General features: G+C 48.4%; 2 protein-coding genes and 1 pseudogene across 10 annotated transcripts; 2 read left to right on the top strand and 1 right to left on the bottom strand.

The window, feature by feature from the left end:
• Nucleotides 1–3875: 3875 nt before the first annotated feature.
• On the bottom strand, nt 3876–7440 carry PPP1R3D (protein phosphatase 1 regulatory subunit 3D). The gene has a single exon (XM_047770738.1). It carries the CDS (start codon nt 6992–6994, stop codon nt 6095–6097), a length of 900 nt encoding a protein of 299 aa, XP_047626694.1. The 5' UTR covers nt 6995–7440; the 3' UTR covers nt 3876–6094.
• Nucleotides 7441–7455: 15 nt separating this feature from the next.
• FAM217B (family with sequence similarity 217 member B) lies at nt 7456–15000 on the top strand. Of its 9 annotated transcripts, none has more exons than XR_007133785.1 (5): nt 7471–8261; nt 9118–9229; nt 9342–9427; nt 13131–13234; nt 13867–15000. XR_007133785.1 is itself a non-coding variant. In XM_047770733.1 (4 exons), the coding sequence occupies exon 4, from the start codon at nt 10807–10809 to the stop codon at nt 11947–11949; it is 1143 nt and encodes a 380-aa protein (XP_047626689.1). In that variant the 5' UTR covers nt 7456–7574; nt 9118–9229; nt 9342–9427; nt 9597–10806; the 3' UTR covers nt 11950–13116. The 9 variants fall into 9 exon arrangements, 6 of the variants coding, with proteins under 6 accessions (XP_047626689.1, XP_047626692.1, XP_047626691.1 ...); XR_007133784.1 differs by having other exon boundaries at nt 13556–15000; XM_047770733.1 differs by lacking the exons at nt 13131–13234; nt 13867–15000 and adding an exon at nt 9597–13116 and having other exon boundaries at nt 7456–7574.
• A 4711-nt stretch (nt 15001–19711) lies between these two features.
• On the top strand, nt 19712–46501 carry LOC125122355 (cadherin-like protein 26; annotated as a pseudogene).
• Nucleotides 46502–121963: the final 75462 nt, after the last annotated feature.

The following is a 121963-nucleotide window of genomic DNA, read 5'->3' as shown; positions in this document are numbered from 1 at the left end:
CTAAAATATTTTTAGGGGCCTCTGCTGAACCTTCCTAGGGTCAGCAACTGTTGGGGCAGGCCTGCCTATGACATCATGCTGTCCTGTGTCACAGCAAAAACAATTTAAATTTTAAATGTAATTTACAAAGTACTCTGAGACTTGGAATACAGCACAGAAGAATTACTTGCGGCCAAGAGGCACATAAAGCTAACGAGATAGTTTAGTTCCTGGTCTACTTTTGTACAAGAAGTCAGTCAAAGAAAGGTAAAACTAATTAGTATCTACACAGGCAGATTTTTTTTGGTAAGTAAGCAAACTAAACTGAACAATCCAGTGACTCATCCCTCCCTTCTTGGTTTTAACAGGGCCAAAATTTCAGTACTATCCATTAAACAACTGAGACGGAAGGCTGTCTAGACAGAAACCTTAGCATACACTTATCTTTGCATCATCATGAGTAGACAATGTAAAATAACTTTATGTATCTTAAGGTTTTGCAAAATAAGACTTTTCAGTTTTTTATTTCCAAGTAAAAATAGTCTTGTCCCTTAAAAGATTTTTGCTGTCTAATGACGTCCCCATTTTTTCCTTTCCATATCAAACTTGTTAAACTCAGGCACACGTTTGTAGTCACTGATTCAAACTACACTGAGTCCAGACGCAAGCCTTCATTAAGACTGCAATGACTTAACTTTCCCTCTGGGCTGTGGTCAGCCGGCTCTAGTTTTGCTAATCAACAATAGAGAGTAGCCGCCGGCTTCACCATCCTTCCACCCACATTCCTGCCTTTTAAGGACTTTTACTGGCCAAAACCAAAGGAAAAAGGCGGGGGGAAGGAAAAAAAAAAAGAAACAGAAACAAAACAACACCTAGAGTGTGACAGAAAAATTTCTTACAGACCATGAGAAGCACCCTACTTCTGGAACGGAGGCAATTCTCGGAGAAAAGGGCTAGGGGCAGATTTTAATGCTAATTAAACTAAGGAGGAGAAAAAAAAATCAACAGAAATCTTTATTAAGTTGTACGTCCCAGAACAAGAAGCAACAGAACGACCCGAAGAAACACAGCATGGAAAAATACCTTTTGGGGGGGGGGCCTCTGCGTGCGTGTGTGCGTGTTGGGGGCACTGCGCCCCAATCTACTTACAGGCAAAACGGACTTCGTGAAAAGATGAATGTGCATATGCAAGCGGATAAAAGGAGCAAGGTTTAAAAAACGCCCCACACCCCGGCAGAGAGGGAAGGCGTCCGCCTCGAACGCGCACAGGCAGCGCTCGCCAGCCCCGAGCCCGCTCCTCCGCGGTAACAGGCATCTACCCGCTCAGGTGAACCTGGAGACCGGCCGCCGCGAGGTGAGGACCAAACACCGCCTTCTCCCATCACCCCCAAAGCGCGAACACGAGCTGTCTCACGACACCCCCGCGCCGGCCTCGCCCGCGAACCCCGGCACACAGACCCGCTTCTTTCTTCTCCCCCCGGGGCCGTGACTCAGGACACTCGGGAAAGACCCCAGATCACACGGGGCGGGGGGGCGGGTGCTCCGCGCTCCCCCCGAGGGCCCGGGGGTCGCCATCGCCCCGCCCCCACCGCGGCGCGGCCCCGAGTTTACCGAGCGAGGCCCCGGGGGCGGGGGAGGGGCCGGAGACCCCAGCCCGCGCCTCCGCCCGCCTGGCCACCAAGATTCTGGTTCCGGTCAGTCCTCGCGTCCTCGGTCATCCCTGACCGAGGACACCGGCCGCCCGAGCGTCCAGTGGGACACCCCCCCCCCCCCAGCCGCCCCCGGCCCCTGCCCCGCCCGCCGCACGCCCAGCCGTTGTCCGACCCCCTCAGCCCCGGCGGCGCCGCCCGGCCGTTTCTCCAACGGCTCTGCCTCAACGGTCGGGAGGTCGCTCGCTCTGCCGCCCTCCGAGGCCCGGCTGACACCGCTGTTCCCCGCCACCCCCCGCCCCGCCCGGACGCCTGGCACAACCTGCCGGCCGAAGAAAGGCTCCGCGGGGAGCCCCGGCACCCGCCGCCGCCGCCGCTGCCACCCGGCGTCAGGTCTCCGCGGCTCCGCGATCTCTGAGGCACCTCAAGCGGCCGCGGGAAGGCGGGAAGCACGCGTCCAATCGGCGTCGCGTGCGGCCGGCACTGCGTCTAATCAGCGCCGCCGGCCCGGCAGCGCCCCGCCCCTCGCACCCGCGCCGGCGTCGGGGTCGCCCGAGGCGGAGCCAGGGGTGCTGAGATGGGCGCGGCTCGGGGCCTCAGGTACGTGGGCGGCCGCGCCCAGGACTGACGCTGACCCCTGACCCCTGACCCCACTCGGCAGGCGCCCTGCCGCGAAGCCCTCCCCGCTCCGACGCGCCAAGAAAGGAGGTGCCAGGGCCCCTCCCCTGCCGCGCCTCCCTTCACGCGGTGCGGACGTGACTGAGGAGCCGTCTTGCCCTGAAGACGTAAACCGGAAGGGCCGGAAGGCGCCGGCGGGCCCGAGGAGACCCCCAGGCAGGACCGCTCGGGAGGGCAGGACGGGGCCGCGTGGATACGGGGAACCCGCCGAACCTGCGAGCACGGGAATGGTCAGACTCCCCTGAGCGAGGCCCCCGCTGCGGGCCAGCAGAGGGCAGCAGAGCCACGCCGGGCCGGTCCCCGCTGACCGCAGGCCCGACCGAGGCTCCGGCCCGGCCCGGCCCGGCCCCAAGGTGGCCCCGCCCCTCTGCCGGCCCCGCCCCTCAGGTCCCGCCTGGCCACGCCCGCCCGCCCCCAACACACCTATCCAGCCTTGCTCTGCTAGGCCCTTGCCAGGGTCTCCCAGAAGCAGGTGCTGCGAGGGCTGCTGCTCTCATTCGCTTGGACCCCAGCGCCCTGGTGGACAGAGGGCTGAGGTCGTCTAGGCGTGACAGTGAGCAGAATCATCAAGTGTATTCCCAGGCTTTTTAGACTGTTTTGATTTAAAGTATCAGTTTAAAGGATAAAAGCAATGGATGTTTCTTGTGTAAAATATGCAAGCAATTCAGAAATTACAGCAGACAAATACATCGAAAATTAAAAGTAGTGTTTTCTTATCTTGCCACTTTTTAGCAGAGAGAAGACAAACGTTAGAGCCCTTTTTAGTGTTTTACGTGCTCAGAAAGCCCAAGGATTTTTTAGTAAACATTATCACTAAACTACCACAGGGGAGGAAACATCATTTTAATTTTATTTGAATTGTTTTGAAATAGGTTTTTAGGTTGTGATGTTAGATGGAAAACCTTATCAATTATCCAAATGGGCTTTCAGTTAAATTTGACAAGCTCTGACTGGGAGCATCCCATCACATAATAGAGAGAGGCTGGGCTTGGTGTAGCTCACTCCGCTACTTAGCAGCTGTGGAACTTTAGGCGAATTACTTAAACCTCTCTGTGCTTCATACTTTTCAGCTAAGAAAATGGGAATTTTATCTACCAGGCAGTGCAATTTGCAGAATTAAATGAAATCGCATACACACAGCACCTAGCCTTGTAGGCAAGCAGAAAAGAGAGGACACAGTGAGTGGTAATTTCCTTTCCCTGGGTTCAAGGCTTTGCAATTGAGTGAGGGTCACAGTCCTGGGAGAGGCAGATGCACACAAATTATTCCATACATGGGATTCAATAAGCACCAAGTACCATAACTATCCCATCCCCTAAGTGCCCCTAAAGCGTTCCTCATATGTAATACTGATCTGGCATAAAAGAGTGTATTTCAGTTTCTCAAACGCAACTGTGCTTCTGAAGCTGAGGTGCCATCATACAATGTATGTATTTTGGCAAGATGCTAAATGTGACAGCATTTCAGGAAGGATATGCGACCTATGTGTGAAATGATTTAAACAATCGACGTTTCTAAAGCCTTGTTTCAGTAATTAGACCACAAGAAAAACACACTTCAACTAACAACTTGTGCGTATATATACTTTAATATTTAGGCTTAGGTGAAGTCATCTTAAAAGCCAGACATTAAAATATGTTTGGGGAGACAACCCAACAATTGCACAAAATTTGAACAACCAGGCCACATAAGTGTGTTTTCAGGTCTGAAAATCTCCTTAAGCTGTTCCACTGCTCCTTGATCAACTAGGCAGATATGTTTAAGCTTTAACATTTTTAAATGTTGATCCTTTTTTTCAAAGGCACGTTGAGGTTCTCTTAATATTGAAGATATAACATTTATTTCATACTCTGTGACCAGAACCTTTTTGACAAGTGATCTTCAGGTGGATTATAAGGTTCTCTACATGACTTTACAACACATGCGCCAGCACTAGCTCATACCTGAATGCTCTGGACAAGCGCCTTGCACGCTGGGCCAGGATCCAGGGCACAGCAGCCAAGGCCCTCACAGACTTGCTGACCTAACTGGACAGTTAGTTAAATAGCAGGAAATGGAACCAGGCTTCTCTCCCTCTGGTATGCCAATGTAGTACACAGTGCTAAGAGGCAATGACTGTTCAATTTAGTCACAATATTTCAAATAAAAATTCAGTATTTTTAGACCAGAAGTTACCAAAGAAAGTCATCCCTGTTGTTGGAATCAAAACACAAGTTTCAATCATATATATATATATATATATAAAATCAGTTAAAAGGCAAAACTCATCCTTTACACCTATTTGCCAAATGGCAACAAGCATTCAAAAATTTAGAGTTAATTCACTGGTGACACCTAACACAACATGGATCACATGGTTTCAACTGTACCAGAAGCCAACTTCCAAGTTGGAAACCGTGTCCATCTTAGCTGGGTTTTCACACCTCAGTGCTAGCACCTGCTGTCAGGACTATCACTCAGGACCCAAAAAATCATGAGCCCCTCCCAGAGAGTTTTAAGTCATTGCGGCACCCTGCAGGGGACAAACGTCTTGACTTCTTGGTTTAAATTTTTTTTTCTTTCTTTTCTTTTCTTTTTTTTTTTTTTACAAAAAGCATTTAATGTTTTAAAACTGGGAAACAAGTTCAGATAATGTAATAAAATTTTCTATCTGAAGGCACAAAGAATACAGTTGGCAGGTAGCTGGTAAAACCAGGCACATACAAATCTAATTTAAAATAATTAAAAAGCATAAATATTTGTGTATTGTTTTTCCTCCAGTGCTCTGTCTGTTGCTGAAAATACCTGCTAGTTCCACTTGGTAACATGTCTTCTGAAAGATGACTGCTGGAACCTTTGACACTTAAGAAGATATAAACAGAGTCACCTTTTATCATCAAAAAGGTAATTTGAAAGGGCATCCTTGCCTGAAATTCTACAGAGTTGCCTAAAATTGAAATAACTTAAGGCAGAATTTCTTTAAATGTGTAGGTAGTTCAAACCTACACAGAATGGCCTGATAAAGTGCAGATCATAATTATCAAACACATAACAAGAAAAATACATTAAGTGAGAGGAGAGACTGCAGAAGGGCTATCTTGCTAGTTATAAGTTTTAAGCATGTTCCTTCTTCTCGGCTGCTGGTGTAGGAGACACACAGCCTAAACAGGGCAGCCTGAACTCCCAGGAATGGTTGTATGATGACTGATGAAGCATAAATTTCTTGCCTATTAATAGTTTCCCGGCTGTGAGAAGCCTACAGATATTGGCAAGCAAATGTGATCTCGGGTTTTCCGTGTCCCGGGTCGGGAATGCCTTGAGGGACCACGATGGGGTCACACTGTACATTCTGTTTACAGTGAGCACAAACACACAACCAGACGTTTTCTTAGCTTACTAAATCCAGAATATTCCCGGGAAGGCATCCACTCAGGTAAAAGGTCCCAACATCACAATGATAACAGTAACTGCATTCACGGAGATCCAATCAGGACACATGCAAAAGCCACAGGCTTTCCCAGCGGGGAGATGCAGGCCTTTCCAAGAACACCCTGGGATGGGCCGACACACCCATGCGTCTACTCACCCAGCACCCCACCCCAGCACAGGCTCGGCCTTCTGGCACCTGAGGCTACTTTTTAGACCATAAACGTTGCAGGTGGGACAGGACAGGCCACTGCCAGCACACCTTGCAGCAGGAAGTGAGCTTCCAGGAGCTCGGGGTGGGGAAGGGGTGTGAGGGAGGAGCACCACCCGGATGCCAGCGTGCTGCTAGGAAGTGTCCGCCGGGGCGGCCTGCGCGCGGAGGCTCAGATGAAGTGGATCCAGCTCTCCTCGCACTCCCCGCGTGGCATGTGCAGGGCGTGGTTTCGGCACGTGAGGCTGTAGTCTCGGCCGTCGTTGTTGTCCCAGTACTCGGCGCCCGCCACGCGGTAGCGCAGCGCGAAGTGCACGCGGGAGCCGAGCGCTAGCAGGAAGGGCGGGACCGGGAAGCCGAAGGCGAAGACGTCCTCGGAGCCCTCAGCGCCCGCCGGCCCGCGCCACCTCGCCCCCGCCTCGTGCGCACTCTGCCAGTCCGAGAAGGTGTAGCGCACGGCCACCTGCTTCTCGAAGGCCACGTTGCGCACGCGCACGGTACCGCTGATGCCCAGGTCCGAGCAGGTGACGCGTTCCAGGCACACGAGCTGCCGCCCCAGGCGCTCTCCGAAATCCGGGGCCTCGACGGGCGGGGGGAAGTCGGGCACCAGGCACTGCAGGGTGAACTCCAGGTCCTGACTGCTGCAGCACAGGTCCGAGTTGATGGCGAGCCGGGACAGCACGTGCAGGGGCACCGACGGGTCGTCGCCCGCGTTGAACACCTTGACCTGTGCCAGCTCCAAGCCCAGCGCGTCGGCGAAGCGCACGCGGTGCTGCCGGCTGCAGCCCGGCCGGCACGCAGCGCCCGGCGCGCCCGCGCCCTTCTGGCGGCGCTCGGGCGAACTGGGCAGCGAGCGCGCCCGCCGCAGGATGATGGGCCGCAGGCGGGGGTCGCAGCCAGACGGCGGCGGTGGTGGCGGCGGCGCGCGGCCCGGGCTACCAGGGGGCCTGCAGGGCCTCGGCTCCGGGGCCGCACCTCCGTACAGGTCCGAGAGGCAGCTGAGGCTCCGCGGGGCGGGCTTCCGGAACGCCGGGGCGGCGGGGGGGGCCGCCGAGCCCGGGTCTCCGGACATGGCCCGGCCGGCCGTCGGGCGATGGGGAGGCGGAACCGAGGGGCAGCCTCCCGACCCCGCGTCCGCTTCCTCGGTGTCCCGGGCCGTGCTCAGCCCCCGGGAGTGTCCGCCGGAACTGCACCCTGCAGGACACCCAGTGGGCCCGCCGCGCCGTCCCCTCGTCGGCCACCTCGCCCCTCGGGTCCTCGCCCAGGTCTTCCGCTTTCGGCAGCGAATAAAGAGCCGGTTTCAGGAGATGAGAGCTTCCTCCGGTGGAAGCCTTTCGGGGCCTCCGCGGAGCGCAGGGTGGCGCCTGCCTTCTGCTTCCTCTGAGGTGCCCGGGCCAAGGCGGTGTCCGCCCAGCGGCCGCGGCGTTACTTACATGGCTGCAACTTGTCGGGAGCAACTTCCCGGCGAGCCTCCGCCCCGCCCCTCGTGACGCCGCCCGCGCGCGGACTCCCGCTGCCGGAGCGCCGCCGCCGCCGCCGCCGCCGCCGCCGCCCGCGCCCCTGCCGCAGCGCGCCGCAGTCCGGCCTCCCGCCCGGGCGCAGGGAAGGAAGGCCGGCGGCCTCGTCACGTGTCCCGGGCGATCGCGAAACAGGTCTGGTCAATTTCTGTCTGCGTCTGCCTGGCCCGCGCGCCAATCGATCGTAGATCCGCGCCTGCACAAACAGAGGACGAGGAAAACGCATGCTGCGGGTCCTCGGATTTCTGGGTTAATGGGGGCGGGGGAGGGGATGCAAAACCTGGCCTTTCCAGGAGCTGGTGCTCAGGGGAATTTTAAGCCTGGCTGGCCAGTTCTTTGGATATTTGCACTACAACCGGGACCCTCGGCCAGAAGGAGCCTGGCTGCGCACAGAAGGTCCTGTCCCCACGTCACCCACAATGCTTTGCCGCCCGGGACCCGCCAGCCCAATCCCTGGGGTGGGAGGGGGCGGTGCTGCTGCAGTGTCTTGGCCCCCTGCCAGAGAGGAAGATGTGGGAACTAGAGTTCATACCCTGCGGTGAATTATGCAGTTGCCCTTAAGCAGCCTCTAGCCAGAATTTATTTTTGTTGCCAGAATCTCCGACTTAACAGCTTTGCGAGCCTGAGCATCCTTAGGGACCCTACAGGCGGTCGTCTCTTCTTTCACTCAGTAACTGCACAGAACAGGCCACAGCAGAGGGTATAAAGCTTGCCAGGTGAAATGATGTGAAGATGGAAGTGCACTTTCTAGAGAGCGTTCTAGCGGCTTCCTGTCCTGTCCAGAGGGACAAAGCAGAAAGAAAACCAAACTAATGAAGGAGGGTTGGTAACGAACATTTTCTACATCTAAAACCCATCAAGCCGTCTCTGACCGTATAATTCATTCATTGGGAGAACCCACCCGTGATTTTCATTACCATCATATGTGCATGGAGTAAAATGACACTCCTGCTTATTTTGGAAAATAATACACCAAAGTTTTAGGAAGTAATTACAAATCTTCTATAACCCCGCCTCTTTTTTCCATTTTTCAGAGGCAGGGATATTATGGAACAAACACACACGGCTTCACGTTCAAATGGGGTGCTTTTAGTGCACCACTCAAAATAAGAGCCCAAGAGCAGCCTTGAGTGGTATGAGTCCATACGATATCATAGTATGTGACATGTAATAAGATACTGGTAACCTTTTCATGGATTGATGTGATAGTGAAGGCTAGAGAACTGAGACGGAGCCTCCCCGGTAGCACTTAAGCTCCATGAGAGCGGGACCTGTGGGTAACCCTGCTGATTCCTAGGCACTCCTGTAATTATTTGTTGAACCAATGATCGAATGAATGAAGGCATGAATACATGGATGTGGGAACTTTGGAGTAACACATGGCCCTAATTAGCTCCACGAATTTCCTTAGCAGGTTATTTCCAAGGAGACTGTGTACCTCTGTGTGGGGGGTGGGGGGAGATGGACTCCATTTATAGTCGGTGTGATCTTGTATCTGCAACCACTGTGAAAAACAAACAAGCAAAAAAAAGATGGAACTATAAATAGAAGACAATATCCCTCCACCAGTTTTCCAGTACAATTTGAATCTTTGGAAACAAACAAGTAAAACCCAACACAGTACTGAGGATAAGACCCTTTGCAATCAGTACTTACCGACACTGTCTGTTGCTTCTAGTTCCGGTGGTAAGGCGTCCTTTCCAAATATAAGAGGAATAAAGAAGTCACTTCCTCAGCTGTCATCATCTTCCAACAGATTGAGCAAGAATATTTCGAGCACTGCAGAAAAGGTGATGCAGAACTTTGAAGTAAAATCTTCCTCAGATGTGTTGTTTCTGTTTGTTTGCTCTGTGTGTGTGTGTGCGCGCTCGGGGTATTTATGACCACATGTCTGTTTTTTAGACAGTCCGTCAAACCCTAGATGATGATCAGCCGTGTTATTTTTTCAAGAGAGGGAGTAGGGTGAATGAATCTTATCAGAAAAGCAGGTAAATAGTTTTTTCATATAATTGCTTTATCTTGCAAAAGGCACACTATCTCACTTCTCCCAGACGGAGTATGGGTGGGGGGGGGGGTTGGAATCTGTGGATAAGGAATAGACACTTGTCCTTCTTGTCCAGCAGAAATGAGTGGGCAAAGTGATTTTAAACATTTCAGGTTGGTAAGAATTCCAGAGGTCCTAATTCTTGCACCGTTAGCAGCATCTACAATTTGGGGTAAGCCTCTTGATCATCGTTCTATGTTAGCTTCTTTTTATATAAAAAGGATGGTGATAATAACTTTTACGGATGCACGCAGATAGCCGGAGGTAAACCAAAGTTTTAACAACGTTGGTTATGAGTTCTAAATAATGGTGATTCTTTCTCCATTTCTTCATCCATTTTTTCAGCATTTATTGGGCACTTGTTATGCTGTTGGCACTGACTTCATCTCCATGGTTATTAAGAAATGACACTTTTTAAGCAATGGCTTAGTGTGGAACAAACAATCAGACAAAGGAACTGCTGAGGTTTCCACACAGCATGTTTACTACCCACTTTTTGAAACCCTACCTGACTGCTGTCGCTGAGACGTATTATTCATTTGGATAGAATGCTATGTTCCTAGTAAATAAATCGAAAATATTTTCTACTCTGATGTGAGGTCCTGCCTCAGAATAAATCAGAGGAAGAATCACTTGCTAGCCTGGCAATGCACCATACCCCTTCGTAATGTCTATTTCCCCACCATTCACAACACGGCATCAAACCTGTTCTTTTTACTCATATTGTGTTCAGAGGCACAGTATGGTTTTTATTCCCATCCTTTAAACCACAGCTTACCGGAGTATTTTCTACCTGAAAACACTCTGATAACTATGATCTGCGATGTTTTTACTTAACTTTTTTGTAGGCACAGAATCACCACCAGTCAGCGATTATGTTCTGTAAAACCTGTATTTTTATCTCGTGTTAGCGTTTAAAATAGGTACGCAAGAGGAGGCTGTGGACCTGACTTGCTCACGTTATTAAACACTGCAGCACGGAACAGATTGTGGGTCCTCTGAGAGGTTTTTTCCAAAGTGCACACAGTAGGTTTAAAGTGGTGATTTCAGCCCTTTAGGGAATGGTAGTGTTTTTCTTAAATACTGCTATTTGCTGTAAGCAGCATCCATGCGTTTCCTTCTGGCCGTGTTCTAGCCTGTCTCCCGAGTGGAGTATTAGGTGGAACATTGCTCCGTGGGGGGGTTCAGAGGCCGCGCATTTTCTGAGCCCGGTGAGAGCTGAGCAGCACACCTGGAGGGTTCTTTTGGTCCCTTTGTTTAATCACAAGCAGGCCGGGTTTTGTCACATGGACCAAGAACTGCAGTTTTATCTCTCGCAGCAACATGAACGCAGGCCCATCTTGGACTAAAGCCCAACATGCAAAGAACCCTGCAAGGCGAAGGCAGAGTAAACCCCAGGGCCCCCCCGGCTCCTCCCAACTGAAAAGCAGCCCCGGCGGAGGGGGTCCCCAGCGGACCGAGGGTAAGCGGAAGGAAGGCACTTCCTCGGGAGGAAACCCCGACAGGGCTCTGGGGGCCTCGGGGAACAGGTCGTTCCGGGACTTTCCGTCAGTGGAAATCATCAAAGGAGATGCTGACGACAGTGACAGTGCCAGCGACCTCTCTGATTCGGAAAGAGTCCCCGTCCTCCCTTCGCCCCTCACGCCTCCCGACCTCCGCCTTCGAGCGGAAGAGATCGACCCGGCTCACGAGCATCTCCGCCCAGGGCAGGACCCTGCAAAGCCCGACCTCCGCTACCCCGACTTCCTGCCGGCCCCCTTCAACTCCTGGGACCTGCGGGACATGGCGGTGCTGCTGCACTCGGAGCGCAGGGCGGAGGCCGGGCCGAGAGCAGGGGGGCTCCTCGGGAGGTACATCGACAGGCTGGTCCAGCTCGAGTGGCTGCAGATCCAGACCATCCAGTGCGAGAAGGGAAAGGGGCCCAAGGCGAGGCCTCCCACCGCCCCTGGGGCCTCGGGGGCCCCGAAAAGCCCGGGGAGAAGCAAGCTGATGGCCAGCGCTCTGTCCAGGCCTCCGCAGGAAGGGCCTCGGAAGTCAGGCCCTTCAAGAAAGAAAGACCTGCCCCTGGAAGTGGTCCAGCCATCCTGTCGCGCCTTTGAGGCTCCCCCCGCCCCCCTCGATGCACTCAGCAGCGGCAGGTTATGTTCCCAGAAGCAAAGCCTGAACATGCGGCCGGAGGAGAAGAGAAAGAAACCCAGTAAGAGCTCACAGTTGCAGCCCTGGGACTTGTCCTGCGCAGACAGGGACAGCAGCGGCCCAAAGCTGGAGAGCAAGGGGAACCTCCGCGTCCCCCGGCCGTCGGCAGGGATCCTGGACTCCGCGGACTCCTACAAGGCCTGCAGAGCCCAGGCACACGCGCTCCTTAAGAAGAAGGGGAATGCAAATCACTGTGCCCGTGCCCCTGTGTCCAGCGAGAAGAAGCTCAAAACAAATGGAGTCAAACGTATAAACTCAAATAAGAACTGAGATGCTGGACTGCAAGGCCCTGCCGATGCCTCAGTGCTGCAGCTCTTCCTGCAGTCACAGCGCTGGAATTTGAAGACTCGCTATGGTCACCGACATCGAAGGGGGACTTGGGTCCACCCCCACCCCCACCCCAGCCCCACAAGGGTTCTTTGCCAGGAAAGGTGTCTTTCAGTAAACGTCTCTTTGTGTGGACGGTCTTAGGCCAATGAGAGCCCTTTAGATAAAACTTAGCCACGGTCTGTGCCGTATAAACGCATCAAGTGAGAGCTCTTCGGGCGAAGTGGGGACGAGACTTCCAAAACCTCAGCCAGGCCGCGGCTGGCAGAGGCCACGAGGGTTAGCTCCCCTCTTCAGCGCATGCACGTACATGAAGAGTGCATTTTGTCTGAATCCTAACTGAAACAGGGCTCTGTGTCCTCGCCCTAAACGATACAGGCAGAAGTTCTGTGCGTGTCACCCCTCGGAGAAGCTTCGACTCTTCCTCAAGTTACGAAGCATCTATTTTGAGCAAAGTCATTTATCACTCAGCTGCCTGCTCTTTTAAGACAAGAGAATCTAGTGCTTTCATACATTTTCCCTGACATGGGCTTTTAAAAAAAGCCTGTTAAATTTAGAGGTGGTGGGGGAAGGCCTGTGTGTATTCTCCAGGCTGAGCTTAAAATAGTGCAGGCTTTGTCCCTCCCTCTGAGCAGGACTGTTGGTGTCTGGAGGGAGGGAAGAAGGGAATGGTTGGCACCCAGAACGCTTGGTATGTGGCTTCTCTGAAGAGGTGTCACAGGAAGACCCCCTTTTAGAGTTTGCCGTTGAAGGGCTTATAGTCAGCTCTACACACACAGGCCCACTCCGAGTGTCACAGCTGCTACGTCACTGGCTCGGGACCCGGGTCCTGCTGTCCATAGTCAAAATAATGACCTGTCCTCATTTGCAAGAGGAGAATTTTATAATCTTGCTGAGAGCAGAGGAGGGAATAGAAAACGAATAAAGTTTTCCTGGATGTGTTAACATCCTTACCTGGCCCTGTGGCTTCCTGGGGCTTCTCCCTGCTTCTCCTGCTAAGTCACATGTACCTGTTCTGATGCATATGCTGGGAGGTTTCATTTGATATTGTTGTGAATATCTTTAAAGCCTTCAGTTGACCACTTTTTTTTCTTTTTTTTTTTGGCTGTGCCCGTGACATGTAGAAATTCCGGGATCAGGGATCGAACCTGTACCATAGCAGTGACAATGCCGGACCTTAACCCACTGAGCCACCAGGGAACTCCGTGTGACTACTTCTTGATATACGGTATGTATTAATGACTGCAGCTGATTTTAACCCTTTAAACAATTTTTTACATATATGTTTCTATTTTTTCACTTTTGGGGCAAATGGAAAACTTGGCACTTTTCTTTTGAAGGTATTTATTAGCTCCCAGGCTTTTCACCCAGCTGCTCAGTGTGTCATCCAAGGCACTTTTTAAGTTAACATAAGGACAAAATGCACTTATAAATAATTAATGGGGAAGAGTTCAATATTGAGATCCCATTTTTAAAATCTGATTTTAATCATATTAAACAACATACTAAATTTTTGACGGTCATCTTTTTCTTCGGACTTTATTTCCAGATTTCTGCAGATTCTCTTTTATATTCCTTTTCATACCCCCCAGTGGAGAAAGCCAGTGCTCACAATAAGATCTTATGCCTTTTTATAAAGGAGCAAAAGATGTTCCATGGTCTGCAGTTGTATTATAACTTTTGTACTCAGTATTTTGAAAACAGTGCTGCTCTTACTTTTCCGACTGCGGTTCCTGGGGAGGCACCCATGTGTCCCTTGCTGGCCCTGTCCCAGGAGTGCCGGTGGCTTAGTCCTTCATACGTGGCTGGCACCTCAGGCATGACTTTCTCTGCTCGGTTTTGATGCAGCTCTTTATAAAGTTTCAGGCCAGAGGAGTCTCTGTCCGCACGTTGCGCACATATCCGTATCCTCCCGAGGCTAGGCCTGCAGGGGGTGGGCCGAGCTGCTGCCTCTCCCATCATGCACCTGTGCAGGCCGGGGTTTTCCTGTCCCATCTCGTGCCTGTCGGAGCCGTGAAGAAACAGCCAGGTGACATCGCGGATCTTCCTCGCTTGACTTGAAGTTGGCCGCTTCATTCCAGGGAATGGTCAGCGTGTCACGTGTTACGACCGTTTTAAAAGCCTGAAGAAATGATGTTTCTTGTTCACTTTGGGGCCTCGGGTTGGTTTATTGTGGTTGGATCAGAGAACCTAATGAATACAGGTTCGCTGCAGAACATAAGCACAATTTTATGTTTTCTGATGCCCACGTCTCGGTGCGCTAAATGCTGCACAGGAATCTTGCCATTCAAGCTGGACGGCATGGGAGGGTTGAGTCATAAACTCATGCAGTTCATCAAATCTAAGCCATTGAGTCTTGTGACGTGAGTCATTGTGTTTCTAAGAAGTGCCTTTTCATTTCTGTGGTTGTTTACATACAGTGTTGTATTTAAACCAATTAAAATAATCCAATTAAATAAACGGTAGCAAAAAAAACAAAACAACCCTCAAGTTTAGAGAATTGTAAAAAGAATTGCGTCAGGTGGAAAATTTGTAAAAGCATAAACAATGAACTATAAAAATATCAGTATTAGCTATAGTTGTTTAGGTTTAGACTATTTCTCAAATCTTTAATGACTAAATAGGCTGAAGGTTTGTAACTCACTTGACTAGGGTGGCATTGGTGGCCTTGGTGGACGGGGAGACGGTTTGCAGATTTCTAGCGGTTGTTAGGCCTACTTGGTTAGTTTCCAGAAAAAAAGAATTTCTACCTTCCAAGCTTAAATATTGCCTATTTCCTCTTTCCGTTATGCTCATTTATGTGAATAGTTAAATAAAAATGTAAAACTCTTGGTAGTACTGCATTTCAGAGTAACAGAGACGCAGTTTTGATCATTTATTGATATACGTGTACAGAGCACTATTCAAAATGGCCTGAAAATATTCAGCAGGTTTGTTATTTGCTGTGTGATTATCATAGGCTCGGTTTTGTTTATAATAAAATGATATACATAAGTTTTGTGAATCTAGATGTTTTTTCCTTCCTTGAGATTAAACACTAGAAAAATATTGTCTGGATTTTTCTGGCATGGTTTTGATTTACTTGCTTTTTTCTTTCTTTTTTTTTTTCCTTTTCTTTTGATGGCTGCCCCTGAGGCATATGGGATCCCAGGCCAAGGACTGAATCTGAGCCACAGCTGCAACAACCCCAGATCCTTTAACCCCCTGCACCAGGCTGGGGATTGAACCTGCGCTTCTGAAGCGACCTGAGCCACTCTCCAGCCGGAGACTTAACCCGCTGCGCCATGGTAGGAACTCCTGATTTGCTTGCTTTTCATGCAGTTCTGTTTCAGAGTTTGCCATTTCCCTCTAGTTAGTTCAGAACTCTGCTGAGGGCGAAATTCTGTTGCAACGCCTCTTAATACTAAGCAGCATACATGGCAACAGCCGTGCCTGGGAGCTGCCCTGACTGTGCATTTGAGTCTCTCTTTCTCTTATTACCTCCAAAAGGTGCTTAGGGAAGCAGATGGAAATTCAGTGACATTAAAGCAACGTGATGAAAGTAAAGCGCACCTCAGCTCACTTCCAGAGTGAGCACCGGTCTTTGGGTCTGTCCCCCGTTAGGAGAGGGCCGGGGAAAGCAGCTGCTGCTGTGGGCATTCTGAAAGGCTTTTGGCCCCTCTCTCCGAATTCACTTCTGACAATGAGCTGCCTGCTCTCAAGGCTACCAAATAGAAGCAATTTAAAAAAATTATCTGGGGCGGGGATTAAAAGACTCATTCACTGAGCAAATTTAGCCTTCCTGGCTCTATTCAGTGGTTCATGAATCCACAGCCTCTGGTCCAGCAGACAGCAACTCTGAGGAGCTGCACAGAATGGACCTTGAGAGCAGGAGGGGCTGGACAAGAAAGCGACGCCAGCCAGGAGCAGGCCGGCTGTGGCCAGGCCGCCTTCCTTAGAGGCCGGAAGGCAGGGATCCATCAGACAGGCAGCTCAAGTGCTGCCCCGGCGCTTCCCGATCCGTATACTGGCTTGAAATTTCCCTTCTGGGAGAGCCGAAACTTATATTAGCTTGGCGAAGTGGAGCTGCGCATAAGCAACTCTTTGGGGGCCTGTTGTCTTGTTTGTAACAGAATTTTGTGATAGTATGAAAGCTGTGCTGGAGGTCTTACGTCATTGGTTTGTACAGAAAATAGATGATTTGGGATGGTGCTATTTTCTTGTCCACAAGAGGGCGCCGAAACCTCTTCTGGCAGCATCCCGTGTTCCTGACCCGGCTCGCAGCATCCTGCAGTCCCACCACACCCGGTGGAGGGAATCGCTGACCCCCCTACAGAATCAAAGTCTGCACGTTGACAAAATCCTCGGAGGTTAAAGTTCGAGAACCCTGCCTTTAAGGTCCACAAGGTTGAAATGGCCGCGTTAACGGCGTTTCCCTTGCAGGGCCAGTCCCTCCTGGTGCCTTGGCCACTGGCACGGCCTCTGGCTTACCTCTGTCTACTTTCTCTGGGGCTTTGAGGCACTTAGCCGACTCTTTGCCTCAAGAACAGGTTACTACTGAGCCATAAAAAAGCATGAAATGTTGCCCTTTGCAGCCAGGGGGGCGGACCTGAAGGGCGTTGTGCTCAGTGAAATAAGTCAGAGAGAGACGAATCCTGTATGGTTTCCACTGATACGTGGAATCTAAGAAATAGTACAAACTAGTGCGTATTAAGAGGAAAAGAAGCAACCTCGCAGACACAGAGAACAAAGCAGCAGAGGTTCCCCGAGGCGACAGGGAAGGGGGAGGGGTGGCCTAGAGGTGGGGGGAGGGGCGGTACCAACTGTCACGTGGGACACAAGCTGCGATCCGCGCTTCTACCAGCTCCATCCCTGCCACCTCCTTGCTCCATCCCTCTTCTCTAGCCAATTCAAAAACAAAATCGTACCTTGTACAATAAAAAAAATACAGTAACCTACAAGGACAGAGGGACAACACAGGGAAGACAGCCTGCATTTTATAACAACACTCAAGGGGACATAACCTTTAACATCGTGACTCACAATACCATTAATACTGTGCCTCAACTACACTTCAGTTTAGAAAAGGAAAAGGCGACTCACCTGAGTGCGTTTTGGCTCCGATGGCCTGTGCTACAGCTGAGCGCTGAGGGGAGGCTGCCTCGAGTACGTTTTTCTTACACCCTTCAATTTTTCACATCCACGTGCGGAGAACTCTCCCTGCCTTCAGTGACTTTTTCACACACTTCATCCAACACTTTGGCAAGTTTGGAAGGGTCACTGCTTCCTGTCACCAAGCTTTTCCTCTAAACTCATCGCCCTGGAGATGTCGCCTTCATAAAGAAAGAAAAGGAAGGCTTGGCTCTTTTCCTGGGTTGTTCCATTTTCTAAATTCTGGAATGCAATGCTTTTTGCTAATGGGTCTATGCAATAATGAAGTAAAGAATCTACCAAGTTTAACTGAAAATGTTCTAATTAGGAGTTCTTATTGTGGCTCAGGGGGTTAGGCACCTGACATAGCGTCCACGAGGACGCAGGTTTGATCCCTGGCCTTGCTCAGGGGGTTAAGTATCTGGCGTTGCTGTGGCTGTGCTGTAGGCCAGCAGCTGCAGCTCTGATTCAACCCCTAGCCTGGGAACTTCCATATGCTGCAGGTGTGGCCCTAAAAAAAAAAAAAAATAAAATGTTCTGATTTTTAAAAGATATTTATTTTCCCCTCCACAGGAGGGTTTTGATGTGGGAAGACAAAGTGCCTCAACTCACTCTCCTTATCTCCTTCCTCCTTCTCTCTAAAAAAAAGCATAAAATTTACACACATAAACAACTAAAGAAAGAGCTGGGTAATTCTACTGTCTATATTATTAGCATTAGAATAACGTGGAGCAAAAAAACACTCCGATCTGTTACATTTGGCAGCATTTCCCTCCCCAATTGCTCATCTACAAGGATTAGTTGAACAAATTGGAACAAGAGATTAAAATCTCTCAAAGGGGGAGTTCCCGTCATGGCTCAGCGGTAAAGAGCCCGACTAGCATCCATGAGGACACAGGTTCCAACCCTGGCCTCACTCTGTGGGCTAAGGATCCGGTGTTGCCGTGAGCTGTGGTGTAGGGGGCTGGCAGCTGCAGCTCCAATTCAACCCCTAACCTGGGAACTTCCATATGCCATGGGTGTGACCCTAAAAAGAAAAAAAAAACTCTCAAAGGACATTTTCTGGCTAGTTCTTGGGTGGCTAACTTTATATACTAAAACATAAGGAACCACGCTTTCTGATCAACCCTATGTGACTGCTAAAGCCTCCAGAGAAGAGACAACATTTCTGAGTCACTGAAAATAAATCAGGAGACACAAATGATGAATTATTTTATCTTCAGCTGAAGTCCAACACACTCAGATGTGTTCTCTCTCACACGTTAGAAACCACTAGATACACAGTATCAGACACGCCAGAAAAATTACACTTAATGATAAATTGAATTTTTTCCTGCTGAAGTCAGATTCACTTAAATGGTTATTTTTTTCCCAACATATTGCAAAAAAATTTTGAACATACAGAAAAGTTGAAAGAACCATGCAGGGAACACCACCACGCTCACGACCCAGACCTCATGTTAACGCCTGGTTCTCTGGGCTGCTGCGAGCCCCGTGCCTGTTTCTGGAAGCACAGGCCATCCCTGGGTTGCTTTTGCTTTTGTTTCTCAGACTTTTCCTGTGACTCTGAAGACATGGCCTCTCTCCTCTCCTCTCCCGCTCCCACCCAGTGCAGCGAGGGGGCGAGGCTGTGGCTGGGGCAAGCCTGGGGAAGGCATCCAAACACCCATCTTGGGACCTCTCTCCACGCCTGGGAGGTGCCCTCTGCCTCCCACCAGCAGCATCCCTCTGGAGAGGCAGGCAGGAGTACCCGGCCCCTTCCCCGCTTCCAGGGAGACGGGACTCACGTGAGAAATTCCGTCGAGTCTTGCTGTCTGCCACCTCGCCCTCCCTCCCAGCTGGGCACAGGGCCCAGCCAGCCGGCCACCGTCCAGGCAGGGGTCCCAGCCAGGATGGGGCGCCATGGCATCTCATCTTGCAGGGATGCTCTTGTGTTACCTGTGGTTCTCAGGAAGCTCCCACTCCACTCACTGGAAAAATCCAACCCAATGACTTCCTGACATGGAAAGACAGCATCCCCTCCGTCTGCAACCAGGAAGGTGGGATCAGCTCTAACCGCCAGTGAGACCCAAGAAAGGCAGCCGACCCCACCCCTGACTCCTCACCACGGGTGGGGAGGGACGGGGGACACTGGGCCTCGGGGCAACAGGGCCAGTTCTGCCACTTTGAGGAATCCTGAGGTGTCCGCTCCCAACTGCTGGTGTCTTTCCAGAATGTTGTGAATTTACTTTTTTTTTTTTTTTTTTTTGCTCCCAGTTAAAGGCACTATTCACCACTTCCTGGGCGAGTAGAAACCGTCCAGACAACATGCTTCCCCCAGCAACGATGGAAAATGAACACTTTTAGGTTACCTTTGACTAGCAGCCCTGAAAATGAAACTTGCGGAGTGTCTGGCATTTGCAGGACTGACACGGATAATTCAAAGCAAAATGAATCCTTGCTTAGAAGCACTCAGGATGTGTTTATCATTACAAAAAAAAACACCGAGAACTTGAGGTGGGTTGGGCACCCCCCAACACCCAAGGTGAAACCATAATTAATTGTAACCCTTGTCTTCCTTTCAATCAAGTAACCGATGTCCCCAGCGCTGTCCTTTATCGGCTCACATGACGCTTGGAGCTGCCACCTTGTGGCCATAAGGTATTACTGCACATCAAAGGACGTGACAGCACCCTGTCCTCCCTGGAATCTTGGACCCTGCAGGACAGAAAGGGAACCTTGGCGTTTTCTAGCTCTGACTCACCTAAGCCCTGCGGCAGGCGAAGCCCAGCCCACCAGCTGACTGACTCACAGCCTCACTGAGAAGAACTGCCTTGTGGGAAACTGGCTTCTTGCTCAGTTTTAAATGCTTGAGGATGTTGACAATTGGGTTGTTTTTAATTCATTAGAAAGCCAATTTCTTTAAACATAGAAGTGGAATCCATCACTAACATTCCCCGGCCCCTCTCAAGATCTCTGGAAGTCAACACACTATCTTTCTTGGTCGACACTGTCACTGTCACTGTCGGGGCACGACCTGCATCTTTTCTCTGTCACAAACATTCCACATGGTTTCGCTTTAGCTGACCTACAAATTCTGAGTTAGTGACTCTAACTTAAGCAACTTTTACGATGGGACTGCCATGGAATAAAAAATCCACTCGGAAAATAAACGCAAAGTTGTAAAATTGATAATTATTATTCTTCCCTTTATGCGTAAGAAATAGAGACCTTAAAATTGCGTATTATTCTTTTCAATAACAAGCTATTAATCTGGATTCAGGTTATAAACTTTTCAAATTAAAATGTGCATCAAAGAGTTCCCGTCATGGCTCAGTGGTTAACAAATCCAACTAGGAACCATGAGGTCTCAGGTTTGATCCTTGGCCTCACGAAGTGGGTTAAGGATCCGGCGTGGCCGTGAGCTGTGGTGTAGGTTGCAGACACGGCTTGGATCTGGCGTTGCTGTGGCTGTGGTGTAGGCCGGCAGCTACAGCTCCGATTATACCCCTAGCCTGGGAACCTCCATATGCCATGGGTGTGGCCCTAGAAAAAACAAGCAAAAAAAAAAGTGCATCACCCTCTCAGAGTTGTGAATCTACAGTGAGACAAGAAAGTCCATCTTTTATTTTATCTGCTAAAGAACTGTTCACTATTTTACCTTTTGTTTTTAATTTTTTTATTTATTTATTTTTGGGGGGCTGCACCCACAGCATTCTGAATTTCCAGGGCCAGGGATCCAAGCCGAGTCACTGCAGTGACAACCTTTAACCCACTGCACCGCAAGGGAACTCCTGTTTACTATTTTAAACAAGGTGATGTGATAAAAGGCAATGTCTTAAGGTAATGAGGGCTAACAGATGCCATCAGATTTGGTTTTAAACTTGGTCATTGCAAGCATAGGTATTGCTCTGATAGAATCTCAGCTTGTCTTTTTTTGCAGAATGCTAATGCAAAGACCCCCAGGTTGGTTCAGAAACCAGATGACTTTTTTTCTCTTCTTTCTTTCTTTCTTTCTTTCTTTCTTTCTTTCTTTCTTTCTTTCTTTCTTTCTTTCTTTCTTTTTTTTTTTCCTTTAATAAATTGATTCTTCCCTGGGGTCTTCCTCCAGTTCTTTGGTTTCAAAGGACAGGGACTATAGGAAACAGGCATTAAAATACCTGCTAGAGGGAAGGATCACCAGCCATTCCACTGATTTTGGAAACCCAGCCCCTACTTCCTCACAGAGGCTGGTTTCACCTTCCTCTGACTGAGCCCTAATCTCCTGGGGTCAGAGCCCCCACCTCCTGCCTGCTGCTCCTGTGGCTGCTGCCGTTTTATTTTCCTCCGCTCCCTTCCTAAGAATTCCGCCCCGGCTTACGAGCTTAAGGCTCCACCGCCCCATCTGACCAACACAAAAAAGGCCAGAGAGCAGGAGGGGAGAGTTGAGCGTGTCTGGGGCACAGTGACCCAGAGTGGCTGGAGGAGAAGGCCGGCTGGGAAGGGTGGATCCCACCGGGGGAGGACCTGCCACCACCCACAGGCTCTGGGTCATCCCAGGCGTCTCCACTGGGGCAGGAGCTCCAGGACCCCCTCTCCTACTGTCCCTTCTTCTCCTGAGGCTGCTGATGCTGACGCTGCAGGTGAGCCTGGACGGGTACCCAGAAGCTGGCAGGGGATCTACCGGCACAGGTGTGCAGAACTGAGCTCTGCCCCTGGGAGGATAAAGGAGGGACGGACTGAGTGAGAAGGGCTGCAGCTGGGAGCTGCGGCGGGGGGGCTTTGGTACAGACGAAGGAGGGGTTGAGGGTCACGGTCTGTTTCAGGGAGTAGCAGGACTGACTAAAGGGACTTACAACTCGTTGACCGAGCACACACACGCTTGGATTTGTATCGGCACGTTTCCTAACGATTCTCCTCTTCATCTTACATAAGACTGAGAAAATCTCAATTGCGAATGTCAAAGACAGTGTGGGCAAACCCGAGCGGGAGGGAAGGGCTAAGTCCGCCGCCCCCACCCCCGTCCCCTGCACCCGTTGGGAATACAGACAGGAATCGAGTTGAGAAAAGTATGGGCTTGTTCCCTCTGCACTCACAGTGGATGGAGCCAAGGCTTGTGGGTTCCGCCCGCTTGGTCCGCTTTCCTCAGGTGCCAGATGGGTGGGCGGTGGGGTGGGGGGGTGGGGGGCTCAGGCCAAAGCCGGGGTTCAGCAGGTGGGCGTCAAGATGGTCGCCCAGCATCCCCACCCGGCTGGGACCTGGGCTCTGCGCTTGGCCTCGTCCTCACCTTGGTTCAGGTTGGACCCTTCTTGAGGGCGGCAGAAAGCCCCACGCACGGACGGACGCCACCCCTGGGACTCAGATTCAGCTGCTCTGGCATTGGGGCTTTAAGGGCTCTGATCTCACCTCATTAAGCTCGTTTTCTTCACCTGAAAATGGAGCTGATCCCTGTTCTTCCCTGACCCAGTGCTTGTGAGGGTGAATGAGGAAGTGCGGGGGTGGCCTGGCACCGAGACGGCGCAGCCACTGTGCCCATCTGCCAGTGTCTCTGCTTTCCCAGCCGCGATGAATGGTGCCCTGTGCACACAGCGCCCGGGCCAGTGCTGGTGACCTGATATTCACCCCAGGCCGTGTGCTTGCACAAGCTCTGGGGTGTGAGAGTAAACGGAAGCCCCCAGTCCTCTCGCAGGCTCTGCTTCTGAAAGTCAGAGCCTTGCTTGGCACCCATTCCTTGGTGTTTGGAGGATTTTCTTGGTTTTGTTTTGTTTGCCACGTAGTGTTGTGAAGCTTCCTAATTAGAGGCAAACTCACTTTATCCCAGTACCTTGTGGAATCCTGTTTGATGAGCCCAGGTTAGCCTGGATTTGACTGTCGCAAACCAAACCCTGTCCCCATCTTTCCCTTTCTCCTGCCCTTACCCCCAAGTGGCCTCAGTAGAAAGCAGAGGCGTGGCATGTGTGGCCTCCTAGTGCAGAGTTGGAGCAGGTGAATTCACGTGGGAGGGTGTGCTGGGTGGGGATGGGGGGTGCCGCCGGACTGGACTGTCTGGGTGGGCTAGTGTTCACTCACCCTGTCCCCGGATTTTAGGTATAAATCCTAGAATGGCAGTTGGACTGCTTGCTCTCAGAATGGCTTTCCACTTGTAAACTTCACCTAGAACCCAAAGAGCTTTTGCTTATGTGATTCTATTGACTGATGCTCACTTACCACGTTAGAAATTAAGACTGGGAAATTTTATTTTATTTTATTTTTTAGGGCCACACCCGTGGCACATGGAGATTCCCAGGCTAGGGTTTGAATCAGAGCTGCAGCTGCCGGCCTACACCAGAGCCACAGCCACGCCAGATCTGAGCCCTGTCTGTGACACCACAACTTATGGCAATGCCGGATCCTTAACCCACTGAGTGAGACCAGGGATCAAACCTGAGTCCTCAAGGATACTAGTCAGATTCATTACCCCTGAGCCACGATGGGAACTCCGAGACTGAAAACTTTTAACCATATTTCTCGATTCATTAAAAACGATAAACCCATTACACCTTAATATAAATCATGTCTATGAAAAAGAAACATATTTTTAAAAATTCCATTCTGTTTGAAGATGGCACTGTTTTAGGTTTTTGCACATCTCTTAAACAGTCGGCTTAAACGCAGACTGCCAGAGTCTCCTCTCTGATTCCGAATTCGGTCGGTTGTAACTGTCGTTTGGTTAAAGCATATGAAGCAATTCTGGCCACACACAGGCCTGTATGTGGAAAGGGGGACGAGTTCAGAGCCTGGAACAGATACTTGTGAATATTCTTCTTTCACATGACACCAAAACCCGACAAGGGGTCTTTTCTTAACAGTTACGCGCCACTCGGAATCTGGAGGCCAAATGAACGCACTTTCCTTACTCTGTTACATTAACTGTTGGCGTCTCTTACGTCCAAATCAACTGACTCTCGCCTGTGCTAGATCTGAGGCCATGATGCGTTACCCAGGAGGAAACTCAGCTTGTTGAACTGGGCAGATCTTCCAGATGTTGACGTGGTTCCTTCTACAGAGTCAAAAAAATCACGTGCGGTCATATCTCCACTGATAGCATCAAAAAAACCTTTACATATTGGGAAGCTGTCAAGCTCATACTATTTACCCAAGTTTTCCAAACTTCTAATTTTTGCTGGAAAGCTTCAATTTCATTGCCAGTAACGTGACACCGTCCATCGTTTTTCTGGAAGCGGTGGCCTCCCTCTGTTCATTGGCAAAGAACGGTCCATAAAATGCCCAACCCCAGAAAACCAAGGTTGGTCAGTCATCCCCACGAATAAATGCTGTCAACCCTGTTACTCACACGGTGCTTTTCTTTGAGACAAACACTCTAGCTGATGGGCAGCAGTGGGTTCACGCAGGCTTCCCACCTCGAGACACAGAGCATGTAAACGACACACATGCATGCGGCAAAGCGACAAATTAGTAGTATTTCCTGCCTCATCCATCCTCAAGTGATTTCGTTACTAAGTGAATTCACAAATTACTTCATTGAGACCAGATTTTTTTTGAGGGGGGGTTCTTTTTAGGGCCGCACCCCTGGCATAAGGAGGCTCCTAGGCTAGGGGTTGAATTGGAGCTGAGCTGTGGCTGCTAGCCTACACCACAACCATGGCAACGCGGGGAGCTGAGCTGTGGCTGCTAGCCTACACCACAACCATGGCAACGCGGGATCCAAGCCACGTCTGCCACCTACACCACAGCTCACGGCAAGGCCGGATCCTTAACTTGCTGAGCAAGGCTGGGGATTGAACCTGCGCCCTCATGGGTGCTAGTCAGATTCATTTCCAATGAGCCAAGATGGGAACTCCGAGATCAGATTTTTTTTCTTCCTCCCTCCCTCTCTCCTTGCTTCTTTTTCTTTCCTCCCTCCCTTCCTTCCCTGCACCTGCCTGGCAACACAGCACTGGAGGGGTTGGTCCCACGGCCTCCATTGGTGCTGAGGCACCACCAGTTTTGACACCAATGTTTGGCATCATGTTAATATCACATGGCACCATAGGCAAATAGTGTCTTGAATTATTATGAATATGTTTGGTCTTGTGGCGTCTCTGATAGGGCCAGAGATGCCCACGAACCAAGCTGAAACCTGTTCCAGGGATTTTTTTTTCTTTCTTAAGATTTATTTATTTATTCATTCATTCATTCTTTTTATGGCTGCATCCACGGCATATAGAATTTCCCGGGCTAGGGGCTGAATTGGAGCTGCAGCTGCAGGCCTACACCACAGCCATGGAAACAGTGGATTCAAGCTGCAGCTTGTGGCAAAGCCAGATCCTTAACTCACTGAGCACGGCTGGGGATCAAATCCACATCCTCATGGACACTAGGTCAGGTTCTTAACCCGCTGAGCCACACCAGGAACTCCTGCAGGGAAAATTTCAAGGTGCAGGTGGATGTTCAGAACCACAGCATCTTTTTTTTTTTCTCTAGATAATAACAAATTACTGGAAATAATCTAAATGGCCATCACTAGGCGAATGATAAACTGCCCTTTACTCATAGAGTGACATGCTCTACGGCAGTAAAAATGAATGGAGTATGAGTGTCAACACAGGCACACGATTAAGCTGTGCACACGCGCGCGCGCGCACACACACACACACACACACACACACACACACACACACACACACAGTATTTTGTGTTGGTTTGACACCCGCCGGAGGGCTTTCCTCTTTCTACTGCAACAGTACATGTTTCGTTGTTGTTACCGTTTTTGAGAGGGGAAAATTATTGAGATAAAAATTATAAATAAATAATTCTCAGCATAAAGCATTACGTAAATATGAAGTACCAAGTTCTATTATTTTATTGATTACTGGATGATAAAGTCTAAAAATTAGGGGAAAATAAAAAAAAGCAAAGAGAGCCCACGCAAATCCTACCACCAGTTAACATTTGGCGCTATGTTGCGGTGGACATATAAATACAGTTGTGCTTTTCCTGATGGGACAGTTTGAGTTCCCACTTACTGTGTTCTGCTAACATAACTGTCCCATTTTAGAGTTTTAAGGGTCCCTTCCATTGGTAACACCGCATCAGAGTTCTCTGGTTAGTTCTCTGGTCACAGAATGGAAGTGGTGATTATGAATTGAGACATCAAGAACAAGAAATTACGGTTATCAAAATCGAATGCAGTTCCCTTTATCCTCTTTCTAATTTTAGAAGATTGGTGTGCCTTCAGGCAGTTTCTACCTGATTCTGCTAAGGACATTCCCTACTAATTAACCTCACCTGTATTCTTAAGGTCAATGTTGTCAGGGGCTTCCGACAAGAAAACGATGCTCTTACTAACCACACAAAGGTGGGGACTGGAATTCAGTTTCTCAGGCGACCAGGTGAGACTATACTTTACTCAGAGGCTGGATGGCAATTTTGAATTTTTTTGAGCCCTGTCAATATTTGGTTGGTACAAAATACATTAGTAGGGAGACGTGGCCTTTTAGAGTCTTGAAAGACTGCGGAGAATTGCAGACGATGTTTTATGTGTACTCAGAACACGAATCTGTGGACATCGCCAATCGAGCGTGTGGAGCTGGCCCACAGATTTGCACACGATTTTCTTCTTCAGGGAATTCCAAACAGCGGACTTGTCATTTCGGGTGTGTGAGCACAGGGCAGCCGAGGGGAGGCAGTCACACATCCACCGCCATCGCAAGGTTTGGCAGCCCCCAGTGAGCCTTTCTTTCCTGTAATTCTTGTGATCAATTCACTTTCTAATTGATTTTTTTTTTCTTTTTAGGGCCCCACATGTGGCATATGGAAATTCCCAGGCTAGGGGTTGAATGGGAGCTGCAGCTCCCAGCCTATACCACAGCCACAGCCACACCAGATCTGAGCCATATCTGTGACCTACACTACAGCCACAGCAATGCTGGATCCTTAACTCACTGAGCAAGGCCAGGGATTGAACCCGCATCCTCATGGATACGAGTTGGGTTCGTTACTGCTGAGCCACAGTGGGAACTCCATACTGAATGTTTTTGAAACACATTTCCTGAATAGAAACGAACATGGCCAGAAACCAGCCATACTTATAATAAATAGGTGCTAACTGTAAAACACACACAAACGAAACCACACTGTTAAGCTCTATCCATATTCCCTTGTCTGAGGAATCTCTGCTCCTGAGATTTGCGTCTCTGTCTCTGTTACGAGGGAGATGAGCAGACAAAGAGGCATCAAAGACCCAGCTGCGCCAGATGGAGCCTTTCTCACCAGCGATTTCAGCATGATGGAGACAAAGAGAGGTGCTAACGTCCTCAGGGATTTGACAACTATGGGCATGTCTGCAGAGCAGGTGCTGGCACACAGATAGGCAACGATCTTTAGTGCTGTGTCTTCATAGGCTCCGAAATTATCTCATGAGCCACATGAAAGTGTAAAATCCTTGGGTATCCCCTGCCCCACGGTTCAGAACCGACTCTGCAGTTATTACGAGATTGGGCACTAAGCACTGGAGGCTGTTGTGAGGATGAGGAAGAGAAGGCACGTCACGTGCTGTCCCCGTCCCCCAGCGTCGCCAGCACCCTCCTCCTCGGGGCGGTCACTGTGAGTTCCAGGGAGAGCGCCAGGCTCTCCAGCGATGCAGGAGGTGATGGGTCGTTACCACCTTGGAGCTGGAGGAGGAAGACCCAGGACCCCTCCCCGAACTTGTGGTGAGGCAGGGCAGCTGCTCCAAGGAAAGGCCCCCATCACCCTCTCTGATTATGCACGTCCCTTCTGCCAGGAGGCTCCTGAGGCCAGGGCGGAAGTGGTACCAGGAACACTGGTCTGGGAGTCAGGACAGCTGGGTTCTGGAACGCACCCCACCTCTACCTGAGTCTGACTTCAGGCAAATCACTTTGCTGTGTGAGTGTGAGCTGAGAAAGTCAGAATCCCCTCTGGCAACAGGCTGGTTAATTCCAGCCCCCAGGCCTGCTGTGGCCCACATAGAGGCTTAAAAAAATTATTATTTAGGAGTTCCCAACGTGGCTCAGTGGTTAACGAATCCGACTAGGAACCATGAGCTTGCGGGTTCCATCCCTGGCCTTGCTCAGTGGGTTGAGGATCCGGCGTTGCCGTGAGCTGTGGTGTAGGTTGCAGACGCGGCTCGGATCCCGAGTTGCTGTGGCTCTGGCGTAGGCCGGTGGCTACAGCTCCGATTAGACCCCTAGCCTGGGAACCTCCATATGCCGCGGGAGTGGCCCAAGAAATGGAAAAAAAAAAAGACAAAAAATTATTATTTAAAAATAATAATAAGAGCAAAGAAATAGCAAAAAGACAAAAAAAAAAAAAAAAAGGAGTTCCCGTCGTGGCGCAGTGGTTAACGAATCTGACTAGGAACCATGAGGTTGCGGGTTCGGTCCCTGCCCTTGCTCAGTGGGTTAAGGATCCGGCGTTGCCGTGAGCTGTGGTGTAGGTTGCAGACGCGGCTCGGATCCTGCGTTGCTGTGGCTCTGGCGTAGGCCGGTGGCTATGGCTCCGATTCGACCTCTAGCCTGGGAACCTCCATATGCTGCGGGAGCAGCCCAAAGAAATAGCAAAAAGACAAAAAAAAAAATAATAATAAGAGGATGGTTACCAGAGGCTGAGGTAGGGGAAAAATGGAGAGAAAATAAGATAAGATAAAGTGAAACAGTGGTTTCCAGGGGCTGGAGGGGATGGGGGGTCATGGGGAGTTACTGTTTAATGGGTATGAGTTTCAGTTCTGCAAGATGGCAGTTTTGCAGACGGGTGGTGATGACAGTTGCAGAACAATATGAATGCACTTCACATCACTGAATTGTGCACTTAAAAATGGTTAAGATAGTAAATTTTATGTTACATGTATGGTACCATGACTTTTAAAATTGGGGAAAAATAGGGTGATTATATTTTTAAACATTGGAAAATCTGACTACATGGAATGTACATTCCCACATGGTAATAAGTAGTTGGGGCTTGAGACACCTGGATGTCACAGTCCCCACCAGGCCCTATTGTCTCCAGGTCACAGTCCCCGCCACGCCCTTTGGTCTCCATGTCACAGTCCCTGCCACGCCCTGTGGTCTCCATGTCACAGTCCCCACCAGGCCCTATTGTCTCCAGGTCACCATCCCCGCCAAGCCCTGAGGTCTCCATGTCACAGTGCCAACCACGCCCTATGGTCTCCATGTCACAGTCCCCACCAGGCCCTATTGTCTCCCTCACTCTGAGGTTGAGTATCAGCTGATGTGCCAAAGACGTCCCACAGTGATGTTGCCAGGATTTTAACACTTGGCCCATGTATTTCATTTCCACCACCTTCTTGAACTTCATGGGTCTTTGAGTTACGTACTAAGTCCCCTGCAGCACTGCCACCCTCTGATTCATAGAAAAAAAGTTTAAATAATTCATATTTTTGCAGTGTTTATAATAACAGTACATACCTACTGGAAAAACTCATCTACAGACAGTTTTCAAGGCTCAGCAGTTAATGATAAACATTCTCAAGCGTCAGGGGCCTCGGTGGGTTTGCACTCCAGGCATCCCACATCCTCACAGAGGCGCTATCCTTTTTTGTCCCTCATCTGTACAGTGGGGTCAACGATAGAGCCTACATTACAGGGTTGCTTTAAAGATGAAGCAGGTGAGGGCAAACAAGGCGTACATAAGCTCCTTGTAAATGTCAGCTGTATGACCTCACTCTTCTTTCCCTGGAGGAATCATCACTGTTGACAGATTGGTATGTGTCCTTTCAGAGCCTTCTCTACGGATTTACTAATACGAATCTGTACTAGCAAAGTGGGGTCAGATGTGGGTATTACTCAGGTTGCCTTTTCTGTTTTACAACATGTCACGGCTCTCATTGTGGGTCAGGGCAGGTACATCCTGAAAATTGCAGAGCCCTATGCCCTGTGAGGGCTGCACCATTACGTGACTCTTCCATAGGGGTGGATACTTATGTTGTTTCCAATGTTTCACTATTACAAACCCAACTGCTGCCCTGTTCCTTGTTCCTGTATCTTTACATACCTGCTTATTTCTTCGGGACAGATTCTCAGATCTGTAATTGCTGGGTATGGTTCTTTAAAAACGCGTTTGACTCTTAGCCTTGCTACTTGCTATGCACAGTGGTTTATTTTCACCCTCTTTCCCCCCTCATTTTTCTCCTTCTGGCTGTTCAACAATATGTCTGATACACGACATTAATGTATTTAATCAGTGGACCTGGTGTGGATGGATACCCAGAGATTTTTTTTCTTTTTTTTAAAAGATTTTTATTTTTTCTATTTTAATTGATTTATACTGTTCTGTCAATTTCTACTGTACAGAAAATTGACCCATTCGTGTATATGTATATGTATTTTTTCTTTTTCTCACATCATCCTCCATCATGTTCCACCACAAGTGACTGGAGATAGTTCCCTGTGCTACACAGCAGGATCGCATTGCTTATCCACTCCAAATGCAATAGTTTGCGTCTACTAACCCCAGACTCCCAGTCTATCCCACTCCCTTCCCATTCTCCTTGGCAACCACAAGTCTGTTCTCCAAGTCCATGAGTTTCTTTTTTTGTGGAAAGGTTCATTTGTGCCATATATTAGATTCCAGATATAGGTCAAATCATATGGTGTTTTTCTTTCTCTTTCTGACTTACTTCACTTAGTATGGGAATCTCTAGTTCCATCCACGTTGCTGCAAATTTTGTTCTTTTTTATGGCTGAGTAGTATTCCATTGCATATACATACCACATTCTAATCCAATCATCCATTGATGGACATTTAGGTTGTTCCCATGTCTTGGCTATTGTGAATAGTGCTGCAATGAACATGCAGGTGCATGCGTCTTTTTCAAGGAAAGTTTTGTCCAGATATACACCCAAGAGTGGGATTGCTGGGTCATATGGTAGTTCTATATATAGTTTTCTAAGTTACCTCCATACTGTTTTCCATAGTGGTGGTACCAAATTACATTCCCACCAACAGTGCCAGAGGGTTCCCTTTTCTCCATACCCCCTCCAGCATTTGTTTGTTGATTTGTTATTGATGGCCATTCTGACAGGTGTGAGGTGGTACCTCATTGTAGTTTTGATTTGCATTTCTCTAGTAATTAGTGATGTTGAGCATTTTCTCATGTGCCTGTTGGCCATCTGTATATTTTCTTTGGAGAAATGTCTATTCAGGTCTTCTACCCATTTTTCAGTTGGGTTGTTGGTTTTTTTGCTGTTGAGTTGTATAAAGTTTTTTGTATAGAGATTAACCCCTTGTCAGTTGCATCCTTTGAAACTATTTTCTCCCATTCCATAGCGTTTTTCTTTTTTTTTTTAATAGTTTCCTTTGCTGTGCAAAACTTGTAAGTTTGTTAGGTCCCATTGGTTTATTTGTTTTTATTTGGTTTGTTTTCTATGGAAGATCATGAGAGTAGAAAAATACACGTTCACCACCCTGTTGATTGAGAGAAAACACCATCTTTTATGGTGCCTAAAATTTGCTACATTCTAAGCTGGGGTCTACTGTAAAGATCTTGCAGGAATATTATATTCCATAAGCATTATTAAAGTGGACCGTGTACCAGCTTCTGGGAGATGGACATCCTATACACCATGGCTTTAGAAGTGTGCCTGGAACACAGAGCATAATTTTTTATCATCTTTTTTGGAGACTTTGGCTTGGTAATCATTTTTGCAATCTATGAGCTGCTATAGATCTTTCTTCTAATGACCAGTGTGCTGGAATGATCAGGGTATCTTGAAAGCATTTAGCTAGAGACATACAGAATGTTTATAAAACGGGCTGGTTTTGTTTTTGATGAGTCATCGTTGAAATCTATGGAGAGAAGCTACCAACAGCCTCTGTGGGTTGTGTCATAAGTGGTGGAGGAGGAATTGCAGCCCTGGTGATGGTTTCTTCTTGTGAGTCTAGGTGTTCCTTAGGATTTTATCACCCCAGGACCATGGTCTGCCAGGAAGCTGAAATTCAAATTCTAAACTGCAAAGGAAATTAGAAAGAAAAATGCCCCAGACCACATGGCAGTATCTCATGCTACCAACTGAAGCTTACAGGGGTTCTTAGGAAGTTGCTGGCCTTTGTCCTGGCTCACCTCCTGCTGGAAACCGGGTGCGGTTCTCAGGCCTCCTTGTCTAGAAGTTGCCTCCTTCAGGAGAAGATGTTCTTCTTTTTAAGGTTTTTTTAATTATAGTTGATTTACAATGTCTGTCAATTTCTGCTGTACAGCAAAGTGACCCAGTCATTCATAAATATATCCACATTCTTTTTCTCACCCTATCCTCCATTAAGCTCCATCACAAGTGACTAGACCCAGTTCCCCGTGCTATGCAATAAGGTCTCATCACTCAACCACTCCCAATGCAACAGTCTGGATCCACCAACCCCAAACTCCCAGTCCATCCCACTCTCTCTCCCTCCCCCTTGGCCACCACAAGTCTTCTTAACATTAACATCGGAAAGAAGTACTTCCTGTAGCTTTTTTCCAGGGACTCAAAATATTTATACACACAGTGAACTGCAGACCCTTAACCCACTGATGGGTTTGGTCTCTCTAATTTTTAATAGGCAGAAATTCTCCCAAACTCCAAAAGACCTGCAAAGATGACTGTCCAGGCTCTCTCTCCATATAAACCCTCACCCCCTGTCCCCAAAATGTGCAGGGTTTTGTTACAAAGAAGAGACACAGAGTGTTCACAAGGGGGACCTGGGGCAACGGTCTCAATCATTAGTGTGCAAACCATCACCTGGAATCTAGTTAAAATGTAGGTTCCGTCAGCAGGAGGGGCAGGGCCTGCATCCCTGCATCTCTCACTCATCACCATCCCGCTGGCTTGCAGGAGGTGGTGAGCTGGTCCACAGGCCTCTGCAGGTGGACCACGGACAACCCAGAACACAGGGGTTAACAGGCTAAAAGGCAAGACCTGTGCGAGGATGAAACAGAACATGCAGTGCCTGGGGCTTTTTTTTTTTTTTGGTGGTGGTGGTTTGTTTGCTTTTAACATCTTTAATAATGTATTAAAGCTGGCATCCACAATGTTTAATCTGAGGCTTTGTGCCTGGGAGCTGATAACGCTGAAGCCACATCCCTAAGAATGTTTTCTGAAACTTGAGGTCAAGATGGTACAGCTCAGCTGGTCACAGATAGGTCCAGGGACCATTTAGGGTCCTGGAAAAACATGTGGGGGAAATAAATGCATCCTGTTGTGTCAGGATCCAAGGCCCAGAACACCTGGGCTGGATCGAATCCATGTTCCTACCCCCAAAGCATTCTCACAGTTATCCCGTTACCCGGATTTCTGCAATTACTTATCACTTGGTCCCCTCTGACTGTAAACTTCCATGAAGGAAGGTTCCAGGTGGGGATTCCGGGGCCTGCCCTCAGCGACACCCGCCCCGGGCTCTCTGTCCTATCACCTGCTTTACTTTCTCCTTTCATTACCTGAATTGCATACCTTTATGTCGGATGCTCTACTGGTGGCCAATCTCCCAATTAGAATGGAAGTTCTAAGAGGGGAGAGACCCTGCCTTTTCACTGTCCTCACCACAGAGTCATGAATAGGCCCCTGCACATAGTAGGCTCTCAATTAATTATGTTGGATGAATGAATGAGAACAGCAGAATGCAGGGTCCGGCTGGCAGGGTTACACCGTGTCTTCCAAAAAGACCTGCTCAGCTCCTAACCCCCAGCACCTGAGACTGTGACCTTATTCGGGTACAGAGTCTTCGCAGGTATGACCAGTTAAGATGAGGTTACACAGGATGCGAGGGTGGGGCTTAGTCCAGTGACAGCATCCATGTAAGGGGAGGGAAGTTTGGACACAGAGAAAGACACAGAAGAGGGCTTGTGAAGCTGGACACAGAGATCGAGTGATGGGTCCACAAGCCAAGAAACCTCAGGGACGGCTGACACCCCCAGAAGGAGGGAGAGGGGCCTGGACCAGACCCTCCCCCAGAAGGACTCAGCCCTGCAGACACCTTGACTTTGGTCCCGGCCTCCAGAGCTGCAAGAGAATACATTCCTTTGTTTGTTTGTTTGGCCACACCATGGCATGTGGAAGTTCCCAGGCCAGGGATCAAACCCAAGCCGCAGCCGTGACAATACCGAATCCTTAACCACTAGGCTACCAGGGAACTCTAAGAGAATGCATTTCTGTTGTAGGCATCCAGTTTGTTGCAGCAGTCACAGGCAACTAACTCACAGGGATTAACACACTCGTCAGAAGATGTGAAACAGGCCGATGGGCCTTACCAGCCATGAACAGTGCGAGAAGCTAAGTGTCAGCAGGCCCGCTGCACACACCCAGCGTTCTAGTGCAGCCGTCTAGTTCTCTAAGGATGCTCATTATTGCCATTTGGCTGTCCATAAGGACAGGATGTTATTCAAAAGTAATATATTGGCAAAAAGGCATGTCCACTAGCACACTTCACTCTTGAAGAGTCACTACAACTGGCTACATTTAAAAACGTGCATTCAGTAGGTGGCAGGGGTCAGAGGAGCTAAGTTTCTTGTTGATCCTATCGACCTACAAGAAAGCAGTCACACAGGTTGAGAATTGCTATAAGATTTAAGACAGATTTGGAGAGGGAAAATGTCTTTTTTCCGTGTAGGAATCCTATCTATGTCAAAATATGCTTGATTTCATAGGATACAAATACGCTCAAAGAAAACCATCTTTTTATATTCCTTGTAATAGCTATTTAGTGATCTTCATCCCAACACAGTCATCTTTGCTTACTTAGAACCTAAGATGGAAGTGCTTTCGCATCGCATTGGGTGTGGTTGGCATTTAAGATGTTTCCATATGCTCATTTGTGTCTAAGCGTACAGCTCTTGTGCATGTAATTGCAAATAGCCATATGCCAATCCATCACGTTAATTCACTGCGGTGTGTCTATCTAAGGATATAAATCTCAAGGCTGTAACAAAAGGCTGAAAACCCTCCACACATGCAGAAAATATCCGTGACATTTCCTCTCTCTATGGTGACTCTCAGGCCCCCGGAAGTTCTTAGCATCTTTCCAAAGAATAAATAGCACTCATGCCTCTCAGGCATCTTACACAACTAAAGGTCTCAGATGTAGCTTTTAGGATAATAAATGGGATATACAATAATAAACATAAAGCAAACATGTGGTTCTTGTTTTTAAGTGGAAGGACTACAGTCGGCACTGTTTTAGAGCCAGAAGTCGGGGTGATTAAGGAGCAGAGCGTTGCCAACACAGTCATAAATTATGGAGAAGCATGGAGAAACAGTGCTGGAGAAAACCAATTTGCTTGCACAAAAATTTAAAAATGCATGTTGGAGTCCCTGAGGCAGATGAGTTGAGTGCTGGTAGCCTTGCAGCGTCTTTGTCTTGCAGGGAGGGAGGGGAGGGCGGAAATGGGTCCACCTGGGGCCCAGGCCAGCATCTTGTGATGCAGGTGCGACCTCCATGGCGGATGCTGATGAGCGAGCAGTGAATCTGCTGTGAAAGAGAGCCAAGGGGGAAGCAGCGGAGACCATGTGGGCTTGGAGGAAAAGGGGGACAGGGATGGCTGCCTGGAGCTGTTAAGACCCTAAGACCAGCTGTCTGGTGAAGCAGCCTGCTCTGGACTCGGTGGCCACAGAGGGGAGAGATGAGGAGCTGGCTGGGGGCAAGGTCAAGGCTGTAGCCCCCTGGACTTGAATCTGGGTTCCTCTGCCTCCAGGAGGAGAGCCTGACAGCCAGGGGGCCTCTCAAATGCTACAGAGCAGACAGGGGGCTTCCTCTAGGACTTGCGAAAGAAGAAAGGAGGTGACGAGTGCAAGGGCTCCGCCGCTACCACTGAGTCCTCCCTGGGCCTCGCTGAAGCTTCTCCGTGAATAAACCTGTGCTTACTCAGCATCCCTGAGCAGCTCTGTGCCTGGCAACCGGAGCCCCCTTGAGACCAAATTCCCACCGTAGGGCCCCTGAGAGCTTCTCTCCGTAATATTTCATTCTTTCCCTCTCCTTTTTCCTGCAGCTCTGAATTCTGCCTCTCGGCTGACTGCCCACAACCTTTTCAGCATTCAGTAAATAAAGTCACTGTTTCTCCTAAAGCAATGAGAGATTCAGTAGCAAGTCTAGGAGACTCAAATATATACAGTTGGTCCCACTTTATTTTACCTTTTTTGGCCATGTCCATGGCATGCAGAAGTTACTAGGTCGGCAACCGAACCTGTGCCACAGCAGCAACCCTGAGCCACTGCAGTAACGATGCCAGATCCTTAACCTGCTGCACCACAAGGGAACTCCTATTTCACCCTTTAAAAAAAAAATTAGTAGATTTTATTCCTTAGAGCCATTTTACAGCTGCAGAAAATAGGCTGGTAAGTTCAGAGTCCCTTCACACACCCTCTCACTTTCCCACTCATCCGTTTCCTCTGTTATTAACTTCCGGCCTTACTATAGTGCTAAAATTGATGAGCCGATTGCATACATTTTTATGATCTAAAGCCTATAGTTTACATGAGGACTCACTCTCTGTGTTGCATGGGTCTTGACACTCTGTAGTGAGATGTAACCTCCCTCCTCGTGTCAGAGTTTCACTGCCCCGAAGTTGGCCTGTGCGCCATCTCTTCATCCTCGCCTGCCCTCTGAGCCCTTGGCAACCACTGATGCTTCTGCTGTCTGCAGAGTTTTGCCTTTTACAGAATGTCACACGGCTGGAACCTCAGACTGTAGGCTGTTCAAGATTGTCCTCTCACTTAGTGGTGTACATTGAGGGTCACTCTGTGTCTTTTCATTGGTAAGTGCTTTTCCACTGTGGAATAGCATGGATGTGCCATCGTAGGGTCACCCATTCATCTACTGAAGGGCATCTTGGCTGCTTCCAAGGTCTTTTTTTTTGTTTTTTGTTTTTTTTACTTTTTAGGGCCGCACCCGTGGCATATGGAGGTTCCCAGGCTAGGGGTTGAATCGGAGCTACAGCTGCCAGCCTGCACCGCAGCCACAGCAACACAGGATCCAAGCTGCATCTGCAACCTACACCACAGCTCATGGCAACACCAGATCCTTAACCCAATGAGCAAGGCAAGGGATCGAACCTGCGTCCTCATGGATGCCAGTCAGATTTGGTAACTGCTGAGCCACGGCGGGAACTGCATCAAGTTCTGATGATGGTGACTAAGGCTGCTTTAAGCGTCTGTGCGCAAGGTTTTGTGTGGACGTAAATTTTCAACTTCTTTGCATAAATGCCATGGCGCACGACTGTTGTTGGATCATCTGGTAAAGAGTATGTTCAGTTTTGTGAGAAACCGCCAAACTGTCTTCCAAAGTGGCCACACCACTTTGCTTTCCCACTAGTGATGAACGAGAATTCCTGTTGCCTATCTAACGTTTTAGATGTAAAATTAATAAAAGCTTCTTTCAGAATTTTAAACAAAACAAGCTCTATGAAATAGTCATTAAAAACCTCTTCTTTGGACTTCCCGCTGTGGTGCAGGGGGATCAACAGCATCTCTGCAGCCCCAGGACACAGGTTCGATCCCAGGCCTGGCACCGTGGGTTAAAGGATCCAGTGTTGCCGCAGCTGTGGTGCAGGCCTCGGCTGCAGCTTGGACCTGATCCCTGGCCTGCGAGCTCCATGTGCCCCGGGGACAGCCAAAAAAGAAAAAACAAACTAACAAAAACCCTCTTCCTCACCCCTCAACTTCCCCTCTGGTCTGATTTCACAGGGGTGACCACCTGACGCATACGTCCCTCCGAGCATTTTTGCTATATATTTCCAAAATTCATAGGCTCAACGTTTATTATAATTTTATGAACATTAAGTATTCAAGGTAAACATTCTGACTCGTGCAGGAATGACATTTCTCTGCACAGACAGACTGTCAATTTCCCTCTGTGCTGCCATGCCCGGTGCCTTTGCGATGCTGGTGAACCGCTCGGTCCTGGAGGGGCAGGGCCATTTTCAGTTCCCCAATGTGGTCACTGAGTGATTTCGCTGTTTCTTCTTCTCTAAAAGTAAGTGACTAAGACAATGGTGCTTCTTCCCTTAAAACTCTGGTCTTGAGGAGCCAATCGCTGGCGCTGACGCAATCTCATGGGAACGTCCCGCGACTGGGAGAAGATGCTCTCTGAATACATTCAGAAGCAGACTTATGACGGTTGCCTTTGTTTTACATCTTTACATCTCATATTTTGTGTGTCCTTACAGCTTCAGGTATCATTTGCAAAAAGATATGGTAATAACGACGTAGAGTTGGCTTTCAAGGAGACAAAATGACCCGAAATTTCCCACTAGCATCCCAGCTTTCATTGTACACACGCTGGTTTTAGCATCTGCTCAGTGCAGAATGATCTATGCAGCAGGGATCACGTGAGAAACACTTGTTCTCTCAAGATGCTTCATTTGGTGTGGCTGCATCTTCAGCAGTTCCAGAGAACACCCTCTTTCCTGCCAGCAGTCGTTAGTCAGTGCTAGGTGGTATTGTTATTCGCGAGAAACAGAATCAAAGTTTTTGTGGTGGTCCAGGCATACTTTTTGTTTGTTTTCACATGTAATAGCTGTTTTGTATAAGCAGTTGATAATGCAGTTCCTGAGTCTCTTAGAGGCATGTTCTGGCTGAAGCGCAATGATGAATAAGGCAGAGGATCTTTCTGCTTTGGGCAGTCACTCTGAGATGGTGCTCTAGAGAGGGACGTCAAGCCTCATGGGATCATTTTCCTCAGTCAGTGGAGCCATCCCCATGTTGGTTCCTTTGTCATTGGCAAAATGTGTGGCTTATTTCCTTCTTGCTTTTTCACTCCACAAATACTTCTTCAATCTGATCCAGTATGAGGTAAGTTTTGCAAGACTCCAAATCTCCCAGAAGGCAGAAACTTTTACACCATCACACTGCTAGACTTGCAAAGACTTCGGGTTATTGCCTCACACCCAAGCCTCAGATGCATAAAAAAGCATCACACGTTTATTTATATTACCAAGCATTTTGTGTAAGAATAATATAATTCAGGAGTTCCTGTCGTGGCACAGTGGTTAACAAATCCGACTAGGAACCATAAGGTCTCAGGTTCGATCCCTTGCCTTGCTTAGTGGGTTAAGGATCCAGCATTGCCGTGAGCTATGGTGGAGGTTACAGACGCGGCTCGGATCCCTCATTGCCGTGGCTCTGACGTAGGCCGGTGGCTACAGTTCCGATTAGATCCCTAGCCTGGGAATCTCCATATGTCATGGGAGTGGCACTAGAAAAGGCAAAAAAAAAAAAGACAAAAAAAGAATAATATAATTCAGGCAAAAAAGTTTTGGTAACATGTTTTCAACAAGGAACTTGAGACCTAAAAGTCATAGCTTGGGCAAATCTCAAAAATCCCTTATTACCAAATACAAAAATGGTTGGGTATCTGTAAATAATTATTTCACAAGCTTTAATTGACCTGTTAGCCTCTATAGAATGAAAACATGCATATATGATATAGAATTCATCATATATGATACACTGATGTTTGAATGATGAGAGGAGAATGCATTTTGTTTTATTGTGTTTTCCATTCCATTCACTTAAAAATATCTTCTGATTTCCCTTATGATTTCTTCTTTGACCCATGAGTTATCTAGAAATGTTTTAACTTCCAACATTCGGAGTTGTGATTTATCTTTTTTTTTCTTTGTTTAAATTGAAGCTTGGTTAATTTACAATGTTGCATTAGTTTTAGATGTACAGCAAAGTGATTCAGTTATATATACATATGTATCTATTTTTTTCAGATCCTTTTCCCTTATGGGTTACTGCAGAATATTAAGTATAGTTCTCCGTGCTATATAGTAGGTCCTTGTTAATTTTATATATATATACATACACATATACATATATATATATATTTTTTTTTCCCCTTTTTGCCATATGGAAGTTCCTAGGTGAGGGGTCAAATTGGAGCCACAGCTGCCAGCCTATACCACAGCCACAGCAACTTGGGATCCGAGCTGTGTCTGTGAACTACACCACAGCTCACAGCAATGCCAGATCCTGGACCCTCTAAGCAAGGCCAGGGATCGAACCCAAAGCCTCAAGGATACTAGTCGGATTTGTTTCTGCTGTGTCACAATATATAGTACTGTGTATGTGTTAATCCCAAACTCCTACTTTACCCTGCCCACATTAATTATCTTTATTAATGGTTTCTAGCTTAACATATTCCATATGATTGTAATTTTTTGAAATTTGTCAAGACTTGCTTTATATCCTAGCATATGATCAATTTTAGTAAAAGGTCAATGTACACACCACAGTGTTGGGTACACTGTTCTATTTATAGAAATAATCACTTCAAATCAGTTAGTTATGTTGTTTAAATATTTGATATTCTTACTGATTACCTGTTTTTTTTTAAAAAAATCTGCTTGTTCTATCAGTTTCTGAGAGAAATGTGTTAAAATCCCTGCTTCCCATTTTAGTTTTGCTAGTCTCAGATTTGCATATCTTGAGGCTGTGTTATCAGGTAAATATGCAAATTTAGAGTTTCTATGTCATATTTCCCTCATAGATGGAGCCTTTCTGATTTTTAAATGTCGCATTTATGACTAATAAGACCCCTTGCCTTAAAGTTTGGTATTTGTAGCCAAATAACTAGATGAACTTTTTTGGTTGGTTAGTCTTTGGAAATCTATCTCTCTATCTTCAAAGACTAACTGAAAAATATAGAGAAGATCATATACAGAGGGGAGACATACATGATATACATATATATATATCCTTTTACTTTCAACCTTTTCATATTCTTGTATTTAAGGTGAACCTTCCTATAAACAGCACATAGCTATGTTTTGTCTAATTTTTTTTAATTAGAACATTTAGTATTTTCCATTTACTATATTAAGCTACAGAATAGTTCCATCACCCCAAATATTTCCTTATGCTTTTCCTTTATAGTCAAATCCTCCCCTAGCCTTTAACCCTGGAAGCCACTGGTCTGTTCTCTGTCTCTGCATTTTTACCATGTTTAGAATGTCATATAAATGGAAACACATGGAATGCCACTTTTTAAGTCTAGATTTCTCACTTAGCATAATGCATCTGATATCCAGGCATGTTGTTGCATATGCAGCAATAGTCTTTGTTGTTGTTGTTGTTGAGTAGTGTTCCATTTTACAGATGTATCACAACTTACTGACTTATTATGTGATGGACACTTCCTTCCACTTTTGGCAACCACGAAGCTGCTGAAGTCATACTCATTTTTATGTAAACATAAACTTTTATTTATTTTGAGTAAATGTCTGGGAGTGGGCACATTGGGTCATAGGAAAAGCATGTGTGAACTTTATCAGAAACTCCTATTTTTCATAGTGACTGAATTTTGCATTCTCACTAGCCCTATATAAGAATTACATTTACTCTCCATCTTTGTCAGGTTTTTTTAAATTTTAACAATTCTAATAGGCATGTAGAAGTATCTCATTAGGGTCTTAAATCTAAATAACGCATTATTTGCCATTTGGAAAAGGGTCTCTTCAAATCTTTTGCTTATTTTTAACATTGGAAAATCAATTTTAGCAAGGCCACAAAAAATAAAGTTACTATATAAAATTAATTGTAGTTCTATATACTAGCCATGAATAATTGGAAATCAATCAATATTTTAAAAACAAGTATCACTCACAATGTCATCAAGCAAATGAAGTGTTTAGGTATAAATTTAAAATATTTAGATAAAAATCTAAAATATACACAGAATGTGTTTACTAAAAACTTTTATGAAATATCAATAAAAGACATCAAAGGCAACTTAACTGAATGGAAGGATGTACTACCGTCTTTGTGGATTGAAACGTTGAATATTAAGATGACAATTCTTCCCAAATTTATCTATAAATCCAGTGCAAGCCTATTCAAAAGATTAGCAGAATTTTTAGATATGAATAAGCTGATTCCAAAATTTATATGGGAAGGCAATCCACCTTTTGCTTTCATTGGTCTTACTATTTTTACTGTTTTCAGTTTTATCGATATATACTCTTATCTTTGTTACTTCCTGTTTTCTGTTTGCAATTAATTTGCTCCTTTTTAAAAGGTTCCTTAAGAAACTAGTAATAAAATCTTAAATTATTGAGGTGAGATCTTTTGAAAGACTTTTCACCTGCATGTGTGAGATGAACTGACCTTCCTTACTCAAATACACAAGTTAGAGAAGTGACCGTCTAAGAACTGCCAACTCAACAGCTGTCCTCATTTTAAATGTTCACGCTCCCACAACCTTTTGAGCATCTGGTCTACGTCCTGTTCCTCAGTATTCACGCGTTGTGTCCGTTTCTCATCACAGCGGAAAGGGTGAAGGAACTGAGGCTCACAACAGCTTTGCCTGTGTTGATGCGGGTGGAGAGACAGAGCTGAACCCAATAAGAAAGCATGAAGTATTTTTTCAAGCCAGCGCACTGATGTGTTCTACAGATGCTTGTTGCGCACCCAGTCTGTGCCAGCACTGGGCTCAACCCCTGGGGTCCCAGGGTGAGCGAGAGCACAGGCCCGCAGGAAATTTCAGTCTGTGGAGGAGACGGGGACAGAACACACAGTCACACGGACAGTTGTTGGATTAATGTCACCAAATAAAGGGTTCTGTGACATTAATACAGTTCTCTGCTTCTGAGGTTTACTTTTTTTTTTAAATTATTATTATTTTTTAAATGACTTTTACTTTTTCCATTGTAGTTGGTTTACAGTGGTTCCCTAGGTTTACTTGCAGGTTGTGAATTGCTTAAAAGGAAAAATCATGGATAAATCCTTGATTTCTCGATACCAGGATCCGAGATGTGAACGATCTCGCACCCCCGTTCCCCGAGAAGGCATTTAGCACCAGCGCGGAGGAAAACCATGCTGCAGGTGTGCACGGCGGGGCCACGGGCTTCCTGTCCTCTCTGTTCCCTGAAGGTTTTCCTGCTTCCCTATTGACGGGGCCCTTGGTCCTAGCTGTCTTTGCCTCCTTTTTCATCCTGGCAATGATATGATGTGCCATTTTCAGTTGGAAGAGCTGATACGTAAATATCAATCTAAGAGAAAGTCCAATGAACGAGGGAAGTAACAGAAGCAGGTGGTGGGATCCTGAATATCTCTGTGGATTTCTCATCTGTAAAATGCCAGCAAGACGACATCTAAAGTTTCTGACCTAGGATTCCGTGAGTTTTTCAATCCAAACCACCCTTACTAAAATGTGCATCTATTTTATTTTATTATTTTTTATGACCACACCTGTGGCATGTGGAAGTTCCCAGGCTAGGGACTGAATCTGAGCTGTAGCTGCAAAACCTGCACCGGCAGCTGTGGCAATGCTGGACCCACAGCACCAGGCTGGGGATTGAACCTGTGCCTCCACAGCCACCTGAGCCATTACAGTCAGACTCTTAACCCAATGCCTACAGCGGGAACTCCAGGAGCTCTGTGCATCTATTTTAACAACAAAAAAGCCTTATTTATTTTGCAAGACAGTTTGTAGGAAATTTGGAAAATTCCAAGAAACAAAAAGACTGAAATAGAAAGCATCTTTAATAGTACCAATTAGAGATAAATCTCACTAATGCTTTAGCTGATACTCTTGATATTTTTCTTTGCATTTTATATGCATGTGTGTATGTATATACACATTATGTTATATTTACATATGTATGGTTCACAGATTTATATACATATTTGTATATCTACATTTTTACCATTATCATCGTATAAAACATATATATGCATATATTATTTATAAATATATGGGTATGCTTTTTCATATGTGCATATTTATGAATTTTCTCTTTAAAAATGTAATTTTACTGTTTATAACCTAATGGTGTTTTCCCGCTGCATCCTGTTGTGTCATATTTTATTTTATGGATGAGCTTTAAGATTTTTAACCAATCTCCTTGGGCTGGACATTGATGTTTCATTGCCACTTCTTGTTATTCTTCTGCAACATGCTTCAGTGAACATATCTGAGTTAAATGTGTGTCCCATTCAAGCATGATTTACTTAGCACAAATGCAGACAGGTAGAATTGTTCCCTCAAACTGCACACACAATTTAAGTGTTGCAATTCATTCGTCTCCCAGCAACACAAAAGAAGGTGTGGTGTACTGTTCATCTCTGATTATTAAATGCTTGAACCTGCAATAGCTTTCTTGGCCACTTCTATTTCTTTTATCCTTGTTTGTTCTTTTATCCTTTGTTTGTTCTTTTCTTTGTCCATTTCTGTTAGCGTGATTGTCATTTTTCTCTCTGATTTTAACCTCCTCTCTCAAGAATGTCTCACTTTGCTGTCCACCTCAAACACTGTAAATCAACTAGACTTCAATTTTTTAAGAATTGCAGAGTCCAAAAAATAAAATAAAGTGAGTCTGTTGTAGAAAAAAAAAAGTCCATGTCTCTGTCTGCCAATATGTATTTCAAATATGTGTTCCTGGTTTATCATTTTCTTTTAAATTTTGTTTTTTTTTTTTTTGCTACACATTTAAAAAATCTGTCTAATCTTTTTTTTCCAACATTTGCAATCATGATTAGAAAGTTACTCTATTGAAATATCCCTCTTTATTTTGTCTAGTATGCCTATAGCTTGACTTCACATTGAAACACTTAATCTGTTCTGGCGTATGCCCCAATGCCATTTAGCCAAGAATCACCCTCCTACTGGTTTGATAGGCTGCCTTTGGCCAATAATAACAAATTGAAAAATTCTTTCTAGGTCAACCTGTTTTTCAGATGTTAACAGTGGATTTGGACCAAGAAAATACTCCGAATTTTCAAGTCCTTTACTTCTTTGTTTCTCAAACACTGTGGCTGAGAGAAAGTGGCTTCCAGACTCACCGTTTAGTGGGGAAATACGCCTGTCAGGATGCTTGGATTATGAGGTTATGTGCCCTTTATTATTTCAACAAAATGAAATGGGTTCTCTCTCTCTCTGAGCTCCAAACTAAGCGTTCATGTTTGCGGCGAGACAGCCTCTGTGGCCAGATTGGCCACGGAAAGTGCTCAAGTGGGACAATTCTGTATTAATCTTTCCCTTTCGTGTGCTCGAAGGGCCTGACTTTCCTTTTCTTGTCCGCAGAGACAGCTCCTCGGTTCCCACTGCTCGTGGGGAGCGGGACTCTGGAGAGCCACGGTCCTGCATGGCCACGGTTCACGTGCACGTGCGGGGCGGCACCAACCACCTGCCCGCCTTCACCAGGACAGGGGAAGACACCTGCGTGGCCTCAGACTCCACATCCCCAGGCTCGGTTCTGCGGAGGGAATTCCCTGTGTCACCCAGGACACGTGCGAGCCTCCAAAGTAACGTCAACCCTATGGGCAGGGAATGAGTTAGTAACAGTCACGAGAGCCGACCATCTCTGCTTCTTGGTGCCAGAAACTGCTCAGAGCGACTACACGTGTCCTTTGGTTTTGAATAGCCGAGCTGCCGCGAGGACACAGGCCCCGGGGCGGTAGAGGAGCCCTGCTCCGTCCATGTCCGGGTTTCTCTGTTTCCACACTGCTGGCACTTGGGGAGGGAGGAAGCGTGTGGGGTGGGGTGGGGGAGGCTGCCCAGGGAGCTGTAGGATGATGACAGCACCCCTGACCTCTACCCACCAGATGCCAGGGTGCCCCCAGCTGTGACAGCAAACAGGTCTGCAGACCGTGCAGACTCAGCCCCAGGGGAGAAGCCTAAGCTTCATAGGGTGTTCAGGGCTCTGGAACAGGAAAGAGGAGCAGGCCGGCTCTGGCCAGGCCTCTCCCGGCTCACCTTTCGGGGTGGATTTATGTTTCGGGGTTCTACCCAGGGTTTCACAGGCTGCTGGGTCTCCAGGCTTAAAGAAGATGCTGGCATATCCACTGTTCCAATCAGTTTGGAAACATGAAACCACTTAAAACGTGAAAGATTTGCTAAGCGAGATCCACCCAGGATCTGCTTTCGATTTCTTCACTCACTTTCATTCTTCCAGGTACACTTTTAAAAGGAAAATACCCACTGTATTTCTTTCTCTCAAGGAGGCTTTTCCCGTTGACCTGGTTAAATCCCCAAAGGGATCCCCCAACACAGACACACTCAGTCCTTGGCCCCCTGGGGATGGGATTGTTGCTGTCTTGTTCCCAGCACCTCAACCAGAAACATAGTCGCCTTTGTTGAATAAGTAAATGCTTCAAACAGTTATTTTTTTAAAGTGTCATTTAAAAAGATTAATTGTATAGATCAAAGTTGACGTGTTTTCAATGAAAGCACCTCTCTGAACAGTATATAATAACTGAAGTGTATTTATTATGTTTGAGCCTTGTTTCAAAATCCCTCTCTGGCTTTTGGTAAAAAGCTGTGCTCTCAAAAGTAGGGCTGTAAAAAAAATACACGCTCTTATTTTGATGTGCTCGTCTAGAGAAATTATCTTGTCATCAGAAGTATTGGATAAGAAGCTATTTTAAAAATCTATACTTGTTAGAAAAGTGATTGCCTTAATTGAAATAACCATAAGAGCTCTATTTTAGGAGAGGAATTAGATTTTGTTAGGCAGCATAAACTAAGACGTGTATTATTATTTTAAAAATTCTTTAAAAAACAGTGCCTCGCATTGGATTGAAGAATACTTTTAAAGCTATTCAGCGTTTCAATTATTCAAGCACCAAGTAGCAGGGGGACAGGAGAAGATGTTTGTTATTGAGGCTTGTTCTGCTGTAACAGGCAGTTTCAGATCCTTAGCAGTCAAGTTCAATCACAGAAGACATGTCCAGGTTGTTACGCCAAAGACCTACATTTGCTCTCTCCCTTTTCTTTTCTTTTGCAGTTGCGCTTTTCTCTGTGACAAGGAAATAACGACTGCCTCTCTCAGTATAACATTCAGATTTCAGAAGGCTGAGCCACCCAGAGCGGGTCACATTTCCGGGTCCGAGACGGTGATTCGCCACTTTCGACGTCGTGGGGAGTGAAATTCGACACGTCCAGTGGGAATGACTGATCCTGAGACCAAGGAAGGATCTGAAAGGTCACAAGGTAAAGCCATAGTGGGATCCACACCAGCCAGGTGCTGTGGGCATTGGGGCCCTTTCTGGAGGATTCCTGACGGTGAAATAGGAGCCGGGGGCGGCGATGGTTGGTGTGTTCTGAGCAGGTCACATGCTGTGTCACGAACCCCCATGGCCCATGAGGAAAGCAGGGCTGACTTGTGACTTCTGCTGCGGACCCTCGGCCCTGCCCCTGTGCTCCCCCCACCAAGATCATACATGTCAGTATTAAAGAGTCTTTTTGATGTGACTTTCAATATGTCAACATTAAAATTTTTTTCTTAGACAAAATGTAATAGATTCACACAGTCCTTAACATGTTTTTCTCTGATGTGATAAAAATATTTAAAGTTTTCTCTCACCCTATGAGTTCATTGTTTTCCTTCCTGGTTTGAAAGAAATTAGAATATTTTCATGGAGCCGTAAAAATATTGTGGGGCCCTGGCACTCTGCCTGCTATGCCTTGTGGAGAGGGGGCCCAGCAGTGAAGTATTGTTATCTCATTTACTGACGAGGAAACCAAAGCCAAGGGAGGCTGGGTCATTTTCATAGTCACACAGCTGGAGTGGGGGGTCTGACTAGGGCGGTCTGACGGCCGTGTCTTTAGTTTTCCTTGTTCTCTGTAGACCCTGGAATGATGCGTCAGCCTGGCCATCCAGTTTAAAGGCGGACTTGGCTTGGGAGGCTTGGGGTGGGGCCCGAGCTTCTGCCTATCAGTGTACCGAGCTCCCAGATGACGCCGTTGGACCACAGCCACACTGAAGAGCGAGGCGAGGCCCGGGGACCCTCTAAACCAGATGCCTGGGGCCGAGTTTCCCAACTATTCTTAGGCTTTCAACCCTTTTAAATCACTGACCACTTTGTACCTTGACTGACTATGACCATTAATGTCTATATTTCCCTAAGATCCCTGATCTTTTTTGCAGTCGCGTTGTCACATGAATGTTTCATTAGGTTATGGTTTTTGTTGCATTTTTCATTACCCTCTGATGGATGGTGGCTCTTTTCAACCAGGAGAGGGGGAAGGAAAAAAAAGAACTCCATAATGATTTGAAAATGGGCCGACGACTGTCTTTTGATCGCTATCAAAGACGAGGTAAATAATAAATGAAGCCGGAGGCCCCGGCTCTGGGTGTGCCATGTGACAGTGCTGAATGGGCTTCCTCCGGCCAGGAGCCTCGGGTGCGCCTCACCTTCTCCTGAGGCCGCTGCCTTTGGACGGGGAGACTCCGACAGTGTGGAGCCCGGTCAGGGCCCTGAAGAATGAGGGACCGCTCTTTACCTGCGAGGGGGGTGGCTGCAGGGCCGGCGCCACTGTGAGCGTGCGGGCGTCCCACACCAAGGGCCCGCCGGCCTTCCACCCACCCTGGGACCTTTATCGTCAGTGAAGGTGATGGTGCCAGGCCTGAAATTTGGCTGGGAATTCTTTTTTTTTTATTACTCAATGAATTTATAGTTGTACAATGATCATCACAATCCAATTTTATAGGATTTCCAACCCACAACCCCAGCGCATCCCCCCACCCCCCAAACTCTCTCCTTTTGTTGGCTGGGAATTCTTAATGCTACGGATCCAGACAGGACTGCCGGCCAGATAAGGTGGGGAGACAGGAGCGGGCAGGGTGGTGGTTTATTTGGAATGAGCCACACGCCTGAGACGCTCCTTGGTGGAAGGAACTCCTTGCATGTGCTCATGAGGGCGCCGCTGTCCCAGTTATGAAAATACCAGAAGCTGCCCCAAGAACCCCTTGCCCAGGTCCAGCACCTTCTCTGTCATGTTCTCTGACCCCGCGGATGGATCTCACTTGTTCATTTCCTTTGCACTTAGCACATCATTCTTTTAGAGCCTTGCATTACAGTAATTTGTTATGAATTTCTACTTCTTCTTTACCAAAGGTTGTAAACAGGCAGCCCTCTGGCTTCTGGACAACGAAAGTGTTTTCTCTTTTAATCGTAGGAAAACATACTGCTCTGACCATTTCCAAGTGCATCGTTCAGGGCATCAATGCATCCACGTTGTACTTCACCACCGAAATTAAAACGAATTGCAAAACTAGTTTCATCTTCCCAAACTGAAATTCTGCACCTAGTAACCAGTAACCTCCGTCCTCCCCGATCCCAGGGCCTGGCACCACCATGCTACTTTCCGTCTCTTTGAATGGGACTGTTCTCGGTACTTCACATAAATGGGGTCCTACAGGATTTGCCCTTTTTATGACTGGTGTATTTCACTTAGCATAATGTCCTCAAGTTTCATCCATGCTGTATCATGTGCAAGAGTTTCCCCCCCTTTTTTTTAAACGGCTGTACCCGCATATGGAAGTTCTGGGGCCAGGGACTGCTGAATCTAGCCGGCACCTGCCGCAATACCAGATCCTTTAACCCACCGAGCCAGGCTGGGAATTGAACCTACACCTTCACAGTGACCCAAGCTACTGCGGTCAGTTTCTTAACCCACTGCGCCAGAGCAGGAACTCCCAGAATATCCTTCCTTTTAAAGGTGAATAATATTCCATTGACGTATATACCACATTTTGGTTATTTATTCATCTGTTGGTGAACTCTTGGGTTCCTTAATGTTTTGTGTTTAAAGACAAAGTTGCCCAGAAGATGACAGAGTGAGAAGCATCAGGAATCTGTCTCCCTGTCCGGGCAGCAACTGCACTGGCAGAATCCAGAGTACCTATTTTGGAACTCAGGAATCTGTAGACAGCACCTCCAAAAAATTAAAAAAATAATTGCTATATAATCCAGAAATTCCACTTCTGGGTATATACTCAAAAGAACTGAAAACAGAGTCTCTAAGAGATATTTGTACACTCCTGTTCATGGCAGCTTTATTCACGACAGCTAAAATGTGGAAGCAATCCAAGTGTCCATTGATGGGGGAATGGATAAGCAAAATGTGGTCTATACATGCAATGGAATATTATTCAGCCTTAAAAAGGAAGGGGATTCTTCCATGTGCAAAAAAAATAAATAAATAAGTAAATAAACTTTGAAGACAGCATGCTAAGTGAAATACACCACCGGTCACAGAAAGACAAATTCTGTATGATTCCACTTATAGGAGTACTTAGAGTAGTCAAAAATCATAAAGACAGAAAATAAAATGGTGATTATTAGGGAGGGGAACAGGAGTTATTTATTAGGTACAGACCTCAGTTTTACAAGATGAAAGAGCTCTGGGGATGGATGGTGGTGATGGGTGCTCAGCAACGTAGAGTATTTAATACCACTGCATTGCACGCTTAAAAATGGTGAAGGGGCATACTTGACTGCAACAAACAAGAAAATATAATGAAGCTGCCAACATTTAAAAGTCAAGAGATTATGCTAACAACCAGAATTATCTGGATGTTTTTGAAAAACAGGAAGATTCACTGGGTCTCTGTCCCATGGGGCCACGACCAGCTGGGGCAGCGGGAGGGTCTTATATCTGTGTCCCTTTGGCCTCTTGCTCAGCGGTTGGCCCAGCCCCATCCAGCTGGCTTCGCTCATTTCCCACATCTGCTTGGAAATCCTTCCCCCATCCCCTGCCCCTGCAGGCACATGAGTTTGAGATCCTTCCTTAAGAAATGCCTCGCAACAATTGACGAGGACTAACCAGATTTTGCTTCTTTTAATTTCCAGCTCACCGTGGAGTAGTAATTTTATAAGACACTAAAAAAAAAAAAAATTACAGAAGGCAATTATGTGTTGGGGGGGGTGTGTGTCAGAGTAATGGCATTGATGATAAAATTTTCCCAAGACTTGCTCTCAGTTTGTGCTATTATCTCACTGGGGGAAGCTAACCAAGCCTTCCAGACCCGGCAGGTCCACGCAGGTGCACATGGAGTTTAAAAGGCTCCTAGGCAGTGGCTGTCAGACAATAGCCTGGATTGGGATTGCCTGCAGGGCATGGTAAAATGCCCTTTGCTGGGCTTCACGCTAGAGGTTTTTGACTTTGAGGGCTGGGGTGGGGACTGAGATTTGCATCACTAAGCATTTCCAAGGTGATGCTGATGGTCGCTGGACCTGGCTTTGAGGATACCCATGTAGAGCCCGTCTCTGACTCATTGCTGTCTTCCTATCCCCAGAGTGTGGCTGGGTCCCTTTAAAAACCATGACCTGTCAAATACCAGTCACTGGCCTTTCCCAAAGCCTTTACACACAAGGATGGGAAGGCATGGGAACTCCCTTCCTCCGGCCTTTGGGGGCTGTGCCTTTCCTGTTCTCTGCAGTGGGTACCGGCGCTCCTTCCACAGGTGCCTCAGCAGGTGGCTGTGCCTGGCGCCCCAGCTTGGCGCTGCTGGCTCTTGGGGAATCCGGAAGACTTGGCGTGCCCACCTATTAAAATGGCATCAGGTGTGCACAGGTGAGGACATGGAGACCATGCTGACTGGCTGGATTACCCACGTTTGAGTCCTCTGGGCTCCCAGGGCAATCGAGACCTCAGCTTCTGTTGCAGAAACTGGCTGGCTTGTCACATTAAGCCTGGACCAGCACCTGTAGACCACGGAAGACTGGCTCTTTTTCAGGATGACACATTCTCCCTAGGGTGGACAGAGTCACCTGCGGCCTGACAAGGGCAGGGCACTTGGGGTTCAGTGACGATTGATCTGACACTCTCGCCATGTCTTCAGATCCCCGGGCCTTCATCAAATCAGGAACACTCCTAACTAACCGGTCTTACAATTCCTCACATTACTTGCACGGGGATTGTGTCTGCTGGGCTATAGGTGGATTTGTCTTTTGATGTAACCTTTTAATTTAAAAAATTGCATGTGTTTTTCTGCAAGACACAACGTCGAGGACCCGGCAGACGGGGTCAGCGTAGAGGAGTGCTCAGGGCGGTTATCAGCAGGAAGGAAGTTGACCGCGAGTCCCCTCATGTAAATGACAATTTTTACATGGTCATCACTCACGCTGTTGATGATGCTAAGCGGTCACCCCAAATTGGGGGCGAAATGAGTTTTCTTGCTTCCGGAGGGAAAATAACACTGGTGAGAGTCTTTCAGCATCACTGGGAAAAATCTAAAATGAACCTTTTTATCACCGTGCAGCCATACTGGCAATTATTTTTGATAAGTCTTGAAATGGCAGACGAGGTGTTGTGCCACGGAGGGAGGGCAGTGTTCACTCAGAAGAGGCGCTCGACTGATCAGGGAGCGGCGTCCACCCACGTCTTTTCATAACACAGCCCTTCAGCTCTTTGTCAGAGCCGACTGCGCGTGATAAACGTTTAGCACAGTTTTCCTGTACTTGGAATGGCTTATAAGCTCAGGTAAATGTGACCATGTGGGACAAATGTGTCATAAACCAGGATCTGTGGGGGTTTTTTTTGGTTGTCGTTTTTTTTAGGGCCGCATCATATGGAGGTTCCCAGGCTAGGGGTCTAATCAGAGCTACAGCTACCAGACTACACCACAGCCACAGTAACGCCAGATGGGAGCCGCATCTGCGACCCACACCACAGCTCACGGCAATGCCAGATCCTTAACCCCCTGAGCGATGCCAGGGATCAAACCCGCAAGCTCATGGTTCCCAGTCGGATTCGTTTCCGCTGCGCCCTGGTGAGAGCTCCCAGGATCTGTGTTTTATGAGCACTCCTTACCACTTTCCTCTATGATCGCCCAGGCTGAATTTTTAAACCTACCCAAACATAAAGTTAAATAAATAACAATTTTCCTTTTCTAACTATCATGGCGACACCCATGGCATATGGAAGCTCCGAGGCCAGGAACTGAATCTGAGCCATAGCTGCGACCTAGGCAGCAGCTTCTGCAACACGGGATCCTTTCATCCAGGGCACGGAACTGGGGACTGAATCCACAGCTCCAAAATGATCTAAGCCGCTGCAGTCAGATTCTGTTGTTTCTTTTCAGGGCCACACCCATGACATATGGAGGTTCCCAGGCTAGGGGTCAAATCAGAGCTGGAGCCACCGGCCTACACCACAGCCACAGCAATGAGGGATCCAAGACACATCTGTGACCTACGCCACAGCTCACAGCAACACCGGATCCCTAACCCACTGAACGGTCAGGGATCGAACCTGTGTCCTCATGGATACTCGTCAGGTTCGTTAACCACTGAGCCACCACAGGAACTCCCATTGCAGACAGAAGGAACTCCTGAATAAGTAAAACATTTCAAATAACTTTAGTGACTGTATTTAAGAAACAGTCTCTGTCCCTAATCAGTCTTAAGTGAAGAGGGTTCCATGATTCTGTTACAGATGCTTTCATGGTTGACACTTCCTGGAAAATGAAACTTTTGGAGTGGCCATCATGGCTTAAGGATTTGGCATTGCTGTGCTGTGGTGTCGTTCGTTAGCTGCAGCTCCACTTCAACCCCTAGAGCCTGGGAATTGCCACATGCCGTGGGTAGAGCCCTAAAAAGACAAAAAAAAAAAAATTAAACTTTTGAGATTGCTGTAGATTCACATGCATTGTAAGAAATAGTGTAACAGGCTCCCAAGTGCCCACTGCCCAGGGCCCCCCTACCAGTGATGCTCTAGTGCAGGGTCAGGACCAGGATCACAGCGTGGACCAGGCCAGATGCAGAGGTTTCCAACACCAAGTCCGCCCGTCTCCTCCCCTGCCCAGCCTCCTGCCTTGACCCTGGCAAGGCTGATGTCTTCCCTTACATGATGATTCCACATTCTACCTCAGTCCACAAATGATTTGAGGGGGCAAGTGTGTTGCTAAATTATCCTACCCAGATATTCTGAATTGTCACAAAAGTAGGAAAATAGATAGAGCACCTGGAGTAAAGCTTATGACTTTGAGAGGAAAACAGCCTCAGAATGTTAGAGGCTGAGAGCACTCACTTCCTGGGGGGCTGGGTGTCAAGCAGCCTCTTTAATTAATAACTATCCCCACAAGGGGTCTGCCCCCCCCTCCCTGCAGACTGGGATGGCGACTGTGCTGCTTTTGCTGTCAGATATCAAGGACCATGTGCCCAATGTCCACCCCTGGTCTCCACACCTGAGGTCTGTGAGCCTGCAGGGGACAAGCCCCTCCTCACTGAGGTTGAAGACAGTGACCCGTTCACCTTCAAAACGGGCAACACCTGGGAAACATAGGGGACACATGGAAATTGCGGGGAAACTGGGTAGGTGCATTGGCCAGGGATAAAGGATGGAAAATGACAGAAACTCAACTCAAACAGACTTAGGAAAAAGAGCAGTGTGTTGGCTTCTGTAACTGAAAAAGAGGCCATCTAAGTCTGTGTCCCAGCAGAGCTGGGTGCTCAGAGGACTTCCTGGAGGAGGTGGCTCCAGACCTTGGCTCTGCCTTTTTCTGGGTCTCTTCATCTTCAGAAAGGCTCTCCTCTGAGGGTGACAGGGTGGCAGCATGGAGTCCTTGGAACTCATCTTAGCACCTGGCGAGAAGGTCTACACAGTCAAAGGCTTGAGTCACCTGCCCTGCTCAACATTGTGGGTGGGGGTTGGGAGGGCAGATGTGCTGATGGGCTGGATCTGAACCCACACCTAGACTTGGTTGGGATCTGGGCTTAGCCTTTCCTGATCCACATGGGCTGAGAGTTCAGGCAAAGGAAAATTGGGATGCTGTTACCAGGAGGAGGAGCCAGTGGCATCCATTGTGTCTTCTCCTTTGTGCTTCTATTAATGGGTCTGTAGGATGTGACATGTCTATTAGGTGAAGTTGCCCAAGAGTGAGAAGCAAGGTATCAATGTTAACCCCCAAAGAGGTCTGCCTTTGCTGTGGCTTCTGGGAGGCCATCTACAAGCCTGTGGACTGCCCTGACTGATAAAAGTGCCCTTGTTTACCTAGGAGAGGGGGTCTTGTGCCCACTCATGGGAACAATGTGATTTAGGGTGTGGTCTTTCAGTCATGGGAGCATGTGGGTATCTGTTAATCAACCATGTGGAAGGCCAACCAGATTTACAAGACCAAGTTCTGATAAGACCCTGGGCACAGGGCTCGGTGAGCCTCCCTGTTTGGCAATATTCCATGTTCTTTGTCATTCACTGATGCTGGGAAATTGCGGATTCCATGGGCAGAGTGGGAAATTCTGCCTTTGGTACTTTTCTAAACTCTGCCCCATGTGCTTCTTCCCTTGGCTGCTTTTAATCCATATCCTTTCAGTGTAATAAACCACAACCACGAGCATAGAGTTTCCAGTGAGTTCTGAGTCCTTCTAGAGAATCATCACATCTTGCAAGAGGGTGGTCTTGCAAAGCCCTGCATTTTCAGCTGGTATCTGAATTGAGGGTGGCCTTGGTTAATGTTCCCTCCACCTTCATACCTAGCCTTGGCACATGAGAGGCATTTAGTGTTGAGCAGCTGGGCAAGTGAACAAGTTAATGCAAGTCAGCTTCCTCTCCCTCCACTGGTCGGTCAGTAGAACTTTTAACACTGAGAAGCCTCCAACATGGTAACAACTCAGTGCTGCTTCTCATTGGAGACAGACAGGGACTTTCCCAGAAGCAGATTTTCATGTGAAGGTCTGTTCCTGTCCTGGTGGATTGATGTGTGTGGAGCCCTCCATGACAGAAGCTGGGCTCCTCCAGGGGGCCCTGGCCCCTCTCTGTGCAGCATTCGTGGCTCTGGCTGAATGAGCTATCCTGGGAACATGGCTCCTCTCTCTAGGCTCTAAGCCAGGAGGATGGAGTCCTCGGGGGTGGGGGAGCAGATGATGGCTGCAATCAATGGGGTGTCACTGGAAATGACCCCTAGGCTCATCAGAGTCCCAGACTCAAATCAGAATTTGCCACCCTGGTCATATGTACTGCCTGTCTGGCAAAGGCAGCTTCTATGCAGTAAGCCACAATTTATAGCAATGGAACCCAGAGATGGACACTATCTAAGGATGACCCAATGATTATTAATAGCCTAGGGCAGTAATGCACACATGTCTAAGCTCCCGGGCTTGGCAAAAGCCAACAAGGAAGCCAGATTTTCAAGGAAACAATAGACTATTACTCATCACATGGTATCAATCAGTTCAACAAACAGTTATCTTGCACCTACTGGTGCCCAAGCTGTGCCAAATGCTGTAGCTGCAAAGATGACTAGGGCACAACTTGCCATTGTGAGTTCATGGCTGACTTACAAGTCAGCAGCACAGGATCCTGCTGAAAACCTGATATAATGAACTTGCCCACTTGTTCCCCTGTCTACTCACAGCCACTCTGCTTTTCCTGCTGCTGCGCTACTTTGTGTCTGAGCCAAGAAGCAGGCCCGATCACGTGTAACCAAGAGCGTGGAGCTGCTCCTGCCCAGGTAGTGGAGCCGTGCCTTGTGTTTCATGAAGGAGATGCATATAGGCATGGCCGTACCGTCTCCACTCACTGCTGCTCCCATGTCACCATCTCATTCCATTTGAGTAGAAAATGGGAAAGAAATTCCTATGAAAAGTGTCCAGGTTGACGATATTGATTTACGGTTTCAGAGCAGTGGCTCTCAACTGGGGGAGGTTCTGCCCTGACCTCTCAGCCACCTCCACCCCAGGGGACATCGGCAGTGTCTGGAGGCACTTTTGGTGGTCACACCTTAGCGGGAGTTGGGAAGTGATGCTGGCATCTGGTGGGTAGAGGCTGGAGAGGCTGCCACACATCCTGCGGTGCATAGGACCAGCCCCACACAGAGAACTGGCCCGAAGCATCTACAGCGCTGAGGCTGGGAAAGCTGGTTTAGAGGAGAAGTGGTTTTAGCCAGGTGGAGTTTCTCTGAATGAAAAACATGTTTCACTCCCTAATTAAATGCGCCCAAGCTGGCTTCTTAGCTGTGGTGTGGGGTGAAGTGAGGCAGAACTTACTGCTCCAGCATCACCAGCAGAGGTGGAGCAGAGAGCTCACTGACCCTGCGGGGACAGCCTGGTTCTTCATGACAGTAGGAAGGTCATTTATGCCACATCTTCAATGTGATGAGAAAACCAGCCTCACACATGGGTGGGGGGGTCAAGGAAGACGACTCCTGTGAAGGCACCTCACACACCCCCAGCACACGCAGAGTCAGGCCACGTGGCAACTGGGGGGTTTTCACACCTGCTGCCTCTGACCCCACCCCTGCCATGGCTCAGTCGCTCTGCAGCCACCTGGGCTGAGCTGGGCCATGAGATACAAGCACTGTGAGCAGTTCTGACTTCACATGGAACTCAGGCTGGTGGATCTAGAAAGGCCACAAGGGAACTCCACCTTCCACACTCAGAGGATTCACGTTACCCCATCTACTCTTGACTGAGACCCTACCTGTGGTTTTTCTCCTGGAAGGAAGCGACTTTGTGCCAAGTGAGATGTTTTGGGGAAAAGACGGTCCAGTTAACTTTGGCTCCTCGCCTGAATGAATAGGGAGATGTTCTAAAGCCTGACAGTGGTTGGAGAAGCTGGTGGTTGACCGAGACTCTAGGATTCCTCCCACGTTTTCTCTCCCCAGCTGGCACAAAGGATGGAGAAGAGCAAGACTTGGGCCACGTTGCAGATGTACAGGCCTGTTAGTCCATGTCCGGCCCTTCCTGGTGTGGGGGCGAGAAGGCCCAGGTGTGGTAGAAATCTCTAGATAATGGGATCCCAGAAGGAACCCCCTGCCCCCAGCAATGAGAATCGCAGTTAACTGTTTTATTTGTGTAGTTTAAAGACAGAAACCATCCTGGGAAGCAGTGCTTTGTGGAACAGATAGAGTCCCCTGCCTATGGCAGTTCCACTCTGGGGCTCAACCATCCAGGAAAATGGCTCTGAGCCAGAGGCTAGAGGGTGGAGCTGGGGCTGCCCAACTGGGGGGAGACCAGTGGGGAGGCGTCTCCCCAGCACTGGCTGGGGGCACAGCCAAGGTGGATAGGTGCTGGTGATGCCTCGGGGGCAGTTCTTGTCGCCCGGCTTCCTGGTTGTCTCCTAGGAAGGAGGCAGCAGCTGCAGAAGCACAGCCCTTGCAGGGCTGAGGCCTGGTGCCTGGGCGGGGATCTGGCAGCAAGACACCTCTGGGCCAGGACCAAGTGTCAGAGGGACAAAAGCGCCCCAGCCAGGACAAGGGGCCTCTGGCCTCCTCTTGTCCCAAGATGATGTCCTTCCTCTGTCTCCTACTCACAGCTCAGGACACACACCCCTTCCCGCCACAAGGCCTTCAGGGCTCTGAGAACTGGGATCCAGCAAACCTGGGTTTGGATTCCGAAACCGTGTCTTATCAGACACATAATCTAACTGATCCGTGGCTTTCACTTGTAAAGCAAGCTTAATACTGTTCTCTTCCTCTCTCTCAGGTTTATTACAAAATTTAATCAAATAACACACATATGGTCTTCAGCACAGGCTAGGGCATTGGTGGGCACACCATGAACAGTGTCTGCCCTACTGGGACTGAGAGTAATTACTTTTTTTTTATTTTCCCACTGTACAGCAAGGGGATCAAGTTATCCTTACGTATACATTACAATTACATTTTTTTCCCCACCCTTTGTTCTGTTGCAACAGGAGTATCTAGACAAAGTTCTCAATGCTACTCAGCAGGATCTCCTTGTAAATCTATTCTAAGTTGTGTCTGATAAGCCCAAGTTCCCGATCCCTCCTACTCCCTCCCCCTCCCATCAGGCAGCCACAAGTCTCTTCTCCAAGTCCATGATTTTCTTTTCTGTGGAGATGTTCATTTGTGCTGGATATTAGATTCCAGTTATAAGTGATATCATATGGTATTTGTCTTTGTCTTTCTGGCTCATTTCACTCAGTATGAGATTCTCTAGTTCCATCCATGTTGCTGCAAATGGCATTATGTCATTCTCTTTTATGGCTGAGTAGTATTCCATTGTGTATATATACCACATCTTCCAAATCCAATCATCTGTCGATGGACATTTGAGTTGTTTCCATGTCCTGGCTATTGTGAATAGTGCTGCAATGAACATGCGGGTGCATGTGTCTCTTTTAAGTAGAGTTTTGTCTGGATATATGCCCAAGAGTGGGATCGTGGGGTCATATGGAAGTTCTATGTATAGATTTCTAAGGTATCTCCAAACTGTTCTCCATAGTGGCTGTACTAGTTTACATTCCCACCAACAGTGCAGGAGGGTTCCCTTGTCTCCACAACCCCTCCAGCACTTGTTATTTGTGGATTTATTAATGATGGCCATTCTGACTGGTGTGAGGTGGTATCTCGATAGTTTTGATTTGCATTTCTCTTATAATCAACGATGTTGAGCATTTTTTCATGTGTTTGCTGGCCATCTGTATATCTTCTTTGGAGAAATGTCTATTCAGGTCTTCTGCCCATTTTTCCATTTTTTCCATTTCCATTTTTCTGCTTTTTTGCTGTTGGGTTGTATAAGTTGTTATATTCTAGAGATTAAGCCCTTGTCAGTTGCATCATTTGAAACTATTTTCTCCCATTCTGTAAGTTGTCTTTTTGTTTTCTTTTGGGTTTCCTTTGCTGTGCAAAAGCTTTTCAGTTTGATGAGGTCCCATGGGTTTACTTTTGCTCTAATTTCTATTGCTTTGGGAGACTGACCTGAGAAAATATTCATGATGTTGATGTCAGAGAGTGTTTTGCCTATGTTCTCTTCTAGGAGTTTGATGGTGTCCTGTCGTATATTTAAGTCTTTCAGCCATTTTGAGTTTGTTTTTGTGCATGGTGTGAGGGTGTGTTCTAGTTTCATTGCTTTGCATGCAGCTGTCCAGGTTTCCCAACTATGCTTGCTGAATAGACTTTCTTTCTCCCATTTTATGTTGTTGCCTCCCTTGTCAAAGATTAATTGACCATAGGTGTCAGGGTTTATTTCCGGGTTCTCTATTCTGTTCCATTGGTCTGTCTGTCTGTTTTGACACCAGTCCCACACTGTTTTGATGACTGTGGCTTTGTAGCATTTCTTGAAGTCTGGGAGAGTGATGCCTCCTGCTTGGTTTTTGTTTCTCAGGATTGCTTTGGCGATTCTGGGTCTTTTGTGGCTCCATATAAATGTTTGGATTGTTTGTTCTAGTTCTGTGAAAAATGTCATGGGTAATTTGATAGGGATTGCATTGACTCTGTAGATTGCTTTGGGTAGTATGGCCATTTTTACAATATTGATTTTTCCAATCCAGGAACATTCAATATCTTTCCATTTCTTTACATCTTCTTTGATTTCTTTGATTAAAGTTTTATAGTTCTCGGCATATAGGTCCTTCACCTCCTTGGTCAGGTGTATTCCGAGGTATTTGATTTTGTGAGGTGCAATTTTAAAAGGTATCGTATTTTTGTATTCCTTTTCTAATAGTTCATTGCTGGTATACAGAAATGCAACTGACTTCTGAATGTTAATCTTATATCCTGCTACTTTGCTGAATTTATTAATCAGTTCAAGTAGTGTTTGGGTTGAGTCCTTAGGGTTTTCTATGCATAGTATCATGTCATCTGCATACAGTGACAGTTTTAGCTCTTCTCTTCCTATATGGATGCCTTTTATTTCTTTTGTTTGTCTAATTGCTGTGGCTAGGACTTCCAAAACTATGTTGAAGAGCAGTGGTGAGAGGGGGCATCCCTGTCTTATTCCAGATTTGAGTGAGAAGGCTTTCAGTTTTTCCCCATTGAGGATTATATTTGCTGTGGGTTTATCATAAATGGCTTTGATTATGTTCAGGAATGTTCCCTCTACACCCACTTTGGCGAGGGTCTTGATCATGAATGGATGTTGGACTTTTCTGCATCTGTTGAGATGATCATATGATTTTTGACTTTTTTTTTGTTAATGTGGTGTATGATGTTGATTGATTTGCGTATGTTGAACCATCCTTGTGAACCTGGGATGAACCCTACCTGGTCATGGTGTATAATTTTTTTGATATGTTGGTGGATTTGGTTGGCTAAGATTTTGTTGAGAATTTTTGCATCTATATTCATCAAAGATATTGGCTGATGGTTTTCTTTTTTGGTGTTATCTTTGTCTGGTTTTGGAATGAGGGTGATGGTGGTATCATAGAATGTCTTTGGGAGTATTCCTTCTTCTTCAACCTTTTGAAAGAGTTTAAGGGGGATGGGCACCAATTCCTCTTTATATGTTTGAGAGAATTCGCCTGTGAAGCCATCTGGTCCTGGACTTTTATTTGTAGGGAGTGTTTTTATGACATCTTCAATTTCATTTCTAGTGATCGGTCTGTTCAGTTGGTCTGTTTCTACTTGATTCAGTTTTGGCAGTCTGTAAGATTCTAGAAAATTGTCCATTTCTTCCAGATTGTCAAACTTGTTGCCATATAGTTGTTCATAGTATTCTCTTATGGTTTTTTGTATTTCTGCTGTATCTGTTGTGATTTCTCCATTTTCATTCATAATTTTGTTTATTTGGGTTCTTTCTCTCCTCTTTTTAGTGAGTCTGGCCAGGGGTTTGTCAATTTTGTTTACCTTTTCAAAGAACCAGCTCTTGGTTTTATTAATTTTCTCTATTGTTTTTTGAATCTCTGTTTTATTGATTTCTTCTTTGATCTTTATAATTTCCTTCCTTCTGCTGACTTTAGGTCTTTTTTGTTCTTTTTCTAATTCATTTAGGTGGAGGGTTAAGTTGTCAACTTGGGATCTTTCTTTTTTTTTGAGAAAGGCCTGTATTGCTATAAATTTCCCTCTGAGCACTGCTTTTGCAGCATCCCGTAGATTTTGAGAGGTTGTGTCTTCATTATCATTTGTTTCAAGGTAGTTTTTAATTTCCTTCTTGATTTCCTCATTGATCCATTGGTTTTTTAGTAGCATGTTGTTTAGTCTCCATGTAGTAGGTTTTTTCTCTTTCCTTTTCCCATGGTTGATTTCTAATTTCATGGCATTGTGGTCAGAGAAGATACTTGAGATAATTTCTATGCTCCTAAATTTATTGAGGTTAGCTTTGTGTCCCAATATATGGTTGCTTCTTGAGAATGTTCCATGAGCATTTGAGAAGAATGTGTATTCTGCTTTTTTTGGATGTAGTGTCCCGAAGATATCAATTAAGTCTAACTTTTCTATTGTTTCCTTTAGGATTTCTGTTGCTTTATTAGTTTTCTGTCTAGAGGATCTGTCCACTGATGTGAAGGGGGTGTTAAGGTCTCCTACCATGATTGTATTCCCATCAATATCTCCCTTTATGTCTGTTAATATTTGTTGTATGGGAGTAATTACTAATTACGTCTTTGCAACCCCTGGCAATGAAGGCCATCTGTAAGTGCACACGCTTCTCAGTTATCCGTCTTATGTGAATACACCGGGCTACACTCACACATTGGGGGCACTACATATTTCGGGAGACGCCCTTCATCCCAGAAGCCAGCACTGAGTCCACGCAGCTTGTCTTATTCTGATCAAGAGGATCTGCGGCAGGGCGCAGAGGCCTCCCTGTCTGCACAGGAGCTGCTGAGCTCTTAGAAGAGGAATCCAGCCCCGTCAGCATTTGAGTCCCTCCACTGATATTTTTTGAATGAGGAATAGAAAAGACTGCAGACAGCACCACCCTGCCAAGGGACCCCGAGAGCCATAGCTCTTAGCCTTTGAAGAGGAGAGGGGGGGCACTTAGTTACAGAGGCCATTTTTTTTCTTTTCTTTTTAGGGCCACATGTGCTACACATGGAGGTTCCCAGGCTATGGGTCGAATCGGAGCTGTAGCTGCTGGCCTACACCACAGCTACAGCAAGGCCAGACCCCAGCCGCATCTGCAACCTACACTGCAGCTCATGGCCATGCCGGATCCCCGACCCACTGAGTGAGGCAAGGGATCAAACCCATGTCCTCATGGATGCTAGTCAGGCTCATTACTGCTGAGCTACAATGGGAACTCCCTGAGGCCCCACTGAAACAAGTTTTTTGTTTTTACCACCACCTTACATGAAACATTAAACAAGAAAGGACACCTCCTGACCAGCAATTACAAAAGCATAGCCCCCCCACACACCAAATAAGTCCCCTTGCTTTATAGCTAGGGGTGTTTTCTGGAGTCTGGAAGCTTCCGTGATGGCAGAGAACAACGTGTTTGGGGCAGATGCTATTCCTTGCCCTTTGCTTTTATTTCTGCCATCTGTCACTTCAGCCTCAGCTGTATTTCTTTTCCCACGTCCCACAGGGAAGGTCAGATGTCAGGGCTCAGATGCCAGCCCTGGCCATCCACACAGCCGAGGCGGGCGCCAAGCTGGGAGCTAAGGGAAGTGTCCTATTTGCTGTTGAGGTGGAAGCAGAGTGCTGGCTTTGCTGATGGCCACCCTGTGGGGGACACCCTGGCCGCTCTGCCCCCTCCCCCATATCCTATGATGACCCCCTGTGGGCCTGCTCAACACCTGCCTCCGCCCCAGCCTCACCGGCACAAGCCCTGTGACTCCGCTCAACCTCACATGCCTTTGCCTCTCAGCTCAGGTGCCAGTTGACTCTGTGCCCCAGTTCCAGTCTGTCCAGTGCCTCCATGAATGTGTCACAAGCACATGAAAAGTTTTTTCTTTAAATGGACTTGCATCCAAATAAAGTAAACATCTTTAAATAGGAACTTTTAACTTGACTGGAAATGAAAAACCAGTTTTACTTGTAGAAAGAGCAGGAGTGGGAAACAGACGCAATAAAAACAGAACCCAGTCCTTGCAGGTGGAAAAAGCTGCCTCCCAAAGGCTCAGGTGTCTCTGTGGGGAAAGAGCGAGAGTGCCAGGCCAGCCTGGCACCTGCACCAGGCTGACAGAGACTTTCTCCTTGATGTCATCAGCCGCATGGACTCAGAAAGGGGCGAATTTTCTCACCCTACAATCCTAGGTCAATTAAAACCCTGTTCCCAAACCAGCAAAAACTCCCCTCCTCTAAGTGGTTGATGATTCCAGCTAAGGAAGCAGTGAGTTGACCCAGGGCTGCCATCAGTTATTGAGCAGGTGCCTGGCTGGGGTGAGCAGCGCCAGGTCCAGCAGGTATCTGTCCACCAATCCATGCTCCCGAGGGAAGAGAGCATGGAGAGAGACTCTGGGGGATTGGCGGCGGGTGGGGGCTTCCCTCCCTCCTTAATTGGTCTGTAAGCTTCCCTAGGCCAGATCATTGCTCCTGAACAGCACGGGAAGAGCTCTAATCCACTGACCATGCCCTGGGGTTTAAACGCCGCAAGCACAGTCCCAGTGAACTGTCCCCAAACCATGCAGGAAGGTGTCTTGCTGCCCCATTTACAGGGAGGACACCAGGCCTGCAGCTCCTACTTCTTGGCGTGTCTCTGGATTCTCTTCATGGTGTCCTGCAAATAGTAAGCGCACCTGTGGTGACCGTTTAAGTGAACGGCCATTCACATACCTTCCCTAAGTTGTAACTTAGGGCTTATTGGGTAACCTGGTATTTTGTTATCTATGGCAAGGCATCAGCTGTCTCAAAACCTTTGCTAAAGTCCATTGCCTGCCTTATGCCTTTTGAATTTTTATTTCATTATTGAAAGGCTTATATCAAAATAATAGAAACCCAGAGCAAAAACTGGCCACAGCCCCTTCCCTAAATCCAAACAGTTTCACTTGTCTATGTCGCCTTCTAGATCTTGTCCCTATACGAGGCCAAAGTCCAGGTACCTATGGTGTCCTCGACAGAAGGTTAGAATCCACAGCCTCCTGTCACACTGGGTCACAAGGCTCCAGGGCGCCCTTCTCTCCACCTTTCCTTTCCTAACCCCCTTCCCCGCATCATAATGCTAATTTTTAATTTGCATATGAGTGAGTGTGTGTGTGGGGGGGGATGTGTTATGTGTTCCAGCTTTGTTTTCTACTGGAGGGAAACTGCCCCGGAAGAAATCAGCATTTCTCCCTAAAAGATAAATGACACGCTACCTTCTCCGCAGACTGCTTCGGACCAAGCACACTTTGTCCTGGGAGCTCGGTGAGGTACTGAGAAGTTCACCCCCTGCTGGGACTGCACTGATGATTAACAGCTGCTTCCCTTGAGAGGCAGCCCTTCTAGAAGGTTCTGTGATCCTGGCAGAACAAACACGTAATCAGTGCAAATCTTCTCATCTAACTGATTGTTAATGAGTTGACAGCCCTCATCGAAGATGACGCTTTTTAGAACCTTCACAAAGAAACCTCCTTGTGTCCATCTCAGGCACCAGAAGTGATTTGTAAGATCAAGAGCACATGGCTTTGACCCTGACCCTGACCAAATTCCAGCCCTGCTGCCAAATTGCGCCCTGACACCCCTGCACCATGTCCTTAAATATTCCATTATAAATCCTGGAACTACTGCTTTGTTTTTGTTTGTTTGTTTGTTTGTTTGTTTGTTTTGTCTTTTTAGGGCCACACCCTTGGCATATGGAGGTTCTCAGGCTAGGGATTGAATTGGAACTCTAGCCACTGGCCTACACCACAGCCACTTCAATGCCAGATCTGAGCTGCATCTGCAACCTACACCACAGCTCACAGCGATGCTGGATCCTTGACCCACAGAGTGAGGCTAGGGATCGAACCTATGTCGTTCTGGATCCCAGTCAGATTCGTTTCTGCTGCCCATTGTTGTGCTTTTTTTTTTTTCTTTTGTCCTTTTGCCATTTCTTGGGCCGCTCCTGCGACATATGGAGGTTCCCAGGCTAGGGGTCGAATCAGAACTGTAGCCACCGGCCTACACCAGAGCCACAGCAACTCGGGATCCGAACTGCGTCTGCAACCTACACCACAGCTCACAGCAACGCCGGATCCTTAACCCACTAAGCAAGGCCAGGGATGGAACCCGCAACCTCATGGTTCCTAGTTGGATTCGTTAACCACTGAGCCATGACGGGAACTCCTTAACATGACTTTTCTGAAACCATTTCAGACTCACAGGAAATTGTAAAACCCAGAGAGTTTCTGTGCACCCTTCACAGTTTCCCCAAGGATAGCACTTTACATAACTGCAGTATGTTATCGAAACCAGAAAACTGACTTCAGCCCAACACCGTTAACACGGGTCTCAAATACCTTATGTGGATTTCACTAGTGTAACTTGCTCCGATTTTAACCCAAACATTACTTTTCTGACAAGAACAAAAAGAGGTATTCAAGATCCAAAGACAATTTGTACGATGGAAGGCTTCTAAAACAGAATTCAGGGTCTCTCTCATTCATTCTCTTTCCTCAGCCTGCACTGAAGTTAAGAGAAAGGCTTGGGTGTAGATAGGTGTGTCCCTGGGGTTGTGAGGGCCAGCTCCATGGGCAGGGAACTTGGTCAGTCCCCAGGGCCCACACTCAGAAAGGCCCTGTGCTTGGTTGATGCTCGGTCAATGTGTCTCCATCCTGGAATTTGGACAAGGGGCTCACACTTTCATTTTGCACTGGGTCCTGCATATTATGGGGCCAGTCCTGGGTCCTAGGGGTGGCTGTGCCTTATTCACCAACATTGAGCCCTGCTCATGGCACAAAGTGAGTCTTCCTGGGGTTTTGTGGGCCGAAAATGGGGCTTGAAAATCTTATATTCTCATGCTCCATTTCCACAAAGCTAACCTAAAACTCACTCATGGATTTCCGCTATGCATATAGCTGTACCGGCATCACTAGAATTATCATACGTTTCATGCAAAAACCCAAAAGCAATATGATTGCAAGAACTTCTAGTCATGCGTTTGCATCCTTGGGTAATTTATGTAAAACCAATAAATGCTTCATGCTTTTTACTTTAATTAATTAGCTTTTCTTTCTTTCTTTTTTAATTTAAGGGTTGCAGCGTGCTTTCTGAGCCAAGAGGTGTGAGAAACAAATACTCCGCTCCTGAAAGTACAAATGCAAATGTTACCATAAAAACAACAGCTGTGGACAGCCCTGAAAATGGGAAACTGGGAAGGGAAGAGGTGGTAAAAATATACCCAACCAACATCCAAATAAACTCAAAGAAGTGAATGTGGAAAACAGATGGGAAGAAAATAAAATACCTCCATCTAGACTTGAGAGAATCAGACTTTTCCAGTCCCTGGCAAACTTCTTTTGCTGCTGAGAAGCTAAGAATGTGGTCAAGGCCTAAATATTCTTTTGCTTTTGTCCCTTTAGATTTATAGATGCTTTGAGCGAAGGGGGCCAGGGAGGCCATCTAAGTCCATTTTTTTTCCCCTAAGCCTTTTTAGCAGCAGAATCCTTCATTTCAAATGAGATCTTACGAAAAAATGCCGTTATAAATAAAACAGCTGAGTTGGTTTTTATTAGCATCTACCCATTTTAAGTGCGTGGATGTTTACAACACACACCTATCACCAAAACAAGTACAAATAGTGATTCTGACAAAAACAACAATAAAAAAGCAGTTGGTTGTTGCAGAGGAAGTCTGCAAGATTCTGTTATCTTAGCACCTAATTTCTTGATGTTGGCTGTTAACATATCAAGAAAATTCCAATTCATGTCAATAAACAGTTTCAAATATTAAGCTTTTCGGGAGCTCCATTTATCATATCAGGTCCTTTGTGATTCAGCAAAGGAGACGCAAGTCTTCATTCACGTTTCATAAAAGCAAATTATAAACTTCTTGCTTTTATCAACATGTTGGAGACTCAAAAAGATATAAACCCTTCTCCTTTGTAGTATAAAAATCACATTAAGCATTATTATTAAAATAATTTTACCTAAATGAAATGAAATCCAAATTCCCTTGCAGAAGTACTTTTGAGGAGTCACAGGAACACACAGGGCCCAGCCGGGCCCGCGTCTCAGCGCAGAGGCTGGGCGAGGGGAGGTGGTTGCTCTCAGCCACGGTGGAGGCATGGGCGGCAAAATGCTGCAAAATGCTGCAAAATGCGGCAAAATGAAGCCTGCAAAAGTTGGCTCGAGGCAAAATCAGCCTGAGTTTCCCTGGAGACTGGCCGGCATCTTCCACCGGCCCCGGCAGGATGTTGGAAAGACCTGTGTCTCCAAGGGTCGCCCTCTGAGAAGCCACGGGAGCCAGAGGACGGCTGACTCCAGACACAGCCTCTCCAGACAGCGGGTCTTTCCAGGGCTGTTTGCAGGGGTCACACCTTGCTCTCTGTGTGGCTAAGTGTGTTTTGTTCAGTTCACAGTGGTGTCATGGGATTGTTTCTCTGTACAGATATGTGTACAGATAAGAGTGTGTGTGTGTGTGTCCTCATGGGCATGCAAATTACCCCAACTTGACAATTTTCTACATACATCTGGAGCAGTAAGCACCCCTAAACCCAGGGGTGATCAGAGTCACTTCAGCGGTAAAAGCCGCCAGTGTTAGAAACACAGGCCCGTCTCGTCACCCGCGCCCCACTTAACCCTTCCCGAGGCTCACCGCTGCACTTGCGACGGTCTGCCGCCCTGTGGCCTGAGGCCATCTGGCCTCTGCTCCCCTCCGGCCTCCCGCTGTGCTGTCCGCTGTGTCTCCTCTGAGGGCCCCCTGCTGCCGTCTCCTGTTCCTCCTCTTCCCGAGAGGCTCCAGGCGCAGGCCTGGTGGGGTCTTTTTACCTTCCACGCTCCTCACCTGTGCTTCTCTCACCTGGGATGCTGGCCCCGCACCTGTGTGAGCCCGAGAGTGAGGCTGCCTTGCATTGAGCCCTGGTGCCTCGCTCGCCTCACCCCGTGCGGCCTGACCTACATGATGCTGCTGGGGAATCCATGGGCTCCTGGGCAGCCCCCTCATGCTGAGCTCATTTCCACACTGCTCCCCCCAACTCCTCAGCCAGTATCTGGAGACGCAGGTCCATGAGCACTTGCCAGTGAATGAGTGAAGGGCAGCACGCCTGCCACCACACACCAGGTGTGGCTATTAGCACCCGGGAAGAGCCATGTGGTCTGGGGAGTGTGTGAGTGTGTGTGTGTGTGTGTGTGTGTGTGAGAGAGATGAGGCTGCCGGAGGGAATCAACCATTTGCTAAACCACGTTTGTGGAATAGTCCCAAATCCTGCTGGCCAGGCCCGTTCAGCTTCCTTCTTCCCTAGAAGCCAAGATGTTGCAGAGTCTATCCCTGCCCTCTCTCCCACCGCATATGTAGGTGACATCTGATCAAACTGCCCTTGGCCCTCTGTCCTTCCAGGAGAGCTGTGACAGCCCTCTATCTGCCAGTGGCCCTGTCTGGTGCAGCAGAGGCCGTGGCCTTGGGGTAGCCTCTTGCAGCCCCTGGTGTGTTAGGGCCCTGCTCCTTTGCTTGTTAGGTCTGCCTGGGTACCATGGCACCCAGAGGACCTCTGGAGATGAGGGCAGCAGCGATGCCAAAAGTGCTGAATGGGGGGGGGTTCCCCTTGGCAGTGGGTGGGTCTGCCTCCCCTTTCCCAGGCCAAGCCTGGGGACACTTTCTCCTAATCACTGCATCTGTCAGCTTGGCTGCATAAAAAAAGACCTCAAACTGGGCAGCTCACACAGCAGACTATTTTTCTTGTAGTCTTGGAGGCTGGAGGTCTAAGATCAGGGTGCCATCATGGCGGGTTCTGATGGAAGCCTTTCTCCGGGTTCACATGTGGCTGCCTTCTTGCTACGTCCTTATGTGGCAGAGAGAGACCACGTTCTCCAGTGTCTCTTCCTATAGGGGCCCTGATATCATCACAAGGCCCCACCCTCACGACCTCATGGAGCCCCAATTACCTCCCAAAGGTTGCACCTCCAAATACCATCACGGTGGGGGCTAAGGCTTCCACACAGGAGTTTGGGGGGGCGCAGTTTAGCCAATAGCAGGGGCTTCCATGCGAATCCTCCTTCAGGGGGTATTTCTGCAGAACACGGCCTCAGACAGGAGCGAGGGGTCTTTTTCTGCGGAATCATGAAAGAGGTGGGTTGACGAGCTGGAGGGATTTATCGGATGGTAACATTACGATTACATCTCCTGGGAGTCTCCTCAATGTAGCCACCCTCTATTCTTGGACGAGTTAGACAGCTGATGTGGGAATTGGGGCAAACGCGGGGGTCATGAAATGGAAGGACCCGGACCAGGTGCCGTGGAGGGACAGGCTCGCAGGGAGGGACACACAAAGAGGCCCCAGAGGCTGTTTCTGACTCTAAGGGGCCCCGTATGATGCAGGAAAATTGGGGCTCAGACCTGTGAAATAGTATATGCAAAGGAAAGACCAATGCTTGGGGGGCACCATTCGCCAAGAGTTACTTTACATGGCGACACATGTATAAGCATCTCTGCATACCAGACCCAGTCCTAAGGACTGAAAAGCAGTAATTCAGTTCTCGAATCAACCTACCTGGGCAGGTTCTGATATCTTCCTCATTATAAAATGAGGAAACTCAGGGACAGAGAAAGTAAGTCATTCATTCAAGGCCACAGCCGTGGCAAGTGCTCAAGCTGGGGTTCAAACACAGGCAGTCAGGCTCCATGTTCCGGGCACTTGGAGACCCCAGCTTCACACGGGAACTTGTTCAAAACATTGATTCCCTGGCCCCAGCTCTGCAGATCCTGCATTCATAGGTCTGGGTGCTCAGTGGTGCCTCCCGGGGCCCTGTTTGTGAAACCTGTCACCATACCTGGGGACCCCTTCCTTGGCTATTAGCGTGGACAAAGACAGGGCCATGGGAAGTGAGAACCAGGCAGGCGGGGTCCAGAGTCCCTGCCTGGCGTCTCCCCTGTGTCAGCCTTGTGCTTCCCATCGCTGTCCCCAGAGTGTCGCTGTCCCCGAGATGGGAGCCCCCGTCTCTGTGAGGCCCTGAGGCCATGGACCCTCCTGCATGATGGACGATGCCAGGTGGCTCCCTCTGCTGCTGCAATAAAACCTCCAGATGTTTTTCCTGAGGCTAAAGCCAAACAACCCAGGCTCCTACAGGAAGGGGCCATGCACCCCGCTCTCCTGCGGGAAGCTTCGTCAGGCTCAACAGCCTGTGAGGAAACATGGAATGAGCCAGGCTGTGTCTGCCTGTCTGTCCCTGAGCAGACAGACAGTGGCTTCCTTGAGGACTGGGCTGAGCCATGCCTGACACTTGGTGGCAGGAGAGTGAGTGGACAAACCATTCTTCATTCCAGCCAGACAAGCTAGACAGAGCAGCGCAGAAGCGGAGCCCTGGGGAAGCTGCTGTGAGGATGCAGAGCGGGGGCTGGACACAACCGGTCACTGGCAGACCTGCCTGCCTGGTGTCTGAGCGGTGTCCCGGGAGTCCCTTCTCATCCCTGGGCCACAGCTTCCTGTGTGTAAAGGAGTGTGGGAACAGCCCCACTCTGTATCAGGGGTGACGCTGGGCATGGGCGGAGTGGCTGTGTGGATACAGGACACGGTTCCTTCACACAGCCCTTGCTTACCTGTGCTCACACCTGTGCACCTGCCCTCCACACAGCTCTGCTGAGTGGATGGGGAGCAGGTCCCCGTCACGGTGGGCTGGAGGAGGCTGCCTTCCTGCCAAGGACCATCCTCCTTGTCCCCCAGGCAGGCAGGGAGCATTCATTAGTGTAGGCTTGGAGCTGCGCTGATGGCGTGAGAGGAGAAAAAGGCAGATTAGAAGGCTTCTCTTTCCTGCCAGAGCCTTCTAACTTAGTTGGGGGTTTGTGATGAATTATTGATCTTGTGGGGCCTCTAAGACTGCTCGATCAGGGTACAGAAGAAGCTGCTCTGTCATCTGCCTCAGGAGTTTTGAGCACAGACGCCCCTGCAGATTCTCGTCTGCTCTGAGCTCACCAGATCCATCACTAGCTGTCTACTCAGCTGCCTGAAGGGACGTGGCAGGACTGGCCACATCCCGGCCAGAGCCCCTGGGTCATCTGTTGGCTGTGTTCCTCCCCAGCCTTGTGCCCTGAGGCATATGGCCACACAGCGACCAGAGTCCCTGTGTGAGTGGGCCCAGGCCACCTGCAGATGTCAGGATGGGGTTGCACTGCTGTCACCAGTGGGCCCTAAGTCTGAGGCACCCATAGACACTGAGAGAGACTGTGTTTCTGCTAAACAGAGAGCCTGGAAGGGGGTCCTATGAGCCAGAGCAATGTGGGGACAGCTGGCTTCCACAGTCGAGGAGAGGGCACAGCTGAGAGTTTGGGGACGAGGGTGGCCTTCCGTACCTTCCGCCTCCTCGGGCTGTGAGTCATTTGATTCGGAACATCTTCCCGCCCAGGATGAGTGCGTCCTCTCAGGAACCCCCACCAATGACGGCTTCGCAGAGTCATCTTCAGCCTCATCCAACCGTCACCCGTCCGTCCGTCCGTCCGTCCGTCCATCCATCCATCCAACATGTAGGGAGCTCCTCAGACTGGAAAAAGCCAGAGAGCTTCTCAAAGAGTGGACTTGGGCCCTGGAGGGTGAAGTGGAGTTTGCTGAGTGGAGGCAGCAGGTGGGGAGGGTCATTCAAGAAGAGGACAGTGGGGACAAGGGCCAGGAGGGGACGTGTCGGGGCCCAGGTGGTGGAGGGGTCACCCCTAAGTAGTGAGTCCGCATGAGGCCAGGAGGGGGTGGGCAGTCTTCCTCAGGGCTTCCTGTCACCCCACTAGGCCAAGGCTGCCATAACTGTCACAGCTCCCCCCTGGAAATCAGCGGGAAAGTATGGGGGTGTCACTCCCCTCAGTTTGCCGCCCCCCCTGCGTCTGTAGGAGCCTTTGGGCAGTGGAGATGGGCCCACCCGCGGGCACTTACCCTCTGTCCCTGGCCTGCCTGCAGCGGCCCTGGGGCACGAGGTGCCAGAGGAGAAGCCTGGTCACCTGCCTCACGTCTACGCAGGGGAGGCGTGTGTGAGCAGCCGAGAGCCTGGGCTCGCTCGCCTTCTCGGAACAGGAGCTGCCACACGACCTGCTGGACTCTCTGGGCCAAAGGCTGCTCCGTGTGAAGAAATACCTCCTGAGCCAGGCGCTCCTTCCTAAAAAACGAATAATTCATGACGGGACAATCACTATTCTAGAATTTTTTTCCTTACCTTCTTTTAAAAAAATTACCCTCTAGCCCTAGAATGAGGTCAAACTGAGTCTGGATTAAATACTTTGACTTTCTTGGACCAGACATGTTAAACCAAAGCAAAAGAGCAGGTTCTTCTTCTTGTTTGTTTACTATGTCTTTGCTTTTTAGGGCCACACCCGCGGCCTATGGAGGTTCCCAGGCTAGGAGTCGAATCGCAGCTGTTGCCACTGGCCTACACCACAGCCACAGCCACGCAGGATCTGAGCCACGTCTTCGACCTATACCACAGCTCTCGGCAATGCCAGATCCTTAACCCACTGAGCGAGGCCAGGGATGGAACCAGTTCCTCAAGGATGCTAGTCGAGTTTGTTACTGCTGAGCCACAATAGGAACTCCAGCAGGTTATTCTTAGGAATTTTATTTGTCAGACAGATTTTCTAGAGACACTTGAATTTAATTGTTTCATTCCTTGCTCCCATGAGCAGCCCAACTCTGGGGGTAAATGAAATGCAATCCATGGAGGACCCCAGCTATTCTGGACCAGTAGGTAATGCTGGGGAAAACAGATTTTTTTAAGTGATTATTTACATTTCTATAATTATGAGTCTGCTTCAGTTTAAGTGAAAAATACATAAATAGGGGAATGTTTTCTAGAACATTTGTGATTGGTATTTTTAGTGATTTTTTTTAAAAAGTCACTTTGCTGTACAGTAGAAAATTGACAGAACACTGTAAACCAACTATAATAGAAAAAAATAAAAATCATTACATAAAAAAGTAAATGTCAATCCCTTTTACCTTTTTAAGTAGATAAATACATAAAATATGTTATCATGAAACAAAGGATGATACTTAAAACTTTATGAGCAGTACATACTAAAAAACAAACAGACACAATTTAACTTGCATGTGTTATGTAACTAAATTAGGAGCCTATGAATGACAAAATTCCGATTAGATGTTATCTTTACACAAAACCACAAACTCTGATCTTTCCTTGTCCACTTACTGCCTGTAAATTGTGGGGGAGAGGATGGTCTCCTTTAAAAATCTACAAAAAGTGAAACAAAGTAAATAGTGGGACACGTGCCCTATAAATACTCAGTCTCTTCGTCTGCGTGACATATAATAGACTGGTTAGGCAAAATTTCACTGCTACCGGGACACTTTAATGTAGATGTTAGATACCCAAAGGCCTATGGCAAAGTCTAAAAAATTTCTATAATTAACGAACATTATCTCTTGTAAGTGCCCTCTCAAACCTCAGGGCTAAATCAGGAGAAACACATTTGCATCGCATCAGGAAATGCTACCTTAAACCTAAGTTTTAGCTGATGCAGGGTTAAAACATGCCCTTTCTTTCTAAAGAGGCTGTGCAAATATTTACTTGAAAGAGATCTTAAGAATTTGTACTCAGTTACTTCATGCATCACCTAGTGCTTTGGGTAACTGAAAAAGAAAAAAAAAAAAAAACTATCTCTAAAGCACTGGAACATCTAAAGCCGACTCATAGGCATACAGAACAATGGTACTGATGCTGGATGATTCCCGGAGAGTCTAGGACATTTTCTGGGTAATTCAGGAGAAGAGGAATTGTTTAGAACCGTCTACTTTTTGAGTCTGAATAGTCGGCAGTGATCAGTCGGTGGTCATTGGACCTTCCTGGATTTGAGGCAAGGGAAAGAAAACTATGGCTGTGGGACAGATCTGGCATGCCATCTGCTTTATAAATAAAGTTTTATTGGCACCCAGATGTGCTCATATGTTGTTTAAGGGCTGTCCAGGACTGCTTTGTGCTGCCGTAGTAGCCCTAAGCAGTGGAGTCAGAGACCTATGGCTCACAAAGCCTGACACATTTACTTCCTTATTTATTTTTGGAGTTTCCAAAAAGAATGCCTTAACCAAGGGGGTCAGCATGCTTTTTTTCTTTAAAAAAACTCCACATTACATCAAATGCATTCAGACGTATCCACACCCTGTGTTAAAAATAAACACGTTGCCATACAATTTTGAAAGATTTTAAATAAATTTATTTTTGACTGTGGTTCATTTACTGGTGGTGAAATCCTGGCAGTTGTTGTGTGTATTTGTGAATTCTTGCATAACAAGGCTCTAAGTGTTTTCAAAAGTAATAAAACACTCATGAAAAATTCATGAATGCCAAATCTAAAAATTAGCGAGAACAAAATGTTAAATTTTGTAGATACTCAGACATTTATTAATTTTGGTTTTGCTGTTTCCTTTGTATATTTTGAAGCATGTGTACATATATATACATGCTTTCTTAGGTGTCAGGCCCTGGGGATTAGTGTCCAGGGGAGAGGCTGGCCCTGCGGGTGTGGTTATGGAGCATACCTGGTATAGGACACTTTGGCCAGTCTGCATTATACCTTATCACCTGCCCCAACTGACTGCTGCAGGGAACAGCCATGGATGTTGGCTTGTTCCCCCCACAAATTCATTTTCAAGTCTATCTACATGCTTAAAAACATTTCCATAAGAAACATCAGCACCAGAAGGTTTTAGAAAAAATGTCAGCCTCCAGTGGAATTTATGTACACTTGTGAACTAAATCAAGTCTTATTAATGGCAATGAAGAAGGCAATAAAACAGAAATAGTAAATATTTTCCTAGAAAATGTGATTTTATTAAGAACATTAGCCTCCAAATTACTTAGCAATCCGAAGATAGCTGCCGTCTCGTAAGTTAAATATTTATTTTGCATGTCATCAATTTTGGTTTTCCATTTGCATTAACAGTCTCATTGGCTTTATGGACTTTTTCATCAGAGGAGTTTATTTTGCTTACTTTTATGATTTACTGAACACAGAAGCTGACTTTCCCAAGAAAACCCTAACCTGGGAAGCCTTATTTTATGTTCCCGTGAAGCAGGCAGAGTAGGAGCCCCTCCAAAGATGGGCGTGGGCAGAAGACTGCAAACCTGTGTGGTCCCTGTCGCCTCGGAAACGTGTGTCTCAGAGGCCAAACAAATCTGCCGTCGGGAAGAAGAAGAAGGGACATGGACACTGGAGCTATAAAAACAGTACAGACTTGTCCTTTCGCCTTTCCCAGCACAAGGACACTTGTCCTGGCAGGTGACATGCATGCAGGCTGCAGTGACTGCTGATGGCTACAATATCTAGTCCCTCTCCTTCCTCAGCAAAAGACCCCTGAATGTGGGGCCACTCAGAACAGGAGTGGCATTTCCCAACCTCGGCTGCAGCCGGCCGTGGCCATGGGACTCAGTGGCCCGTGGAAGGCAACTTCCAGGACGTGTGCTGGGAGGAGGAGAAGTAGCCTCACCTCGCCCCCTCTTCCCTTTGCAGGGGCTGGAATGAGAATGTGATGGCTGGCATGGGCACAGCCATCCTGGCCATGGCCATTAGAGCTGACGCGTGATGCCCCCACAGGATAGGAGGGGTGAAGGTCACCAGGGAGCCCTACTGGACCCATCCCGGGACCACTTTACTCTGGACTGAAAAGGAGAATTAAATACCTCTTGTTCAAGACACTGCTATTTGGGATTCTCTGTCACTCGCAGCAGAGTGTAATCTTGACTGATTCGAAAGATAGGACCAAGGGAAAGGAGCTGCAAGGAGCAGGCCTGAAACTTGGGGCACTGGCTTATGGTGCAGTGGGGAAGGGCTCAGGTAGTACGGCCTCGCAGTCAGGTGACCTCATATTGTGCAGAAACACAGCGACTGCTAACAACCACTGCTTGCTGTTTTTTGAACAGCAGCCCTTGTTCTGAAGGAGGACCGAGGAAGGACATGGTAGGAGAAATCCGTAAGGTGGAACTGCATTAGCTACCTCTCACTGCTTGTAGCAAAGCCCCATAAAAGAGCTGGACATAGGCAGCTACTGGCCGGGATGGAGCAGAATGAAAGGTAAGGCAGCTGTGCTAATGGAGACTGTCCCTGCCTGCGGTCTGCAGTCTAAGGCGACCGGGAGCTGGGTAATCTGGAGCCTTGCGGGGTTGAAAAAAGCAGCTGCGGTGCCCTCCAATGCCATCAGTCACTGGAAAGGCGGTGTGCAGAGCGGTGCACTTGGTGGGAAATCAAGCCCGCGCCCGCCTTCCCAAGAGGCGAATGCCACTTAAAGGGCCCTGCCTGCCTTCCCAGGCCTGGTGCCTCGGGTGCTCAAGGTGGGCGGGTGCCCTGGTCCTGAGAGACAGGAGGCACAGGCTGGTGCAGAGGCCAGTTAGGGACGGCCAGACGCTCCAGGGCTATAAACTGTCCTGACAGAGAGCACGGACTGCAAACAGACCAGACACCTTGACGTTTGGGGAAAAATGGTCTGCCAAACTAACCACAGTCTAAAAAAGCCCGAGCTTGTTCAAGCCCAGAGGAAGCCCTGGAAAAGAAGGAGCAAAGTGTGGAAACCACGCAGGCCACGTGGAAGCACAAGTTAGGGAGCCTCCTCCCTCAGCTCGGAGGCCAGGAGAGCCCCACTCATCACTCTCTCCCAAGGGGGAAAAATATGCTTGTCTCTACTTACTGGGGGTTTGTGTTCTGTCATTCTCAGCCGAACGTAGTACTAATTATCCCAGGTTATCACCTAAAAAACAAGCCAATAAATAGAAAAAACATTGACACAACAAAAAAAATGTTATGCTTCAGAGTAATTACCTTGTTTAGTTCATTTTATTCATTGAACAGATTTTTTCCCATTCTGTTCAAATATTTGCACAGTGACTGGTCCCTTCCTGCGCTGTGGGATGGCTTAATAAAGTTCTAAATTCCTTTCCAAAACAGCCATCACTCCCCTGAGGCAGATCCTTTTAAATAGCCTCTTCTCTGGCCACGCAGTATCCTTTGGAGTTTGGAAACTGGCAAAAGTCATTCAGGGCCTTGCTGGGTGAGCAGGTGAGGGATCAGCCTGGGCGACAGCGGTGTGGGCTGGGGAGAGGGGTGAGGGTGGAGCGATGGGGCTGGGAACCTGCAAGACACCTGCATTGCAGTGCGGCTGGCTCAGGTGGGCCGGCAGCAATCACGGGCCTTCCGCCTTCCCAACACGTCTATTTAAAAACAATCGACTTCATTTTTTGGTTGCTGCCTTGTGGCGTTTCACAGGAGGGCCCTAGGGTTCTGGGGTTGAGTGGGTTCACATCCCAAGGGAGGTGACGTTCCCGGGATGTTTATTTTAACCCAGAGGTAACTGCCCCAGGATGCCGTGTCTGGCAGCCGGGAATGCCCACACGTAAATCAACCCGGGAAGGAGCCTCCACCCGGGAGAGGACGGGGAGCCTTTCCCGGGTCTCAGGAAGAACGTCACCAGAGCCCACTGTTCGTGGTCTCCAGGCACTGCAGGTTCCACTTCAATCGTTTACGAAACCAACCGGGAAAAAGAAGAATGCTTTCGTTGTTACTCTTGTTCGCCTCGTCCTAAGGAACCACTGGTGACCGTTCCAATTACTATGCATTTTCCGGTCTCTGCGGGGCGAAGGCCAGCGAAGTGAAGCCAGCAGCTGCCAGGAGCTCGAGGAAGCTGAGTTTGAAAGGCTCATTCCACGGGCCAGTGGTTTCCCCCCGGGGGACTCTGCTCCCAGGGACCCTGGGCAATGTCGGGAGACACTTTCACTCCTGGCACATCCCACAGGGCACAGGATGGTCCCCGCAACAGCGAATGACCCAGTCCAGAGGGCCCACAGTGCCGAGGTTGAGAAACCTCGCTCAAGTCCCGCCCCGACATATGGCTCAGATGGCAAGGAGCCCTGGACCTCTGTTTGAAAAGAAGTGCCTCTCTCAGATGGGCTGAGAGATACACTATCAAGCAGTGAAGTAAAATGTGCACCTCTGGGCCAGGGCTCCGGCCTCCCACCACTCACCCTGGGTGGACGCTGTCCTGTCTTCAAAGCACTCTTGAGCCGCTGCGTGCAGGGACTGAAACTAGAATAAAGAGAATTAATCAGGAGTCGCTTGCCCCTGACCAAAATGAACCTGGAACAGACAGAACTAATATGTCAAATGCTTTCAACCCAGCAAAATGAACTCATCGTGCCCAACACTATGTTCAGCAGGAAGTCTGCACTGAATCTTTAGTGTCTGCAGAGCCCAGAGCCAGGCACGGGCTCACAGGGGAACATGTGGTCTGAAAAAGGGGCCAGCTCATGGCTACACACGGCTCTGCCACCCTCTTCCTGGGGACGTCCCCAGACGGGGCATCAGGACCTATTCGTAAAACTGAGGGTTCCTTCTGATGGATGATTTTCCTACCTGAGGTCCCTAGAGCTTCAGCATTTCAGGGACCTCAGTGTGACCCGGAATCAATTATGGCAGAGGAACTTCAGTCTGTTAGTAGGATAGGTATCGTTTGTCTGTCTTTCCACCAGCGTCTCTTCACCTTTCTTCTGGGAAAGCACATACGGGAATTCCCTTGGGCAGCTCCTCACCGTCATCTCTTGCTCACACGGGCTTAGGTGCTAATCACGAATGACCTCAACTTTTAGCACCGCTACTGGAACTGGCTCGGGGATGCGCGTGTCGTCCAATCTGAGCCAGAGAGAGTCAGTCCCAGAAGTTATACTCAAGTCTTTGGGGAGTGTTGGAACCTGAGTGGGTATCAAGTGCAGGGGCAGTTGCAGCCATGTTGTAACCATGAGGGGGACCGGTGGTTCTGCAAGGGTAGAGGGCACCACATCGGGCAGCATGAGAGAACGGAGCCTGGCTCCTAATGACACGGCTTTGGTCCTGCACAAGCTGCAAAACCACAGCTCCCCTTGGATGGTTACCTGTGTGGATATGTTTGCTTGTGTGCTGGATTCAGGTTTTTAGAAACCAGCTTGAGCAAGAAAAAAAAATCCCTTTCATGAAATAACTTGCTTCAAAAGTTTTACCCAGGGGTCAAACTCTCCCAGAAGCCCCTCCTGGTGAGCTGCTTCCCCTGCCCTGGGTGGCTTAACGGGACCACATCGCTGAGACAGGCCACAGCTGGACAGGGACTGCAGCAGAATACTTATGAGGAAATGATGAAACCAAGACTAGAAGAGCCGGTGAAATGAAAACATCAGGCTTTGACCCAAACGCCTCCTTCCAAAAAATGTCTTTATTGTCATCAAGGTTTGAGTCTCTCTATTGGTGTATGTAATAGATTTCTCCTCCTTAAAAAGACTCAGTTATGGATACAAGCTTGAGTGTTCATTAATTAATTGTAAAAACTTCCTGTCTCTTTAGATGAAAGGAGAGTAATATACAGGAAATTCTGTTTGCAATTTCCACAGAGTTGATACTCTTGCATTTTGGGGCAGCATGGTGAGACATGGGAGGTTCTTTGGAAGAAAAGCTGAGGGAGCAGGGAGGGGGCGAGGTGAGGAGGCTGCTTATTCCTGCCCTCGGCTTCTCTGGGTGTTTATCATGGGGCCGAGGGCAAGCACTGTCTTTGTATTTTCACTTCTTCAATTGCTTTTTGGTTTTGTTTTTTTTTTGAAGCGTTGACCCTCCCACTCCTACTTGGGAAGCATATTAACTTAATCTGTCATGTCATCTGTAAATCAAGAGCAACAGGCAGCGGTCTGCTTCTCTTAGTTTTATTCTCACTGAATATAAGATTTGACTCATTCTATTAGGTCAGTATTTAATATGGAACCAATACCGAGTTGTTCCTCAGAAGCCAAATAGGCTAAGAAGAATTTTAAAATAGTGTACCAAAAACAAACAAACAAAAGGCGTTCTCATCATGGCTCAGTGGTTAACAAACCCAACTAGCATCCATGAGGATGCAGCTTCGCTCAGTGGGTTAAGGATCGGGTGTTCCATGAGCTGTGGTGTAGGTCGCAGACACGGCTCAGATCTGGTGTTGCTGTGGCTGCAGCGTAGGCCGGCGCCTACAGCTCTGATTGGACCCCTAGCCTGGGAACCTCCATACGCTGTGGGTATGGCCCTAAAAGCCAAAAAGCCAAAAATGAAATAAAATAGTATAGCAGTATTACAATTCAATAACCACAATTATTCAAGTGCCACCATAGAGGCCTGAGCTTTGCAATGAATGGGAGAAGATGGAATGAGAAATCAACCCTGGAAATTAATCTCTATGTTATCCAGAGAAGTTAATGCAGGTGGCTTTAAGAGATAAATCCATAAATTGCCTTAACCCAACAAAGATTTCTTTCTCACACAGGCAGGGGCCAGTACCTGCACAATTTGGACCTCCAAGTTGGTGGCAGGGAAAAGATGAAGAAGTCACAGGGGCTCTTAAATTCTGTGGCCGGAAGTGGTCCTGCGATGACGGTCTGTCTCCAAGGGAGGCTGGAAGATGCACCTGGATGTGCAAAGTGCACACCTCACCACCCCCACGAGATGGATTGCTGTTCTCGTGCTTGTTAGAAACCGAACTGGAGCCTCCAAGTTAGATGGTGGAATTGCAGAGAACTCGACTTAGCTCTAATGCAAGAACCATGTTCCCAGCCCTGGTGTCCCACAGAGGGTCAAAGCACTGGGGACCGCAGCCCTACTGTAGGTGATTAGAAGGCTGCTGTGGTTTGGGAGAAAGCCAGGGCTTGACATCAGCGCTATCATTCACCTCCTGTGTGATTAAGTTTATTTAACATACTGAGCCTCTGTTGTGTGGTCTGTAAAGCGAGGGGAAAAATAATCCCTCAGAGGATTTCAGGTCTGGGAGAGTGTATTTTGCCTTTTTGTTTGTCTGTCTTTTTGCCATTTCTGGGGCTGCTCCCTCAGCGTATGGAGGTTCCCAGGCTAGGGGTCCAATCGGAGCTGTAGCTGCCGGCCTACGCAACAGCCACAGCAACTCGGGATCTGAGCTGCGTCTGCAACCTACACCACAGCTCACGGCAACGGCAATGCCGGATCCTTCACCCAATGAGCAAGGCCAGGGATCGAACCTGCAACCTCATGGTTCCTAGTTGGATTCATTAACCACTGAGCTGTGACGGGAACTCCGGGGAGCATGTATTTTGAATGAGGTTGTTATTGGCTTACTGCTTAAATTGTGGATTACTGCCGAAGTCCTGTCTGTCTGCAGACGGCCTCCACTCCTGCACTTGACTAGTGCGTGCTGAGCACGGATGACGTGCCAGCCCACGTCAAACACGGGCCCCCACTACCTCGCACCTTCTGGTACCACCCCCGGCTCGAGGCCGCGGGAGGAAGGCCTGGGAAACACGAATGAGCCGCTTCCCAAGGCCACACCACTGGGAGTGAACAAGCTGGGATTTTGAGTCAACTCACACTTACCCAAAAGGGGTCTGTTTTCAGCAGCCGACTGAGCACGGTAGGCAGTGAAACAGGCCGCCGCCTTGGCGCTAAGGAGGACGTCAGCAGAGAGCATGTCTGCTCTCGGAGGTTAGGGCCGTGGAAGTGGCTTCCCGGAGGAGGCACTGATAGTCCAGGTGGGCAAGAAGAGTGTGTGCGCGCGTGTGTGTGTTTGTGTGTGTGTGTGTGTGTGTACTGGGGGGGGGGGGCAGAAGAAACGACGTGTGCAAAGGCCTGGCCATTACTGATTTTTCCTGCATAAAGTGTGAGGACAGCAGTAAAGTGATGTTTCTAGAGTGTGCCCTCCTCTCCACTGGTTTCATTACTGCTCATCAAAGGCACACAGAAGAGCTTCATTTTCTCTTTCTACAGATTTTAATGAAGCTCCTATTAGAAAAAAAAGAGTAACCAGCATATGCCAAACCCATGACATTACGTAGTCATGGTAGTTCTTAGGATGCAGCTAAAGTTAACACGCAGGTTAGGAAAGTGCATCGCTATAAACAGCATCACAGAGTGACGAGGGCGTGGAAACGTGTGACGGCGGGAATTGGGGGAGGGGCAAGATTCAGGGACCCCGGGCCGAGGGCACCTCTGTCTGTCCCAGCCTAGAAGCTCTTGTCTTGAAGCTTGTCTGCATGTGAACGGCTCCATTTGCCAGTGAGGCCACATTCTTCCAAGTGGGGGCAAGAGCGTCCCTCTGCTGCTAGTAACGGTTGAGCGATGATGTGCTACAGGTTTCAGGACCGATGGGCTGAATTCTGTCCTCGGACTGGTCAGGAAGAGTTTGCCCTCTGGGGGACGGGCCAGAGGGGAGCCATGCAAGTTCTAAAGAAGCCATGGGGACCAGCCCCCCCCCAACCAGGGACCCCATTTCAAGAATGTCCTCTGGTCACACCCTGATCACAGCCTCTGAGCGTGGCCACCATGAGAGTAGATACATATATGACGGGCCGAGGGCTTACATTTAGAAACTTGCTCTCTGGAGGCAGCCCCGGGAGAGCTGATGTAACTCAGCCACAGGCAGGCAGCCCGGTGCAAATGTCAGCCAGCCCGGGACGCTCACAGCTCCAGCTTCTGCCAGGACGGCCTGAGCGATCAAGCGTCAGCGAAATGCCACTTGCAGCTCCTTTGCTTAAGAGATTTTCAGAGCCCTGCCGCCAAGCTCCCTCTGTTCTGCAATTTTGACAGCAAGATTAGGCTGGGTCATTTAGCAAATGAACACCTCAAATGGAAGAAGCAGGGGTTTAAGCCAACGGCACTTCACAGCTGCTCCAGCCCTGTCTCTGAGCAGCGGCGTGAAAATCACTGCTAGTTACTAGTGGAACTCACAGCAACTCCGGTGCCAGCATCAGGCTTTCATGACAGCTTCTGAAGGGGGACAGATGTGGGCAGAAATGAATCACTACCCTCGGGGAGGGGCTGTGGGCAGGACTTTGGTCCAACTCTTCCTTCTGCCCAGCCTGGTGCCAGGGGCAGGGGGCAGGGGAGCTGATGAATGCCAAAACTCGGAACAAGGAAGACACTTGACTGAGAAAGCACATGGACACGCAGGACTGTAATGTAGCTGATCTTCGAGCACATTCCTGGCTCTTCAAGCAGCACAAGGCGTCTGGGGCAGAACCTGGTGGAGTGGCTCTTTAATAGTATTATTCTCAGCAGCTGCTTTAATTGGGCGCTGAGGATGTGCCAAGCACACAGGGCTTCTCCATGTACCACTGTGATAATCCTCCTGGCAAATCACCTGGCTGGGCCATCACTGTCTCTGCTCTGCTTGCCGGGCCCCCAGGGGCTGCTTATGCTGACCTGCTGGTCGGGGGTGGGGGGTGGGGGGGGCATAGGGATTTGGCCTGGGGTCCTCCGAGGCTCTGCTGACCTTCCTAGGCTGATGCTCCCCAAGCTGGGCAGGCAGGGAGCCCTTGCTAGGGCACAGAGTGATCTCATTGGCACCAGTTTCTCATGATCCTCGGGTTGGTTATTTTTGAAGGTAGGATTTGGCCAGGACCCTGAGGCTGAAATAGAAGCCGCACTTTTGATCCCCTGTTGGGTGTTATCCAGGGCTTCTGGTAACCTTTGTCCTGGATCAGAAGCCTCTGACTCAGACTGGAGCAGTGGCTCTCAAAGTGGCGTGCCTCAGCCCAGCAGCATCGCCCAGGAGTTTAAGTGCACGTCCTCAGATGGACAGACTCAGAAACAGGGGTGGGCCAGTACTCTGTGTATCAGGGAGCGCTCCTGAGGGTCTGAGGCTCGGGATTCTGAGAACTGTGGCCCAGGGAGAAGACAGGCCCCTCACCACCTTGTCCCTCGTCCCTAAGAACTGCTATGTTGACAGGGTTGAGGTGGGTCCAGGTGAGGGGCTCAGATGCTGAGTTGTCCCTCATGTGAAAGGCTGGGCTGGGGGCTGATGTGAGTTCCTTGGGTGCTGGCCCGGCCAGGCCGGTGTTTCAGGATAGGGACCCAGCGAAGGGAAACGGGGTTCCAGTCCCTGAAAGCACAGGGAAACCCCAGCTCAAGGCTAAATGTTAGCCTCTGCTCTGGGCTTTGTTTCCGCTCTGAAGACACACTGTCCAAATAATGCACATTTCAGCTTTGGATGAAATACCCAGCAATTCAGAATCTGCATTCGCTTGCAAAGTTTACTTGCCCAATAAATCATTCTTTTGCAGAGATGCCATTAACTAATAATTCAGAGCTGGTAACTTTCAATCAACCGTGATTAAAGAACGTTTGCTGAATGGCAGGGGGATAACACGTCTCTCTGAATGCCAGCAGCAAAATCTGCTTACGCCATCCATCTTTACTTTGATAAACTGCCCTTAACTAATAATTCCAGATGGAAGGATTTTAAATCAAGCATGGGGGTTGGCAGGATCAGGGCAAACTCTCAATAACGGTAAAGACTATTTTATTGCAAACTGTCTTCAGATGGGTGATATTCATTTCGATTCCGAGGAGCGGGCGATACTCTGGGCTTCCCAGGCACCCCATGGGATGTGGCGATTCAACTCCCTGTGTAGGAGTGGGTGGCAGGCGCAGCTTTCACAGGCTGTGCTCCTGGATGGCAGACGTGCCCCTCCCACCTGTCCCTCCCACGTCCTGCCTGGAATCCTATATCCCAGTCACACTGAGATTTGCCTGCCCCCACCCCGCCCCCCTGGGCAGCAGGTGCTAACATCATGGTCCAGGTCAAGTTTCTCCCGTGGCTCCTGCCAGCGCCCCCTCACGTGGCGCTAAGGAAGTGCACCCCCTCGCCGCCGGTTTGCCTTCTGCCTGCTGCAGGCGGGCCTTCTGAGGGCGCATCTGTGTGGACCCTCCTCTGCGGGTTTTTTTCTCTCTGCTGCGCCTGTCACAAGGTGGCCGCTTCATCACTGAGAGCTGAAGTGACAGATAAGTGGCCAGAGCCCCTTGCTGGTTCACGCTGAGGACGGATGGCTGCAGGATGGGCAGTAACAGTGCCTGGAAGCTAAGCTGCCCTGTGCCAGAATCCCTTGGGGAACTTGTAGCAACACAGATGCAGGGTCCCACCTCCAGAGACTCATTAGGCAGGTCTGGGCTGGGGCCCTGGGAACCTGGATCTGTAACAGGCCTGCCCAGACCCGCATCTGTAACAGGCCTGCCCTTACCTTTCTTTTTTGCCCCTGAAAGTCATGCCTTCAACACTTTATATTCAGGGACATGCCTGTGACAGAGCCCACGGCTTTCATGCCACTCTCAGGTGGACCTGGGTCCCTAGAGTTTAATCTCAGCCTTGGGAACACCTAGTGGACTGTGTTGATAAGCAGTTGTGCTCCCTTGATGAAGCCCTTTGAGGGATGTGGGATAAGATTTACCGTGGGGCTGGGCCTCCGGCGGGGATGGCGGGGTGGCAGGTGGTGAGCACGTCTCCAGAAGGCTGATGCCTTCCCATTGGTGGTTGGCCTGAAGTTCCCAGGGGCCAGCCAGGCAGGACCCAAAGCAGGAGGGGCGGGGGGGGAGAAACTAGAGCGCACAGAATGGACTGGCCTGGAACCTGCCTGTCTCGGACCACCTCTGAACCGGAGACCCATGTGACTTACAGAAGGAGGCACCCTCACATGTCGCTGGTCACCCACCTGGGCCAGGACTCACAGAGCTGGAGGAGCTTCTGGTCCCCTTCCTGCCCCATGAAAACCAGGCGCAGTGCCATCAGCAGCAACAAGCAGGAGCTTCCCCAGGGCCCGCCCGTCAGGGCTCACTGCACAGCGTGTCATGTCTGCCTTCCAGACGGCCACAGACTTCTCTCCTGACCACCCCTGACCTGGAACACAGCAAAGAGAACATGGGGTGCGGTTCTCGCTCAGATGCTCGCGGCAGGGCAAGGCTCTCACGTTCCGCAGTCTCCACGGCCAGGCAGTGCCGGGATAGGCAAAGAGGGGCTGGGTGTGAAGGCCTCCAGAGCTCCCGCCCTCACCAACTGCTGCCCAGAGGGACTGGGCCTGGGGATGCCAGACCTCATTTTTCAGAAGAAATGAGAATTTCAAGATTTTAGGTCATATTTCCTTTTTTAAAATATTAGAAATAAATTTGGCTTTTGAAAACAGTTAACCAAAGAAAAGGCTAGAATTTGATCCTTCTGACTGAGCCCATTTCTCTCATTTTATGGCTGTAGAAACCGTGGCTCCCAGAGGGGATGCAATTGCTCAGCCTCAGAGCAGCAGGTGTGAGCCCAGCTGGGATCCGGGCACACAGCCTCCAGCAAGAGAGTCTGTGCGGGACCTCCATCTCCTTCCCCAGGTGGAGCATACAGAAGAGGAATAAGTTGCTTCCTTCAGGCAGTGCTTCTCAAACTTCAGTGTTCACAGGAATCGCTGGTGAGTTTATTAAAACACAGATTTTAATACAGCAGGTCGGGATGGGATTTGGAGATGCTGAATTTCTAACGGCACCCAGGTGCTGCGGATGCTGCAGGTCACAGATCATCTTTGGGGCAGCACCGTTTCTGGGTGCTGATGGTCCTGTGGGGGGACGGGGAGCTTCCCCAGACAGTGCTGGGCCGCTGAATCACCCAGAGAGATGTAGGGATCTCCTTACCCAGGCTGCACCTTGGCCGGCTGAAATCAGAATACTGGGGGAAGCGGGGGACCCCAGCAGCAGAATGGTTTAAAGGTGATTCCATGGCACAGCCAGCACTGGATTAGAGAAAAGCTGGTCACACGGAGGTCCTGGGGAAAGTGGTTCAAGGCAGGAGGGGGACAGGGAGGGCTTTCTGCAAGAGCAGCATCTGACTTTTCAAAGGGGGTCCTAGAGAGATGGGATTAAGACGGCAGAATAGAAGGACTAGAGCTCAACTTCTCTCCTAAAAACAACAAAATTCACAACTAAAGGCTGAACAATCTTCAACCAAATGGACCAGAAACCTTAAAAAAGCTATCCTACTCCAGAAGACAAAGAGGAAACCACATCAAGAGGTAGGAGGGGCGATTATGCAATATAAACAACCCCATACCTCCCGGGTGGGAAGCCCCACAGACTGGAAACTAACTGGTCCACAGAGACTCACCTACAGGAGTGAGAGTTCTGAGCCCCACATCAAACCCTCACGTGCAGGGATCTGGCACTGGGAGAAAGAACCCCTGGAGCATCTGGCATTGAAGGCCAGTGGGGCTTGTGTGCAAGAGCTCCACGGGACTGGGGGAAATGGAGACCCCATTCTTAAAAGGTGCACACGGACTTTCATGTACACTGGGTCCCAGGGCAGAGCGAGGTCTCCATAGGAATCTAGGTCAAACCTGACTGCAGTTCTTGGAAGACATCCTGGGAAAACAGGGGGTGACTGTGGTTCATTGTGCAGGAAGGACATTGCAGGCAAAACTCGGAATATTCAGCAGCGTGCCTTTCTATGGAGGTGGCCATTTTGGGAAAATCTGGCCCTACCCATCAGTCAGCCCAGAGAAGCCCCAGGACAAACAACAATCCAGGCGGGGTCACAGCCCCACCCCTCAGTAAACAGGCTACCTAAAGACCCCTCAGGCACACAGCTGCCTCTAATCCCATCCAGAGATTAAGCCCCACCCACCAGAGGGATTAGAATCAGCTCCACCTACCAGAGGGCAGGCATCAGCTCCTCCCATCAGGAAGCCTACAGCAAGCCCCCATACTGACTTCAGCCACAAGGGGAGCATACGCCAGAAGTAAGAGAGGCTACAACTCTATTATCTGTAAAATGGTCACCACACCAAAGACCTATAAAAATGAAAAGACAGAGAACTATAACTCAGATGAGGGAGAAAGGAAAAAACCCCAGAAAATCAGCTAAGTGATCAGGAGATTCTCAGCCTCCAGGAAAAAGACTTTAGATTGTTGATGCTGAAGATGATGCAAGACACTGGAAATAAACTGGAGGCAAAGATGGATAACTTACAGGAAACACTGAGCAAAGAGATACAAGATATAAAACTTAAACAAGAAGAAATGCAAAATACAATAACTGAAATGAAAAATGCACTAGAAGCAGCTAAAAGCAGAATACAGGAGGCAGAAGAACTGAATAAGTGAGGTAGAGGACAGATTAATGAAAATTACGGATGTGGAACAGAAAAGAGAAAAAAGATTGAAATGAAGAGAGTCTCAGAGAACTCTGGGACAACGTGAAATGCACCAACATCCATATTATAGGGGTGCCAGAAGGAGAAGAGAGAGAGAAGGGGACAGAAAAAATATTCCAAGAGATAATAGCCAAAAACTTTCCTAACATGGGAAAGGAACCACTCACTCAAATCCAGGAAGCACACTGAGTACCACATAAAATAAAGCCAAGGAGGATTATGCTGAGACACATATTAATCAAACTGAGCAAAATTAAAGACAAAGAGAAAATATCGAAAGCAGCTAGGGAAAAGAAATAAATAACATACAAGGGAACCCCGATAAGTTTATTGACAGATTTTTCAGCAGAAACTCTTCAGGCCAGAAGGGAGTGGCACAATATACTTAATGTGATGAAAGGAAAAAACCTCCAACCAAGCTTACTTTACCCAGCAAGTCTCTCATTCAGATTTGAAGGAGAAATCAAAAGCTTCACAGATAAGCAAAAGCTGAGAGAATTCAGCAACACTAAATCAGCCTTACAACAAATACTAAAGGAACTTCTCTAGGCAGAAAAGAAAAGGCAGCAACAGGGAACAAAAATACCACAAATGACAAGGCTCACCAGTAAATACATATATACAGTAAAGATACGAAATCATCCATGCACAATTATACCATCAAATTCAGAAAGCATGAGAAGAGGTGGGTACAAATGCAGGACACTGGAGATGAACTTCCAATTAAGAGAACAACAACTTAAAACAATCTCATATACATATAGACTCATATCAAAACCTCAGAATAACTGCAAACCCAAAATCTACAATTGATACACAAAGAAAAATAAACTCGAATACAACACTAAAGATAGTCATCAAACCAGAAGAGGAGTGAACAAGAGGAGAAGGAAAGAAAAAAGAGCAACAAAAACAAGTCCAAAGCAATTAATAAAATGTCAATAAGAACATACATATCAGCAATTACCTTAAATGTTAATGGACTAAACGCCCTAACCAAAAGACATAGACTGGCTGAATGAATACAAAAACAAGATCCATATATATGGTGTCTTCAAGAGACTCACTTCACTTCTAGGACACATGCAAATTTAAAGTGAGAGGATGGAAGAAAATATTTCATGCAAACGGAGATCAAAAGAAAGCTGGAGTAGCAATACTCATATCAGACAAATAGACTTTAAAATGAATATTTTAAGGGACAAAGAAGGTCATTACATAATGATCAAAGGATCAATCTGAGAAGAAGATACAACAATTTTAAATATCTATGCACCCAACACAGCTTCACCACAATATATAAGGCAACTTCTAACAACCTTAAAAGGAGAAATCGACAATAACACAATAATAGTGGGGGACTTTAACACCCCACTTACAGCAATGGACAGATCATCCAGACAGAAAATCCATAAGGAAACACAGGTCCTGAATGAAGCATTAGACCAGATGGATATTTATAGGACATTCCATCCAAAAGCAATAGAATACACATTCTTTTCACGTGCACATGGAACATTCTCTAAGATTGATCACATCCTGGGCTACAAATCCAACCTCAGTAACTTTAAGAAAATTTAAATCACATCTAGCATCTTTTCTGACCACAACACTATATGACTAGAAATCAACAACAAGAAAAAAATTGCAAAAAACACAAACACGTGGAGACTCAACAACATGCTACTAAACAACCAATGTATCACTGAAGAAATCAAAGAGGAAATTAAAAAATACCTAGAAGCAAATGACAACAAAGATACAACACTGCAAAACCTATGGGATGCAGCAAAAGCCGTTCTAAGAGGAAAGTTTATAGCAATACAGGCCCACCTCAGGAAACAAGAAAAAGCTCAAATAAACAAGCTAACTTTACATCTAAATCAGCTCGAGAGAGAAGAACAGACAAGACCTGAAGTTAGTAGAAGGAAAGAAATCATAACGATAAGAGCAGAAATCAATGAAATAGAAACAAAGAAAACCATGGAAAAGATCAATGAAATGAAAAGCCGGTTCTTTGAAAAGATCAACAAAATTGATAAATCCTTAGCCAGACCTATCACGAAAAAAAGAGAGACAGAGTTGCTGTTGTTGCGCAGTGGTTAATGAATCGGACTAGGAACTATGAGGTTGCGGGTTCAATCCCTGGCCTTGCTCAGTGGGCTAAGGATCCGGTGTTGCCGTGAGCTGTGGTGTAGGTCGCAGACACAGCTTGGATCTCACATTGCTGTGGCTCTGGCGTAGGCCGATGGCTATAGCTCTGATTAGACCCCTAGCCTGGGAACCTCTATATGCCCCAGGAGCAGCCCTAGAAAAGACAAAAATACAAAAAAAAAAAAAAAAGAAGAGGACTCAAATCAATAAAATTAGAAATGAAAAAGAAGTGACAATGGACATCACAGAAATACAAAGGATCATAAGAGACTACTATATGCAACTAAACTAATAAAACGGAAAACCTAGATGAAATGGACAAATTCTTATAAAAGTACAATCTTCCAAGACTAAACGAAGATGAAATAGGAAAGATGAACTCACCAATCACAAGAACTGAAATTGAAACTGTAATTAAAAAATTTCCAACAAACAAAAGTCCAGGACCAGATGGCTTCACAGGCAAATTCTATCAAACATTTAGAGAAGAGCTAACACCTCTCCTTCTGAAGCTATTCCAAAAAATTGCAGAGGAAGGGATACTCCCAAACTCATTCAATGAGGCCACCATCACCCTGATACCAAAACCAGACAAAGATACCACAAAAAAAGAAAACTACAGGCCAATTTCACTAATGAACATTGATGCAAAAATCTTCAACAAAATACTAGCAAACCACATCCAACAATACATTAAAAGGATTGTACATCATGATCAAGTGGGATTTATCCCAGGGATGCAAGGGTTCTTCAATATCCACAAATCCATCAGTGCGATACACCACATTAACAAACTGAAGAATAAAAACCATATGATCCTCTCAATATATGTGGAAAAAGCCTTTGACAAAATCCAACACCCATTTCTGATAAAAACCCTTCAGAAAGTGGGCATAGTGGGACCCTACCTCAACATAATAAAGGCCATCTATGACAAACCCACAGAAATGGTGAAAAGCTGAAAGAATTCCCACTGAGATCAGGAACAAGACAAGGATGTCTGTTCTCACCACTACTCTACAGCAATCAGAGAAGTAAAAGAAATAAAAGGAATCCAAATTGGAAAGGAAGAAGTAAAACTATCGCTATTTGCAGATGACATGATACTACACCTAGAGGATCCTAAAAACTCTACCAGAAAACTGTTAGAGCTCATCCTTGAATTTGGCAAAGTCACAGGATACAAAATTAATACACAGAAATCGACAGCATTTCTATACACTAACAATGAAAGAGCAGAAAGAGAAATTAGGGAAGCAATCTCGTTTACCATCACGTCCAAAGAATAAAATACCTAGGAGTAAACCTACCTAAAGAGACAAAAGACCTGTACTCTGAAAACTATAAGCCACTGATGAAAGAAATCAAAGACGACACAAATAGATGGAAAGGTATACCATGCTCGTGGATTGGAAGAGTTAATATTATCAAAATGACTATACTACCTAAGGCAATATACAGATGCAATGCAACCCCTATCAAATTATCAAGGACATTTTTCACAGAACTCAAACAAAATATTTTAAAGTTTGTTTGGAAGCACAAAAGACCCAGAATAGCCAAAGACATCATGAAAAAGAAAAATAGAACTGGAGGAATCAGGCTCCCAGACTTTTAGACTATACTACAAAGCAACAATCATCAAAACCATATGGTACTGGCACAAAGGCAGAAATTTAGATCAGTGGAACAGGATAGAAAGCCCAGAATTAAACCCTCACACCTACACCCAACTAATCTATGACAAAGGAGGCAAGAATATACAATGGAGAAAGGACAGCTTGTTCAATAAGTGGTGCTGGGAAAACTGGACAGCCACATGGAAAAGAATGAAATTAGAACACTCCCTAACACCATACACAAAAATAAACTCAAAATGGATTAAAGACTTATATATAAGACTAGACACTATAAAACTCTTAGAGGAAAACATAGGCCAAACACTCTCTGACATAAACGATAGCAACATCTTCTCAGATCCACCTCTTAGAGTAATGACAGTAAAAACAAAAGTAAATGAAGGGGACCTAATCAAACTTCAAAGTTTCTGCACAGCAAAGGAAACCCTAAACAACTCAAAAAGACAACCCACAGAATGGGAGAAAATCTTTGCAAATGAATCGACTGACAAGGGATTAATCTCCAAAATTTATAAACACCTCCTACTGCTCAATATCAAAAAAACAAACAACCCCAACCAAAAATGGGCAGAAGATCTAAACAGACAGTTCTCCAAAGAGGACATACAGATGGCCAAAAAACACATGAAAAGATGTTCAACATCACTCATTATTAGAGAAATGCAAATCAAAACCACTCTGAGGTACCACCTCACACCAGCCAGAATGGCCATCATCCAAAAGTCTACAAACAGTAAGTGCTGGAGAGGGTGTGGAGACAAAGGTACCCTATTACACTGTTGGTGGGAATGTAAATTTGTGCAACCACTGTGGAAAACAGTATGGAGATTCCTCAGGAAACTAAACATAGAACTACCATTTGATCCAGCGATCCCACTCCTGGGCATCTATCCAGAGAAAACCATGACTCGCAAAGACACATGTACTCCGATGTTCATTGCAGTACTATTTGCAATAGCCAAGACATGGAAACAACTCAATGTCCATCGACAGAGGAGTGCATCAAGAAGATGTGGTACATATACACAATGGAGTGTTACTCAGCCATTAAAATGAACGAAATACTGGCATTTTTAGCAACACGGATGGACCTAGAAATTATCATGCTACGTGAAGTCAGCCATACAATGAGACGCCAACATCAAATGCTTCCACTGACATGTGGAATCTGAAAAAAGGACAGACTGAACTTCTTTGCAGAACAGATGCTGACTCACAGACATTGAAAAACTTATGGTCTCCAGAGGAGACGGTTTGGGGGGAGGGGGGATGTGCTTGGGTTGTGGGATGGAAATCCTGTGAAATCAGATTGTTATGATCATTATACAACTACAGATGTGATAAATTCATTTGAGTAATAAACAAACAAACAAAGGAGGTCCTAGAACCACAGAAACCTAGCCACTAGATGTAGGTGGTTTCTGAGCACCGGATGGGAGAGGAGCTGATGAAGCCGCACTGCTGTCAAAACACACGCTTGATTTGAAGACTTAGTGTCAAAGAAGGGAAAAGATTTTACGAGCAGCCTTTGTACTGGTCACATGTTAAAATGATACGTTGGAGCTCCATCCCCGGGTACACGGGGGTAAATTGAGCATATCGTAAAATGACTTGGACCATTACCATTTACATTTTTAAAATGTGGCTTAGAAAACATTTTTGAATTGTAGTAAAATACACAGCTATTAGAAAAGTTTTAATCATGGGGCTCAAATTATATTTCTTAAAATCTAAGAGCTACCGAGCTAGTTCATAACTGCCGACATGGCTTGCTGTCCACGGCCCCTGGACCAGCAGCATCAGTGTGATCTGAGACACTGTTAGTGATGCAAATTCCAAGGCCCCATCCCCATCCCCACTGAATCGGGAACTCTGGGAGCGGCGCCCAGCGATGAGAACGGTCCCAAGCCCTCCTAGAGGTTCTGATGCATCTGGAAGATGGGGACCTGGGCCGGCAGGTTTCCTGACTCCTCATGGGGAGGGGGAAGAGGAGCTTCTAGAGCAGAGGCCCCAGCAACCTGCCACCAGCCTGGGAGGGGTATAGGTGAGCTGTGATTTCCTTAGGAAAATGAAAACTGAAAAGGAACAGGATCGAATCTTCAGAAGCCAAGTCGCTGGAAATGCTGAAGGTGACTGCAAAGCTAAGACACCCGACTGACTTGAGTGAGGAAGGGGTTCAGGCTGCACAGTTACAGTTGTCAGAAAACACCACCATTTCATTTCAGTAACTAAACGAGTAAGGACTCCCCAGGAGGCAGGCTGTTCCCCCGTCAGAGGCAGAGCCCAGACCGAGGATGTCTGATTTTAGTCCCCGGATGTACAATGTCTGCAGCCACCCAGAAGGTGACTTTGTGGGATGGGGGGGCGGTGCAGGGGAGGGGGACATGGCCTCCACTCTGGGGAACCTTCTCCTCCAAGGCAGGGGCAGGACAGCCTACTGTTTAATCCCCAGAGTTACTGTCTCTAGTGCTCTCTCTCTTCTTGTGGTAGTGATGTGGTTATGTCAAGGTTATCACCTGATTGGACAAGGACCCACAACTCCCCAGCCACATTTTTCTGGACCCAAAAGCATAACACACACTTGAGTTGTCTCTCTCCTTTGCGGATAGACTTCAAAGTCTTGTTTGAATAGCAGAAGAGAGAGGAAACAAACTACCTCTACTGGTGTCTGAAGAGCTTCTACCAAACCCACAAGGTACTGGAAACCAAAGGGAAAGTGGTTTTAAATCTGAGTTCTTTTTTTTGTCCTTTTAGGACTGCTCCCATGGTGTATGGAGGTTCCCAGGCTAGGAGTAGAATCAGAGCTGCAGCTGCTGGCCTACACCACAGCCACAGCAATGCAGGATCTGAGTCAGGTCTGTGACCTAGACCACAGCTCATGGCTACGCTGGATCCTTAACCCACTGAGCAAGGCCAGGGATCGAACCTGAATCCTCATGGATACTAGTCGGGTTCATTAACCGCTGAGCCACGATGGGAACTTCCTGAGCACATTTTGAATATCTGCCAAGATGGACAATCTAGAAGAGGATGGATTTGTAACCAAGATCAAGGGGATTAGCAGCTTCTTGAATAGCCAACCAACCAAAAAAAAAAAAAAAAAGACTGGCCCGAGGATATCCAAAAAGCAGAAAGCCAGGGTGATTAAAAGAGAGTAACAGAACTACAAGAAGGACCTGCTTAGAAACTGCACGTAGTCCAAGCTCATTGCATTGGGAAGTGGAGGGAAAATTCACTGCCTGAGAAAGCTCTTTCCTGGGTTTATTTGTTGCAAGAGGCCAAGTACAGGGTGTTGCCTGGAATGGGGACACCTTGGCCAAGAAAGCCATGCTCTTCTGCATAATAAGATACACATGAGTCCCGCATGTTCCAGTTAGAAGTGGTTTTCACTCTCTGGGACGCAGTGCTCCCCACGGTGGCTTCCACTTCTGGGTCCTCTGAGCAGTGAAGGACCTTCCCTGAGCAGTGGCTCCTTAATGCGATCTTTGGGGCAGGGCACAGGGCACCTGGGAGGGAGGGACCTGGGAAAACGGCCCCTGCGTGGGTGCGGGAGGGGAGAGAGCACTTGGGGGCTCCTGTGATGGGGTGAGCCTGGCTGACCATGCCGGTTTTCTGGTGTCTGGTGTTCAGCTGTTTCCTGTTCTGCGGTATCACTTGCCTTTACCGTACTCTTCCCACTCCAAACCATCGTGCAATTTTACACTAACTCTGCATGAGCCTTGGTGGGGTGCTTCACTGAAAGAACAAGAGGCCATGCTCAAGTTGGGGCCCCAGCCAGAACAAAGACAAGACCTGCGGGGTCTGGAACAAAAGCAAGAGGAAAAGTCAGGTGACCATCAAAAAGTATAAGCCCTCCTCCCCAAATCCACAGGCCCCTCAGAGTACTCTGGGGAGGTCAGAACTCACCAGAGACATGCATGATGTTGGGGTTTGGATGATTTAATCTGGATAGTGAAGGACAGGGGGTTCTAGGGCTGGGGGTTGCTGCCCAGGTATCCAGGAAACGTGTGTGCTGCAGTCAGGAAACAGTTCCACCCTAGAAAGCTAAAGCCGTAACAAAGAACACCCCCCAACCTCCACGTTTTGTTCTTAAAAAGATGAGTCCCTAGCTATCCAAAAATTTTGACTTCCTGGATTAACTAAATTTCTGGAGGGTTCCCACAGTTAAAACCTCCTTAGATTTGCCTCTTTAAGTATTTTTACAAATCTTTATTTTCCAACATTCCAAACTGCCCCCCTTTCCCTGAGGGCTGGGGCTGTCTCTTTCTTATCCGTGGATCTTCAGCACCCAGCACGGTGCCTGGTACACATTAGGGCTCAGAGGTATCTTTGCAGGATGAAAGCGAGTGAGTGATTACTTAGGAACAAAGGTCCTTTGAGGATTCCAAGGGCTGCATTCGAGTCCAGGATGCTGCCTGCCTGCCTGGCCAGCAGCCCAGGTGGGCCCATGAACAGGACCACTCCTGGGTAGTATGATGGAGGCCAGGGCTTCACCAATCCATCCACAACTGTCCCATCTGAGCACCTGATAATATCTGCAAAACTGAAGGCTGCAAAGTTGGACACTAATGTTCCTATCAATAAACTGGGGCCACGATGCCTCCCTGGTGGGGTTAAGAAGAGGATTAGGTTGGGAAAGAAAGCTATTTCAAGGTACTTATGTGCTTCACTGGGAGTAAGTGTCCAAGAAATCTGAATCTCCCCCTCTCCCCTTCTGTCTTCTCTGTCTGCCGAACACCTTTCACTCTGGGAACTTCCCTCCTCTTCTCTCCAGATTTCCGGGGAGGGGACTGTTAATCTGGTTGGCTCCAACCTGGCCAGTTAGAGTATCCCACTGTTCTGGGACCTAGTGATGGGTCCATGCAGGGGTGAGCCCCTGACCCAGGCAAGCCAATGGGAGTCTTCTGAAAGGGTTGATAGAGATGCTGAGTTTTTCTCTTCCCCTGGGTCCCTGGGAAGTGGGGTGATGGAGCTATGGGGTGGGTGGTGGCCAGCCTTGCCCATGGTGCCTACTGGAAATGTGGCAGATTAGAGAGATGGAGAGAGGCTGGGGGCAGACACACTGTTTGGACTCCTGCATCAAGCTTTGCCAGCAGCCAGTACATCTTCTGATTTCTCCATTCCATGAGTCAGCATCCCCCTTCACTTCTTGCTAATCCAATTCTGTCACTTCTAATTAAAAGGATCCTGTTAACACCTTATCTTGTTCCTTCTTTGCTTTTCTTTTCCCTTCTCCCCCTTCCTTCACCCTCCCCCTATGCCTTCTTTTCTCTCACTCAGAGTCTCTGTTTTTTCAGTACATAGCCAGGGCCCCAGTTTTGTCCTTATCTTTCTGTCCATTTATCACACCAATGGTGTCCTCATATAACTGAGATACTGACTCCTGGACATTTAAAACAATCACGACTCACAGACTCACAGCGCACAGCCTCTTTGGAGCTGGGTGGGGGCTGTCATTAGGGATCAGGGGATGGCTATCCTGCAGCCCCCTCCAAGCCACATTTCACACTGCTGGCTTCTACCTCGCTCATTTTTGCTTTCATGTAAATAAAGCCAGTTTGTTTTCATGTATCCCAAGAACCAGCCTGTGTTGATCTCCTGTCCAGGTGTGTTTTGAATGCTGTCTCTAGCGCCTGCTGGTGGCTCACGTGACACAGGGCTTAGCTGGCAGGGACTGAGCCTGTCAGGTGGGAAGCACCTCCCTGGAGGTGGGCTTGTGTATGAGTGAGCCGTGCTCTCCCATCTCTGGGCCAGGCACCCAGGACTCCACTGGACAATCACAGGCAGAGGATGTCATCTGCCTCCCAGGGTCTCTTGAGAAGTGAGTGGCTTCATCTGCAGTGGGGAGTTTGTGGCTGCTGACAAGATGGAAGTATTGTTCTTGGACAAGGGGCATGAATTAGCCCGTTAATGAGCCTGTGGGCTAAACCCCAAGGACCATCTGTTTGAGCCCTAAGGGGCACATTTTTGTGGCTGGAGGGAACCCAAGTGGAGAGGTTTGATGACAGCCGCCAGCAGGGGTTGTGTGGAAGCATCACAGAGAGAAGACAATGGACCACCAGGCACAGTGGCCCCAGCCCCCTGTGAAGTTGTCCCCACTGCCCCCCGAGCCAGTCGCTTTTTCCAAAAGATGATGGATGGAAGTGGGTTACCACAAGCCGGCTCCTTTGCTCCCACTGGGCCAGCTAACCAGGACTAATGATCAAAACAACAACAGCTCTGATTTACAGCACGCTGACTGTGTCCCTGCTGTGTTACATCCATTATCTCTGGCCTCCACAACTTCTGCTGTTCAAATACCCCCTTCAAGACCTTTGCTGTCTGTGTAACACGGGTCCAGTTATTTACTTCACTAAAAAAACAAAAAACAAAAACACATCATTTTCCCCTTAAATATACTTTAACATTAAATTTCCCAAAAGGAAAAATGTCTTCTAAATGGTAAATTAGTAACACTTGCCATGAATGGGAGAAAACCGTAAAAAAATACAATGTAAAAAATATAATTAGAGCCTTCTGGTTTCTAATCCAGCATGGCAGAGGCTGGAAGACACTACTCCATCCTAAGGACACGTAAAAGGCTTAGCAAACAGAAGAACTACCAGCTCTTCTTCAATATGTCCGAGAAGTAGGGTCACAGGGCAAACTGCTGTCCCCCAAATTGGAGATACAGACAGGCAAGTGCAGAGACACACAACTTACTGGAGCAGAAACTTCTGCAGTGGCCAGTCCTGGGGTCAGGAAACCTGAACCCTGTTGATTTGCTGAAGGATCAGTGTGGACAGGTGTGGAGAGAAAAACTCTAGGAGGACCCAGGCATCAGGGCCCTTTACCTAACAGAGAGTGACCAAGGTTTCATAGTGAACATCAGGAAAAAAAAAATCCATTCCTGTTTCTGGCAGAGAAGAGGGAAAAGAACCACTTTGAAATACACCAGAGGGGTTCCTGTTGTGGTGCAGTGGAATCCGACTAGTATCCATGAGGATGAGAGTTTGATCTCTGGCCTCGCTCAGTGGTTGGGGATCCTGTGTTGCCATGAGCTGTGGTGTAGGTTGCAGATGCAGCTCAGATCTGGCATTGCTGTGGCTGTGGCTGAGCTGCAACTCCGATTCAACCCCTAGCTTGGGAACTTCCATATGCTTTAGGTGCGGCCCTGAAAAGCAAACAAAACAAACAAACACCAGAGAGCTCTGTTCCCCTTGATAAGGTCTGCCCTCAGGAGAAGTGAGTTAACCAGAGTCCAACCTCTTGGGGATCTGTCAAACCCTAACTGACAGATCAGTTAGAGAAGGGGAGGTGAAATACCCAACACCAGCTCACAATAGCCATTCTTTAGCACAGATAAAGGGGGAGGAAAAAAAAAAAACCAACAGAAAAACATGTGAAGTTCACAGCCCAGAGGCATAGGCTCACTAAAAGCCTGCAACCTAATCACAGGCTATAGAGCCCTTTCCATCCCCCCACTCCTTACCACCACGTTTCTAAAGCCCTATTTACAGTAGTCCTTTAAGCCAGTACATCATGTCTGGCTATCATAAAAAATTATGAGCCACTCTAAAAGGCAAAAACACAATTTGAAAAGATAAGGTATCAGAACCAGATTCAGACATGGCAGGGATACTGGAATTACCAAACCAGGACTTTAAATCAACTATGATTAAGATGCTAAGGGCTCTAATGGATAAAGTAAACAAGCAGCATGTAAGATGAAATGGGCAATGTAAGCAGAGAGAGAGAAATTCTAAGAACCAAAGGGAATGCTAGAGATAAAAAACAAGAGGAACACAGACCGCCTTTGATGGGCTTATTAGTAGATTGGATACGGCTGAGAAAAGAATCTCAGCTTGATGATGTCTTAACAGAAACCAGCCAAACTTAAAAGCAAAGAGAACAAAAGATTAGAAAAAAAAAGAACAGAATATCCGAGAACTGTGGGGCAACTACCAAAGATGCAATTCACACATAAGGGAAATTCCAGAAGGAGGCTAAATAGAGAAAAAAAACAGAAGAAATATTTAAAACAATGACTGAGAGTTTGTCCCAATTAATGTCAGACGCCAAACTGCAGAAGCAGGAAGCTCAGCAAACACTGAACACATTAAAATGCCCCTAAAACTACACTGAGGCTTCTCATTTTCAAACTATAGAAAAATCAAAGATAAAGACAAAAATCCTGTTAGAAGCCAAAGAAAAAAACATAATACCCATAGAGGAGCAAAGATGAGGATTACATCCAACTTCTCAAAAACTATGCAGGTAAGAGAGTGAAGTGAAATGTGTGAAGGGTTGAAAGAAAAAACCCCACCAATCTACAATTCCGTAGCCTGTGAAACTATCTTTCAAAAGTGAAGAGGAAATAAAGACTTCCTCAGTCAAAGAAAAATTGAGGCAATTTGTTCCCAGTAGCCCTACCTTCCAAGAAATGTTCAAAGAATTTCTTCAGAGAAAAGGAAAATAATGTAGGTCAGAAACTCAGCTCTACATAAAGAAGAGCATCAAAGAAGGCATAGGTGAAGGTAAAATGAAAACTTTTATTTTTGTTATTCTGAATTGATCTAGAAGATAGCAATTTATTTAAAACTAATATATATATATATATATATATATATATGGAAGATTACTAATAGGGACCTACTGTACAGCACAGGGAGGTCTACTCAATGTTCTGTAATAATCCACATGGGAACATAGATATGTGTACATGTATACCTGATTCGCTTTGCTGTAAATCTAAAGCTAATACAACATTGTAAACCAACTATACCCCAATAAGGACTTAAAAAATAAAACTAAAAAAATCATATATTCAAGTGCATTTCTCTCTCTCTCTATATATATATATATTTTTTGTATGCTTATGTATAAGTGAAATGAATGGCAGTGATGATACAAGGGCCAGGAAGAGGAATTAGGATTACTTTGTAATTACAACATACTCACACTACCCATGAAACAGAATAGCGTTATTGGAAAGTGGACTTGGATTAGCTGTAATTGTATACTGCAAACTCTAGGGTAGCTACTAAAAAAAGGTGGAAAAAGGAAGCAGAGTTGATATATTAAGAAAAAAGAGAAAACGAGATTACATAAAGCTGCTCAATTAAAATCGCAAAAGGCAGAAAAGAGTGGAAGACAACAACGGACACAAGAACAAGCGCAGCAACAGAAAAGAGTAACAAACACGGTAGGCATCACTTCGACTGTGTCGATAATCACTTGACATGTCGATGCTCTAACTATACCGATTACAAGGCAAAGACTGCTCGAATAGATCAAGAAACACACCCCGACTATATCTTGTCTTTAAGACACGACTACACACCTATTAGACTGGCCAAAATCTGGAACACTGAAAACACCAAATGCTGGTGGGGAAGAAACGCATTCATTGCTGGGGGGGGGAATGCAAAATGGTACAGCCACTTTGGAAACCTGTTTGGCGGTTTCTTATAAAACTGAACATACTCTCACCATATGATCTAGCAACTGTGATCCTTGGTATTTATCTGAAGGTGCTGAAAACTTACGTGCACATAAAAACCTGAACACGGATGCTTATAGCAGGACTATTCATAGTTGCCAAAACTTGGAAGCAACCAAGATGTCTTTCAGTACATGACTGAATAAACTGTGGTGCATCCAGACAATGGAATATTATTTAGCACAAAAAGAAATGAACCACCAAACCATGAAAACACATGGACTCATCAACACATATTACTTAGTGGAAGGAGTCAATCTGAAAGGTTTCCAGCCTATGATTCCAACTATGTGACATTCTGCAAAAAAAGCAAACCTACGAAGACAATACAAAGATCAGTGGTTGCTAGAGATGAATGGGAAGGCAAGGTGAGTAGATGGAGCACAGAGGATCTTTAGGGCAGTGAAACGACTCTGCACGACACTGTCGTGGTGGGTAGACGTCATTACACATTTGCCAGAATCTGCCGAGAGGGAACCCTGATGCCAGCTGTGGACTCTGAGTGATGACATGTCAATGCACCTTCATCACCTGTAACAAACGTACTTTGTGGGGAAAGTGGATAATGGGGGGGCCGTGTATGGGTTGGCTTCCATTCAATGTTGCTGTGAACTTAAAACTGTTCTAAAAAAAACAAAGTCTAAACTATAAATTATACATCTCTCTCTCAATGATATTTATACCATTTTGTAACTACGGTGGTGACGGATGTTAACTGGACTTACCGTGGGGTCATTTTGTAAGGTATACAAATATGAATCACCCTGGTATACACATGAAACCAATATAACCTGATGTCATTACGCTCAATCTTAAAAAGCACAAAATTTATATTGTAATTCTTAGAGAAACTACTTTAGAAATACACAGAGGTAAAACTAAAAGGGTAGTAGAGGAATATTGAATACCGAAAACAGAATTCAGAAAAATAGTCAATGACTCCAAAGAAAGCTGGAAAGGAGGGTCAAATAAATAATTTAAAAAAATCCAGATGTGACAAATGGAAAGTAAGTTAAAAACCATACTATATATAATTATAGAACTATAGTTTTATACATGCACATAAAACATATATACGTGGTGGTGATGGTGCCTGCCAAGGACTCTGAGTTCCGCCGCACTCCCTCTCTTTCAGGGGCACCTGGGCAGGCTGGGGGATGTGTAGGCACTGATGGGGCCTTTCTCGCTCTTTGCCCCCAGGGGCACAGGAGGGCCATCCTCTGGGCGGCTCTAGCTCACCTCAGTCACCTCCAGTGCTCAGGGGTGTGACCCACGCATCTGGGGGCCGATCTGTCTCACCTGTGCTGGTGCCTCAGCCTCAAGTGCGCACTGCTGTCTACACTGCAGAGCCGGAGGAGAGGCTGCCCACCGAGGCTGTCCAGGAGTGGGGAATCCGACCCTGGGCCATTGTGATCTGACATCTCTCGGAGTTGGGAGCCCCGAGGCCCCGTGAGCTTCAGAGACTTGCGGAGTTCAGCTGGTGGGAGCGCGTGTCCTCGGGGCACACACATTGCCCTTCGCCATCGTCCCTTCGTCGCTCCAGCAGTCAGCATCATGGGGTGGCAGGCAGCAGACAGGACTCTGACGAATGGGGCTGAAAGGGGCTTCACGGGAGGGGTGTGGCTGGGAGCAGGGATTCAGAAAGGAAGCTGTGGAGACAGGATGAGGGAAGCGGACATGGGAGCCTGAGCCAGGAGCCCTGCAGGAATGGGTGGCCACCTGGCCTTTTCTTCCCTCCTGGGGTCTGTCTGTTCCAGGTTGGGGACCTTGAACAAGAGGGTCCTGCTCAGGTCACGTGCCCCCCGGGCAGGGTGGGCTCCTTGTTCAGATGGCCCACAGGACTTCACACAATAGAGGGGTTATTCCCCTCCCAGGTGATTAGGGTGCTGTCATCAAAGATGGGAGGCCATCACCAGCCCCAGGGAAGCCACCGACAGCACCTACTGGGTGCCAGCTTGATGCCAGGAGGGCTGCCCGCCATGCCACCCACGTAACAAGAAGTCCCAGCCTCCAAGAGGTGGATGGCAGGCTGGTCCGGTCCTCTCTGTACCTCAGGCTCCGGGGGAGACGCCTGGGTTGGCTGTATCATTTCTGAGCAGGAAGGGATCTTCCTGAGTGTTTAGCTCAGCTTCCTGAGCCCTTGGTCAGGAGCAGACGGTCTTGGCGCCCCTCCCAACGTGACACTGACTTACCCACACACCCTCCACGACCCCACGCCCACTGCAGCCTCCAAACTGCCATCCATTTCAGCCCATTCACTTCACAGAGGGACCAAGCCTAATTCAAACACCACACAAGGGCAGCCTTATTCCCATCATTTAAGAAACTAATATCTTGGTATATCTTTCCCAATAATAGGTTTCATTAAATTAAACCCAAGGCATTTACAGTCCTTGGAAACAGCAGACTGATTCACTACGGCAGAAACGTGCTGGAATTTCTTTTAAATCATCATGTTGGCTCCTGAGGTCTGGCCGGTGATCAAGGGCACTGGCTATGGAGTCAGGCTGCTGGGGTTTCCATCGAGGCTCTGCCACCTGCGGCTGTGTGACCACGAGCAAGTCACACCACATCTCTGGTCTCAGTGCTCCCGTCTGCAGGAAGAGCAGTCCCCACCTCTCAGGCTCATTGTGAGGATGAGATCAATTCACATGATAATCCACAAGGCTGGCTATAAACACGTCCACACAAACTCACAAGGTGGTTCTGGTAGGAAAAGGGATGTGGCCAGGAAGCTCACTGATGGGACACTGGACGGTTTCCGGTGAGCCCCGGAAGATGTGACTGGGAGGAGGAAACAGGAGCAGGAGTGCGGGGAAGTGCTCAGTTCTGCAAGACTGAGAGCAGGAGGAAGCTGCCCTGGACCTCCTCCCCCTGCTTGCTCTGTTTTGGCCTCGGAGTAGAGGCGGTGCCTCCTTTCCACTCTGTTTCTTAATTGAGCAGACTCTGCGATCCTAAATGCAGACACACCCCGGCAACACAAGCAGGCGGCGCTCTGTGCGCTCGGATTCCAAAGGGCGGGATGAGCGGCTGGTCAGCGCACCGAGAGACCTCAATGGCTTGGAGCAGCTGCCGAGTTTGGCCACAAGGCCCTGTGGGGTCAGTGCATCTGCTCATCCTTGTCAGATTGCTCGTTCCTTTATTCATTCGTTCATTTAGTGACTCTTTCACTCATTCATTCATTCAAATATTTGGGTTCCCGTCTCATGGGTTCCTTTCTCTCCTGGATTTTGGCTCCATATAGTCTTGCCATCCTGTTAAATCCCTGATACCTTCAAACAGCTATATTATTTTTTTTGTCTGGATTTTGTTATTTAAGTGAGAGGATTGGTTCTGAGACCATAGCCTGCCATCGTCAGAAGTCTCCCCAAATGACATACATGACAACTTGGAAGCACCTTATACCGAAGAATAGGGGTCCATGAAGGTACATTCAGATGAATGGGATAATGCACTATCATTAAAAGTGCTTAAAACTGGGAGTTCCTATTGTGGCTCAGTGGGCCAAGAACCCGACAGTACTCGTGAGGATTTGGGTTCGATCCCTGGCCTCACTCAGTGGGTTAAGGATCCAGCTTTGGCGCAAGTTGTGGCTTGGAACCTGCATTGCTGTGGCTGTGGTGTAGGCTGGCAGCTGCAGCTCAGATTCAACCCCCGGCCTGGGAACTTCCATATGCTGCAGGTACAGCCACAAAAAGAAAAAAATAAAAATAAAAGTGCTAAAAATTTTATTACGATGATAAAATACTAATGATAACAATTCGAGGGAAAATCTGAATACAATTCTTTTATATTACCCCCATTTTTTGAAAAAACCAAGCATCCATCTGAGCGTAGACAGATGATTAGGAAGAGCATAGACTACAATGGTCACTGCTCACTGGCCGGGTTTATTCTCTACATGCATCTGTAACTCCTAAGTTTCATGCCTACAGAATATATGACCTCTAGAGTCAGGAAAACGAGGACGGAATCTTTAATTTGCTTCAGGCATGGAGAGGCGCTGGGTTATTCTTCAGTTCATGCCCGGTTCCCATGGGCACACACGTCCACAGGGAGGCCAGTGATGCTCCGTGAGGGGCCTCAGCCACCTGATTTTCTCTGAGTTTGGGAGGCGGGCAAGGAGGGCCTTAGATGTGTCTCCTGGATGTTTTGTTTGCTGTCTTACCCCATCTCTGTCTCAGCACTACCTCTTGGTGAACATTTACTGAGTCACTGCATGCTAATCACCAGGCTACATGGACCCAATCAGGAAACATTTGTGCTGGGAGGGAGCTTAGAGATCTTTGAACTAAATGAAGCATTAGGCCTATAAGACACACACCTGCCCCAGGTGGGCTCCTCTAGATGGGTGTGTATGCATGTGCATGTGTGTGTGTGTATATATGTGTATATGTGTGTACATGCACGTGTGTACATATACATACATATATATATATATGCGTAGCTGTTTGCATGTGTGTATTATGTTTATGTGTAGGTGTGCCCATGTGGGTACATGTGCATGTGTGTTCATGTGTGCACGCACAATGTGTTATGCACACGTGCATGTAAGTGTGTGTTTATGTGTGCACGCATGTGTACACATGTACGTTTGTGTGCATTCATGTGTATGTATGTGTTGTGCATGTATGTGTGCCCATGTGGGTACGCGTGTACATGTGGGTTCAGGTGTGCATGCATGTATGTGTGCACCTGTGTGCGCACATGTATACGAGTGTGCGTGTGTTTATGCATGTGCATGCATGCATACGTTTGTGTGTATGCGTGCATGTGTATATGTGTGTATTTGTGTGTATGCGTGCATGTGTATATGTGTGTATGCACGTGTGTGCGTGTGTGTGTTTGGGAGGGATCTCCACCCTCGCCCTGGCAGGTGGCTCTGGGGCAGCTTGTGGAGCCGCCATTCTATAAAACACCCTGCAAACACGGATGCCTTGGCCTCTCCCCTGGAGGTGGCGCTCTCACTCCAGCACTGACCAGGCGAGGCCACCATGTTCTCCTGAAAGCATCTGTTTCACAACCCTCCCTGATGTGGCCCCACCACCTCCTCAGCCTGGCACAGGCCACCCTGCCCATGGCCCTGCCCTCTGGGCCTGGTCACTCTGTCTTCAGACACACCCTCCTTTCCAGGCACAGGGCAGCCCTTGTCACAACTTCTTTCCCCCGGGACACCCTCCCTTTATCTGCTCTGGATGCCTGCCCACGAGATGCCGCACTCAGCAAAGTCACCCGTCCCCTCCCCAGACCAGCTTGCAAAAGGGCAGCATGACTCACCCGCGCAAGTCCTGCCTCCCCTGGCCGGGCTCCTTGCAGCATCCTCGGGGCCTCGTCCTCAGCGTGACATTGGAAAGTTCCTGGCCTCTCCCTGTCCCGTCCTTCCTTTGTGAAACGGGACAATCCTAACGGGGCACCTCCCAGGGATCTCAGGAGAAGAGTTACTCTGGAAAGTGCTCAGAGGGCGGGCTGGTGGGCTAAAGTGCGTGCAGGTCACCACGGCCTGTCCTGGCTACTGGCGTGGCATCGTCTGCATCCAGGCCTTGTCACTGCTGCTAAAGGCTCAGGCTTCTGGTTCAAGGGCATCACTGCCCTGAGGAGGAGAAGCAGCGCGGTGGCCTCCGAGGCCTGGCCACTTGAACTTGTCCTCCCACTCGCTGGCTCTGCAGACATGCCTCAGATGCCCACTCACTTCCCTTTCTTGACTCCGACCCTGGTCAGAGAGGCTGCTCACCGGTTTCTCCATCCGTTCCTGGGGTGTTGCCTCAGCAGGAAGGAGTGGTTTTCTGTTGGCATCCTGCGCGCTGGGTCTTGTGAAATCCCTGTAGTCAGCACCCGCCCAGCTAGGCTGTGTATGCCCCAGGGCTGCGCAGTCCAAGTCACCTGTCCTGAGAACAAGACACTCTGAGAAAGGGGTCACCCCGGCGGGTCAGGCCAAACCAGCAGTTGTCACAGCCCCAGAGTCCACTTTGCAGCCATTTGGCTGACGGTAAACTTTCACGACGCAGTGCCAAAGCCATTTAGCACCTTTAAAGAAATTGGAAATGGGTGTTTCCTGCGTGGTGGTGCTGAAAATTGAGAATAATGATAGAATTATTAACAACAGGCTTCCCGGGCTTGGACTCTTAATTGCCTGTGGTCCGTAACGCTGACAATGCGCACTGCAGAATCCAAATGTGAAATATTTCGTCTTGGGAGCCTGGAGAATGGCTCCTAGTTCTTTTGTTCATTGGCTATGGGAACTGCTTTGGGATACAGAGAAGTGGTGAAAGCAAGAAAGAGTACAGAGCTCAGAGCACAGAGCTCCCGCTCTGATTCTGCTCTTGGTGGGAATCAAGGCCCTCGTTGCTCTGGGAAGCGGTTTAAACCAAAGAGGGCAAACGGATTCTGTGGGACAATGGATCTCGCAGGGCTCTGCGGTGGTGCTGTAGGCAGCTAGGATAGGGAGAGGCTGAGCTGAAACTGAGCAGGGTACTTCCTGCAGGACTTCTCAGAGCCTTTAATGTCATTATAACAACTGGCGATATTTATTAAGCACTTTCTCTGAGCATCACAGCGCAAAAAGCTTTGCACTTGACCTCATTTTATCTTCCTCAAGAGGGAGGCTTGGAGATCACAACACCTTCCCTCCTGTTCACAGAGTTATAGTCGGGGGAAGTGTCTGGTCTTTACCTTGGCTGGGTCTCTCTGCCCAAAGAGCCTGTGCTGACCTCTGTACCCTCTGTACCTCTGTCCTGTCCAGAACCTGCATGGAACATGGAAAGCCTGTAGTCCAATGCTCCCGTTTTCCGGGTCTGAAGAGGAAGGCTCCAAGTACGGAGGCTCCTCTAGACCTCTGAGAGGATGGGCTGCAGGGCTCCTCTCCTCCATCCTCCACTCTGTACACACCCAGCTTTTCTCAGCGCTCCAGTGGGGCCCTGGAGTGGGGGGGCTTGGGCCATGATGGTTGTCGATAGAATGTGCCCTCAGATGCCTTACTGCTTGGCCCCACCGCCTGTGCTATGCAACTCTGAGCAGTTCACGTAACCTCTCTGCGCCTTCATGCCCTCTCTGTAAAAAATGTCCTTGCTCAGTAGGTTTGATCCTGAGTGTTAACAGAGTTACTGTATGTAAAAATGAGGGAAAGTCACAGGATGCAGGGCCAGGTGACTTTCTCCAGCCCACCTAGGGCCTAGCGTCTGCCCTACTCAAGGGATGGGTCATCTAGGCAGCTCCTGCCAAGGGGGCGGGGTGGGGAATAAAATTGGCAAGGAGATCAGTCACCCCAGAAGGAAGCAGAAGCATGCAAGAGACTGGACAATAAACCCCCTTTCAATGCATTTCAATGCATGGCCAGCAGATGGCAGAAGCAAGCCAAGAAAGGGAGCCTGCGCCCCGCCCGCCTGGTGGCAGCAGCCTTGGAAAAACCTGTGGTGTTTGCTTGTTGTATTAAGAGATCTCCAGCTTAAGAGCCGTCCTTCTTTCTGAGCGCGATTCTAAACAAACCCAGCACTGGCTTTGTGGCCGGCACCAAGGACCCCCAGGCTCCCGCTTGCTCCTACAAGCCGGCCCTTGCAGAGAGGGCTGGCGGTTCCCTCTGCTCCTTGAGCGCAGAGAATGTTTCTGCAGGTGCTCCAAGGCACGGGCTACAAGCCGTGACTGCCTGATGCTGTCATTAAATGATTCCACGAGGCCAGTCCTGTTGATGTGGCTAATCACTCCTCATTCAACAAGCACTTATGGAGCCTCGACTGCGTGCTGGTCCTTGTCCAGGCTCTGGAAATGCCGCACGATCAGCACACAATAGGCACGTGACTGCCAGGAAGCTCACGTTCCAGGGAGAGAAAGAGAATAACTAGCAAGGAGCTCAAGAGGGATCATGCCAGGCGAGGGACACAAAACCGATTAGGGAAGGAGGGTGTCAGGCCGGATTTGAGGGGCAGCTCAAGGGAGGTGGTCAGGGAAGGCAGGCTGGGACTGGATGACCGGGAGCTGCCAGCCAGGGAGCCGGCAGGGCTTCCCAGGCAGGGGGCAGCTGGGCTGAGCCTGGGGGCAGATGTGCCCCCGTGCTAAAGAACCAGAAAGGAGACAGTGGGAGGGGGCACACCTGCAGAGAACCTGAGATGGCCTGAATGGCTCAACCTGACCTTTCGCAAGCGAGTCACCGAGCATGGATCTGGTGATGAATTTCCTGACCCTCTCATTCCGCCGGCCCCTCCTTCCACGTGGATCAGGGGGCCCAGGCATCTGGAACCGTCTTCAAGCCAGCTTCTGGCCACGCCTCGCTGACTTCATTTCCCCACGGTCTCCGTGGGAGGCTGTCCCGAATCTCATCTGCACATCCGCTCTGCCGCCAGCCCCATGTCTAGCGAGGCCCTGCACAATTTCCCGGGGCCTCTTGGGGTGCTCAGGCCAGGCGGAGCCCGTGCCAGAGGCCTCCACCCACCCTTCTCCAGCTGGTCACGTCCCTCCCCCGTGGGCTGGAAAGCTGAGATGTGTCCGCATCTGAGAAAACACTACAACTGACAAGTCCTCACTGACTCAGGTTCAAATATTATTAGGCTATTAAGTGAGAGGGGATTTCACTTCCTTCCATGAACCTTCGTTCCTCACACCAAGCGCTATGGCTGGAGCATCCGTTTCTAGGCCTCTGCTTAGGGCCTGGGCCATCCTGTTCCCCTGCAGTCACCTGACGTGGCCAGGGGAGCATCTGGAGGTCCCGGCGGCCTTTGCAGAAACTGGGACCTGGGCAGCAGCAGAGCTGAGGGATGGAAGCCACAGGCTGGGGCCCAGGGGAGGGTGGGGGGGAGCCTGAGAAGTGAGGCCAGCAGGCAGTAGCCAAGGGGACCTTGGAGAACGGCTTCAGGGGACACAGCCATGGAACACCTGCCTCCTGCTGCTGTGGATATCACAGCTCAGCTATGGACACGAATGGGGAAGTACATATAAAGACACACCCATATACTTACGCATCCGCACACAGACCCACACATACGCACACGTGGACACACAGGCGTGTACAGGTACATGCGTGCATATACCTACATACACTCATAGATGCACAAACACTCGTAGTTATGTGTGCACCTATATGTGCACACAGCCATATGCACGCGTGTACCCGCATACAAACAGCATAGACACACATGGGCATGAAGCAGCCGGCCTGGGTTCAAACCTGGCTCACTGAGTCCTGTGGGGAGTTGCCTGCTCGCTCTGGGCTTTGTTGGCACCTGTGATGAGACAAGGCAACGGCCTGTTCTCAGTCAGGGATCATGTGGAGTGTGGGCCCCACGGAGAGGTGGCCTCAGCACCCACAGGGAAAGGACGGTGGGTCGGATCACCTGGGCAGCACAGGTGCGCCTGCTGCAGGTGACCAGGCACTGTGACTGGGGCCCGTCGTGTCTGGAGAACACTTCTGAACACGAGACTTCCCGGTGGCACGTGTGGCACCTTTAGAAAGTGGATGCTGCTGCACAAAAAAGTAAATCCGAGGAAACACGGAAAACTTCCAAAGGAATCTGACATGTCTGTCATCCCACCTGTCCCATCCATCTCAACTCAGTGTCCTATTTAGGGAAGCACAGTCCAGCCAGCAAGTCACTCAAAGTGAGTGGGTTCACGTGAATTTCTAGAGCACGCTTACAAGACTGCACATCCGAACCCCTCTCCTGATGTCTCCTCCCCGAGGCCCTCTCTCCCGTGACTTTCCCAGACCCTCTGGCTGAGCTACCCGCAGGGCCCTTGTCTTGCTTTCTGCTCCACGTCTTCTTCCTGAAGGTCCGTCCTCCTGATGATGTCACACAAGCCAGGGGCTGATGTGGGGATGAAGTGCACATGACAACAACACAGGTACCACTTTCTTGAGCAGGTAAGGGGAAAAAGAGGCTGGACCCCTCCCCTGGGGTCACAGTCACACCCGAGTAACTTTTGGGAGATGAGAGCACATACTAACCACCTTGCCTCACCACCCAGCTTCTACAACCTGAATACTCACATCAACGACTTGTCAAAATTTCACTCAAATTCATTCAGAGAAAAAAAAAAAAAAAAGCCCCTGTAAAGAGTCTGAGAGGCCAGCTGGGGGCTGCAGGGACACCCTGGCTCTCCTCCCACCAGGGACACACACAGGTTGCTCTCCCTCCCTGCCCCTGGGCTGAACCCTTGCAGGTGCCCCCGCTTGCTCCTGCCAGGCGTGGGGGGCGCTCCCAACCAGGCTCTAACCTGGGCGGATCCTGCCTTGTACCTGCTCCCGCATCTGTGGGGTTATATCTTACACAGGCCCCTCGCAGCGTAGAAGGAAAATACAGCTCAAGTCTGATTCTGTGCAGTGCAATTAAATCCTGCACATAAACATTCCCCTCCACCGTTCATCTGGAGTGGACTAATGAGAAAGCAGGTACTGTACACGCTTGCATTATGCAAAAATCCTTAGCGCATTGTTATATAGGTGTTTCAGAGCGTTTTAGTGATTATTTGGGAAATTGCTCGGGGGTTTTTAGATGGTCTGGGAATGAGTTATCGTTTTTTCCCATTTCACAGAATGGGATATGAGCTTCTGATGTTTGAAAATTGGCTCTCCAAGGGTTTCCAGGAGTTGATAATATATGGATAATGAGGGGTGCCTGCATTTCACGTGATCTCAACTGCTGGTGGGGAGTCGCTCCTACGACTGGCCAAGGCCGGAGTCCGAGAGGACAGGGCTTGACGGGATGATCCCTGCCTTTTGTCTTCAACAGGTAAAGTAATAAATGCCACAAAGAGCCCTGTCACGCGAGCAGGTAGGTGAAGGACATCCTCTCTCGGCCCCGCCCCAACCGCCCCACCCCCACCACAGCTGTCACGCAGCAGCCCCCCCAGGGCAGGGGGAGGCACTTTGCAGTCCAGGGCTCCGCCAGGCCTCTTCTGGTGCCAGTCTGGGGTGAGTTGAGCTTGTAATTAATTAGAGCCACAGCTGATTGATTTTCTCCAGGCTGGCACTCAAGCCGGGGCCCAGGAGGCCTGGTGGGTCTGTGGTGCCGAAGTGCAGCCTGGCCTGCCTGGGAGCCAGCTGCAGCTGAAATTCCACTGCAGCCTTCCTTGCAGCAAACCGGGGATGGCCTCGGCCCCGCATGTCACATGGTGTGGTCTGTGCGTGCCTGCTGCGCCTGGCAGCTGGAGCAGCTCCGGATTCCGCCCAGATATGCTTGTGGCTCAAAAGCTCATTTTGTTGTCGCTCTACCCTGAGCTGCAGCTTTTGTGCTGGCAGGATCCGCGCAAACAGAAGCTGCTCTGCCCCTGCCTGCTTGGGTCTCCCCAGGCCGCCCTGCTGCCGTCTGCCAGCGAGAGCCACTTGGTGATACCGTTAATTAAAACCACGGCACTTGGGGCACGAGACACATCTAAAACTCTGAAGTTATTTCTCCCTAATAGAAACCTTATTTTGGAGGTGTTTGTGGAGGTCAGGCCAACTAGGAACACCTGCCAGCCTCCAATGAGCCCAAATAGATTCAATTTACTCACCTGGGGGCCTGGAGGCAGCGCAGAGAGAGGGGCCTGCTGTTGGCAACGGACTGGGGCGGCCACTGTCCCCTCTGGGCGCGGATCCTGTCCTGGGACTGGGAGGTGGGAGGAGGGAGCCAGGCGTTGCTGGAGGAAGCAGGAACTGCTGACTGGAAGCTTTGGAAATTGCTGACCCAGGCATCTGGGAGAGCAGCCTGACCAGCCATCTCTGCGTGGATCTATCTATAGGCAGACGGCTATTGTCGACTGGAAATGCATTTTCAAGTGACGGCAGTGACTGAAGAGTGGCTCTATCTGGGGTCCATTAGTCGCACACAGAACTCCCCCTGTCCGTGTTTCCTGGCCCAAGGTGCTGCTCTGAAGGCTGACGGCTCCGTGGAGCTGGCAGCGTCTCCGGCCAGACCCAGCCGGCTCCTTGGAGAAGAGCTGGAGGGACGTGAACAGGCCCAGAGGGAGAAGGCAGCAGGAGGGTCTGGAATGTGCAGGCCCAAACCTTTGGTGGTGGAGAGAGACGCCCTCCTGCTTCACAGGGGTTAACTCATTCAGGGTTCTTGGGCTAATTTGCAAAATTACCTCTTCTCACAGGGCTGGGAGAGAACAGCCTTAAAAGGAGCGATTTAACTCCTGGATCACGGTCCTTGTCCACGAAAAGCCAAGTTTTATCCTCTCGCCTTCATCTGCCCACTTAAAGCCCGAAGCGGTGGGGTCGGGAGGGCCAGGGCCTGGAGTTGCCATGGAGACGCGGGCCAGGAGGGGAGGTGGGCTCACGGTTGAGCTGAGCGCAGACAGGGCCGCCTGCGCTGCTCTCCGCCCTTCCTCCGCCCCTCCGCCTTCGAGCTCTCGCCGCCTTGGCCCTGGGGCGACTCGGAGCCCGCAGAGCCGAGCCTGCAGTGCAGGTACCCTGGCTTTCCCCGAAACTCACAGACCTCCTAGAGGCTCCTTCCCGAATGTTCTCCAAAACCTCTTCCAGTTCAACTCCCTTCATCTCCGCAGCAAGACCTCGTGATAAACAGTCAGAACCAAACGGGTTTTACTCCTGGCAAGTTGGGCTGCTGCCAAGGAGGTGGGAGTCTCCCCCACTGGTTCTGTTGGAGTCCAGAATCCTCAGGGACAGCATTTGTCCAGTGTAAGTGTTCCTGTGATATAATAAAGGATTTGTTTGCCTTTGTCTGGTTTCGAAAAGCTTGGAGTTTCCTGGGTGACAGGAGTACCTTCATTATTCCTGGGGACCCTCAGACCAGACCCCGGTTTAAGCTAATGAGATGACTCAGGGTGGGGCTGGCCCTGCAGGGAAGACCAACCATGTGGTTTGAGGGCCCGGGCTTAGACCTGGGGTCAGGGGGCTGGAGGATGAGTTCAACGGTGCATCCTGCCTACTCTGAGAACTCTGGACCCCGGGTGCAGGTGAGCTTCCTGGGTGGTGCCAGACATCCCTGTGCTAGAAGGGGAACCAGTCCTGACTCCTTGGGGAGACGGCCCAGGCCCGGCTCTCCACACCTCTTCACAGGCTGCTCCTCACTCTTGTCCTCTGAAACAACACTGTGATCCAAATATCACATCTCCAGTGCTGGGAGCCCTTCTGGCAAATAGCGGAATCCAAGGGGTTGTGGAAGCCCACATTTGTAGCCAGGGGGCCGGAAGTGCAGGCGGCCTGGGGACCTGGGAGCACCGGGCTGGCGTCTAAAGGGAGGACTCTTTGCCCCAAACTGCGAAGCTGAGCAAACGTGGCTGTGCACGCCAGGCCATGCTACAAAGGACGGACCTTTGCATGTTGACATTTCAGGTCTGCGGCTTTCTTCCTTCATTCCTCTCCCTTCCTCCCTCCCTCCATTGTTTCTTTTTGTGGCTGCACCTGCAGCATTTGGAAGTTCCGGCCTGGGGGTTGAATTGGAGCTGCAACTGCTGGCCTATGCCACAGCCACAGCAATGCTGGATCCGGGCTGCATCTTCAACCCATGTGGCAGCTCGCAGCAATACCGGATCCTTAACCCAACTGAACAAGGCCAGGGATTGAACCTGCATCCTCACGGAGACGAGTCAGGTTCTTAACCCACTAAACCACAATGGGAACTCCCAGGTCAGTGGATTTATAAACTGGCTGTCCCTTGGAGTCACCTGAGATTTTAGGAACAAGAGCTGCTGGAGCCCCTTGCTGGGCAGCTCTGATTGGGCTGGCATGTCTGGGCGCCTGGCACCTGCATGTTTAAGAAGCTCTTCCAGGAAGTTCTGGGGTAGAATTGGATTTGAGAATCACTTTCTCATGGAGCTGAGCACAGGTCCCAGGCAGGGAACATCTGCTTTAAAGGACAGAAAATGCAAGAGGCTATTTGCCGACATTCAAATGGGGACAAAGAGAGGAAGCTAAGTGCTGGGCGGCAGAGCATGTTCAGAGCTGCCCCTGGGAGGGCACAGCTTGAAAGCCATGTGCCACCAGATGTGTGCTGCGACCAGGCAGCCACTTGAGGGGCCTTCCACATGCCCTGGGCTTGAAGGACCTCTGGTTCTTCATTAGGGTCAAGACAGTGTCCTCTGATGGGACCAGGCTGGAAGCCACGAGCTGCTGCTGGCAGCAGCTGGGGACCTTGGCACCCAGGTTTGTGCAGATGGAGCTGCGAGTGTCTGGACGTGGGGAGCGGGGAAGAAATGTCTGAAGAATTGGTGGCACGTGACTAATTCACCTGACAGCTTTCTCAGGTCTGACCTTTCCCCCTGGCCATTGCCATCTTCCACTGGGGTGACAGCCACAGGCTCTCATGTCCCTGCTATTCCTCTTGCCACTGTGCAGCCTCTCCTCAAGAGGCCAGAGTCAATCAGATCACTGTCTCTCTTGCTTAGAGTCCTCCAACAGACCCCTTGGAGCTGTGAAAAACAAGAGTCCCCAGGACCTGTCCCCACCTGTGTCCTCCAGTTCATGTGGTCCACGCATGACCACTTCACAGACACACTGGCTTGTTTTCTGTTCCTCCGAATGCCTACCGTCTCCTACCGCAGGGCCTTTGCACAAGCTGCTCCACTGCTGCCACACCCTGCCCTTCCTCTCACACCTGGATGGCTTGTTCCTTGAATTTCATTGTCTCACCTTATGTGTCCCTCTTCAGAGAGGCCCTCTTTCAGCAAAACAGAGAGGCTGCCCCTACTACTGTCCACAACATAATCCTGTTTGTGTCCTTCATAGAATTGAATTGATCAGGCTTCTTAAGAGATCCTCACTTGTTTGTTTTCTTGTTTTTTCTACTATGTTGAATGTTGCATCCTGTGCCTGGCACATAGTAGGTGCTCACTTTAATTAAAGCGGCAGTACGCGTGCAGCAGACAATAACCCTGCCACCCGTGGTGGCTTATCTCAGGAGTTCTTTCTTGATCTCAGGGCTCAGCCAGGGCTGATGGGCAGGAAGCCCTCCTCTCCACGGCCCAGCTAAGGGCAGTCTGCCCCCACGCAGCCTCTTCATCTGGACTGAATGTCCTGCAATGTTTGCTAAAGAAGACTTGTTGAGAGTAGAAGGAAGTGCATGGCATTCACAGCCTGCACCCCACGTGCCACTTCTGTTCCTGTGGCCCATATGCCTCATCCAGCCACAATGGCTCCAACTTACTGCAGGAGGTCTGGGAGATGGAGGAGGCAGGCGGGAGGCTGGATCAGCAAGAACGTGGACCTGGGCTGGGGGAAGGTCTAGAAGCCAGGTGTCTGCAGGGGGAGGGCTTTTGGGGGTGGGGAGACCATATCCACGGAAACAAGCCTCTCCCTGCCTGCATTCTTCTGGAGATTCACATTCACGCTCAACAGCAGGCAAGGACTAGAGACAAATCCTCCATCTCCTTTTGTGTGCGCGCCGGCCTGGGTGATGGAGCAGCTGCGTCCTCTGCATGTGGGGAACATGTCAGGAGGCGGACAGAGACTGCAGCTGTTAACAGGCGCTGCCTGCCTCACGCCCCGTGAAGCACCCTGGAAAATAGGCCACCGTGGGAAATAAATGATCATGTGGGTATGGGTGACCTCCAGCTGGCTTCAGGGGCACTCCTGACCCCGCATGGCTCCCAGGAAACGGGTGGCAGAAACCAACCAGCCCAGTGATTGGCCTCCCGCCCTTCTGTGACTTCCTCCCCACCCTGCACGTCGCGTGTTTCCTGATGAGGCTGCGGAGGGCGGGGCTGCTAATTGCAGGGCTGAGGCTGTGCTACCGCAAATCAGCGCCCCTGTGATCTCAGTCTCCTCAAGAAAGTTATACTTTTCCTGATCGCTAAAAGAATGCCAGGAAAAGGAGCCGAATCACACTTAGGAGGTTTAAACTAATTAGCTTCTTTTAAAAAAAACGAAAACCCCTCTATGGAGAAGACCACCATTTCTGGCATTTGGAGTGTCTCCTCAGCAGCGTTACCTGGTGGTGGTCCCGTGAGGGCCAGTGGCTTTCATGTGGGAGGGTCAGGGGTCCTGTCTTAGGCAGGGCCAGCTTTGCTCCTGGTGCAGAGACAAGAATAGGTCAGGCTGGGTTTTTTAAATACACAGAGTAAAAGCATTTCTTGGCCCCATTTCTTCTTGCCAAAAAGCAAGTGTGCATTTTCCAGAGGGTGAGATGGGGAGTTCGATTCTCGGTTTGTGAACATATGTAAACTAGACTAACACTAACGATAATAACAACAATGGCCGCGCACTGCGCTCGCGTTACCTGCTAGGCGTGTTCCAGGCGCTTTGGCCGCACGCTGCCATTGGGTCCTCTCAGCGGTCCTGAAGCTGTCCCCACTTTGATCCCGTCACACAGGCCTTTGCGTGTGCACGCAAGCACGTGTGCATGTGTGTGTGCACGCGTGCGGGTGTGGAAGGCCTGAGCTGTGTGGGGAGGGAGACTCCCAAATGGAGGAGGAGCCTGTGACTTGGGGCTGCTCCTGGAAGGGGGAGAAACGGGTTCCAAATCCACCTTTACTTTCAGTTCTCTGTGTGACCTCAGGCAAGTCACATCACCTCCCTGAGCTTTGCTCTTTGACATTTGTTGAGCTTTACCAAGTTTGGCCCACCGACACCTAGAGAACGGTGCGTGGGCCGCTCGGCGTAAGGGACAGTCACCAGGTGAACACAGATGTGACCGGGACTGGCGCTCGGATAAAAAGCAAGCACACAGCCCTCTCGCAGAGGCCGGCTCCCTCCCCAGGCACACCCCCACCAGAGGTGGTCGCTCCCTGAGTCTGTCTGCCTGTTAACTGGGAAGGATGTGTGCTGTCATTAGCAACGATAAAGTGACAAGGGGGACGCGTTGGCCCCCGCTTGGTGCCCAGCGCTTCCTGTGATCTATTTCGTGGACCCCCCAGTAGCGGGATGAGATTGGTCCTGTCACCTGCTCCACGTTGCTGGTGAGGAGAGTCGGGTTTTAGGTGGAAGTGGAGGCTGCGCACTGGCCGTGGGACCTGGACACAGTTACGAGCCTGGGGATCCCTGGGGCTCCCAGCTACTCCTGGAGTTTAGTCTTTCTCCTGTTGCCTCTCCCTCCGCCCAGGTACATCCCTCTTGTGCTCGGCAGCCGGTGGCTGGGACTGTTGGGTTGTAGGGTGTCAAAGGGTCAGGCTGCTGGGTAACTTGTCCAGTATTTGATTATTTCCATTTCGATTTTCCCAAGAATCATGAGGCCCCATGAAAAAGCCAGCTTAAGTGGTCAATTATTCAACAGAAGGGCAGAAAGCTCTGTTTGCACTGAACCTAAGAAGGTGGGGCAAAGGTAATTTATTAATAAAAGGAATTCCACCATTTTCCTCATCCTGCGCTAGGAGAGTCACGGAATCTACTCTGAGAGAAGCCATCAAGTTTAAGCCCCTATTTACTTCCTAATCATGCAGAATAAAAGCTACATCCCTTAAAATACACTAGACAGCTAAACATAATCTTTGCTTTCCCCGGTATCGTCTAAGGGATCCAGATGTTACTGTAATAACCACTCCGTAAACAAACCAAACACCCAGCTGTAGGACAGACTTCTCAGCATTCTTAGGCTCCTCCCGGGCTTGGGTCCTGATTGCTGCTCAGTGTCTCCATAGACCCTGCGGGTAGGCAGGCAGGGGGCTGTGGGCACAGCCACACATCAGAAGAGAGACCGGAGGGAAATACCAACCAAATGCAAGTGGGATTAAAGCCGGGACCCTCTTGAAGCTCTGTCTGTGGTCAAGGTCAAACTTGAGGGGTTTGGGTGTAGAAGAGGATGAGTCTAGCAGATTGAAAAGCGTTCAATGCAAACATCCTTAGAAGCTACAATGTCATTAGCTCCATGAAGGTCAGTGAGAGTGACAGCAGCTGGAATTCACCAGGGGCTTACTACACCGTGTTGAATCCTCTGCTCTGTGAGGTAGCTCATGCCACAGAGTGTTTTGTCTTTTTTTTTTTTTTGCCATTTCTAGGGCCACTTCTGTGGAATATGGAGGTTCCCAGGCTAGGGGTTGAATAGGAGCCACAGCTGGCGGCCTACACCACAGCCACGGCAATGCTAGATCCAAGCCATGTCTGCGACCTATACCACAGCTCATGGCAACGCCGGATCCTTAACCCACTGAGCGAGGCCAGGGATGGAAGCCACATCCTCGGGTATGCTAGTCGGATTCATTTCCACTGTGCCATGACGGGACCTCCCAGACTGAGATTTAAAAAGTGAAGTGGGAGTTCCTGCCTGTTGTGGCTCAGCAGTAATGAACTTGACTAGCACCCATGAGAATGTGGGTTCGATCCCCGGCCTCACCCAGTGGGTTAAGGATCTGGCATTGCTCTGAGCTATGGTGTAGGTCGCAGATGCGGCTCGGATCCCGAGTTGCTGTGGCTGTGGCGTAGGTCATTAGCTACAGCTCTGATTCGACCCTTAGCCTGGGCACCTCCATATGCTGTGTGTGCGGCCCTTAAAAGACAAAATAAATAAATAAAAAAGAGGTGAAGTAATTGCCCCTTATACTTGTCCTTGTATAAGTAGGTGGGAAGGTGGAATTTGAGGAAAGCTTGGTTCTACTATTTCACATGTTTCTATCTGCTTCAAGCTGGCCTTTCATCTTCCAAAACAGGTTCAGCAGAGCTCATAATTTTGCAAAATACAGTTGGTTTTAGAGTTCAACAAATGATTGCATTGTAACATTTATTCTTTTTGTTGTGCGGATCGCTGCGTGTGGACAAAATGATACCTGCTCACCGGCTGTAAACATTTGGGACAACATAGAGCGCAAAGTCAGATTGCTACCACCCCATCCCAATCCCTTCCGAACCTGCCCCATTCCATCCCCCAACGGGTCCCCTGACGCAGGATACTCCAAAGTGCTCCGAGCCGAAGGGGCTCTGCTGCCATCCCAGCTGGAAGCTCTCGGAGGCTCACGATGTGCGCGCTCACAGGAAAGGATCTGAGATGTCCTGTGGTAGACGCACCTTTTGTCTTGATGTCATCTCGTGCTCCGGATCCAGCTTGTCCACGGACTGCCTTATCCCGTAATGAGGGTTCGCGTGCCTTCCAGAGAGCAAATGCTGGCAAGGCTGCGGCACGTGCTGTCCTCACGAGACCTGCGCCCAGCCGACAGGTATTGATCAGGCAGAGACTCTGGGCTGGGCGCCACTGGGTTCTGCAGGCTCAGGGCTGAAGGAGGCAAAGCCCTGATCCCACAGTGCCCACTTTTTATGCTGAGCTTCTCCAACAGTACAGCCTTATTTTCTACAAATTATGATTGTTTTTGTCTCCCGATGTCCATGACTGTTTTCATCTTCTTGTCTAATTGCTTGATCACTTTTGGAACTATGTTATACAAGAGCAGGGATAAAAGACACTCCTAACTCTGTGGCTCTAATGGAATGCTTGTGGCATTTTTACAATAAATTATGAGGGTAATTTTTGGATTGAAATGTGTGTTGTCTTTATAAGGAGGTGTCCACCACTTCCATTTCAAGGATCAGAAGTGGATACTAAATTTCATGAAATATCTTTATGGCTTATAAGAAATGACTGCATGATGTTTTCCCTTGTCCTATTAATTTGGCTGAAGTATTTTTAAAAGTTTCCCAAAAGGAACAGTTCCTGGATTGTGCAGATTATCATGGTATGTTGTTTGCTTTATTTGCTATCTCTTAGTTCAAGCTTTTGGCAGAGACCTTGAAGTACCTTTCCTGCGATAATCTATGCCAGCTGTGGCTTCCAGGTTATGCAGGGCTTCATAAAATAGTCAAGTGATTTCTGTCTGTCTTGATGCCCCAGAATTGCTGAAATAGTGTAGGGATAATCAGTTCCTTGAAGATCTGAGAAAATAAGACTCTGGCAAGCAGCAATGTATGCCCTGCTAATGACGGTGTAAACTGTTTCAGCCACTTTGGAAAGTAATTTGTTAATATCTAGTTAAGTTGAAAACATTGATAGCGTAGAATCCCACAGCACCACACCTCTATCTGCACCCCTGGAGAAGCTCTCTCACACAAGGAGAGAGATGCCAGCATGTTCACTGCAGCACTGTTTTGGTTAACGAATTGAAAATGACCTAAATGGTCTAACAGGGGACTGGATAAGGTAACTTATGCGATAGATCAATCTGCGGCAGCTGAAGCGATAAGAGTAAGATCTCCCCTATCAACTGGAAAGTTCTCAGAAACAAAATATGAGGGGGAGGGAGAAGAAACAGAACAAGAACATGTCTATTTTAATACAATTGGCATATAAATAACACAGGAAACAATACTATATATGATTTTTGGATGCCCATATATTATCAACAGTACAAAAGAGAAGGATATTCACACTTTTAAGAATCTGGGTTTCAGAGTTCCCTTGCGGCACAGTAGGTTAAAGATCTGGTGTTG

This window comes from Phacochoerus africanus, chromosome 3 (genome assembly GCF_016906955.1).
Source record: "Phacochoerus africanus isolate WHEZ1 chromosome 3, ROS_Pafr_v1, whole genome shotgun sequence".
Taxonomy (NCBI): domain Eukaryota; kingdom Metazoa; phylum Chordata; class Mammalia; order Artiodactyla; family Suidae; genus Phacochoerus; species Phacochoerus africanus.
The sequence above is the reverse complement of the archived record's forward strand: the minus strand, read 5'-3'. Positions and strand labels throughout refer to the sequence as shown.

Excerpts from the sequence above, each read along its gene's own strand:
- PPP1R3D (XM_047770738.1), bottom strand. The coding sequence starts at position 6,994 with ATGTCCGGAGACCCGGGCTCGGCGGCCCCCCCCGCCGCCCCGGCGTTC.
- FAM217B (XM_047770733.1), top strand. The coding sequence starts at position 10,807 with ATGAACGCAGGCCCATCTTGGACTAAAGCCCAACATGCAAAGAACCCT.